We start from the raw sequence: 144,179 nt of genomic DNA on the forward strand, positions 1-144,179 counted from the left end.
TTTGGAATATATGAATTATATTACCTAACTTTTTCTTCAACATTAGATATTATTGTCTTGATTATTGCAGGGATGATATCCCTATATCGATCCATGGCTACTTAAGTCATTTCCTGGGTTTGGGTTTGATGGGCATGGGAGGGGACTGGTCAGAGGAAAGATAATGTTTATGGCATCCTCTCCCTCTTCCTCACAAGGAGGCAAAGAGATGACGCCTAGCCATATAATCAGAAACCTGCTAAGATAGAAACTAGATATGGTAGTCTGAAGAGAAGGGAAGGGGGATAAATCTTCATGAGGGTAGGGTAGAAGAGAAAAAAATAAATCATGAAAACTCAGAGGACATGCAACTAGGATAGGAAAAAACAAAGAGTAGAGGCATAGACATTCCAAGATTAAATGAAGAAGGTAGGAGGGGTGAGAGTGACTAAGGGAAAGAGACAATAGGTAGAATAAACATAAGGGGGAGAGGAAAAACATTCCTCCCAAAATCTATAGCCCAAGGGAGGCGATGTACAACTAGAAAATGAATAGCCCAATTGTTGAAATTAAAGCTACAAATAGGAAATTGAATATTGAAACATAATTCTAGACTAAAATGATGAAAAAACCAAATCTAAAATTCCTAATTCAACTTTGTAACATTCCAAAGGCGGTTCATCCTCTATGGATTAATTTCCAACAAAGTATCATTGTTATACCTACATGCATCAGACTGTCCATTGGTGCTTAGACATCGGTTTTATTTCTAATTTACTAGTTGAACTCCAGGAATATCTACAACAAGATTAAATCTCCCCCTTCAAATTCTTTTTTTATCCATAAGATATTCAATTATATGCAATTGATTTAACCTCCATAAATGAATATGATCTTCTCTCAAAAATCCCAAAATTGATACACTAAATAAATCATCTCTATCTTCAAGCTATACAACTCCAGAAAATTAGTTGACTTCTCACGTTGAATCCCCGTGATGATATTGGGTGGTTCTTCCTTTGGATCAACTATGGTAGATAATTTCACTGTAGAAACCAATTTGGTTAGATCAGCTAGGTTTTATCTCTCACCATCAAAATTAACCCTGTTTACATGGTTTCTCACCCATACTCTCAAGCTACAAGAGCTCTTGAAATAATTACGAAAATCAATAACCAATGCATACTCAAAAGTGAACTTCAATTCTCCTTTTATAACGTCTATCATTAGAATACCATAGGTCAACACCAAGGTTCATCATAATACCATGGATCTCCCTTTTTTCCTGCTTAATAAAATAATGTGACTTAATAAAGCTTCTTTTATTTTTCTCCATAGTCATCTTTTATTTAATTATTCACTATGACTTCTACATGTTGTTCTTTTCGCCCGAGTGACATTCAAACAATTAATTGATCTTTTTTCCCTCTATAGCCTACATCAATCAAATAGTCTATTGAACTACTCTCCATAAGTTTTCATTTGGAAAGGGACATTGCAAAGATCTAGACCTATTTTGGATAAGAGCTTGTCTTCCTTAGATGTAAAGAATGACGTTAATAATCCAAAACCCAAAATTATCGTGAAAAAAGGAAACTTTGTTCCCTTATAGAGCACCAATGGGTTATTTCAAGTGATGTTGTTTTTCAAGAATAATGGTGATGATCCAAGTGTTTTCATGGATTGCAGAAAGTAAAAAATCCTATCAGAACCAACCTATCAATTTAATGAGATACTACCTCCATATATGGGTTGACTCATCATCATTATTCAATAAAAACCATGCCACTAGAAATAACATATTGGTACTATGTAAGGGAGAATACTCTAAAGGGGGAGACTTCATGACAAAAATGTACTTTTAACCTAGATTCGTAGAAATTAAACTTTCCTTCTAATCACTTTAGAAGCCAAGTTCCATAAAATCATGTAACTTTTAATAATGTTTAATATTAATTCCATACATGAAACCAAATATTTCTTATAATTAAATTTAAAGTATGGTAGGTGCCTACATAGGGGGATATCCTCCTAAATTTTATATGAGTTTCATCAACATAAATGAGGGTGTTAGGCTACCCTCCAAATGGAAACCTTCATGTATGCACATGGAACACACTCGGGCCTAAAGTATGTTGGAAACCCATGGGAGGTTTTAGCGTAGTTTAATTTGATTGTGTGGGAGTCAAGTGAAGGATTTAATGTCTGACATCCATCTTGTAGGGGAATTTTGGAGGCCATAATGAAAATTTATGGGACAAGGCTTGTTTTTCATTACATAAGATGGTTGATGACATATTTGGACACCCTCTTTATTGTCTCTTGCACAAAGAATTTCCACCATCTATGGTTTTCTAGGAGCTTTTTTGGGCTTTCTATTGGGTGAATGCGTGAAGATGGGTTACACTTTTGGGCCAAATGTGGCAATGAAATTTCAAAATTGTACTCTTTTATTGAATTGAAGCCCTCAAAATTCATATAAGCATTGTGAATTTTTCGGATTCAGAGTAAAAGACAATTTTGGAGAATTATGTTGTTGTCCTAATGATATTTTTTTCAAAACAATTTAATTTCATATAATATGTTAATTTTACATTAAATGAAATGCTTGTCCTTGAAAAGTTTGGTTTTTACAAAAAAAATTAGTGTCGTGTAATCTGTTAATTTTCCATTGAATGAAATTCTTATCCTTGATAATTTTGTCACATATTAAGAGGTTTGTTTCTGTTCATGTAACATAACTTATTCCAAAATGTGTAATTTAAAATATATATATATATATATAGATATAGATATATATCAGCATGATCTGCATGGAGAGAACTAAGTTTCGCATATTAATTTTTTTTTTGTTATGCAAAATTATATTTTTTATTATTTTTCGAAGTTGGTGAAGTAATATTTCAATTGCATTTCACAGACTCATGTGTTCGTGTAAGAATTTTTTCTACTCTTTAAATAAATTAAAAAACCAAGAGTACCCTTTGAAAGATGACTCGTCAGCAAAGATATTTGTATTTTTTGACATTTTTTCATTTCGTATATTTTATGTTATTGATTTTTTATTCATCCCCTTTAAAACTACCCAAAAATAATTTCAAGCATTTTGTTTAAAAGAAATTAAACAAAAAATATCATATGAATTTGAAAATCTCAAACTCTTATACCACTGGATATAGGATTACTTCACAAACCCAACATGATCAAATCTGCCACATAACGACAATATTTTCCCGAAATCCGCTAGGGTACAAAATGGTGTTGTAGTAAAATGTGTAGAAGGGGAGCTAAAACTCCATTTTTTAGGCCCTCAAAAGCTCAATCAAGTACTAAAAAAGCTCGATCGAGTGCTTAAGTTAAAATTTGAAATAGCTCAATTGAGGGTTTAACAAACTCTCGATCGAACTCTTGGCATGGTTAAAAAAGGGCTCAGTCGAGCTATAGCTCGATTGAGCCCTTTCAGTCATAAACTCCCCATTATGTTTTGGGTGGGAAGTTTTAAGAAAATAGCTTGATCGATCTCCTATGAAATTGTGGGTTACGTAGGAGCTCGATCGAGGGTTTATTTTTAAGTACTCAAACAGCTCTATCGAGCTTCTTTTTTCTCCCTCCCAACTCATGCGCTTGCCAAAATGTGTAACCCATCTTCATGATTTCACCCTCTATTGTTATTAGAGTTATGCATCATGCTAGCATGAGGGGTTTCTAGTTTTGAAAGTTCTCCTAGTTAGTTGCAGTATGAATTAATTTTGTTAGAGAAAAAATGAACACAATCATCTTCTAGAATTGATTGCTAGACCTCTTGCAAATATTTGAATACTATAACAAAAACGTAACAAAAGTCTTTGAAGATGATAGCAAGAACCTAAAAAAAGAAATAGATCAAGTTGTAGAATTGGTAGTCCAATTATCATTTGATTGGGAAACAAAAAGAAGAGTGATGATAGAGCAACAAACCATGAAGACCTTAAAACTATGAGGGGGAAAGATGATGGAAAATCCAAAAAAAGTAGAGCAACAATTGAAGACCCTATACTATCATGGTATGGCAAAGGAGGCATTGTTATCCATAATAATAACCAAATGTTTAAGGAGGTTTCCCAGTTTGTGGAAGAAATGAATGAAAATTCCAAACGGAATTTGTTCAACTTTCATACAACTAGAATATCCATTGGTAGGAGCTCAAGTTAATTCCATAGTCCTTAATTCAGGCTTACAATAACAATTACAAAATCAACAAGTATCTATTATAGCTCAAAAAGTCACCCCCTTGGGTTTGCTAGAGAAGAACAACATATTGCAAATCAGAATACATATATTAGTGTATGGAACCTCTATAAAACCTATCATTTATGCCTCTAACACTCCCATACCAATAGTAGATAGAACAACTAGGGTCAACAATTCTCTTAATGGATTGTTAGGGCGAACTAGAAGGCTAACAATGCACCAGTTGCACTACATAAGAGAAATAGAGCAATAATTATATAAATAGATAATCACAAATAGGGTCAAAGTTGATCGCTCTTAGTGGATAAGGATGAAAGGACTAGACATAATCAACAAAGTGTCTAGTTTCAATGTGATCACTCCTAAAAAATATCTATAAAATAATCATCATCCATAAATCAAAGGAGAGGAAAGTTTTACATAGCGAAGTGTTTCCAAAACTTAGACCTAAGGCCTTCCTTGTGATAAGCCACTAACATTGTTCATCACAACAGTTGGTTGTGGTGAGGGGGAAACTAGGGATATGGACTATAAAGGAGCAACAATGTGCCTCTCAACTATCGTATATTTTACCCCATTATACCATTGTATTTTATTGGTTTCATACTAATGTATTTGATTTTGATAATGCACTAATCCTAGCATGTAATGCAGAGCATTAGATTTGGTAAATTTGTTGTTTGTCTGTATATATTTAGTGTACGAGAGCAAGGAGAAATGATCTCTAAAGTTGTTCAAGCTAGATGTAACATCCTTCTCCCACATCTGCCCAAGCAACCGGCCAGCTGGGGTAAACATGCAACAAGAGGCCACTATGATAAGACTCAAACTCCTAGGTAACCTTAAGGAAATGGAGTCAACAAAACAAGACTTTACAGACCTCCTCGAGTGTTTCAAGACCCCTAGTAGCTAATCCACCACTCCAGGTGTCCAACCCCTAATTTAACCTAGAATTTCAATGAACTAAACCCAAATTCTCTCCCATGACAAGGCATGCATGTGACTGGAACCCTATAGTTGCTCCCACAATGCCTCCAAGGGAGAGAATGCAGACTTTTTCAGCCAGTTTTGTACCAAAGATTGTGATATTTAAGTCACTTTTTCAGGGCTAGTCTCCAAACCAATGCCTAGAACATGATGAGACTTTCAAAGACAATAGATGTCACCAAGGCAAAGCCTCTAACAAAAAACTTGATCAAGGGCTTGACCTAATCAAGCATAACGATGAAAAACATCTTGTCAAACAGTTAGTAAATATGAACGCTATAGGTGTAAATAACATACCTAAGAATAGGGGTGTCATACTTATCCGAGATTCGTCATGAAGCATTTTTTCCTTATCAAATTAACTTCCATTACATCCATTAGGTCATAGATACATTGTTTATTCATTTACAAGTAAAAGCATGATGAAATCCATACATAGTTGTTGTCATAAAACATATACATAACTAGCATAATAGGGACATAAATATCAATGAAATCACAACAATATACACCACATATAATCCATTATAATACTCATAGAAATACTAGGAGAAATAACCTTTAGTTAATGATGAAAAATCCAAACCCAGGATGGGACTTCCACGTTCCACCTGACCATAAAATGGCTGACCCAAATCTCTCTTCAACCATTCACCTCATGCCATATTCCAAGCATGAATGTGGGATCTCATAGAACACTGTTGAGAAATGGAAACAAGAAATTCCAGTTTAATTTGTCCTTGAATTAAACTGAGAATTAAAATCGAATTATATTCTCATAGAAACTTGTAAAGAGTTAATTAAGTTTAACTAACTTAATTAGCTTAGTAATTTTGAGTTGGAAGTATTTTTGTAGTCATGTATATGTTCTCCCTAAGTTTGAGGGGTCCAGTGTGAGTTTAAATTGAGTTGGAAACTAGATCATTGAGTTTACAGAGTTAAGTTCAGTTAAATTAGTTGAAAATTGTTTGAGGAACTATAGAGGACTAATAGTCAGTTGGTGCACTAGTGCATCCAATAATGCTACTCTAGTTAACTGAAGATTCTCTCATGAGAAACTCATGCATGTTGATTCTGAGAAAGACCCAGTTGAGACTAGAGTGTAGGGACATTATACTATGAGTTGTATTATTTACTGGAGTGTAAATATCATGCATGCATCAGAGATTGATCCTATGTTTGGATTCCGCAGTTTTGGAAGCATGAATTACCTTTAAATATGGGCTATTCATCCTAGGAATTACACAAGAGATTAAGGTCTTGGAGAGCTGGATAATTGGTTAAGTGTTGGCCAAGAGCTTGCTTGTGAGATGAGAGAGTTGAGCATACTTGTGTAGAATTGTTCTAGTGAGAACAAGCTTTGTATCTTCACTCATATTTATGATATATGCAATACAGATATCAAGATTTTGAGCAATGGATTTCCCTAGATGCATCTTGTGTTATGTTCCATTGATTTATCCTCTTATTTTTCATATTGTTTTCACCGATCTATTCGCTTCCGTTGGTTGAAATTAGAAGTAGATTCTTGTCCTGTGATTTAGTACATTGCATGAGCTTGTGAATATATAGGATTTTATACATGGTATCGGAGCTGAGAATAGTATACTAGAGGATATTTCAAATTTTTGAGTTTTGGGTTATAGGTGAAATTCGAATTTGCAATACATACTTCAGGATGGGCAGATGGCATTCTACGATTTGCGGCTCGATTATGCCTTGGAAGGAAGCTCAAATTTTATAGCCTGGAGTGACAAAATGGAGGTTGTGCTATAGGATAATGGCTTGAAGGAATTCATTGATCAATAAATTCCTAAGCCAACAGGATCGGATGCACTAAATATGGCCAAACGGAAGAAGTGTGTGGCGAAGGCAAGGCGGATAATCCTTGAGGGAATTCGAGACCATATTGTCTCAAGTCTTCATCACAAGGAAAATCTGTATGCTATGTGGAAACAATTGATGGACTTGTATCAGAACAACAGTGACCAAAGGAAATTGGAATTGAAGGAAAAACTTCGAAAAATCAAAATGGAGAAAGGTAAGACTATTCCAAAATACTTGACCAAGTTCACTCAATGTCTTGATGAACTTGGAAGTGTTGGAATTACGATTGCCAAGAATGGTATGGTGAGTCTTGCTCTTCTAGGACTCCCAAAGAGTTGGCATAGTTATCAAGACTCTGTCAATGGTCGAGAGAATTTGCCAGATTGGGAATGACTGTGGTCAGATTTGATGCAGGAGGAGATCAGGAGGAACACTAGGGATGGCTCTTGATCAAAGACTGATGATGAAGAGAATTATGCCTTAACGATTAAGGTGAATAAGGGGAAAGGGAAAGCTTCCCATTCAAAATTGGACTCTTATCATGGAGGTAAGAGGAAAGACATGACGAAAGCTAAGTGCTTTCATTGTCTAAGGCCATTTTGCTACGAATTTTCCACTCAAGAAGTCTAAGAAGAAGTCCTCAGGAGGAGCGGTGGTTGAGGCTTTGACCTCTCAGTTCGAATTGGACTTCTCCCTCATTGCATGCATGGTGTCATCAATGATGGAAAGTGTATGGTACTTAGATAGTGGAGCTTCATTCCACCTGACTGGTGACAAAGCGTTATTCAGTGACCTGGATTAGAAACATCTCTAGATGCATATCAATATGGGTGACGATGGGAAGTATAGTGTTACTGGATACGATTACTTTTTAGAGGGAGCATGGGAATCCACTCACCTTGAAGAATTTTTGTATGTTCCCAGGCTGAAGAAGAACTTGGTATCTATTGTTGTGCTTGAGGATAGAGGCTATGATGTGATCTTCTCGAAAGCAGAGGTGTTCCTTTGACACATAGCCATGGGTCAAGTAAAGAAGATAGGGATTCATGTGAAGAATATTTATAAGGTAGAGGTAGAGGAGTGTGTTGCTTTGAGCACAAAAGAAGAAAGGGTGCAAAGCTGAGATGGTGGTGAGTTGTGGAATAGGTGATTGGGCCACTTGCATCAAGTGGCTTTGAAGATATTGCAGTAGATCTCTACCGGTCTTCCCAAAGGCATGCTTGAGCAAGTTGATACATGCAAGGGGTGTACTTTGGTAAAATACACCAAATCTTCCTTTCAAAACAGAGATAGTCGAGTAGACACTATTCTAGAGCGAGTACATTCAGATGTGTGTGGACCATTCTCGACAACATCCATGACCAAACATAGGTATTATGTTATATTTTTTCATGACTATTCTCTTAAATGCTGGATATTTTTGATGCAGAAAAAGGATCAAACCTTCACAAAGTTTTGTGAGTTTAGAGCATTGGTGGATAAAGAGTCGGGAAAGAAGGTTAAATATCTATAGAGTGATAATGGTGGTGAGTATGTCTCAAATGAGTTTAATAACTTCTGTGGAGCGGAAGGGATTAAACAGGAGTTGATGGCACCCCATAACCCTCAACAAAATGGGGTGGCCAAGAGGAAGAACAGAAGCATAGTAGGGGCAGCGAGGTCAATGTTGCACTATCAGGTCCTACCACTACACTTGTGGGATGAGGCATGTAACACAACAGTTTATGTTCATAATCATAGCCCACATTGGATACATGAGATGAAGACACCAGAGGAGGCTTATTACAGTAAGAGGCCAAATGTTGGTCACTTCAACATTTTTGGGTCATCAATATATTTCCATGGGACCAAAGATTAATGGAAGAAGATTGAGCCAACAACAAAGTTGGAGATATTTGTGGGGTACATTGATACACTTCACAACTATCGAGTGTACTTTCTAACCAGCAGGATGACAGTGGTTCGCCAAGATGTTAAATTCAATGAGGATAAGGCCATGTTGGTTTCCCTTGAGAGGGAGATTGAGCTACATGGATATGAGGAGCTTTTATCTCCTAAGGTTGAGGGGCCTTAGATTGATGTGGAGCCACCACATGTAGAGGATCTGGGAGTGGAGATTTCCACTCAGGCAGAGTCTTCCAAAAAGGGAAGAAAGTGCACCAGAGAGGCGGATAGATTGTTGGATGATGCATGGGAGAATGTGGGAGAACCCGCTTCTCAAAGCAGGCAGAGGAGGTCACCTGAGAGGTACACTGGATACATGGCTCTTACAGGAAAATGTGTTGTGACAGAGCCATCTTCCTTTAAGGAAGAAGTGTAGGATGTGGTCCCGAGACTAGAGGACAAGTCAGTGGTGAGCTCTCGTTGGCTTTACAAGGTAAAACATGTTGCAGATGGTAGTGTGGAGAAGCATAAGGCTAGATTTGTGGCCCATGGCTTTTCACATGTAGACGAGATTAACTATGATGAGACCTTTGCTCTTGCTGCAAGGTACTCGTCAATCAGATCTATATTGGCACTATTAGCATAGATAGGTTGGAAGATACATCACATGGATGTGAAGACAACCTTCCTTAATGGCATGATTGAGCAAGAGGTGTACATAGAGCAGCCTGAAGGTTTTGAGACCTTTAACTGTGAGTCGCATGTGTGCCAGCTCAAGAGAGTGTTTTATGGGTTGAAGAAAGCACCTTGTTCTTGGTACACTAGGATAAATAGCTACTTCAGTGGGTTGGGCTTCACAAAGAGTGAAGCCGATGTGAACCTGTAACACATAGTGGTGGAAGGTAAACTGTTGATCATTGTACTTTATGTTGATGATCTCATACTGACAGGTGATGATCAGTTGATCAAGTCTTGCAAGGAGGACCTTGAAAGAGAGTTTTAGATAAAGGACATGGGGCTCATGCATTAATTTCTTGGCATGGAGATATGGCAGGGAGATGGGGAGTTGTTTGTGTGTCAGAGAAAGTATGCCAACAAGATACTCAGGAGATTCTACATGGAGAGAAGCAAACCCATGGAGACTCCTCTAGTAGGTAACTTGAGGAAGGAGGATGCTACCTCAACGGAAGGAATGGAAGCTATTGTTTACAAGAATCTTGTGGGTTCACTCATATACTTGGTGAACACACTACGGGATATGTGCTATGCAGTTAACCAGCTTATTAAAATGATGGTTAAGCCTGCTAAGATGTATTAGAAGGCGAAAAATCATGTTTTGAGATACCTCATGGGCACTTCTTAGTATGGATTATGGTACAGATGGACAAAGGGAGTGAAGCTTCAAGGCTTCATTGATGCAGATTGGGCAAGGAGTCAATCTGATAGGAAGAGCACATCAGGAGGGATATTTAGTATTGGGTCAGCGGAAATTTCTTGGTACAGTAGGTAACAGAGATCAGTTGCACTCAGTTCAGCAGAGACAGAGTACATGGTTGCAAGCTAGGAAGAATGTGAGGCCATATAGATGAGGAAGATCCTAGTTGGTTTGTTTGGTCAGCAAATGGAGTCAATTGTGATTTACTGTGATAATCAAAGTTGTATCAAACTCTCTGAAAATCCAATTTTTCATGATCGGTCCAAGCATATTGATATTTGATATCATCATCTCAGAGATTGTGTATTGAGGCGGATTATGTTGTTAGACTACATTCCCATAAAGGAGCAAGATGCTGACATTTTGAAAAAGGCATTGTCAAGATGTAAAATCGAGTTTCACATAGACATGATCAGGGTGGCTCGTAATCCCTTTCTTGTTGAGAGGGAGTGTTGAGAAATGGCAACAATAAATTTTGGTTTAATTTGTCCTTGAATTAAAGTGAGAATTAAAATTGAATTCTATTCCCATAGCAACTTGTAAATAGTTAATTAAGTTTAATTAACTTAATTAGCTTACGAATTTTGAGCTGGAAGTATTTATGTAGTCATGTATATATTCTCCCTAAGTTTTAGGGGTCCAGTATGAGTTTAAATTGATTTGGAAATTAGATCACTCAGTTTACTGAGTTAAGTTCAGTTAAATTAGTTCCAACCTATTTGAGGAACTAATAGAGGACTAATAGTTAGTTGGTGCACTAATGCATCCTTGAGTGCTACTCAAGTTAACTAAATATTCCCTCATGAGAAACTCATGCATTGTGATTCTGAGAAAGACCCAGTTGAGACTAGAGTGTGGGGACAATGTACTATCAGTTGTATTATTTATTGGAGTGTAAATATCATGCATGCATCAGAGATTGATCCTATGTCTGGATTGCACAGTTTTGGAAGCATGAATTCCCTTTAAATACGGGTGTTACACTAAAAAATGTCACCATGACTATTTGCAGTTAGTATGGCTCCATCCACTATCATACTATCCTCCTTAGCAAGTCTCATGCCTCTGCTCTGCATGTCAAACTTCAGGAAGAAGAGAAAAGTCATTTAAAGTCAATTATCTCTGGTACGCAGTTTCTTTTAGCCTTACCTGCGGGTACGCAGCCCAAGTTCACAAAACCTGCGTACATATATGCTCTGTATGTAAAGGGGTGGGTGCGTACTCCTGTAAAGGTCAAAAGGCGCAAGTTTCATCTTAAAAAAGTTACTTGTGGTCATTTCTAGAGCATTCTAGAAGTTTGTTTGACGTGTATGAAGCGCCTCCAGATGGTTCATGTACCCAAAGAAAGAGGGACTTATCCCATGAAGAGGGGAGCCTATCCCATTGAAAGAGGGGCTTATCCCATCCATGGTGGAGCTAATTAACTTCCTCTAGAACACTATAAATAAAGGCATTGGGCCAGAGGGAGGAGAGGTTGAAAGCTGAACATTCCTAAGGGTAGATGCTGCTGGAATTAGGACTTCCTTGTGAGAGCTTGTGAGGAGAGATTACCATCTTTACTTGTTTCCATTGGGAGGTGGGTGAGCTGATCAGAGTAAAGGAGGACTCTTGTGGACCCTGGGAGGAGCTTGCACAACACCAAGGCTCAGGTTGTAATGGTTCCTTTTGTTACCTTTAATACAAATTAGTCCATCCTTCTCAATAACTTGTTATCTATGAGTTGTTTCATATACTTCTTGGTCTATATGTTGAATATGCTTTGTTTTATGTTATAATCAGGTGCTATTTAATGGTTTGACTATTGGTGAATGCAGGTTTCGAAGAGAAGGAGGAGCTCATCCGGATCAACGAAGCTGGACTACTACAACAGCGTTTGGTTAAAGGTAAGAGCTAAACACTTGATTTCTCATATTGTAATGCATATTTAGAGAAGGATTGCTCTCTTTTGTCTTGTTTGTCATTAGAAAGTCTTAGACTTCTAGGAAGGTCGGTTGTGTCCGCACTGTCGACTGTTTCCGCATGACAAAATGGCGACTCCGCTGGGGAAACCATGGATTTGTTTGAGTTCTTTTTGATTTCATATTTTGATCTGAGAAACACTGCTTGTTTTCTGGTTTTTGGCTGTTGAACTGTGTGTTTGGGTAGGTTAGCTTAGGGTTGATTTAGTTTTTCTTTTTTCTTAGTTTTGGTCGAAGTACGCAGGCTCTGAGTTCAGCACAGTGCGTACTTGTACGCACTGTTACTGTGTGCACAGAGCGTACCCGCACCTGTCTTAACAGGTTGCCTGCGTACCCTGTTAAAATTAAGAAAAATTTCAAATTTTTGCTTTTTGCTCTTTAGATTTTGCTTTTTATTGGTTTTTCCTGCCCAGATCCATTGGTTTGCTGTCAAAGATCTTCACCTGAACTTGTTCCGTTGGTGTCGAGAGTTTTTGGTGGAATTCATAGAGTTTTTGCCTTAGGGTTTGATTTTTAACTGGTCCTGTAGTGACTTTGGCATTAGAGGTTGTCAAACTTTGGATCTCCCTGGTTTTGTTCATCCCTCTTAGGAGTCGGGCCTGTCATAGAGATCACCCTTGCGAGAGATCTACCTTTGTATCTTCTCTTTGCAAATCTCGAAAAGTTTGTTGATTAAAGCCTTGAATTTCATTTTTGTGAAAAAGAACAAAAAGATTTCGATTTTGTTTTTCGATTAGTTTATGATTCTGCGTAGACTGATCCTTAGTTGCTTTTGACTAAGTAAAACATCCGGGAATCATCCTTGTAGGCTTTTGTCCTCTTTATTTTTGCTTTTAGGTAAATTTCCCTTTAATTTGCTTTTGAGTGATTTTGATTTGATTGCCTTAGATTTGTTAAACTTGATTTGATAAATAGCTTTTACATGCTTTATTAATAGAGGAAAAATACAAAAATTCTTTTGGAAAAAGTTTGCTTTGGTAGCATTTGTAGACTTTGGGAGAAAAAGGAAATTTCGTAGAGTAATTAGCGGTCATGAGTGCATGTTTTGAAAAGATAAAAGAGAATTGTTTCTTTGATTGTCTTTGTTAAGAAAGTTGTTTTCTATAAAATTGCATTCTCTCAACTCTCTTAGCTAAGAGATTCATTGAAAAAGAAAAGTAGAGTAAATCATCTTAGGTGCATCTTTGTAGTGGTTGCGAGTCGAGTCTACACACCACCAGTTTCATCTCCACTACCTTTTGTCTTAAGGAAGCCATAAAATTAACGCTTAAAGTAAAATCAACGTAGTAACTTTTATTTACTAGGGCTCTGAAACACCAATATAGATCAGGCTAGTGTCTTGGAGTAGGAGAGTAATAAACTCTCCAAGACAACAAAACCAAACAAGTAGCTTATCTTGTGATAGAATAAATCCAATTGTTTCATTTGTACTCTGGGAAAGCTCCTCTTAAAGGAGAAGCACGAGCTCGTGTCCGAACCAGTGAGGGGATCAATCCTCCCTCGTTGGGAACGACGCCAGACACGCACGTATTACAAATGGTAAAACTCGGATTAACCATTGTCGAGGAGCCAGGGGTGACTTGTCGGTAAACCTTGGATTATTGTCAAGGAGCTGGCAAGGGGATTGAGCTTGATACTCTGCCCTTGCATGCTGTCGGAGTGTAGACTATTCCCCCAGGTGCATTTGTTGCTGTTGGTAACCTTAGTGACCATTATCTTTAGGATTCTACCGAGGTGACGGTGGAGGGAAGATCCCACTGTACCTGGAGCAGACGTCGGCTAGACTCACTTGGATTTTCCGGGGGGTTCACTTCACTCGAGACGGTTAAAGTGGAGGAACTTGTGCCGGTCTATTCATTAAGCAGGTTGCCGGGGTAACTGTTCCACCCGCCACTTCTGTACTGAATCCGGCGATGTTGGGTTTCATCTCCAACTAGCGTTTTCGGTCTGGAAGGCTACTGTTTGTGCTTGGTTTGACGCCCTAGATTCTTTAGGCGTGTGATTCAAATTTGTTTGGTTCTTTAGAGACTTTAGGTGTTTTGCTTTGAGATTTTTCTTTGTTTGCGTGTGCAGTAGTTAAAAGTTTTTAACTGTGGCGGAATTACCGAGATAGACCCCTGAATCTCGGGGCAAGTCTCCTGAGGCTGTAACCTTAGCCGATTTGTTGAGGAGGTCTCGTAGACTTCGAGGCCTACCTCCCGAAGAGGTTCCGAGTTACTACGAAGGTTTGAAAGTCCTTGTAACTCCTCCTAGTGGCAGTAGAGTAGGTTCACCTGAAGAAGGAGAGTCTTCCTTGGTAGTCCATCAAGATTACCAAAGTCTAGGGACAGGTTATAATCCTGATGCTGTTGCAGTTTCTGAGCTTGCTGGTAGTTTTTCATCTGCTAGTGACGTAGGCGAAGAACCTGAAATATCTGAACCTGTTACTCCAACTTCTAGTGTTCCTGATTCACCTAGGGTAGAAAGAGTCATAACCGAAAATCTTCCTTCTGGATTGATAGCTATTGAAGAACTTGCTCCAGAAGAAGAATTAGGCCCTGTTCTTGAAGATCAACCTACCATTGATCTAAGAGAGCGTGAATCTATCTTCTACAGCCCTCCTAGAAGTACTACTTGGTATCTTTCGTTAACTAACTATCTAGACAACTCAGGGGTAGGTTTTTCTCCACCTCGTACTCCTTTTCCACCTGGAGGTATTTATACTCCTGTAAATATGTCTGGTCAGTCGTCCGTGTTCACTCAATCTTCTAAATCTTTTTTACACGGCGGTCCTTCTGTTCCCACTGGGTATCAGTCACTTTCTGGTACCTTTGCAGGGGCATCTCCTCAACCCATTGATCATGGGTTATTAGCTGGAAACAATGGTAATAAACCGTTGGGTGTAGGGGACATTTACATGATGTCAGGTTCAGTTCCCGTTTCTCAACCTCAAGGTGGCCAATTACCGCCTGGGGGGCAGCCTCAGTTAACGCCTGGGGGGCAACCTCAAGGTACGAAAATTGTGTCTGGGGGGCAACCTCAAGGTCAGTATGTACCCATAGTACAATACTTGCCTCAAGGTCAACCCCAGCCTCAATATGTACCCCAGGGTCAACCTCAGTATCAATATCAACCTCAAGGGTATTTACCTCAAGGGTATCAACCTCAAGGTCAAGGTCAACCCCTATATCAGTATTTACCCCAAGGTTATCAACCTCAAGGTCAATACTCGAGTCAAGGTTATCAACCACCTCAAGGTCAGACATATGTTCAAGGTATGGGAACTGTGCCTTTCAGTTATCAATCCTATCCTCAATCCGGTTATGGATCTCAGTATCCTCAACCTGTTACGGGTCAATACCCCGGAATGATAGTGTGGGATCCATCGCAAGGTCAGTAGGTGATGCAGCCAAGTATACAGTTTTTACCTCAAACTGGACAACCTGTAGTTTCTAGTACACCCCAGCAACCACAACCTGTCCAGTCAACTATTCAAACTCCTGTAACTTCAGTAGTTACTCAGTTGACAATTGCACCTAGTACTCCATCTCAAACGACTGCTGCAACTACCGCACCATCTGTCCAGTCTACCGCACTTACTTCTGGAGTATCGACAGCTCCAGTTTCTACTATCTCTGCAACCACCCCTCAGACATCTTTACCATTGTCTGAATCTACGATTCAAACCACAGTTCAGATGCCTGTAGGGCAGCCTGGTTTAAGTACTGTTGTAACAAGTCAACCTCAATTTACGTACCAACAGTACCAGGGGCAGTATCAACTTGGTCCTGCTATCCAACAACCGGTTTACCAGTATCAACCGTATCCTGGGTATACTTATCAGCAACCCCAACAACCCCAGTACGGTCTGGTTAATCTTGGTTTTCCAGGAGGATATAATATCCCGAATGCGATTCCTGTTCCTAGTTATCCCGGATATCCTCCTCCTGGAACTGGTATTGTGGCCCAGAGTTTTAGAGATCCTAACCGGTAATTGCCGTTTATCGCAACTTTGGATTTACCCGACTTGACGCGCCTAACGAACGATCCAATTCAATATCTTCCGTTCTAGCCGCCAATGCCAAATAAGTTGCCCAGTGATATACCCAAGTTCGAAGGTAAGTCTGGAGAGGATCCGTCAAATCATGTGATGACTTACCACCTCTGGTGTGCTTCAAATTCTATCTCGAATGATTCGATCCGCTTACGTCTTTTCCAGCGTACACTCATTGGTCTCGCGGCCAAGTGGTACATTGAATTACCACGGGCCTCTTTTTACAATTTTAGCTAGTTAACTGCCTCATTCCTTACTCATCTTCAGTTGCCGGTCAGATACGATAACGGTACTGAGTTATTAACTTCATTAAAACAATCGACGTCCACTTATATTTCTGACCATATTCATGAATGGCGACATCGAAGACGTTTAGTGAAAGTTTATATCCCAGACCAAATCTTAGCTGAATGGTTTGTAAAATCATTGTTACCGAAGATTACTGAAGATGTAGCTAAAGCCGGAGTAGTTACTGAGGAGCAAGTCATTGCTCAAGCCCAGTACCTTGACTTAGTTTACACTCAGTCGGGTACGTTGCACGAGAAGATCCTAGATCTTCCTAAGTCGAATCAAATCGTTGCTCCTCCTTCGGGGTCTCATGCTGCTGATGGCATGATTGGTACGGTAAATACTAAAAGTAAGAAGAAATCCTCAAAGAATTCTTCTCCAATTATAACCTTAGCTGACTCCCTGACAGGAGAGTCTTCTCCTGAAATCATCACCGACGTTCACGCTGTAGAATCATCTACGGCTAAATCTAAAAACGGTGGTAAGAAGAAAGGTAAGAAGAAGGATAAAGCAGACAAGGCTCCAAAGGAGAAAAAAGAGAAGTCGGAATCTAATGACGAGAAGCACAAACCTCGATATCCTTGTTTAATTTGTGAAGAAGATCATTTCACAAGAGATTGCCCTCATCGGGCGGAGGTTGTGAAAATCGTTAAGGGTTCCCCAACTCCTGCTGTTTTGAAAGATCCATTTCCAAAGCAGGAGAGTAAGATGATAGGTTCTTCCTCGAGTGCTAGTGAAGAACCCATATTGATGATGTCTCATGTACGGATTGCGACTCGGTCGCAAGATTATGGTAGTAAGAGTCCTGTTGATGGTAAAGAAGCAGAATCTTCTCATTCTAATCCATCAACCTCAGCTCCCGGTTCCGATCCACTACAGATCGAGAAACCTAACCCGGACTTAGTAATCAAACCGCCCGCCAAGGGTATACTTCGAAAGTCTACTTTCAATCCACATGCGAGAGCAGCTCAGAATTATAACATTGTTGAGGATTTAGCTGTTTCACCCTCAGCAATGTCGGCTTTAGAAGTGCTGCAATCATGTCCAGCACAACGCAAATTACTTTTGTCGGCTATAGGAGCTGTTGATATTCAGGACCCGAACCTGATAATCTTCGATCTAGAAAATAGTACACCACGTCTCCCTCATCAAATGGCTTTCCAGATCCCAGTGACAGTCAAAAACAGGCCTATTCATCGGACTGTAATTGATGAAGGAGCTTCTACGTGTATTATGTCGATTCAATGTTGGAGATCACTTGGTTCTCCTGCATTGAACCAATCCCCGACGATTCTTAAGGCCTTCGATGGCCGTGGGTTCCATCCGTTTGGCATTCTACAGGATTTGCCTATAGGGGTTGAAGGAAAAACCGTTAGTCTGGATGTGGAAGTGGTTGATGCCCCTCTAGACTACAACCTTCTTTTGGGTCGCAGTTGGTCTTACGCTATGACAGCGGTTGTGTCATCGGTCTTCAGAGTTATAAAGTTTCCACACAATGGTAAGATCGTGACCATAGACCAGCTGGCTTACTTTTCATCTGACCCAGCCTCTTCAGAGAGTATCCAGCATGTCGGTAAAACGAATATCCCTTACAAGGATATTGGTGTAGGTTTAGTTAAAGATTCCGGTTTACTGGGGACTTTTCCTTTTCCTCCACTCAATGCAGACCCTTCATTTGCTTTTATTCATATGATTACTTCAAACACTATTATTTACGATGATCCTTGGATTGTCCCATCTGAATCTGAGATTGACTCATTCGGTGATGCTATGCCTTTGAGTCCATATGAAATTGCTTATGAAGCAGTGCAGTCTTTTTCCGACCCGAGTTCAACCCAAATAGACCAAATGAATGTGGTCGGTGAAGAATCACTTTTCACATCAACCTCGGAACGGATAGCGTTTCCTGAAGTTGTGTCATCTGATGAACAACTTCGCGAAATCCTAAGTGTAGACGATCTACCATGGGAAGATCTCCATCACAGATCTTCGTTTTTACCTGAGGATGATGACTTTGAAAACGATTTTTCATCCATTTTTACCGCTGAATATGTCAAGGACGCTCAGAATCCCATGAAACATCCTGATTCAGAGTTGAATTTGGCAAACATTTCTCAAACTATTGCCATTGACATTTCAGTCAAAACCGGAACTATTGAGAACATTCATATAGGTGCCTCATGTACAGATGACGAAATTCAAAACTACAAGGCCCTATTCCAAGAGTTCCGCGACATGTTTGCCTGTTCTTATGAGGAGATGCCAGGAATTGATCCCTCCATTGTTGTTCATGAGATTAAGACTTACCTGGACGCTAAACCCGTTCGGCAACGTCTACGTCAGATACACCCTAGGAAAGCGGCTGCAATTAAAGCAGAAGTCGAGAAGCTGTTGAAAGCAGGTTTCATTTATCTGATCCCGTTAACGGATTGGGTTTCGAATATTGTTCTAGTTAACAAGAAACAAGGAACAATAAGAATATGCATCGACTATAGGGATATAAATCGTGCTTGTCCAAAAGACAACTATCCCACGCCCTATATCGATCAAATAATTGATGATTGTGCCGGCAGTGAAATATTTTCCTTCATGGACGGTTTTTCCGGTTACAACCAAATCAATATTCTACCTGCCGATCAACCAAAAACGGCCTTCATTTGTCCTTGGGGGACGTTTGCTTACTGCAAATTACCTTTTGGACTTAAGAATGCCGGAGCCACTTTCCAACGAGCAATGTCTTACGCGTTTCACGACATCAAGCACATTGTGCAACCGTATCTCGATGATTTCCCTGCTCACTCTTTACGTCGAGCTGATCACCCTGTTCACTTACGAGCTATTTTCATGAGGTGTCGGCATTATCGAATTCGGTTGAACCCACACAAATGTGTCTTCTGCATAGAAGTGGGACGATTGCTAGGATTTGTCGTTTCAAAAGCCGGTATCCGCGTCGATCCCTCGAAGGTAGAAGCTATCATCAAATTGCCTCCTCCTTCAAGTTTGCGCCAACTCCAAAGTTTGCAGGGGAAAGCAAACTTTTTACGTCGATTCATTCCTAACTACGCCGAGGTTACAAAGGGTTTCACCCGGTTGTTGAAACAAAATGCTCAATTCTCTTGGGATGAGATAGCTCAGAAATCTTTTGATGCATTTAAGCACACGTTGACCCATGCACCGTTGTTGCATCCTCCCAACTACAACCAGGATTATTTTTTGTACCTCGCCGCCTCCCACTCCACCATTGGAATGGTTTTAGTTCAGGAAGATGAATTCGGAACGGAACATGTGATATATTATCTTAGTCGGACCTTAAATCCAACCGAGTTAAAGTACTCACATGTGGAAAAGTTGGCACTGGCAGCCGTTCAAGCTGTCCAGCGCTTTCGTCACTACATCCTTCTCCGCAAAACTATAGTGATTTCGGATTGCAACCCTATGATCTATATTTTGACTAAACAATTGCTAGGGGGCAAGTACTCCAAATGGATTGTTATCCTGCAAGAGTTCGATTTGGAGTTCGAGAAGTCCAAGTCTAAGAAATCCTTAGTTTTTGCCGAGTTGATGTGTGATTTCCCGCGTGCTGATACAGAGACTGTGGCAGAGGAGCCTATTGCAGACGAATCTTTGTTTCTTATCAGTACTTTAGATCCGTGGTATGGGGATATAATCGTCTATCTCCAAACCCAATCCTTTCGGCCCGAAATCTCAAAGTCGGAGCGTCGGAAAATTCGGTTCCAGTCCCAACAATACAAAATCATTGGAGATACTCTTTATCGTCGTGGGGCGGACTTGATTTTTCGACGTTGCTTAACTCATGAGGAAGCTGAGAGGGTTTTGAATGACTGTCACTCTGGAGCGTGTGGCGGTCATATGTCTGGGTATGCCACTGCCCAAAAGATATTGCGCGCTGGTTATTTTTGGCCGTCCTTATTTAAAGACTGTATTATTGCGGTCCGAAAATGCCACAACTGTCAGGTGTTTGATCGAAAGATGCGCGCGCCACCTGCTCCTCTCCACCCTATAATTGTCGTTGGTCCTTTTGCTAAATGGGGTATCGATTTTATTACTTGTAACCCTCACTCGGCCGGGGGGCATGCGTATATCATCCTTGCGGTTGATTATTTTACTAAGTGGGCCAAGGCGATGCCTACATTCGAGGCAAGCGGCAAAACAGCAGCAATTTTCGTATTCAATCACATTATTGCTAGGTTTGGTGTCCCACAAGCGATAATCACTGATCATGGGCGCCATTTTCGAAACATTATGATGACTGAACTTACAAGCCAGCTTGGTTTACGTCATGATAGTTCTACTCCTTATTATCCCCAAGCGAACGGTTTGGTTGAGTCTATCAACAAAGTCCTAGTCATCATGATCCGACGGATCATTGGTATCCATCGGTCAAATTGGCACAACATGTTATTTTCGGCGCTTTGGGCATACCGAACCTCAGTGAAAACATCAACAGGGTTCACTCCTTTCCAACTAGTTTATGGTTTGGAAGCCGTGCTGCCCATTGAATGCGAAATCCCGTCACTGCAAATGGCCATCGAATTACTCCCAGCTACTTCCGAAGAGGAGAAGCGTCTGTTATACTTAGCTAAATTAGATGAGACTCGACGTGAAGCTGCTTTAGCAATCGAGACTCACGCAAAGCGAATGAAAGCTCAGTATGACCGGAATGTGACCCCTCGAAGTTTCTCGGAAGGAGACCTAGTGTTGTTATATGATCAAGCTAATGATAAGCTAGGCGCTGGAAAATTCGTTCCTATGTGGCATGGGCCCTACATTGTCAAGCGAAAGCTGGCAAAAGGGGCCTATGAGCTAGTAGACTTTGACGGGGACTCTTTGGGTAAACCTAGAAATGGACTTTACCTAAAGAGGTATTATGCTTAAATGATGGGTATGGAGATTTTAGTTAAAGTTAGTTTTTTCTTTCTAGCTAGTATGTGTGCTTAGTTTAGACAGTATGCTTTAGTTTAGAAAGTGGGTTTTTGTCGTTATTCTGGCTTATCTTGGTTTTACTCTTGATATTGCAAATGTCGACGCCTCTCCAAACGTACATTGGATTTGCTGATGGTGCTTGTCGTAGTACACAAAATATCTCTTCCGCAGCTTGGGTTATCTATTCGCCCTCTGACGAGTTAGTTTCTATGCATGGGGTGAGCCTCGGTCAAACAACAAACAACATTGTAGAATACAGTGCAGTGATTGAATTATTATTTGAATCTATTTCATTTGGGATTCGAAGTTTGATAGTGAGGTTAGATTCTGAACTCGTTGTATTACAACTTAATAGAGTCTATGCCATTAGAAATCTAGTGTTGCTGAGATTGTTTTTGAGGGTGCGTCTCTTGGAACGTGAATTTGATTACATTGAATATCAACATATTCCAAGGTCTTTAAACACATTAGCAGATGCAATGGCGTCTCGAATGTTAAATAGACATTTGTAACAATCATAAATGCAAATTTATAAACATTTCATCATACATGTTTAACAAAATAAGCCGGTAATAATGATATATATATAGATAGGAGTGTGTCAAAAAATATACATCGTCTTCGATCATAGGTTTAAAACACCTTATGATCGGCAAAATGATAAGTACAAAAAGTCAAAATGTCACATGTGACTACAAAAGTGACCATCCAGTCACTGGTGATGCTCTCTGTAAGACACCACTGCACGGGCTACCCTACATAGAAATCTCCTAAAAGGCCCCGGGACTGCGACTACATAACGCTGCAGTCTGATAGGAATATCATCTATGGTCGTCTCCGGTATGTCCACCGTCAGACGCTCTATATCCTGCTCCAACTCAGCTAGCATCTCTGCGGCCGCATCCTGTGGGGCCGGTGCCGGTACAGCTGGATGTCTCCTCTCAAAAGCCCGGAGATTGGCTGGACGCCGTGGGCCTACATCTGCATTTTGAACATTTTTACTATCAGTTTGAGGCGATATATATAAAAAACAAAAAAAAATAGATAATTTAAAAACTTTTAGAAAATGAAGTACCTCTGTCATCCCATTGTTCTCCCTGTGGAAGAACCATGTCCGGATCGTTCCGAAAATCCATTCCGGCATAAGGAAAATCCTGAATAGCAAAGACCTGGCCCTCTAGCCAGTGAAAGTAACCATCAGGAAATCAAACCACTGTCGTGCCCTCATCAGGATGCCGGGCCATCACCGCAACCCATCTCGTCAACTTAGGCTCCCGAGGAGCCCCAACTGGAATAGTAAGCTGTTGAGGGATCAACATAGGAACTCTCTCTAGGGCAAAGCTCACAACTAAAGGCCCATACCCAAAGGTCTTTAGTTGTCCATTCTTTACCCTAGTCAGTTGGGCCTTCATGTTGGCCAACACAGCTTCGCACCAGTTGAAAATGGTGCCTCGGTAGCAATCTATCGCTATCTGCATTTGGGACCCGGTGGCAATGTGCAAGGCGGCTGCGCCGCAGAGTCTGGTAACTGTAAAGGCAATTACCATAAGTTCAGGCAGGGATATATATTTGATTTCTATCCCTTTCTCATGGTTTTGATTGTTGCACCACTCTAGCCGGAGGCTAGCAAGGGATTGGCCACCCGGCCTGGTCCCGGAGAGAGTCAGTTGCTCGCCCCTGTTGGGCAAACCAGTGAGAAAATATATATCAGAGGGCTCTATCTCGAGCTGGTGCTCTCCGATGTAAAAGCATTGTTCCTGGACGTTCCACCTTTCAACCAGCCACTCTAAGAATGGCACCTGTGCCCTCATGCCAGCTATGGCCCAGTATTTGTATAGTCCGCATGCCTTCAAAGCATCAATGGAGGGTTGATGATTTATTGCAGCTAAATCGACGTCCTCGTGCTCTCTTTCGCGCCAATCAAGCATGGTGTGCTCCCTGCACATCATAAAACATCTATTAGAGTCCATAAAATTTAAAAATTTTGGTCTATTTTGGAGGTACGAGGGTTTCAAAATGCGTTTTGCGGGGTATGCACCCCGGCCTTTAGGAACAGAGCATCTGAACGCAGCTTCCCTTAAGGCTGGGTGCGTACACCCGGTGTTTTCCCCATTGAGAAAATATCGGGGTACGCAGGTCAGCAATGCATGACCTGCGTACCCCAAAGAGCGCATCTTGAAACCCCAAGACCCCCAAAAAATCAAATAAAAGCTTAAAAATGAATTCTAAACAAATGGAAATTAAGAGAGGGATGTTGTAGAATACCTGGTGAAACGGCGTTCGATTCTGACAGTTGGATTCTCCGCAATCTCCACGGGAAGTTTCTTGCCAAAAGCCCTTTTCTCAAACTTAACAGTGAAATGGTAAAAATGACATGGTAAGAAGTCTTTTTATAGGTTTTTTGGATAAATGAATGCTAAATTTGTTTATTTTTCACCATGAAAGGATATTTTTCAATGTATTTTTGCCCATCTTAAACAGGTATGAGTAATGTGTTGTTTTTGTGTAGGACAAAGGGGCTTTAGGGTAAATTATCATTTTTCACATCAGAGTCATCTTTTAAGCCCTTTTCTGACTCCTAAAACATGAAAAGATTGCCGAGCGTTTCTTTTACACTCGTTAAAATGGAATTAAAAGACGGTCTTCTTATAGCCCTTTTCCGACCGTAAAAACGCGAAAAGATTGTCGGGTTTTTGTCGTTTCAAACTCGATATTGGAAATAAAACGACGTGTCTTTGATCGCTTTTTACTTTTCAGGTCAACGACACTAAACATGAAAGTACTCCTTGGTCGCAAGATCAAGCGGTTCTCTCAGGTATGATTTTATACTTTTTCGGGCTTGAGAGACACAAACTTACGAAAAAGTTCACCTTGGAGTCTTCTTTAGTTTTTTCAGACTCTCTAAAATTGAAAAACGCCGAGTTTCTCCTATACTGGACTCGTTAAAATTTCACAGTAAAGGACCTGTTCGATTACAAACAGGAACGGACCACTCCTTCTTAGGGTCCGAATCTAAACTAAGTTGGACTCATCCGAAGGATGAGCTTATAATCAAGCATATGTTATCCTCCTCAAGCTTGTAAAAAATAAAGAGGTACTTGCCAGAAATGGTGGGGGAAAAGAGAGAAGAATGAACCTATTTGTTATCCTTTGCTACAGAAGAACCTTATCACCGCTCTTGAACACGACACTTTTCATTCACCTGGGTTGGGAAATCCTTTGCCTTAAAAGTTGATTAAACCTCTTTGAAAGTCTTCAACCATTTTGGGTATTAACTTTGGGTCAATCGTCACCAAGCCATCTGTCGTGTCGTTATGTGTTCAAGAGGTCTCTGCAAATAAACCATTCATACGCAAAACACATGTCATCCATTTGACCATCCCTGAGTCAGTCCTTACAGCAACATTTCTTCAACTTGAACAATGATTTCGTGTTGTAGGCTTGCCTGCAACGGGTCGCTTTCTATCGACATCAGCACATTATCTAGAAATATGACTCAGAAATCGTCAGTACCTTGAAGTCTGCATGCATCAATGGCAGGTTTCTCGCCTTTGACGACGGTTTACATCATTGACTTTCGATCAAGGGATTTCATGACATGTTCGACATCAACTCATTCATTCACATTTCATGGATTGTACTGGGTACTTTGAGAACCATTAACATTACTGGTGGTCTCTCTCACGCTTGTTAACGGTTTACATCATTGACCGGTAATCAAGTGGTTTCTACCATGCTCGACATTAACTCATTTATTCGCATGGATAGAATCGTACCAATTCGAGAAGTAGAGATGAAGACCTTGGATCTAGTTTCCACCATCCAGGCTGCGAGGAGTTTTGTATTCATTATATAGTAGACTTATCATAAACAGATGGTTGCGTCCATACTGTGTCTACAAAAGTCTATGATTACAATGTACTGCAAAATCATTCTTGTATCAGAGCAGTAGTTAGATTGTTAGTTAAAGTTTTTAATCTGAGTATGGGAATGCCTACCTCAGTGATGATATCATCTTATATATGTCTTTTGTGTTGAATGATTGCAGGTTCTGACCAGGCCCTCCGCAAGATACTCCTTGAAATGATAAAGTACTTCACCCTTCCTAGATCATATGAAACCCTAATCTACTACAGGCTTCGCACTTTAGGGGGCAATCTGTTACACTAAAAAATGTCACCATGACTATTTGCAGTTAGTATGGCTCCATCCACTATCATACTATCCTCCTTAGCAAGTCTCATGCCTCTGCTCTGCATGTCAAACTTCAGGAAGAAGAGAAAAGTCATTTAAAGTCAATTATCTCTGGTACGCAGTTTCTCTTAGCCTTACCTGCGGGTACGTAGCCCAAGTTCACAAAACCTGCGTACATATACGCTCTGTATGTAAAGGGGTGGGTGCATACTCCTGTAAAGGTCAAAAGGCGCAAGTTTCATCTTAAAAAAGTTACTTGTGGTCATTTCTAGAGCATTCTAGAAGTTTGTTTGACGTGTATGAAGCACCTCCAGATGGTTCATGTACCCAAAGAAAGAGGGACTTATCCCATGAAGAGGGGAGCCTATCCCATTGAAAGAGGGGCTTATCCCATCCATGGTGGAGCTAATTAACTTCCTCTAGAACACTATAAATAAAGGCATTGGGCCAGAGGGAGGAGAGGTTGAAAGCTGAACATTCCTAAGGGTAGATGCTGCTGGAATTAGGACTTCCTTGTGAGAGCTTGTGAGGAGAGATTACCATCTTTACTTGTTTCCATTGGGAGGTGGGTGAGCTGATCAGAGTAAAGGAGGACTCTTGTGGACCCTGGGAGGAGCTTGCACAACACCAAGGCTCAGGTTTTAATGGTTCCTTTTGTTACCTTTAATACAAATTAGTCCATTCTTCTCAATAACTTGTTATCTATGAGTTGTTTCATATACTCCTTGGTCTATATGTTGAATATGCTTTGTTTTATGTTATAATCAGGTGCTATTTAATGGTTTGACTATTGGTGAATGCAAGTTTCGAAGAGAAGGAGGAGCTCATCCGGATCAACGAAGCTGGACTACTACAACAGCGTTTGGTTAAAGGTAAGAGCTAAACACTTGATTTCTCATATTGTAATGCATATTTAGAGAAGGATTGCTCTCTTTTGTCTTGTTTGTAATTAGAAAGTCTTAGACTTCTAGGAAGGTCGGTTGTGTCCGCACTGTCGACTGTTTCCGCGTGACAACGGGCTATTCATCCTAGGAATTATGCAAGAGATTAAGGGCTTGGAGAGCTGCAGAATTGGATAAGTATTGGCCAAGAGCTTTCTTCTGAGCTGAGAGAGTTGAGCATACTTGTGCGGAATTGTTCTAGTCAAAACAATATTTGTATATTAACTCATATTTCTAATATATGCAAGATAGATAGCTAGGTTTTGAGTAGTGCCTTTCCCTAGAAACATATTGATTTATCTTATTATTGTTCATATTGTTTTGATCGATCTATTGGATTCTGTTGGTTGAGAGTGGAAGTATATTCTTGTCCTATGCTTTAGTACATTGCATGAGCTTATGAATCTACAGGATTTTCTACAAACACATCAATCAAAAGCCATCCAGGGTTTCCAAAGGCCATCCAACTCAACCCATCAAATAGTGATTCCACCTCATGGTTAAACATCACCGAAATCATCATCTGGATGGTTTCTGTCCCAGCCTTCCAGGGCTCCAGAGCATTTGTTCCAACCCGAATCCCAGGACTAGTAACTCAACCCACGATTGATGCTAGGCTCTGAGCGTTTGTTTAACCAAGGCTTTAGGACTAGTAACTCAACCCACAACTGTTGTCGGGCTTCCAGAGAATTTGTCCAACCAAGGCTTTCAGGACAAGTAACTCAACCCACTAACCGCTTCCAAATCATTTTTCCAAGCAAGGCTTCCAGGACTAATAACTCAACCCAAGTTGTTATAGGGCTTTGAGAGTGTTTGTCCAACCAAGACTACGAGACTAGTAACTCAACCCAAGTTGTTACAAGGTGCAGAAAATCATGTAGATTCACAAGCTCATGCAATGTACTAAAGCAAAATATAAGAATCTACTTCTACTTTCAACCAACGAAAGCCAATAGATTGATGAAAACAATAATCGACAAGAGGAATACAAATCAATAACACATAACACAATAAATATCTAGGGAAAGCCTCAGCTGAAAACCCCCAATATCTGTATTGCATTAAATCAGAAATCCAAGATGATAATACAATGCTTTGTCTCACAAGAACAATCCCAACACTCAGTATAATAAAACCTTAGCTCACAAGAAAGATCTTGGCCAACACTTAGACAATTTTGCAGCTCTCCAATCCACTATTTCATTGCACAATTCCTATGGCTGAACAACCCATATTAATCACGCCCCATTGCATCCAAAGTTCTGCACAACCCAAACTAGGTGCAGTTCTTGATTGCATGCATGATCTATACAACTCACTAAATCACACAACTCATAGTACATTGTCCCTATACTCTAGTCTCAACTGGGTCTTTCTCAGAATCGACATGCATGAGTTTCTGATGGGGAAATCTTCAGTTAATTGGAGTAGCACTAGTGGATGAATTAGTGCACCAATTGACTGTTAACTCTCTATTAGTACCTCAAATAGTTTGGAACTAATTTCACTGATCTTAACTCAGTAAACTGAGTTCTATAATTACAACTCACAATTAACTCATACTAGACCCCTAATATATAGTGAGAACATATACATGACTTCAGAAAGACTTCCAACTCGAAATTTGTAATCTATTCAAGTTAATTAAACTTAATTAACTATTTACAAGTTGCGATGAGAATAGAATTCGACTTTAATTCTCAGTTTAATTCAATAACAAATTAAACTGGAATTTCTTATTGCCATTTCTCAACACTCCCTCTCAACAAGAAAGGGATTATTAGCTACCCCAATCCTATCTCTGTGAAACTCTAATTTACATTTTGACAATGCCTTTGTCAAAATGTTAGCATCTTTCTCCTCCGTGGGAATGTACTCTAACAACATAATCCGCCTCAATACACAATCTCTGAGATGATGATATTGGATATCAATATGCTTGGACCAATCATAAAAAACTAGATTTTCAGAGAGTTTGATACAACTCTTATTATCGTAGTAAATCACAATTGGATCCATCTGTTGGCCAAACAAATCAACAGAATCTTCCTCATATAGATGGCCTCACATGCTTCCTGGCTCACATCCATGTACTCTACCTTTGCCGAACTGAGTGTAACTAATCTCTATTTCATGTTGTACCAAGAAAATACCGCTAACCCAATACTGAAAATCCCTCCTGATGTGCTCTTCCTATCAGATGGAATCCCTACACAATCTGCATCAGTGAAGCCTTGAAGCTTCACTCCCTCTATCTGTTTGTACCATAATCCATACTGAGAAGTGCCCCAGAGGTATCTCGACACATGCTTTGCCACCTTCCAATACATCTTGGAAGGTCTAATCATCTCTTGACTAAGATGGTTAATTGCATAACACATATCTGGTTGTGTGTTCACCAAGTACTTGAGTGAACCCACAAGCTTCCTGTAAACAGTAGCTTCCACTACTTCCCCTGAAGTAGCATCCTCCTTCCTCCAGTTACCTGCTAGAGGAGTCTCCATGGGTTTGCTGCTCTCCATGTGGAATCTTCTCGGTATCTCGTTGGCATGCTTACCCTGAGACACAAACAACTCCCCATCTCCCTGCCATACCTCCATGCCAAGAAAGTAATGCATGAGCCCCATGTCCTTCATCTCAAACTCTCTTGCAAGGTCCTCCTTTCAAGATTTGATCCGCTGGTCATCACCTGTCCGTATGAGATCATCAACATAAAGTACAAAGATAAAAAATTTACCTTCCACCACTATATGGTACAAGTTCACACCCGCTTCACTTTTTGTGAAGCCCAACCCAATGAAGTAGCTATCTATCCTAGTGTACCAACCCCTGGGTGCTTGCTTCAACCCATACAACGCTCTCTTGAGTTGTCACATGTGCGACTCATGGTCAAAGGTTTCAAAACCTTCAGGATGCTTTACATACACCTATTCCTCAATCATGCCATTAAGGAGGGTGGTGTTCACATACATTTGATGTATCATCCAACCCATCTATGTTGATAGTGCCAATATAGATCGGATGGACGAGTACCTTGCTACAGGAGCAAAGGTCTCATCAGAGTCAATCCCCTGTACTTGTGAGAAGCCACGGGCCACAGATCTAGCCTTATGCTTGTCCACACTACCATATGGAACTTGCTTTACCTTGTAAAGTCAATGGGAGCTCACCACTGACTTGTCCTCTGGTCTCGGGACCACATCCCAAACATTGTTACGAACTATGGAGTCATACTCCTCAACCATGGCATCAACCCAAATCGGCTACCGCACCGCTTCATTAAAGGAAGATGGCTTTGTCACAACACATTCTCCCATAATAGCCATGTACCTATTGTACCTCTCAGGTGACCTTCTCTACTTTTTCTGATAATTGGGTGCTCCCACATTCTCTCGTGCGTCATCCAACAATTTGTCGGCCTCTCTCGTGTGCTTTCTTACCTCTCAAGAAGACTCTGCCTGTGTGGATGTCTCCACTCTCGGATCCTCTGCATGTGGCTACTCCACATAAATTTGAGGCTCCTCAACCTTAGGAGCTAAAATTTTATCATCCACATGTAGCTCAATCTCCCTCTCAATGGAAGCTTGCATGGCTTTCTCCTCATCGAATCTGACATCCCTGCGAACCACTGTCATCCTACTAGTCGAAAACTACACCCAATAGTTATGAGGTGTGTCAATGTACCCCACAAATATCCCTAACCTTTTTGTCACTCAAGCTTCTTCCATGCATCTTTGGTCACATGGAAATATACCGATGACCTAAAAATCCTGAAGTGACCAACATCTGGCCTCTTACCGAAATAAGCCTCCTTTGGTGTCTTTATCTCAAGTATTCGATGTGGGCTACTGTTCATAAACCACTCTATTGAATGCCTCATCCCACAAGTGTAGTGGTAGGCCCTAATCATGCAACATTTCCCTCACTTCCCCTACTATTCTTATGTTCTTCCTCTCATCCACCCCATTCTGCTGAGGATTATGGGGTGTCGTCAACTCCCATTTAATCCCATCCATTGCACAAAAGTTCTTAAAGTCATTTGAGACATACTCACCACCGTTGTCAATCTGTAGAGATTTAACATTATTTCCCGAATCTTTCTCCACCAATGCTTTAAACTCACAAAACTTTGTGAAAGTTTGATCCTTTTTATGCATGAAAAATATCCAGCATTTATGAGAATATTCATCAACAAATATAACATAATACTTGTGTTTGGTGATGGATACCATCGAGAATGGTCCACACACATCTAAATGGACTCTCTCTAGAATAGCCTATGTTTGACTGTCTCTATCGTGAAAGGAAGACTTGGTGTATTTTCCCAAATTACACCCCTTGCATGTATCAACTTGCTCAAGCATACCTTTGGGAAGACTGGTAGAGATCTGCTGCAATATCTTCGAAGCCTCATGATGCAAGTGGCCCAATCACCTATGCCACAACTCATCAACGTCTCAGCTCTGCACCCTTTCTGCTTTTGTGCTTAAAGAAGCACACTCCTCTACCTCCAACTTATAGAGACTCTTCACCCAAATTCCTATCTTCTTTACCTGACCCGTGGCTATGTGTCAAAGGAATGCCTTTGCTTTCAAGAAGATCACATCATAGCCTCTATCCTCAAGCATGGAAACAGATACCAAGCTCTTCTTTAGCTTAGGAATATACATAACATTCTTCAAGGTGAGTCGAGCCCCATGCTCCCTCTGAAAAGTAATCGCACCCAATCCAGTAACACTATACTTCCCGTCATCACCCATCTCGAGATCTTTCTTCTCCAGGTCACTAAATAACTATTTTTCACAAGTCATGTGGAATGAAGCAACATTTTTTAAGTACCATACACTTCCCATCATTGATTAAACCATGCATGCAATGAGGAAAAATTCCAATTCGAATTGAGAGGCCAAAGCCTCACCCGCAGCTCCTCCTAAGGACTTCTTCTTGGACTTCTTGAGTGGACAATTTGTAGCAAAATGGCCCAGCTCATGACAATGAAAGCACTTAAATTTAGTCATGTCTTTCTTCTTACCTCCATGATAAGAATCAAATTTGGAATGGGAAGCTTTCCCTTTCCCCATATTCGCCTTAATCGCTAAGGCACATTTCTCTTCATCATCAGTTTTTATGAAGAGCCATCCCTGGTGTTCCTCCTGATCTCATCCTGCATCAAATCCGACCACAGTCGTTCCCAATCTGGAAACTTCTCCTGACCATTGACAAATTTGTGATAATTATGCCAACTCTTTGGGGGTCCTAGAAGAGAAATACTCACCATATCTTCCTCGGAAACCATGATTCCAACACTTCCAAGTTCATCATGACATTGAGTGAACATGGGCATGTATTTTGAAGTAGCCTCGCCTTTCTCCATTTCGAATTTTCAAATTTTGTCCTTTAGTGCCAATTTCCTTTGGTCACTTCTATTCTAATACAAGTGTGTCAATGTTTTCCACATAGCATACGAAGTTTCCTTGCCATGGAGACTCGAGACAATGTGGTCTCGAACTCCCTTAAGGATTACCCACCTTGCCTTTGCCACACACTTCTTCCATTCGGCCAAATTTTGTGCAAGTAAGGTTTCTGGCTTAGGAATTTCTTGAATAATGAATTCCTTCAATCCATTATCCTCTAGCACAACCTCCATTCTATATCTCTAGGCTATAAAATTTGAGTTGTCTTCCTAGGCATACTTGAGCTGCAAACTGTAGAATGCCATCTGTCGATCCTGAAGTATGTATTGCAAATTCGAATTTCACATGTAAGAAAAAACTCAGAACTTCAAAATCTCCTCTAGTATACTATTCTAAGCTCTGATACCATGTATAAAATCTAGTAGATTCACAATTTCATGTAATGTACAAAAGACAATAATCTACTTCTACTTTCAACCAACGAAAGCCAATAGATCTATGAAAACAATAATCGATAAGAGGAAGACAAATCAATAACACATAACACAATAAACATCCGAGGAAAGCCTCAACTAAAAACCCCCACTATCTGTATTGCATTAAATCAGAAATCCAAGATGATAATACAATGCTTGTTCTCACAAGAACAATCTCGCCACTCTATATAATCAATCCTGAGCTCACAAGAAAGCTCTTGGCCAACACTTAGCCAATTCTACAATTCTCCAAGCCCTTATTTCCTCGTGCAATTCCTATGGTTGAATACCCCATATTAATGGGAATCTAGTACATCCAAAACTGTGCAATCCAAACTATGTCTAATTCCTGATTGCATGCATGATCTATACAACTCAGGAAATCATAGTACATTGTCCCTGCACTCTAGTCTCAACTGGGCCTTTCTCAGAATCGACATGCATGATTTTCTAATCAGGGAATCTTTAGTTAACTGGAGTAGCACTAGTGGATGCATTAGTGCACCAACTGACTGTTAACTCTCTATTAGTTCCTCAAACATTTTGGAACTAATTTAACTGAACTTAACTCAGTAAATTGAGTTATCTAATTACAACTCACAATTAACTCATAATGGACCCCTAAAATATAGGGAGAACATATACATGACTTCAGAAAGACTTCCAACTCGAAATTCCAAAGCTAATTATGTTAATTAAACTTAATTAACTATTTACAAGTTTCTATGAGAATAGAATTCGATTTTAATTCTCATTTTAATTCAAGGACAAATTAAACTAGAATTTCTTGTTTCCATTTCTCAACACATGGCTTCCAGAGCGTTTTTACAACCAAGGCTTCCAGGCAACTCAACCCAAGCTAAGGAAACATGAGAACCAACCAAAACAAAACAGGAAATAAACCCACAATCTCCATGGCTATCCAGGAAATGGCAAGGCTAGGATTGTTAGTCCAGGAAATCCTCCATTCCAGTGATAGATCATAAGCAAGAAACTACATGCATGTGCCATGCATGCCAAAACTAGTGAGGAAAACATACATGCAACTTGATACCTGCAAGAAAAACTATTGTAGCTACTGATCCTGATGCCCTCTTACACTTTCTTGCTTTTCCTTTGCCTTCTTGCTCCAAAAATCCAAGCATGCCACACCCTCCAAGGGTGCTCCAAGAAAAATATAAGTATCCAAGAGTATGACAAAGAATAGAAGAGAGCTCCAACAAAACCTGTAAAAATCTTACCAACTCATCCTCAGAAGCCTTTTTATGAATGAGGCCTCTATTTTCTTCATTTTCCATTATTTTCCTCCTCACATGAAACTTGTGACCTTTCACCTCCTTTTTCTCCTAATTTCCATTATTTTCATGATTAAATTCCAATTAATGCCTCATGCCTTTCCAAAACCTTAGTCATTTCCTTTTCCAATTCCCTTATCCATAATAAACCGAATCAACACCCACTAGGATGTTTCTCCCACAATTCAGCTTCGAATACGTGTCCCATCGACCATGGCCTTACATATTTTTTACATGGAATTTTCACCAGGGTTGTTAGAGAACCCTTGCCCTTGGGGGAACACCGTCCTCAGTGTTCAATGACACCTATAACCAACAAGACTGTTGAAAACAAAACATATTGCTAGTGGAGATTTATAACATAGCTGATTGCAGTATTTACAATGACCATCTGCTAAAACATGATAAACATACCTTTTAGCGGAGAATTTATAACACAAATCATTACGGTATTTACAATAACCACATGTACACATACACATTTGCTTCACATAGCAAATAACCATATTGTCTATGGAGCTTTATAAATCCAACTCGATATAGTATTTACAATAATACACACATAAGCACATTTTCTCAACCAGTAAATAAAAATATATGATGCCTGCATCTGAAACAAGGAAATCCAGAGGCTCACATCTCCAACCTAAAATTAATACAAGGATTCACCTCATTCCTAGGAAGTCCATAATCCACTGTCAAAATATGCATCCAATGTCTAGTGCTATAATCATATGCCACTTGTCCTCTAAGTGAACAGTTACCGACTCATTGTTCCAGGGCACACTCCCAATGTGCATTTGATTCCATCTAACAATGATAATGACCAAAAAAAATCCATCGTCAATCTCCCCTTCTCTGCTACACATTCCCTCGAGCAATCTAGTCATCCCCTTTCGTGCAATCACACACCTTCCAAGTTCTGTTGGCACCCCCATTGCGAGGAGTCCATCCCTTGGAAAGGCTTCCTCACATTGGAAGATACAAAAACGAAGGCATATCCCTACCTTAAAATCATCATACTGGTCATAACATGCTCATGGAAATCATAAGTCACTATTGGGTTCCAGTGTCCCACAATGGCCCTTCTCCTGAAGTGCTTTTCCAGCATATTGTTCCATGTTCCAATTTCTTTTGTTGTTGTTGCTAGTTCTTGCAATCGATTTCAATCATCCAACCGGGCATTTCCGTGCTTCCTATACCAAGAACATAACTTCCATTAGATTTAAAATAAATTGAAATAACTTCAAATTATACCTCATTGGTAGCTCGTCAATAAGGTACACTCACAATCCTATTTACTTCCTATCACAACAAGTCAAACTAGCATCTTTGACCAAAGCATCATGTATAAATATGTCACATCACGTTGGCTTGAAACACAACCATCATAGATCAAAATCATAACTCACATGTAACCATCATAAACCATAATCATAGACCACATGTAATCATCATAGATGATAATCATAAATAACATGCACAATAAAACTGAAATAAAATATCGATGCTTATCCTTTAATCAATCCTTGGCTTCCACCTTTGTCCTTATTTTGAATGCACTCCGGATTTGTTGCCGCACCCAAAAAACTCCTAGTGCCTTCTCCTCAACCGTGTGCACACACATATAGTGTACATCCCACACATACAACCACACACAACATACTACACCATGCAATACACACATCTACACCTGACATACAACACATACACCTACACCTAATGTATAACACAACATAGTACATATACTTGCACCCGGTGTACAACACAACACAACATAACACAACACGTATACGTACATAATGTACATCACGAGACATGCATTTGCACACAACGTAGGACACCACAAATGCATACACATACACCCGATATATAACACAACTCATACATCTATACCCAATGTAAAATGCCACACAATACATGTACTTGCACCTGGCATACAACACAACAAAATACATGTACTACATAAAGTACAACACAACGAATACACATGTCACAATACCACAACTACACAATACACATACATAGTATGACATGTACACAACACGACATGTATGACACAAACACAATACCACATCTACACTAGTACCATATGTACAACACATAGCACTGCATATACAACATGTACATAGCACCATACACAACACTGCATATCCACATGTGAACAACACCATATGCACACAACACTGCATATCCATCATGTACATAGCACCATCTATACTTAGCGTTGCATATGCAACATTCACACAACACTATCTGTACCACCCTATACATAACATTGCATAAACAACATGTACACACATTATATATACACAACACCGCATGTGCACAACATCACAGATGCAACATGTACAACATATACAACATATGCACAACAATAGTACCACACATCCAAACCACACTGTCTCTACTAGGTAACCTTGCTTCTAATGTCTCTCTGTCATCCATTCTTATCCTAGCATGCCACGGACCACACAACTTTCATTCTGTTGATGCATCCCTTGGTATAACATGTCCATAACATAGACATAATATAATCACATAATATAAACTCATAACCACATGATACTGACCTCATAGATGTGTCAAGCTACTCTTCCCACTTGATTCCTCATGAACCAGAAATATCTTCATTCCATTCACTTGCATAAGAAATCATTCCTCCACATGAACGAACCCTGACAACCCTATCAGACAGTGACATAGATACATAGATATATAATCATTATAATAAAACAATCATTATCCTGTTAGACAATGACATACATACATACATGTATACATAAATAGACATCAACATAATCATGATCATAACATAATTACTAGATACATAAGGTCTAGGTTAAGAGAACGCCCTTTATGCATGCAACATATGCGCAACATCAAGAACAACAATTCCCAACATAGCCAAGGAATCTGACGCCTCATATCCATTTACTTCACCTTTCTTGTTATCTTTCTCATGACTGTCCAGCCATTGTCCATTTACACCAATGGACCAAGCCAGTCCAACCTACCTTCCGTTGTGCTTACTTATGCACAAAGCTTCATATGAATCTTACATTGCCTTTTGGGTACCACACAACTCTCCCCAAGCTCCATTAAATTTCCTCTTTCCCAAACCAATTCCCAAGACTCAAAACATAAAAGGAAAGACAAGAAACAAACAAAATAAGACCATGAAAATCAATAAAAATGTGACACCGAAACAAAGTGGCATGATCATGCACTAGACATAACAAAACTACCAATAAAGTGCAAGAAAATCACAAAGACCAAAAAGCACAAGACCAACAATAGACACCATGACTCAATTCCCAATGGTCCCGAGTGCTTCCAAGGGAAATTTTAACCTGAGCCTTCTTCAATATTTCATGGTAGACTCTTGCCATGAAATCCCCTACATCATACTACCATAAACACATAATTGTCAGTGCATCATTAAATATAACAATATATCATATATCTTACCTTGTTGTGCCAAGAATGTTGCTTTCAACTCAACACATCCAAGCCATCTCTCAAGGGACTCCAATTCCCTCCACCTGTAACTAGAAACTAGCTAATATACCTGTCAAGTACATATTCATGAATCTAGCACATATCCACATAATTTCATACAAATTAGGGTTAAGAAGACTTCCTTTGTGCAAAGTACTCATTCGTTTGGAATTAGGGTTTCCAAACATAGCCAAAGGAATTCTTTCCCAATTCCTTTCCTTTACCTTTTTACCTTACTGCAATCGAGGCTTCCTATGTACTATCACATCACCCAACTATTAGTTATATAATCACATCAACTATTACCTTTTCATGCTAATACCAAGCATGTGAACTGCTCACAGATGTCAACCAAATGTTCCAAATATCAAGACAATCATATCTATCAATTTGAAATCAACTTTTATAAACAATCATGTCATAACTTATAGTCCACTCATAGTCATTAGACATAATGCCACACCTGTCAACTAGATTCAAGTACATATCAGCTGTCTCAACACATATGTGTTAGTACAATCATATTGAAACAAGATCATTTGAACACATACTCATATTATGCAATTCATCATACATTCAACCAACTTGCAAACATACTATGTTAAATAAATCAACTAGACACCAAACACTCAAACACCAAATAGATGTCATAATCAAACATTCAAGCACAAGTTAGATGACACAAACAAGTTCATACCTTAATGTATCTCAGGGGAGGCAATTTTATCTGCACAATCAATCAAGCTAGCATGATATAACTTCTCAAAACATAATCTTAAACATAAATAAGATCATTCTATCCATAGAAATCACTAACTAACATGTTCACATCATAAGCTTATAAACATTTGTCATCTATCCATAACAATCACATAGGTAGGACCGGTCTAGATTAGTACAACACAATGCAACACAATAAGTCAACTCATACCTGAATGTCATAACGCTAACCATCTTCATAGGCCAATCCAATTTAGTGTGATGCATATAACATTAATGTATAAATGCTATAAACCTAATCATCAAGCTAACTATCATTTAACAACAACAAGATAGCCTATAAGAGACTTCATCAATAACATATAACATAATCATTAGATTATATAATTTAAAACAACAATAGCAATTCATGCAACCACAAGTTATTATTATTCTTAGCTATCTGATACATGTGCATATGAATATACTAACCAACTATCATGTATCAGGTATGTAACCATAACATCAAAATACATGGACATAAACCTAATGTATATAAACCTAATGCATATAACAATCCTTAACTTACTTACCTGCATGCCCAACATGGAAACCTGCATGATGATCTGCTCTTATCCCAAAGTCTACTATTGCAACTTCACTTTGATGATTTGTATCTCCTGCTCTATCTCAGTGAACAAATTAGCATCATAACAACCAATAAAATCATGATGACCTAAATTGCATACAATGACTTCACAATGCATGTTTTACCTACTATTCATGCAAAACTATAACCAATACCATACATGTATAACAACTACATGTAGACATATAACACATGAGTACAAAACCATATACAAATCATTCTAGCTAGGGTACATCCATCAATGCATGACCATATGAACTACACAAACCATGACCTCATGCATGAAAACAACAACCACATCACATGCACTTAATAACATGTGAACATTGACATACATAACAAATGCATATACAGACATACACTTATGCCAACAAACTCCATGACAACACCTTCAACCTTCACATGGTGACATCACTACAACCATGCTCAACACCATGCAAATGAAACAAACACATGCACTACAAGCATAAGAAACACATATGAAACTGGCATGAATGCATGACCAACACATCGCCCATCTAGTCCGAAGGGTGAACCATGCTCTGATACCACTATGTAACACCCTCCTCCTACATCCACCCAAGCAACTGGTTAGCCAGGGTAAACATGCGACGAGAGGCCACTATGATAAGACTCAACCTCCTAGGTAACCTTAAGGAAATGGAGTCGAAAAAGCAAGACCTTATAAACCTCCCTTAGGTGCTTCAGGACCCCTAGGAGCTAATCCACCACTCTAGGTGCCCAACCCCTAAGTTAACCTAGCATTTCAATGAACTAAACCCAAATTCATTCCCATGACAAGACATGCATGTGACTAGAACCATATATTCACTCCCATAATGCCTACAAATGAGAGACTGCAGTCTTTTTTAGCTAGTTCTGTGCCAAAGACTACGAGATTTAAGCCACTTTTTCAGGGTTAGTCTCCAAAACAATGCTTAGAACATGATGAGACTTAACAAGAAAATAAATGACACCAAGGCAAAGCCTCTAACACAAAACTCAATCAAGGGCTTGAATTAACCAAGCATAACCATGAGAGACATTTTGTCAAACAATTAGTAAATATGCAACCTACAAATGTAAATAATAGATTTGAGCATAGGGGTCTCATACTTATCTGAGATTCGCCATGAAGAATTATTTCCTTATCAATTTAACTTCCATACCATCCATTAGGTCATAGAAACATTTTTCATTCATTTACAAGTAAAAACATTATGAGAGCCATACATATCTACTGTCATAAAACATATACATAACCAACATAATAGGGACATAAATATCAATTAAATCAAAATCCATATACACGACATATAGTCCATCATAATACTCATAGAAATACTAGGAGAAATAACCTTTCATTAATGATGCAAAATCAAAACCTGATATGGGACTTCCACGTTCCACTTGACCTAGAATGGCTGAGCCAAATCTTTCTTCAGTGATTCACCCTCGTGCCATATTCCAAGCATGAATATGGGGTCTCATAGAACACATCAATCAAAAACTATCCAGGGATTCTATAGGCCATCCACCTCAATGAAATAGCGATTCCACCTCACAGTTGGACATCACCAAAACCATCATTCGATCAGTCTCTATCCCAGCCTTCTAGGGCTCTAGAGCATTTGTTCCAACACGGATCCTAGGAATAGTAACTCAACCCATGGCTGATTCCGAACTCCTAAGTGTTTGTCCAGCCAAGGCTCCAGGACTAGTAACTCAACCCACAATTGTTGCTAGGCTTCTAGAGCGTTTGTCCAACCAAGGCTTCCAGGACTAGTAACTCAACCCACAAAGGGCTTCAAGAACGTTTTTCCAACCAAGGCTTCCAGGACTAATAAATCCACCCAAGTTGTTACATGGCTTCCAGAGAATTTCTCCAACCAAGGCTACGAGACTAGTAACTCAACCCAAGTTGTTACAGGGCTTCGAGAGCGTTTTTCCAACCAAGGCTTCCAGGAACTAATAACTCAACCCAAGCTAAGGAAACATGAGAACCAACCAAAAAAAAAAAGGAAATAAACCCACAATCTCCATGGCTGTCCAGGAAATGGAAAGGCTAGGAAAATCCACTTTCAATCCAGGAAATCCTCCACACCAGTGACAGGTCATAAGTAAGAAACCACATGCATGTGCCATGCATGCCAAAACTAGTGAGGAAAACATACATGCAACTCGATACCTCCAAGAAAAGCTGTTGTAGCTACTGATCCTGATGCCCTCTTGCGATTTCCTGCTCTTCCTTTTCCTTCTTGCTCCAAAAATCAAAGTATGCCACACCCTCCAAGAGTACTCCAAGAAAACTCTAAGTATCTAAGAGTGTGAGAGAGAATAAAAGATAGCTCCACCAAAACCTGTAAAAATATTACCAACAGGTCCTCATAAGCCTTTTTATGAATGAGGCCTCTATTTTGTACATTTTTCCATTATTTTCCTTCACTTTCCTCCTCACATGCAACCTGTGACCTTTCACCTCCTTTTTCTCCTAATTTCCATTATTTTCATGAATAAATGCCAATTAATGCCTCATGCCTTTCCAAAACCTTAGCCATTGCCTTTGCCAATTCCCTTAGCCATAATAAATAGAGTCAGCACCCACTAGGATCTTTCTCCCACCATTCAGCTTGGAATACATGTCCCATCGACTATGGCCTTATATATTTTTTACATGGAATTTTTACCAAGGCTGTTACCATGGAAGATTTTATTTTGCATCATTCTCGTCACCTTAAGGGCCTTTCTCCCCTTATGGAGGATATACTTACCTAAATATGTAGATTTAATCTTTCCACCACCATAGGAACTCTTACTTCAAGGGTCACTTTGGGTGTTACTCAAGGGGCTAAACCTTTCATTCACAAAGTGTTTGACCAGAGTCTTCCACCCTATCCTCATTCCCTTTTTACTCATACCTCATCATCCATATCTCTAGGTGGGGGTGTAGACTTGTATAGATCTTTCCACAATCCTTTCCTAGAGTCCATTTTGGGTGACACTCATCCCATGCCAGAACCTAGTGTGTCCACACCTATTGTCACAAATGGTATCCTTAAGATCACTGCTATACCTTCCTCTACAACCACATGTCATTTCCACAATACGTCCACTAATACTACCTTCTCATACCAGAATAATATTATGATATCATTTTTCACTCCATTTAGTATGTCCACTATGGGTACCTCCACCTCATCAAACATGCCCCTTCTATTGATATTTAGAAAATGATATGGTTTAGCTATGAGTAGAGTACCCACATCATGGGTTAGAGGTTTGAAATCCTCATTCACTTTCGAATCCACAAGGTATATTGTCAGTTCTAGTATATTAGTAGGGAGTACCTTCATACCCAATGGTGGGTTCCCATTTGGTTGGAATCCTTATACCCAATCCATGTCATTTGCTATCTCATCTAGTGGAACTTTCATTTCTAGTGGGTTCACATCTCCTTGGGGGAGTCAATTGTTAGGGGGATCTACGTTCTAGGGGGGTATGCTTTTCCTTGGAATTTCCAAGGGGTTGGGAACACTTTCCCTATTAACACATTTAATCCTTGGGGTACCAATATTTTGGGTCAACTTTTTGGCACACCATTTCACTTAGGAGGCCATCAAAATTTTAGGAGTCCTTTTACCATTAGGGGAATTTACCCTAGGGGAAATAACCTTCATGGTGTTTACATGGGTGCTGAAGTTAAAAACTCTAGTCAAACCACTTCCTTGAATAGAAACCATGTTATGGGTGAAGCACCTCTCCTACACTTGGTTCAAAAGGGGAACCTACCCCTTGATCATTGTTCATCTCACCCTTCTTGGAAACCCTTGTAGTGCTTGATTTTTAAAATTTGATGAATGATCCCACTAAGAAAAATCATGCATGACCTTTGGTCCCACCTAAACTTCCAATAGACATACCCAAGTTCAATGTTAAACTTGGAAAATACCTTACAACTCATACTACCACTTACCACTAATGGTGCTCATTCAATTCCTTCATGGATGATAGCATTAGGATGAATCTTTTCCAAAATACTTTTACTAGTTGTGCTTCCAAATCGTACATTGATTTAAAGAGTGTTTTGTATGATAGCTTTATATCATAGGATTTTTTAATCATTATCAACTTCCTCTTAGGGATGACATTGGTATCGAAATACTCTCTAACGTCCATCAAGACACCTCCACCCACAATTCTGATCATATTCATGAGTGAAAAATGACATGAAGACTATTCAAAATCAAGTTTCTTGATGATTTGTTGCATGAGTGGTTTACTAAGTACTTCTTGCCTAGGATTGTTGAATATGTTGTTAAGGTCAAATCCCAAACTAAGGATCAAGCCATCATGTTTTCCCATCAACTAGAGTTGATTTATTCTCAAGAAAGTATGTCATATGAGATAATTCCTAATTCTTCTCGATCATCAAAAAATCCATTGAATGATGAGCCTAGAACCAATGCCAATGGTGTAGTGGAGTTTGTATTACTAAGGAACATAGGCTAGCTAGCCACTCAAATGGGACAAATGAACATCTCTTCTGGTGCCATGGATGCTAATCCTACAACTCAAAATCCTAGTTCTCTTGTTGAAACCTCCAAAGTAAACTCTATCCATTCCACACCTACGAATAATATTTAGCAAGTAGGAGGTAAGAAGAATGAAACTAAGTCCAATAAACCTTCGAATATTGAACAAGGAGAATGCCGAACCTAAGACACTGTTAAGGGTGGCATAAAAGTGAAAAAGAAAAAAAAATATTTGCAATATTTTTGGGGAATACCACCTTACTCATGAGTGTCCCAAAATGGATGAGATACATCTATATTTCTTGAAATAACGCGTCTCTTTTCAACCTACTATTTTGACAAATCCATTTTGGTTTAGCAACAACACATTGTCGCAAGCCCTGTACCTCCTCAACGTGGCGAGTGGGAAGAATTATTCTCAAAATTCCTCATCATCAACATAAGATATCTTCATGGTGGAACATCCAATGAATGTCACAACCATAGCACATAACTATGAGAGACTTGAGAGTAGTACCTCAATATTGGAACCTATGAATCCTCCTCCACTCAACAATATTCTTCACTTTGACAAACCATTGTTGAACATTGTGGCATGCACTACTAAAGGAGAACTTCGTAATATTATGCATAATTGCAATGCAAGGGCCACTCATAACTATAGTATTATTAAGGTTCTATCTTAAGCCCTTACTGCTATGTATGCAACCGATGTTTTACAAATTTTCCCAACACAGTGCAAGCAACTCTTAACTTCTATTAGTGGATTGGATCCCTTAGGTTCAAATATTATAAGCTTCGATCCATCCTCATGGAAACCATGTCTTCTACATCATCTAGCATTCTAGATATTGGTCCATGTCTTTGGAAAATGCATTCATGGAACCATTTTGGACAAGGGGGAATATATTTGTATCATACCATCAAAGTGTTTTAAATCTCTAGGTTCACTGACTTTGTCTATGCTTAACGCTATGTTAAAGGCATCTGGAAAGCATACCTTAAAACCTTAATGGGGATTTTCCTATATTTTTTATCAAGCTCAGGGGAAAATTATATCAGTTAAGGTGGATTTCATTGATGCACCCTTAGATTATAACCTCTTGCGCAAGTGAACTTATTTGTATACCATTACTATTATTTTGTCATCCATCTTCTGTGTCATGATTTCCCCCATTCGGGTAAAATAGTCTCTATTGATGAGTTGATGTTCTACAAGCTTGACTTTCATTTCCACAATAGTTATTCAATTCTATTTGTAGGATATTCCCCTTCTACCATTGAAAGCATTAGAGAAAGGATGTTCAAATACTCTTTGTTAATGGGAACTTTTCCCTTTCTCCCTCCTGCATTGTCACAATTAGCCAACACTATTAACATGATCATGTCCATCAACTATGATTCTGATGGGTATGGTGATTCTTGAATAATCCCTTGATCCAGGGGATCAGTAAAGTGCTCAAAATTCAAAGTGTTCAAAAGTGCTTGAAACGGTGCCAAAGCATAGAGCTCACATACCTAAATCCAACGTAACTTGAATTGCTCAAAACCAATATCATATGCCCCGATATTGCATTCTGATCATTTTCCCAAATAGGAAAACATTTTGCAGGTTGGATGCATGACTATTGACTAGGCAGTCTGTACGCTGAGTGGGCAGACTGGCTGTGCAAGTTGACTGTACATTTGGGGCTAATGGCAGGTTGCTAAGTGGCCTCACGTGATTGGTTTAGAGTTGATGGTTTTTTAGTGGTTGATTGACGTCGTTTATGTGGACCTATGAATGCGAGCCACGTGGCCCAATGGTAGGCCATCATGTGGCATCCCGGGTTGGTGTAAAATTTTGGTTCATGGTTGAACTAGCCTCCATAAGAATTGAACGAGAGACCCCATGCATGTTAGTGCAACGCCTTACCGCTACACTATATGGTGGTTCTTAACATACATTGAATCAAACTTCTATTTAAGTTTTAAACAGATAAGTGTTGGGGGATGGGGCCAAGGCTAAGCCCTAGCACTCGGTCACCTTACCGCCTATGAGACCATAGGTAGAAGGGAGCCGAGGGCTTGAGCTTAGACTTGGCCAAGGTTCCACAACCCACAATACAACCAATGTGTGGGAGGTAGGCACTAATAAATCAGGAGCTAAGGTATTAAGCCGCAACCCAAGATCCAATTGTAAGCCATGTAAGTAGAGGTGGGTAGGGCAGAGCACTTGGCAACGGTTCGAAGATTTGGGGGCTCAAGGAGTAGACTAGGTCGAGATCATATGGTGACACACAAGACTGTGGGTGCAAGCAAAAGGATCTGAAGTGTCAGTCGCGTAGTTTTGGGGACTAGCCTTGGGTTCTATGGTGCGATAAAACAAAAGACATGGAGGTTGAGGGTCCTATGACGATGGGGGCAGGCAGTTAGCCCCATCCCCCAGGCATATGGCCCATACGACCCTATTTTTCTGCCCGAAGGGGTTAGAGGGCATTTAAAGTATTCGACAAAATGCACCCGAAATGGCAGGAATATCATCGACGCCAGGCGAAAATGGCACTTGGCATGTTCGGAAAAGGTGCAATTCGTAGAACAGTTAATAGGAGAGTGTTGTTTGTAGAGAAGTTAGTAGAAAAACTTTTAGAGAGCATAACTTCTTCAGTTTTTGGCTAAATTGAACTGAACAAGAGCCTAGTTTGGGGTTTTTTACTATTCTATAGTTATTGGAGACATAATTTTTACATTCTAAGCACTGTAAATCCATGTAAACACAAATTTGAGCACTTAATGAAAGAGGCCCAACATTGGGAGCTGGACCAGGAGATGTAGTCCAGGAGAGGGGAAAAATCCTTTATAATTTTGTTGTCTTGTGTTTCTGATATGGTATATTTATCTATGTTTTTATGTTGTTAACTAAATTTTAAAACCATTATTTTATGTACTTTTGAAAAGTGATCCATTGCCTAAAAGAGATAAAAATTTACTTGCAAATTTTCCTGTCACCTTCAAGTTTTCATTGGATATTAGTTTGGTATTAGAGCTCAAGGTTATTTTGAATGTTTGATTTTGTTTGCAAGTGTTTTCTGATGCTTATAAGGTTGAATATCAAAAGAGGAGAAGGAGAGCTTGTGGAGCCAAGGTCTCAAATTGTTTCAAGGAGAACACACATATCTCAAGCTTCACCAATCATGGCACATGAAGAAGGTCATGAAGGGATGTCTGAAGATGAGAGAAATTTCAAAAAATATTTCTTTGAAATGTCTAAAATGGTGAAAGTTCTTTATGAGGAGAGGAACTCAAGGTTGCAAGGAGAGAGCTCAAAACCTCTAAAAGGAAATGGAGAAAATGGAGAAAGACCTCCAAAAGGGAATGGAGGGGATGGTGACAAGCCAACACCTTCACTTCCATCCTCATCCTCATCCTCATCTTCTTCTACTTCTACCCCTTCACAAAACCCTCCAAATTCTTCAAAGTGACATGGTAAAACTCCTTTGTTAAAGCTTCAAATAAAGTTTGAATTTCCTATGTATGATGGAGAGGTAAATGTTGAGAAATTAGATAATTGGCTTTGTCATATTGAAATGTAGTTCAAGATACAAAGAATAAAGGATGATGCATCCAAAATTCAGCTTGCTTCTGTTAAGTTGGAAATTGCAGCACTCATTTGGTGGGAGGCCAAAGCTGAAAAGGACATGGAGAAAAGTGGTAAGGTTTTATCCTCTTGGAATTATTTTGTTGTTGTGATAAGAAGAAAATTTTATCCATTAGCATAAATTCAAAAAACTATAATGGATTGGAAAAACTTTAGACAAGATAAGGGTCAAAATGTACGAAGATATACTCAAGAATTTAGGAAAAGATCTTTGATTTTGGTTATAGATTTATCCTCTCAAGAATCTCTACTAAAATACATTGGAGTTTTACATAGTTATTTGAGACACACAATTCTCATGTTTAACTCTACAAAGCTAGATGAAGATTGTGTAGAGACAACTCATTTAGAAGAAAGAGGGAAGAATGTTTCTGAAGAAACTAGTAAGAAGTTATTTAAGTCTGGAGACAAAGGAAAGGGGAAGTTCAATGGAAAGGATAAAAAGAATGCTTCAGTCAAGAAGGAGGGAGAAAAACTCACATGTAAACATTGTTCAAAAGAAGGCCATGATGAATACCACTGTTAGAAACTTCATCCTCAAAAATTTTAACAACAAGGAGAAATAAAATATTGTTGCAACTACACAACAAGATTTAGGATTTGATTCTGGAGATGAAACAAAAATCATAGCCATGGGATTGAAAGGTAAGGATCCTATTGCAAGTACTAGTTCTTCTAGAAAGCTCATTGAAACTCAAAATGAAAGAGAAAGAATATATATTTTCCATGTTAGAGTCATCACAAAACATAACAAAGTAGATACTTTGTTTGATAGTGGATCACAAGAAAACCTTCTTTCAGAAGACATTGTCAAGAAACTAAATTGGGAAACCATTCCTCGTCCTAAACTTTATCCTTTGGGTTGGGTATGTGAAAATTCCAAATTGCAAGTGACAAGAAAATGCATACTTAAAATTTCCATTACTGCAAATTTTATTGATGAGGTAGAACTTGATGTAGTACCACTTGACATATGCAAGATTGTTTTGGGAAGCCCACACTTATATGATAGGAAAGCCATCTTTCATAGCCATGAGAACAAGTATCATTTGTTTAAAAATGGGATTGAGTGTATTGTTAGATCACATCGCAAGAAGTTGAATTTGTCTCTTGTGAATGTTGGAAAAATGATGAGGTGTGTAAATGATAGTCAGAATTTTGCATTGTTAACAATTAAACACAAAGATGTTGAGGAATTTGAAACCTTCCAAGAATGTGATGCAAGATTAAAACATGATTTTGTTGAGATTGTTAACACATGTGGTAAGATGTTTCAGGAGTCTAACATGTTTCCTTCTAAAATAGGAAAATAACATGAAGTTCAATTGCAATAGGACGCATCACTTTTGAACATTGGTATGAACAAGATTTCCAGTGTTAGAGAATTCAAGGATCAAGAAGAAGATGCAAGAGCTACTTGACAAAGGGAACATTAGTTATAATACATATTCTAGTGGGTATCCTAATGTTTTGTCTTTGAAGAAGGATGGTGCATGTTGATGGCGATAACATTTGGTGAAGAGTCAAGCCAAGTACAAGGTTAGACATGATAAGCATCGCGTTGACCACAATTTTCAGGTTGGAGATGAAGTAAGGCTTTGCATCAGCAAAGAAAAGATTAAAGGTGAAAATAAATTGAAATTGGGTGAGCCTCCTTTGATTGAAGACTCGGGAGAGGATTTTTAGATTCTTTCAATAGAATTTTTCTCTCCTAAATATCTTGAAGAATTGCAGCAAGATCCTATCCTTGACAGAAAAACAAGAACTTCAAGAAGAGGGAATGTGAAGTACCTTCATATGGGGCTCAAAGGTACAAATCCAAGAAAATCCAAATGGATTGAGATTGGAAGGGTGAGGGAACTGTACCCTCATCTATTTGTTGACTAAAAATAGTCTTTTGGAGGTCCAAAAGCTTCTAGTTGGGAGGAGTGATCTAGGGGATCAGTAAAGTGCTCAAAATTCAAAGCATTCAAAAGTTCTCTAAACTGGTTCCAAAGCATAGAGCTCACCGACCTTAATCCAACGCCACTTGAATAGCTCAAAACAAATATCGTATGCTCCAGATATCATATTCTGATCGCTTTCCCAAACATGCAAAACTTTTACAGGTTGGATGCAAGACTGCTACCTGGGTAGTTCATACGCTAGCTGAGCAAGATGACTGTCTAAGTTTACTATACATTTGGGGCCAATGGTATGCTGCTAAGTGACCTCACGTGATTGGTTCAGATTTTATGGTTTTTGATTGGTTGATTGGCGTGGTTTATGTGGACCTATGAATGGGAGCCATGTGACCCAATCGCAGGCCACCATGTGGCATCTCGAGTTGGTGCAAAATTTTGGTTCATGGCTGAACTAGCCTCCATAGGAATCGAACATGTGACCTCATGCATGCTAGTTTAGCTCCTTACCACTACATTGTGTGGTGGTTCTTAACATACATTGCATCGAACTTCTATTTAAGTTTTCAACGGATGAGTGTTGGGGTACAGGGCAAGGGCTATGCCTTGACCCTCAATAACCTTACCGCCCATAGGACCGCAGGCTAGAAGGGAGGCGAGGGCTCGAGCTTAGCCCCAACCCAAGGTTCTGCAACCCACCATACACCCAAAGTGTGGGAGGTAGATGCTAATAAATTTGGAGCTAAGGTATTAAGCCATATCCCAAGGTCCTATTGTAAACCATGTAATTGGAGGCGGTTAGGGTAAAGCGCTTGGCGATGGTGTGAAGATTTGGGGGCTCGAGGAGTAGCCCAGGTCGAGATCATATGGTGACACATAGGACTGTGGGCACGGGGAGAAGGATGCAAAGCGATGGATGTGTATTTTTATGGGCTAGCCCTGTGATCTATGGTGCGATAAAACCAATGACACAGAGGTTGAGGGGCCTATGCTGATGGGGGTGGGTGGTTAGCCCTAACCCCCAGGCATATGGACCATATGACCATATTTTTCCACAAGAAGGTGTCAGAGGGCATTTAAAACATTTGAAAAAATGAACCCAAACTGGCAGGAATCTCGCCAATGCTGAGAGAAAATGGCGCTTGGCTATTCTAAAAAAGGCACAATTCATAGAACAGTTAGTAGGAGAGTGCAATTTGTAGAGCAGTTAGTAGAATTTTTTTTGGAGAGCATAACCTCTTCAGTTTTCAGCCAAATTGAGCCCAACAAGAGCCCAACTTAGGGTTTTTGATTGTTCTGGAGCCATTGGAGACATAAATTTTACATTCTATGATCTAGATTTAAACAAGAATGCAACAAATTATAGATATAATCATAAATACAAAGATGCAGAAGAAATAACACTTCATTTCATTAATATCAAATACTGAAATATGTTTACAAACAGAATGGAAATAAGCCTAGATTGGGCGATGGTAGCTTATCTCTGAAAAGATATGCGGCGGCTACATGCCTTTGAACTGTGTTATAATGAGGCTCAAAGGCCTATTTATTATTCGAAACAATAGAAAACCCTAAAAATCCAAAAACCTAACCCTAGGAGATGAAGTGCTAAAACTGTGGGTCCCGTTTGGGTAAATTGGTACATCAACTTCCCAGGGTCGTAACTTTGGCATACAATCTCCGTTTCGCTATCATAATACCTCGTTTTGAAGATCTCGAAGAGAAGGCCAAAATCAAACTTGCAAGCTAGTTTGGGTTGATTTTGGTCTCTCTGCTTTCCCTAAAAACGTCGTTTAGGGCCTCAAAACAGCTCTGGAAGTTGAGGACCCAAAAAATTGCCAAAAATAGTAAGTTGTGCTACAAGTAAGGAAACCGTAAAACTGAAAGAGACAGTGTTGGGGGTCCAAGTGGAATAGGTGGGTGGCCACCAATATCCACCTAGATCATTCTAAGCACTGTAAATTCATGTAAACACAAATTTGAGCACTTAATGAAAAAGGCCCAACATTGAAAGTTGGATCAGGAGATGTAGCCCAGGAGGGGTGAATTCCTTTTATCATTTTTCTATCTTGTATTTCTGATATGATATATTTGTCTCTTTTTTTATGTTGTTAACTAAGTTTTAAGACAATTATTTTATGTACTTTTGCAAAGTGATCCATTGCGTAAAAGACATAGAATTTTACTTGAAAATTTTCCTATCACCTTCAAGTTTTCATTACAGATCATCCCTTCTCCTACGGGTATTGACATGTATTACTATTAGATGCCTTTGAGCCCCACTATGTTGGCTTATTAAGTTATTTAAGTGGAAACTGCTAATCCTGAGCCAATTTCTTCCCATGATTTTGAGCTTGATGCTTAATCCTTGCCTAAATGGGTTATCAATAATTCTAGTACCTATGACTTCCTTAATACTACATTTCCATTTTATGAATCCATCATGTCAGTCATGATGAACTCTGATCCACCTTGGGAAGAATGTCATAATCAATCATCATTCTTCTCGTGTTTGAAACACTTAAATGAAAACTTACACAACCTCATTTCATCATGAAATGTCAACTAGGCATGAGATCCTTACATGATACATGATGTGTTCCCTAAAGGGAACTTTATGAACATCTCACTTCTCACACACATTGATATTTAGTAGAATCATGGGGTCATGGAAAACATCATGATTGGAGTAGATTTTACCCCAGATGAGAATGCTACCTATACCTCTCTTTCCAAACAATTCAATGACATTTTCACTTGTTCCTATGAAGAAATGCTTGGCATTGATCTTTATCTTATAGAGATGTTACTTCATGATTTGTCTATTTATGTAGTTCCCTTGATAGAAGGGGTTTCCAATATTGTTCTTATCACCAAAAACTAAGGTATTTTTCATGAATGTGTTGGCTATAGTGATCTACATCAGACATGTCCAGAATGGGTTTCCCACCTTGTTTCTATTACCAAGAAGTAGGGTATTATTCATCTCTATTTTTAATATATGGATATGAATCAACTATCTCCAAAGTGGGTTTCCAACATTGTTCCTACCATAATAACTAGGGTATTCTTCATGTATGCATCCACTACATGGTTTCACCTTGGGCACCCCACAAGATCAAAACTTGGATGGGAGTAGTCTCATAAAGAGCTGCAATTGGATCTATTTTAAGAAGTATAATGCGTAGATCTCTACGCATGGTGCCTTGTACATATGTAATTAGTATGTTGTTACTATTTTCTGCATGTGTTTCACATTTCAATCCACTAGTTATCATGTTTGGTACTTGGTTTGTAGATTCACGTATCCCCGATGGGAGCTTCATTAGGGGAACAATACCCTACCACGTGCATTCATATTGGGGGATATATATTGAGGAAAAAATGACATGATATATTGAGCATATAATAGGGGGTAAAGAGTTTTTGTATTGACAAGTATAAAAAATAGAGCTCAAAGTTAATGAAAAAATATAAAAGGGTATAAAAAAATGTTAATGAAAAAATGGATACCTATAATATCTAGTGAAATTAGGGGTTTTTTAAATTGGGAAGCTATATTGGGTTCATATTCGTATGGGGTTAAATAATCTGATTTTTAGATATATTTTCCAATATGTAGTTAAATTATGGGTGTTTCTTAGTATTCCATGAATGCACGTGATATGTCATAGGTTCATTGAGTGGAGGCCCCATAGTATTCCCTTTGATCTACCTAGGATATGTATATGGCACCATCAACAGTTCCTAGAACATTGCTTCTACAACATGGGTACTCTTTTCACCTACTAATGCACTTTTAAGTTCAAGGGGAATCTTTCTAGCCCTTGCCAATAACAATGTAGTAGAATATAATGTTGTCATTGATCTCTTACTTGAGGCCATTTCTCTAGTCATCTGTTAGTTGGTGGTCAATTTAAAATCTTAGCTCATGATATCACAGTTGAATCACATTTATCAGGTCCTGAACCTTATTTTATTTCATCATTATCTCAGGCTACCTCTTTTTGAACATTCATTTGATTACATGATTTATCAACATGTCCCTCAGATTTCTAATGCATTGATTGATTTGTTGGATAACCATGTATTGGAATGGAATCTGTCACATATATAATATCAATATAGCTAAACATGTATGTCCATAAAGCACATGGGATCTAATGCATCATTGACATGTCCATAAGTAAAGACTAAAACACATGTATATATATAGAATTTAGTTTGCATAGATCATCCAAAACACACAAAATGGTATAGTGCCAAAATTGGGCTCATGGGCCTAGGCTCATAAGCCTATCACACATATACTAATGTCCAAAAAAATTCCCCTTAGGGAGCATACATATTATTATCATAGATATTATTATCATCAGAGTCTTTGCGTGCTCAGTAACACATAGCCATCCTAGCCACTCAATGGAGAAGCCAACTCATCTAGTTGGACACACCTACAGTTTGGCCCTTCATGTTGATCCAAATTGGATCCTTAAACATTTCTCATGACTGTTTCAAAATTATGTCAGATCAAATCTTATGAATAAAAAGTATCAGAAATGACCTCTAGACAATGGCAATTGTGGCCTGCACGGAACAACGAGGACCCTTGGTCAAAGCGCGTTGATCGTTTGCCCATGGAGATCGTGCATGGATGGAAATTGGCAATCGGAAGCCCAGATCCAGAAACAGAGGCAGTTTCTGATAATCATGTATCGCAGGACAAAACCCTCAGAGAAGGAAAGCCTCGAGCGCTCGGTCACGAGGGAAAACAGGAAACCATGCGGAAAATGTCAGAAGGCGGGTCCCATGCCCAAAACTAGTAGGATATCGAGTGGATTTGAGCGGTAAGCGAGTTTGGCCAAGTTCAGCATGATGCCATACACTGGGTGACGCGTGTCCAGCAGATGAGAGAGAAAACCGCTTACATCGCGTGAGTAATGGTCGAGCAACTTACCCACGCGATATAAACGGAGACCGTAGGATCTGGAGGCTCCAGATCAACGGCGGAGAATTAACCCGATGGATGACTGGATTCGATGGGAAAATAGACTGAGGCACATAAAGATTTGAGGTCTAGCATGACCGATGTGCTAGAAGAAGGATTAGTTTCGTGGGAAAATCTCGGAGTAACGGAAATAACGACCATTCAAAAGAAAACTGACACGCAGTCCATAAGGCAACAAGTGGCCACCTCTCTATGCAGCGTTGCACAGCGACGACGACGCAGAGTAGGGGAGTTCCAGCAGACAGAGGCAGGAGATCCAGAGAGCTAGGAAGCAGAAATGAATAGTCAGGGAGCATATTGGCTTTAAGCCATGAACAAACAAAGAGCAGGGGGGACAGAAGTAGAGAAAGAAGCTAATTGTAGAGAACAGAGAAGTCGAGCTGACCTGCAGAGCAAAGGCAGCATCGAGCAAACAGAGACACAGAGAGTCCGAGAGTCTATGAACTCCAGAGAGGGCTTGAGAGGTTCAGGCAACTCCTCTGTGTATACCTGTCCGGTATTGAGTACCAAATTGGGCTCATACCATTGAGAGCAGTTGAGGTCGAGACCCAGTAAGGGGGAGTTTGTGTACTCTAGAGGCTTAGGGAATCCAAGTACCACCCTACTGATCATCATCTGTTAAGTGAGACTCAAAATAAGCTCCTTATTGTAAAATCTATGCTTTAAGACACAATAAAAAATGCCACCACTGAAGGCTGGACTAGGAGACGTAGCCTAGGAGGATTGGGTGAACTCCTTATTAAATTTGTTGTGTTCTGTATTTGCTTACTGTGTTTCTCTTACTATTTCAAGTGTCTGTGTATTTCGCAATCTTATCGATCCATTGCCTAAAATAACATAGACACACCCCAGCACATGAGTCTGTAATACCTTCATTAATTAACTGAGATCATTCACGAGTGATTTTCAGATCAAGTGGTATCAGAGCTCCTAGGTTGTTTAAGGTTAGACAAGCTTGTGTTGGATTTTGCTGTTGAATGCTAACTAGATCAAAGCTTAAATTAGGAGAAGGAGAGCTGGTCAAAACTAACCCAGAGATTGGAAGAGTCTATCCTTGGAAGAAAATGTCAGAAGAAAGTCCCTTGGGGCCAGACCCTCAATTTATAGATAGTTTCCTGGCCATGAGGTCCATGGTAGAGGAAATGTATAAGGACTTTAGGAAACATAAAGATGAGGATTCATCAGGCTCCAAACAAGATAAAGGAGAAGAAGAATCTCTCCTCCATGACCACTCAAAAGGCAAAGGGAAAGAAGAAAGTTTTCTCACACCTCCTAATAGCCCTGAACATAAAAAGCAGGCATCTTTGATTAAATTAGATGTTAAATTTGATTTACCAATATGTGATGGAGAGTTGAATGCAAAGTAGTTGGATAATTGATCAGACAAATTGATGTGTATTGTAGAGTGCAGAGTATCGACTCATACAAGAGTAAGATTCAGCTGGCCAGCCTACACCTCGGAGGCACCGCCTTGGTATGGTGGGAAGGTAGGTCACAAGCTGACATGAAGAAACATGGTAAGATTCTTTCTGTCTGGAGTGAATTTGTTTCTGCAATCAAAAAATAGTTCTATCCACTAGCTTACATGCAACAAGCCATGATGAGCTGGCAAACTCTTCGCCAATTGAAAGGGCAAAGTGTACAGGGTTACACTCAAGAATTTAGGAAGAGAGCTTTGATTCTATGAATTTCATTAGACTCACCTGAGATTCTGTTGAAGTGCATAGGGGGTCTACACAAATACATGAGGCACACTATCCTCATGTTTAATCCCACTAGTATAGATGAGGTATCTTTTCAAGCTACGCATGATCCGGATTTAAACAGGAATGCAACAAATTACAAAGATAACCATAAACACAGATATGCAGCGGAAATAATACTTCATTTCATTAATGTAAAATACTGAAATATGCTTACAAACAGTAATGGAAATAAACCAGCTAGGGCGATGGTAGGTTATCTCTGAGAAGAGATGTGGTAGCTACATGCCTCTAAACTGTCTTACAATGAGGCTCAAAGGCCTATTTATTGTTAAGAAACAATGGAAAACCCTAAACATCCAAAAACCTAACCCTAGAAGATGAAACACCAAACTGTGCACCCCGTTTGGGTAAATTGGTACATCAACTTCCCGGGGTCGTAACTTTGGCATATGATCTCCATTTGACGTGCACAATATCTCGTTAGAAATATCTATCCGAGAACTACAACTTTGGGAAGACCAACATCGGTCCTTGGACCCATGTTGCTCCCAGTTTTCCCAAAAAGTGTCGTTTAGGGCCTCAAAATGGCTCCGAAAGTTCAGGACCCGAAAAACTGCTAAAAATAGTAAGTTGTGCTACAATTAAGGAAACTGAAAATGCTGAGAGAAACAATGGTGGGGGTCCAAGTGGACTTGGAAGGTGGCCACCAATATCCACCTGGATCATTCCTCCCCCCTTAGGAAGCAATGGTCCCCATTGCATTGAGTTCCTCCATAAGATGAGGAAACTTCTATTGAACTTGGTCCCTGGTGAGCCACTTGCCTTGGTGAAGGAGTTGGCCTGCTTTGACAACTTGATACAGTTGGATATTCTATTGGCAAGCGTTCTTGATCTGTGTGTCCATGATCTGATCAGTTGCAGTTTGTTCCATGCAATCTAGATTTAATTCTGCAGGTGTGAGCTGTTCTGCAATGTCGGATGTGTCTAATAATGGTGGAAAGTATGGCCAAAGGCGGTCCACATTGAACACTGGGTGCAGGCCAAGGAATGGGGGAATGCTAAGCTCAAATTCATTGTCTCCCACAACCTTAGTAATGGTGTAAGGACCATATCAGAGTGGTCTCAGTTTCTGATAGGCTCTAGTAAGGCATTCCTTTTGCAAATGCAACCAGACTTTGTCGCCCACCTAAAACTTGTGTGGCACCCGATGTTGATCATGTCGCTGCTTGTACTTGGCATTTGATTTATCCATAATGTCATGGACCTGTTGGCGAATATGTTGGATGTGCTCAATGAAGCTGGTTGCCTTGTCTATTTCGGACTGGACATGAGCCGAATCTGTGTGAGTAGCAGCAAGTGGCATGGCCACATCAATGGGGCATAGTGGCTAGAATCCCAAGCCCACCTGAAAAGGGATGTGGCTAGTCGAGCTATGAAGAGCTCGGTTGTAGCTGTGCTGAACATAGGGGAGGCTCTCGTCCCATGTGCGTGGATGCTTTGAGTTGTACATGCGTAGAATGTGTACAATCATCCTATTGACAACCTCTGTCTGGCCATCAGTTTGAGGATGGAAGGCTGTGGAAGGCTATGTGAGTTTGGTGTCCAGCATTGACCAGAGACTAGACCAAAATGTGTTGAGGAACTGACTGTCCCGATCTGAGATGATAGACTATGGGATCCCAAAGTGCACCCACACTCGTTCAAAGAAGAGTTTAGCAGTGGCTTCTGCTGTGATATTCTTCTTGCAGGCCGCCATAATGGCCATCTTCGAGAACCTGTCGACGACCACAAAAACACAGTCATTTCCATGCTTAGTGGAAGGAAGGCCTGACATGTAATCCATGGAGATGGATTTCCAAGGTCGACTAGGGGTAGGCAGCGGGGTATAGAGGCCTTGCTTCTTGATGGTCAGTTTGGCAATGGCACAGGCAGTACATGATCTGATGTACTTCCCGACATCCTATCGAAGATTCGGCCAATAGAAATACTTTTGCAGTACTGCCACCGTTTTCTTGACCTCGAAATGCCCAGCAGCCTGACTGTAGTGTGCTTCCCAAATCATCTTGGCACACTCGCACGAAGGAAGACAAAGGTGACCCAGGTGGCATAACAGGGCATCTTGGAGGTGAAAATCTGGAACATGCTGACCCTCCAAGAGTGTCTGGTATGTGTGGCCGAATTCTGGGTCGCTTTTGTAGAGAAGTGGCCAACCAGAAGTCTCGTGCCCACAAGAGTTGAGCACGGTGGTTAACGCCATGATCGGTGGTCGACTAAGGCAATCTGCAATATTATTGGTGTTGCCCTTCTTATATTTGATATTCAAATGGAACTGTTGCAGGTATGTAGACCACTTCTTATGGCGATCATTCTATAATTTCCCTTGGGTCTGTATGAACTGTAGAGGTCTGTGGTCTGTGTGGACGACCGTTTGCTTCCCCAAAATGTAATGCTTCCATTATCGGCAGGCCTGCACAATGGAATACATCTCTTTGTCATAAGTGGGATACTTCCAGACTGTGTCTGAAAGTGTCTCACTATGATATGCCACTGGATGCCCGTGTTGAGTAAGGACTGCCCCAATAGCATAGTCAGAGGCATCTATCTCGACCTCAAATGGTTGTTGCAAATCTGGTAACGCAAGCACTGGTGCCATGCAGAGGCGATCTTTCAACTCTGTGAATGCCTTCTGTTGAGATTCAGACCAAAAGAATTTTTCTTTCGCTCCTCCCTTAGTGACTTGACTCAAGGGCCAAGTGATATGAGAAAACCCCAACACGAACCTACAGTAGAGGTTGGCAAGACCTAGAAAGTTGCGGAGCTTTGTCAGAGTGGTTGGAGATGGCCAATCCCAAATGACTTGGATCTTGGCTGGATCCACATGCACCCGCTGTTCATTAATAATGTATCCCAGATACTGAACTTGGGTCATGCCAAAAGTGCATTTCTCCAAATTGGCACATAGCTTGTGTTGCCACAGTGTTTGGAGAACCTGTCGGATGTGGTGGAGGTGCTCTTCCCAACTTTGGCTAAAGATCAGAATGTCATCCAGGTATACCACTACAAATGAGTTGGTGAATGGCCGCAAGATGTCATCCATTAACCTCATGAAGGTTGTAGGAGCATTCTTCAATCCGAAAGGCATAACCAACCATTCGAAAAGGCCCTCCTTGGCTTTGAAGGCAGTCTTCCACACATCAGAGGGTTCGATTGGTACCTGGTGATATCATGACTTCAGATCGATCTTACTGAAATATTTTTCCTCCTTTAGTTGGTCCAGGAGGTCATCAATCCGCGGGATTGGGTACCTATTATGGACAATGAACTTGTTCAGCACCCGATAGTCAATACAAAGTCTCCAAGTCCCATCCTTCTTCTGTACCAACACGATCGGGCTCCCACAAGGCGATGAACTCGGACGGATGTGACCTTTCTGCAGCAGCTCCTGAATCTGCCTCTTGATTTCATCGTTCTCCAGAATGGAGCGCTGATAGATTGGTCCATTAGGTAGTGGTGCACCTGAGGTCAGATCGATGGAGTGCTTGACCTGACAGTCTAGAGGAACCCCTGCGGGGGAGGTGAAGATGTCCTCGTACTCCTCCACGACCTTGTCCATCTGTAGTTGTCATGCAGAGGGGCCCTGTCTAGAGGTTGTGGCCACCGTCTTCTTCTTTCCTTGAGGGCGTATCATCGGGAAAACAAATTTCCCAGTTTTGGAAATGAGCTTACTACATTGTTTTGCAGTAACCAAAGAGATGGTGGTAGGCGGTGCTACCTCCGGTATCCTGTACAGCTTTTTTCCCAATGTAACAATAACAGCACGGGGCCGTGATTCATACATAGCATGTCGCTTCCACAAGTATGGTTGTCCTAATAATACATCACAAACTTCAAGGGGAGAAATGTCACACAATACCTCATCCGTGAAGGGCTTGATGTTGTATGGAAGGCGTCACTACTGGCTCACACGAAGATCCCGTCCTTGGTGAAGCCACCCAATGGTGTACAGTTGTGGATGTGCTGTGGTCAATAAGCCCAACCGCTTCACGACCTCTACCGAAATGAGGTTCTTTTGGCTCCCGCTATCGATAATGAACTGTAGCGGGGAGCCCTTTACCCACATCTGGGAGTGGAAGAGACACTCCTCCTCCTTTGGATCTTTGGGTTCCTCCTTCTATATCTTCATGGTGGCAACGGTCGTGTTGGGCTCCGCACCGATAATCTACTTCCCTTTGTCATTCCCCTTGTTCGGTTCTGACTCTGAGTCAAAACTTGCATCTGATTCTGAAACCTTTAGCTCAGCCACCAGTGACTGCTTGACCCGACACTCACTTGTGTTGTGAGTGGAGCTCTTATGGAACTCACACCATTTTCCTGTGTCCTTTTTCGTCTTCGCGGTGCTGTTCTTTGCTTGCAGCTTTGGTGGGTTGTCTTGGGCTGCCCCGCCTTAGCTTTGTCCTTTGTTCTGTGGTTTAGGGGCACCTTTCCCTTGCTTCGGATTCGCAAATCCAAAGTCTCGCTTCTTCTATTCAACTTGTGCTCGACCTTGACGGCATATTGGTATGCTGTGCCGAGCGAACAGATGTTCAGGAATTCTATTTCTTCCTGGATGTACTTGTGCAGGTAGTTGCGATATTTGAGTATCAAATGCTGCTCCAAATCATTGATACCCAACTTTGTGTGAAGGGTATGGAAAAGATTGGTAAACTCCAGCACGTCTTGGTCCCTTCCCTGCCGCAACATGGTCCACTTTATGTATTGATCCTCATAGCTTTTGATAGGGTAGTACTGCTCCTTGATGGCATCCCAAAATGAATTCCAGGAGCGTGCAGCTGAAAATAGTGAGCCAGTATTTTCATCCTTCTGCTCGCAGTAGGTTTCCCACTAGTCCTTGACGTGGGGGGCTGCTTTGAGAAGAGCAAAAACAATCTTTTCCTGACTCGAAAGTTCATGAACAGAAAAATAACCCTCTAGCAGATTTAACCATTTATCTATGGCATCTGCATCTATCTGACCCTCGAATATGGGGATTTCAAAATTAACTTGTACCTTAAAGGGTGTGGCATTTCCAAAGTAGCTGCTAGAAGCTGATCCGTTGCTTCTGGGTAGTTGTTGAAGGATTTGGGCAAAGTTGTCCATCATCGCATTCCTTTGTCACTCGAGGGCTTCTTCGAGCAAGATTTTGATAGGATCTCCTGCCCCCTCATCTTTCTTCTCATCTGCCATGGGAGGCCGTCGGGATTTGCGAGGCTGGTCATGCAAAGGTTCGACCAGTTCAACCCGTAACTTCTTATATCCTGACCTCGTTGGGGACATGCAAAGAAAAACAGAGAAAAAGCAGACCGCTCTAATACCACTAATCCGGATTTAAACAGGAACACAAAAAATTATAGAGATAACCATAGACATAGATATGCAGCGGAAATAATACTTCATTTCATTAATGTAAAATACTGAAATATGCTTACAAACAGTAATGGAAATAAACCAGCTAGGGTGATGGTAGCTTATCTCTCAGAAGAGATGTGGTGGCTACATGCCTCTGAATTGTCTTACAATGAGGCTCGAAGGCCTATTTATTGTTGAGAAACAATGGAAAGCCCTAAACATCCAAAAACCTAACCCTAGAAGATGAAACGCCAAACTGTGGGCCCCGTTTTGGGTAAATTGGTACATCAACTTCCCAGGGTCGTAACTTTGGCATATGATCTCCGTTTGACGTGCACAATATCTCGTTAGAAAGATCTATCCGAGAACTATGACTTTGGGTTGAGAAACATTTGTCCATGAACCCATGGACCCATGTTGCTCCCAGTTTTCCCAAAAAAACGTCGTTTAGGGCCTCAAAATGGCTCCGGAAGTTCAGGACCTAAAAAACTGCTAAAAATAGTAAGTTGTACTATAATTAAGGAAACTAAAAATGCTGAGAGAAACAATGGTGGGGGTCCAAGTGGAATTGGCAGGTGGCCACCAATATACACCTGGATCAATGCATCTAGAAGCTAGAGGAAAGAATGGGAACCCAGAAGTTGGGGGATCATCCAAACCCATTGCAAGCAAGAATAAGGAGAAAAGAAAACAAAAATGGAAAGAAAGGAAGGCCATTACTACACAAAAGACAAAGTCTTCATGCACTCACTGTAAAAAGGATGGGCATGATGATGAACACTGTTGGATTCTACATCTGGAGCTGAGACCTAAGAAGTTCGAGGGCAAGAAGAAGAAGATTGTTGCAGCTATTCAGAAAGATTTAGAGTCGGACTTAGGGGATGAAACAACCATTGTAGCCATAGGTATAAGAGGTAAAAATTCTGAAGCATCTACTAGTAATTCTCCACAATCTATTAATGATGAATAAAATGAGAGAAAAAGACATGAGCTTTTCCATATTCGAGTTGTTTCCAAACATCAAAAGATTGATACTTTGTTTGATAGTGGCTCACAAGTAAATTTAATTTCTGAAGAAATTGTAAAGAAGTTGGGATTACTGACTACACCTCACAAGAAACCATACCCATTAGGTTGGTTAAGTGATAAAGCACAACTACAAGTGACTAGACAATGTAAACTTAAGTTTTCTTTTGGGTCAACATTTGTAGATGAGGTTGAGTTAGATATAATTCCTCTAGATATATGTGGAATTGTTTTAGGAAGTCCTTACTTGTATGATAGAAAAGCTATTTTCTATAGAGCTGAGAACAAGTATCTACTCATTAAAGATGGAATCAAATACTTTGTAAGAGCTCATAAGCTCAAGAATAATTATACTCTCATAAACTCAGGGCAGATGAAACGAATTGTAAATTCATGCAAACAATTTTTACTGATGGTTGTAAAGGAAAAGAAACCTGGTAAAACCAATGTATTTGAGGGCTGTGATGCTAAACAGCAAGCTGATTTAGAAAAAGTTGTTTCAGAATATGATATCTTGTTTCAAGAGCCTAAAGGTCTGCCACCCAAAAAGGAAATAGTGCATGATATTAATTTGCAGCAAGATGCTCCATTGCCTAACATCGAAATGTACAGGTTGTCCGCTTTAGAAAATGCAGAAATCAAGAAGCAGGTGTAGGAGTTGCTCAAGAAGGGGTTCATCAGACCTAGCACATCACCATGTGGGTCACCAATCGTTTTGGTGAGAATGAAAGATGGCTTATGGAGAATGTGCATTGATTACCGAGCACTGAATAAGATAACGATCAAAAAATGTTATCCCCTTCCTCGCATAGATGAACTATTAGATCAGTTAAGGGAAGCTATTTATTTTACCAAGCTAGACTTGCATAGTGGATATCATCAGGTCAGAGTTGCAGAACAAGATGCATGGAAGACTGCTTTCAAAATAAAGCAGGGATTGTATGAGTGGTTGGTTATGCCTTTTGGCTTAACTAATGCTCCTGCTACTTTCATGAGAATAATGAATGATGTACTTAGACCTTTTCTTGATGATTTTGTTATTGTATATCTGGATGACATTCTTATATTTAGCAAAACGTGGGAAGAACATTTAAAGCATGTTAAGCAGACACTAGATGTTTTGAAAAGAGAAAAACTTTATGTTAAACTCTCAAAATGTGAATTTGGCAAAACATCTTTGAATTATTTGGGACATATAGTAGGGGGTGGTGAATTGAAGATAGATCCCTCTAAAGTTGCAGTCATTATAAACTGGCCTAAACCCAAATCTGCTACAGAAGTGAGAAGCTTCTTAGGAGCAGCACAATATTGGAGAAAGTTCATTTCTAACTTTTCCTTAATTGCAGCTCCCTTACATGCTTTAACAGGATTGAACAAGGTGTTTCAGTGGGGAGGCAAATAGCAGAAAGCCTTCGACACCTTGAAAGAAAATATTAGTACAGCACCAGTACTAGCACTGCCAGATCTTCAAAGACCATTTGAGATCCAAATAGATGCCAGTGACTATGCCATGGGAGCAATGTTGATACAGCACGGTAAACCCATATGTTATCATTTTGAGACATTTAATTCTGCAGTAGTTAACTATCCAACATATGATAAAGAATTGTATGCATTAGTACAGAGTGTGAAAAAGTGGAAACATTACTTAATGGGAAAAGAGACAGTCATACATACTGATCATCAACCACTTCAATATCTACACTCCAAAACTAAGTTGCAGCAATCAAGACACTATAGGTGGATGGGTTTTCTACAACAGTATCATTTAGTCATCAGATATAAAAAGGGCATACATAATAAAGTTGCAGATATGTTATCTAGACCTATTATAAATGCATCCACTATACTTAAGCATAATTTAGTACTGCATGAGAGCTACATTGAACAATATGCTCAAGATATAGATTTCAAAGATGTATATGCAAATTTAAGTCAAGGCAAACGAGTAGAAGAATTGGATTATCACATTAAGGACCAACTCTTGTATCATTGTGGGAAGCTATGCATTCCGCAAACTCAAAGAGTAAATATAATTCGGGAAGCACACACTTCTCTAATTTTAGGTCACTTTGCGGTAAGTAAAACAGTTGCACAGCTGCAAAGATTTTGTTATTGGCCAAAAATGAATGAGATAGTTTCTAGATATGTAAGAGGGTGTACCATGTGTGCTAAAAGCAAGCCCAACAATAGAAAACTAGGCTTGTACACTCCACTACCAGTTCCTTCTCATCCTTGGGAAAGTATTTCCATGGACTTTGTTGGAGGACTGTTTAAATCTAGGAAAGGTCATGACTATTTATATGTTGTTGTGGATAGGTTTAGCAAAATGTATATTTTGATACCTTGTAATAAACAGATTACAGCTGAACGAACTACAAAGTTGTTCTTTTAGCATGTATGGGTTCATTTTGGATTACCCACTTCCATTGTATCTGATCGAGACACCCGATTTGTTGGGAAGTTTTGGTCAAGTCTATGGGAACTGATGGACACCAAACTGAAGAAAAGCACAACCTTTCATCCATAGATAGATGGCCAGATAGAAGTAGTCAACAGGACAGCGATCCAGTTGTTCAGAGGCTATTCCAGCAAGCATCCCACACTTTGGGATGAACATTTGTGTTATGTGCAGCATGCTTACAACCGAACAAAACATTCTTCTACACAAAGATCTCCTTTTGAGACCTATTTTGGTTTCACACCAAGGTCTCCCTCTCCCTTGGATTTTGTCTTTGGTAAAGACATAGCAGTTGATGGACATAGTGATGTGAAAAAGGCAACCAAGTTCATTGAACAAATCCAAGAGATTCACTAGGCAGTACAAGAACAACTGGAAAAGAGCCAAGCCAAATACACGGCAAGGCATGACAAGCATCGAATGGAGCATAGTTTCCAAGTTGGTGATCAAGTCTAGCTGTATATCAGCAAAGACAGAATGCAAGGTGAAGGTAAAAAGCTAAAGCCAATAAGGTATGGACCTTTCAACATACTTGAGAAAATTGGTGAGAATGCTTTTCTCCTTGATTTACCAGCTTACATGCACATCTACTCAGTCGTTAATGCAGACAGCTTGAAAATATTTGAACCTTCATTAATTGAAGATCCCAAAGAGCAAAGTCAAATTCCTTCTATTGATGATCTGTTACCTGAATATCTCAATGAATTGTAGAAAGACACAGTTCTGGATAGGAAGGTGAGGACAACGCGTAGGGGAGATGTTGAGTACCACAGGATTGGACTCAAGGGTTCAAAGCCAAGCAGTGAAAAATGGATGGAGATTGGACAAGTGAGACAGCTATATCCTCACTTAGTCAATGCTTGAAAACCGGCTTTTGCTGGTCCAAAAGCTTTTTTAGTGGGAAGATCATGATTCGAATTGGATCCTTAAACATTTCTCATGACTGTTTCAAAATTATGTCATATCAAATATTATGAATAAAAAGTATCAGAAATGACCTCTAGACAATGGAAATTGTGGCCTGCATGGAACAACGAGGACCCTCGGTCAAAGTGCATTGACCGTTGGCCCATGGAAAACGCGCATGGATGCAAATTGGAAATCAGAAGCCCAGATCCAGAAACAGACGCAGTTTCTGATACGTGATTAGCGCAAAGCCCCGAGAAGGAAACCCCTAAGTGCTCGGTCACGAGGGAAAACATGAAACTGTGCGGAAAATGTCAGAAGGCGGGTCCTGTGCCCAAAACTGGCAGGATATCGTGTGCACTTCGAAGTGGGTTTGGTTGAGTTCAGTGCGCTGCCATACACCAGGCGATGTGTGTCCAGCGGATGAGAGAGAAAACCACTTACATCGCGTGAGTAACAATCGAGCAACTTACCCACGCGATATAAATGCAAACGGTAGGATCTGGAGGCTCCAAATCAACAGTGGAGAATTAACCCGATGGATGACCGGATTTGACAGGAAAATAGATTAAGGCACGTAAAGATTTGAGGTCCGGCATGATTGATGAGCTGGTAGAAGGATTAGTCTCGCAGGCATATCCTGGAGTAACGGAAATAACGATCGTTCAAAAGAAAACTGACATGCAATCCATAAGGCGACAAGTGGCCACCTCTCTGTGCAGTGTTACACAGTGACGATGACGCAGAGCAGGGGAATTCTAGCAGACAGAGGCAGGAGATCCAGAGAGCCGGGAAGCAGAAACGAACAGTCAGGGAGCAGATTGGCTTTAAGCCATGAACAGACAAAGAGCAGGGGGGACAGAAGTAGAGAAAGAAGCGAATTGCAGAGAACAGAGAAGTCGAGCTGACCTGCAGAGCAAAGGCAGCATTGAGCAGACAGAGACAGAGAGAGTCTAAGAGTCTGTGAACTCTAGAGAGGGCTTGAGAGGTTCAGGCAACTCCTTTGTGTATACCTGTCTGGTATTGAGTACCAAATTGGGCTCATACCATTGAGACCAGTTGAGGTCGAGATCCAGTAAGGGGGAGTTTGTGTACTCTAGAGGCTTGGGGAATCCAAGTACCACCCTATTGATCATCATCTATTAAGTGAGACTCAAATTGAGCTCCTTATTGTAAAATCTCTGCTTTAAGACATAATAAAAAAGGCCACCACTGAACGTTGTACCAGGAGATGTAGCCGAGGAGGATTGGGTGAACTCCTTATTAAATTTGTTGTGTTCTGTATTTGCTTATCGTGTTTCTCTTACTGTTTCAAGTGTTTGTGTATTTCACAATCTTATCGATCTGTTGCCTAAAATAACATAGACAAACCCCAACACATGAGTCTGTAATACCTTCATTAATTAACTGAGATCATTCACAAGTGATTTTCAGATCACATGTGCTATTATGTATCCTTGATTCGGTTGAATGGTACACCATTCGTAATCATAAAGGTTTGATTGCACCTATATTAGCTCGTTGTAGTTAGTATCTGTTGGTGGTGTTGGACCCACCAACATTCAAGGTCATCTCCCTGGTAAGAAGTCCCAACTAGACCTCAGACCATTTGTAGTAGGAGTCCCAATAGTGGGTCACTGGTAATGCAGTGCCTTGACGGCGGTAGCACGCAGAGATAAGTATGATGACTTTAATCAGAAGAAAGTGTGTGTGACCTTGCAGCAAGTCAAGTAAGATGCATGGGGGTTCTAACACACAGAAGGGAAAAGGAATTGTGTCCCTTAGAAGCCTGTAATAGCATGCAGCCTAAAAAGAACACATGAGTAGAAATACATCACAAGCTGCAATGTGGAATAGTCCACAAAACAAAGTGACGGGTTAATCCAACAACACACCTTCAACAAGATTCATACAATTGCATACAAAATAGTTCATAAGAAAATGTGTAAGTTAATCAACATACATTGCTAAAGCAACCAGAATAGTCCAACTACAATAACAACATATGCATGAAAACGTGTTTGCTCAGTTATTATTATAGTAATTGAAAGTTCCATACATACATACACCATTGACAGCCATTATCCCTAATAGTGGAAAATTATAGTCAAGAACACCTGATCCTCCAAATACATATACTCTCTCTACATTGTGGAAAATCCCAGGCTCATCACAATACTCCCAAGACTTCTCTAAGCCTAAGCCTAACAAAAATCTTTGCTCCCAAAAGCCACCTCTATGAGTTATGAGGTTCTATTTATAACAAAGGGTGGGTGACCCTTGACATTCCCCTTTGACTCTTTGAATACCTTCATGACTCTTCAACTTCTTTTACAAATAACTCATTATATTACATAGTGAATTTTCACATTCAACTAATGACACTTGGAATTTCACTTACAACATATTTACAAAAAATATACATTTTCCACATGTACCCATGTGAGACAAAATAGGCTAGAGATAGCCTAACAAGACAAAACACTATGACTTCAAAGTTTGGGGAAAGACCAACTTGGAAACTTCCACTTGATGCTTCTCAGTCGCATACTGGTGCCAAGCTTTGTATTGTGTGATGATGTCCCCAAATTTATTTATGGTGTCTTTCTGATAGCGGATTCTTGCCTCCATAGCTTCTGAGTATATGGTTCTAGAACCTGTGTCCAGCTCATCCTAAAGCATGTGTGGCATGGTATTGACTATGGCGGGATCACCAATGTATGTCTGCATGTTTTCTGTGCTCAGCTCCAAGTCATGATTGATGACCTCTCGCCTTAGATGCTCCATGTACCTGTCGATCTCAAGCAGGACCTGGTTCTTGTGTTTAGCTTCCCTGAGGGAACTGATTGATGGGATCATGTGCATTTTCACCATGACATCCAAGCTCTGGTACAACTATGCATATGAAGCCTCTATGTAGCTAACGCATGGGGCAAGTTTCTCATAGTTCTGGATAGAAATCTGAACCTTTGCTTTCTCTAGCTCTTCTTGTGGCTTCATCATATTTGACAAGTGAAGCGAGACCCCTTTGTACCGCATTGTCCACTCTTGCACATGGGTGATGGCATCATGTATGTTCCTAAGAGTTTGAACAAACTCCTTTCTTTGTTATTGTAAGCCATGCACATGGACAACTACTTTGTGCACGGTGACAAATTCATCATATATTTTCTGCATGGTGGTCTCAAGTGTTGATACTACAATGATTATCACTTTCCTTGTCACTGCCATTGTGAAAACTGCCCTCTGCTTTCAAGATTGTTCTGCCTCTTTCCTGGTTGCCTGTAAGTTCTTTGTTAGTTGTTCATTCTAGGCCAACAAGTACTTGAGATTGGAGCTTGTTTCTCCAGCATAAGCCATGGTGGCTTCGGCAACAGTGGATGGATGCTTCTTAGTATCTAGCACTATCACCCTTTCCTTCATGAATGTGGGTAATGCTTAATCATCTAGAAATTGCTTCCTTCATGCATGTACAATATTCTTCTGCAACTCGTCAAATGACATATTGTGCACATCCATGATCAGATCATCATCAATGAGGACAACATCTCCTTATTCACTTGAGACTGGTTCTAACACTGGAGGTGGCAGAGACGGAGAGGTGGCCTTAGGTGCTCTTGGCATGAGGTAAGTGTCATCATTTCACGACTCCTTCTCTAACTCCATGTAAGTATGCTCAATCAGCTGCTCAATCTGCTGAGCCATTTCCCGATCCTACATCTGTTCACTGTTTACCTTAGTTGCTAGTTGTTATGACTCCTCAACTTCTATGGGCATTGTTTGCTCTGTCATTGTGCCCTTCCTTTCTTCTTCCTCTTGTTTCTTCTTTTCTTCTCTTTCTCTTCTTCTAAGCTCTTATTCCTCCTTCAACTTCTTCTCCATCTCCTGTAACTTCAATTCTGCTACCAGCAAGCTTTGCTTTTTCTCTTCCTCTGCTCTATTGTTAGTATCCTATACTTCCTTTTTATTTTGCTACCAAAGCTGCCTGCATGAAGATTGAATACACTTTTACTCTGTAGCTCTGTTCTCCCTATATTATGTCAGCAACTTCTTCTTTCCATGATCTTGTACTAGATTTCTGCCCTCTGCTATTGTTGCTAGACTCGCTACCATGTTAGTGTTGACTCTTTTTCTATAGACAACTGAGTGTCTACATATATTGGCAAGTTAATTGGCACTTTCTCAACTGCTTCCCCACTACTTCTTCCTGTGTTCTTTCTTGAAGTAACTCTCTTTGGTACAATTACTACAGGAGAGAAGTGCTTCATGATTGTGGTACCTATGGGACATAAAGGACACTCATGGAAATAAAATATTAGCTCTTACAAATCTAACTTCACCAAGTGATCAAGAAAAAATCAAGGCATCTAATGATAGGGATTGTGCAATTTTGACCAACAGGAGTGACTAACTGGCTCTGGGAACTGCACAATCCCAATAGTTAGTGTGAAATCTTGATAACTGGAACTTCACAATGTATAGTTTAGTCTAGGGCAAAGCCTGGGAGAGACTATGCATTACGCAGTCTCAGGGACCAAGTAGGGAGACAGGCTCCTGGAACTACATAATGCGTAGTTGGATCTAGGTCAGGACATCCTCTGCACAATTCCATAAGCCAAGGCAAAGGCCTTGAGCTACTAGATTGCGCAGTGCATGCAAGTGAATGTGAGATCCAGGCAAGGGGAGCCCAGATCTGCCCAAGGGGAGTGTGCAATCAAGCATATCTAAAGGATGGTGTGATGTTGAGTGCAGATCTGATTAAGTGGTGATGCGTGCAAATAAAACAAGTGGAGGGATTAATAAAATAGAAGCAGAACGAAGCATGTGGAGATATTGCCTACAACGATGAGTGTTAGTTCAAAAACAGGGTAATGCATGCGACACTTAGGAAAGGTAATGCAAAACTTGAAACAACACTTCTACAAGCTAAAAAAAGTTAAAATGCCAGTAGTCACTCAAAAAAACAAGTGAAACAACACTCTCACAAGCTATACAAGAAAAAAGTGATAGAAAAGGCGGCAAAAGATGATAAAAGAAAAAATCACCCAAACAAGTGACAACGATGCTCCGAAGGTTCCTTGACCTCCTCCAGCATGCTAGAGATTGATGGTCAGCTATAAAAATGAGCTCTAGAGGCATCTATTACATCGAGTTGAGTAAAATTGGAATTCATGATGCGCATGCCTGAGATCAAAGACAAAAGTGACACCTGGCAGAAACTTCTAAAGATAACATTATGCCACCTTCAGAAAACTAATAATAGACCCCTACTTCTATTGATGCTTTTTTGTTTCTCTGGGAAAAGCTTCCATGCATTGCCTGGAGAGATTGCGCAGTTCTGGGAAGGATTGTGCAACCTTTTGGCTTATGCATTAAGCAGCTTCTGAGCAGAAAGACTTCTACACAATTTATGGGCTAAGTGACTCTGGGCTTCCTCTCATGCTCTGCGCAGTTTCCCAGTTGAAGGTTGGATTTCAATTGGCTCTGTGCAATTTTGGAGTTGAAGGCTCACTACTAGCTTGGACTACGTAATTTCTAAGAGAAAGGATGGTTACCCTCAAGGATTGCGCATTTCACTAAGGCAAGCCTGAAATCGGGTTGAAACCAAGCCAAGAGATCATCTTATGGGTTAGACAATAAATCAAGTAAGAAAACACAAGCCAAAATTCAAAAGATAAAGCTCATGAAAGCACAAGTACCTGGGTCAGTGCGAGATGAGCTATTGTGCTTGAGAAGGGAGACTCCAAAGTGAAGTGTAGGCAAAATTTTGGAGGGTATTTATAGCCGCTACAACATTGATGACACACTAGTAGAACTCCAACTCTACGTATGGACCTTATCTCATGTAAAGAGAGTCTAACTCTTTTGGAAGTACTGTTTAATTCTTTGGTTGCCATGGCTTCTTCACTAGATTGAGTTAAATATGTAGTTCCTACCATTCTCTTTATTGGCAACACACATACCAAGCCAACTCAACTGAGTTGTTTTGGTTGGGGATGAGGGGCATATTGATGCACAAGTAATATAGACTGTCAGAGTTTTAGTTTCATCTCTGGTGTTTCTCTGCTCCCAGCAGGCCTGGACAGTACCCTGACAGAGTCACTTTAGGAACACAAACATTGTTTTTCTACCAGCGAGCCTAGACAATATTGCGATGGAGTTACTTGCTTCACCTCTCTACATAGGAAGCCTTTCTCTTATTTCACCTTTATTTTATTTTTATTTTTCATTTCATTTATTCATTTTTCAAAGAACTGTGCATAGGCACTTATTTATTTCATGAGGTGGAAGAGGGATCCCGACTTATTGAGAGAACAAGAGGTTGTCCCTTCATAGAAGGATGTTTATATATACCTTTGACATACTTTTTAAGGTTTTCCCCCTCACCTTATTCTATTTGACTGTGTTTACAAGGGTTAACCGAATATAGAAAATTGATTAGAGTAGGCGGTACTAGTTAAAAGTGCAAGCATTGTGATTTCATCAAGACTCACTCTAAAAGGAACGTATCTTCCATCAGGGTATAATTGATTAAAAGAAACACAAGATCTTTATAAAGAGAGGGAATAGAAACATAAAAAAATGTTGATAGTTGTACAAGTCCTCTTGTATTTCACCTGCTTTTCTCAAGAATCCAAACACGGTTTCATGGGGAAACTAATCAAGGAAAAATTTAGGGGCTAATATTCGCCCATGGGATAATTTTCTATACTTTTTCCAAAAAAAAGATTCGCTAATTTCCTCTTTTTGTAAAAATGATTCACCCAAATTTGATAGAATGAAATTATTTTACCCTAAAAATCGCCAAAACATTATATATAGACTATATAAAAATATTATAAATTTGAATATTTTTACAAAAATATCTCCAAATATTTTATAGATTTCATATTATGGACTAGTGGGATTTGCCAAGGTTTCTAAACTTTAAGATAAATTCCCATCCTTAAAATTTTCCCTGAAACTAATCCTAAGGTTGCAAAAAAAATAAAATAAACAAAGAAGCAAGCAAAGGAAAGAAGAAAGACAGAGTAAGAAAACACAATAGAAATAAAACACTATTCCTACTCCTAAGCTAAGCAAAGCATGAGCCAAATCACGTGAAGTGATATTTCCAATGCAGCCACCAGTGCATTGGTTGACCCATGTGAGTGATGGCGTGACTAACAAGAAAGATATTCAAGCAAACCAATAAACAACAAATATAAATAAATGCAAGCCAAAATGTTCAAAGTTTGAATTGGTCTACATAAAAGAAATGATTAAAAGCACATGAAAGGCACCATGTAGACGCATCATGGTGTTGTTTCACATTGTGCATGGATGACAAAGATGTACACTCTTTCGAACATGACAAATGAGAAAACATGAAAAAGGAAGAAAAAATTTGTTTTGTAACTGTGCTCCCTATGTATGACTCCTCCAATGCATGAGTGAGAGGATTGTGTGATTTCGGTGGAGGATGTGAAAATTGTAAACTAGATTGATTTTCAATGTAAAAAAGAGAGTGATGAGGAGCCTGGGGTGATTCAACAAATTTCTGATTGGAAGTGGAACTGATCTCAAGGCTACGAGAACCTGACATAACCATCGAAAGGTGGATTGTCAAAGACCGGTGGCTTAGAAAGATCAATAGTAGGTGAATCAGAATCATGAGAAAATGAATGATTGAAAATATCATGACAACCATGATCAAAAAATTCAGGATGTACATCAGCATCCTCATGATCTGACGAATCATACAAAGGGGTTGATGTAAAACAAAATATTTCACCCTCTAAATTTTCGGAAATGAAAGATGAGAGGTCGAGTGGATTTGGGAAGAAATATTTGTCCTCTTCATAATCAAATGAAAGACTGACATCCTGTGTGTTCTATGAATGATCGAAAGTTGAAACATCTGGGGATAAATTTTCACAAGAAAATTCAGAAATGGTAGAATCACAGAAGATGTCAGGATAAAGCGAATGAGGTGCAGGTTGAAGTAGGTCATCCTTCACTGCAGCTTCTCGTTCAGATTCCTACACATACTCATAAAAAATTACAGTGCAGGTGGGCTACTCAACACCAACTTCATCCATAACGTGATCCTTGTGAACTTCACATGTGGAGTCTAGAATGCATGAACACAACACACCAAAATTGATAGGATCAAAGGAACCAGTGGACGAAGGTCGAGTAGATGAGACCACGTGATAACCATTAGGCTTGCAATCTAAATCTACGCAGAAATCTAGAGTAGGCGGAGTGGGAGGAAGTGACAGTTCAATAGGTAGGTTTGCAACTTCTCCCAACTTGTCAAATGGAGCTAGAGTTGTTTGATGTGAAGAAGACGGACGGTCACTTGTCACAACAACCTTGTCCGTCCTGGATTTAGAAGCTCTAACACCAAGGTATTTTGGGAGGGGCTTGAAAGATTATAACTCTTGTGGATTTTTCAAGATGTAAAGAAGATACTGAAATCTTTCTGTCAAAAATTTCCAATCAACTTCAACTTTTGGAAATTCAAAATAGTAATGGCAGAAGAGTTCATAAAAGTGTGCAATATATTCATCAGGTGCTTTTCTCAAATTTAGAATTTTGCGATTAAGTGCTTTACAGTCATAATGAAATAAATCACGTCCTATTTATCTGATCATGTGATTCAAAGAGTGTATAGAGGTTGCAGGAAATGTAAGACACCATTTCTTAATGTGCCTTTCGAACTTGTAACAGAACAACCCACAGGCAATGTTGTCAAAAGGGACTTCATTCCTGTCATAGAAACCTAGAAAGGAAATTGTGTGGATTAACAAGGTTTTTCCAATTTCACCATAATATTTAAGTTGTGACAAGTCATCTATAACATCCTTCGACACCTAGAAATCATGAGCGTGAAAAAAACATGTTGGGGTTGAGATTGTGATGTAAGTCATGAATGATATGCAGTGATTCGAAACAAAATTTTAGGGCCCAGCTTGTCATTTGGCCCTCCTTCTAGCACCAGAGATGTTGACGGTGTTGGACCCACCAACACTCAAGGGGATCTCCCAAGTAAGAAGTCCCAACTAGACCTCAGACCATTTGGAGTAGGAGTCCCAGCAGTGGGTGGTAATGTGGGCCTTAACTGCAGTAGCGTGCAGAGATAAGTATGATGAGTTTGGTCGGAAGCAAGTTTGTGACTTTGCAGTGAATCAAGTGAGATGCATGGGGTTTCTAACACATGGAGGGCAAATGAAGTGTGTCCCTTAGAATCTTGTAATAGTACGCACCTTGAAAGGAACACAGGAGCAGAATGACATCACAAGTTGCAATCTAGAATAGTCCACAAAACAAAGTGATGGGTTAGTCCAACAACATGCCTTCAACAAGATTCATACAATTTCATATAAAATAGATCATAAGAAAATGCATAAGTTAAAAAACATACATTGCTAAAGCAACCAGAATAGTCCAACTACAATAACAACATATGCATGAAAACATGGTTGCTCAGTTATTATTATAATAAGTGGAAGTTCCATCCATATATACACCATTGACAGCCACTAGCCCCAATAGTGGAACATTACAGTCAATAACACCAACTCCTCCAAAGGAGTATACTCGCTCTATGATGTGGAGAAACCAAGGCTCGTCACAATACTCCCAAGCCTTCTCTAAACCTAATCCTAGCCAGAATCGTGGCTCCCAATAGCCCCTTCTATGAGTTATGACGTTCTATTTATAACAAAGGCTAGGGTGACCCTTGACATTCCCCTTTGACTATTTGACTACCGTCATGACTCTTCAACCTCTTTTAGAAAGAACTCATTACATTACATAGTGACTATTCGCATTCCATTAATGACACTTGGAATTTCACTTACAACATATTTACAAAAAATATACATTTTCCACATGTACCCATGTGAGACAAAATAGGCTAGAGATAGCCTAACAAGACAAAACACTATGACTCTAAAGTTTGGGGAAAGACAAACTCAACAACTTCCACTTGATGCTTCTCGGTCCCATACTGCTGCCAAGCTTGGTACTGTGTGATGATGTCCCCAAACTGCTTGATGGTGTCTTTCTGATAGCTGACTCATGCCTCCATAGCTTCTGGGTATATGGTTCTAGAACATGTGTTCAACTCATCTTGAAGCATGTGTAGCATGGTCTTGACTACGGCGGGACCACCAATGCACCTCTGCATGTTTTTTGTGCTCAACTCCAAGTCATCGCTAGTGACCTCTCACCTTAGTTGCTCCATGTACCTGTCGATCTATAACAGGACGTCTTTCTCATGTTTAGCTTTGTTGAGGGAACTGATTGATGGGATCATGTGGGTTCTCACCATGACATCCAAGCTCTAGTACAACCGTGCATATGAAGCCTGTATGTTGCTGACCAATGGGGCGAGCTGCTCATAGTTCTGGATCAACATCCGAACATTTGCTTTCTCTACTTGTCCTGTGGCTTCATCATATTTGGCAAGTGAAGTAGGTCCCATTTGTACCACATTCTCCACTCTTGCACATGGGTGATGGCATCATGTATGTTCCTAAGAGTTTGAACAAACTCCTTTCTCTATTGTTGCAGGCCATGCACATGGACAACTACTTTGTGCACAGTGACAAATTCATCATATAGTTTCTACATGGTGGTCTCAAGTGTTGATACTACAATGATTATCACTTTCCTTGTCTCTGCCATTGCGGAAACCGTGCTTTGCTTTCGAGATTGTTATGCCTCTTGCCTAGTTGTATGTAATTTCTTTGTTAGTCGTCTATCCTCGGCCAACAACTACTTGATATTGTAGCTTGTTTCTCTAGCGTAGGCCAAGGTGGCTCCGGCAAGGGCGGTTGGATGATTCCTGGTATCTGGCACTATCGTCCTTTCCTTCATGAATGCAGGTAATGCGTGATCATACAGAAATTTCTTCCTTCACGCTTGTACAATATTCTTCTGCAACTCGTCAAATGAAAGATTGTACACATCCATGACCAGATCATCATCAAGGAGGACAACACCTCCTTTTTCACTTGGGATTGGTTCTGACACTAGAGGTGGTGAAGACTGGGAGGTGGCCTCGGGTATTCTTGACATGAGGTCAGTGTCTTCATTCCGTGGTTCCTGATCTCACTCCATGTCAGTATGCTCAATCAACTGCTCAATCTACTGAACCATTTCCTAATCTTGCATCTCTTCATTGTTTACCTCAGTTGCTAGCTTTTCTGACTCCTCAACCTATATGGGTGTTGTTTGCTCTATCATTGCACCTTTCCTTTCTACTTCCTCTTGTTTCTCCTTTTCTTAGCTTTTTTTCCTCCTTGAGATTCCTCTCCATCTAATGCAACTTTAGTTCTTCTACCTGAAAGCTCTACTTTTTATCTTCCTCTGCTCTATTGTCAGTGTCCTCTGCTTCCTTTTTCTTCTGCTACCAAATATGACTGCGTGAAGATTGAATACACTTTTACTCTACAACTTTTTGTCCCTATATTATGTCAGCGACTTCCTCTTTCTGTGATCTTGTACTGGATTTCTTCCCTCTGCTACTGCTATTGGACTTGCTGCCATGTTAGTGTTGACTCCTTTTCTATGGACAGGTGAGTGTTTACATATATTGGCAAGTTAACTGGCACTTTCTCAAGTACTTCCCCAGTACTGCTTCGAGTGTTCTTTCTTGAAGCATATCTCTTTGGTGCCATGGTACAATTACTACTGGAGAGAAATGATTCATGAGTGTGGTACTAGTGGGACAAAAAGGACATTTATGGCAAGCAAACATTCACTCTTACAAATCTAACTTCAAAGAATGATTAAGTAGCAATCAGGGCATTTAAGGAGAGGGCTTGCACATTTTTTACCAACAGCAGTGACTGACTAACTGTGGCAACTACGCATTGTGTAGTCCCAACAGTTAGTGTGAAAACTTGATGACTGGAACTACGTAGTGCATAGTTGGAGCTAGGCTAGGACAACCTCTATGCAATTCCAAAATCCAATGCAAAGGCCTTGAGCTGCCATATTGCACAGTGCATGCAAGTGAATGTGAGATTCGGGCAAGGGAAGCCAAGGTCTTCCCAAGGGGAGTGTGCAATCAATAAAATATGAAGGATGGTGTGATTCTTAGTAAAGATATGATTGAGTGATGATGCATGCAAGTTAAAAAAGTGTCGGGATCAATTAAATAGAAGAAGAAAAAAGCATCTAGAGAGAGTTTTCGCAACGATGACTGTCACTGAAAAACAAGGTAATGCATGATACACTTGGGAAAGCCAATGAAAAATTTGAAACAACACTTCTACAGGCTAAAACAAGTTTAAACACTAGCAGACGCTCAACAAAACAAGTGAAACAACACTCTCACAACCTAAACAAGAAAAAAGCGACATAAAATGTAGTAAAAGACAATAAAAGTAAAACTCACCTGGAAAAGTGAGAATGATGCTCCAAGGGTTCCTTGATCTCCTCAGGCATGCTAGAGCTTGATGATCGAGTATAAAAATGAGCTCTAGAGGCATCTATTACATCGAATTGAGAAAAATTGAAATTCATGACGTGCATGACTGAGATCAAGGACAAAAGTGACACCTGGCGGAAACTTCTAAACATAGAATTCTTCATCTTTCGGAAAACAAATAATAGATCCCTAGTTCCAGGGATTCTTTTTTTCTTTTCTGGGAAAAGCTGCCATGTGTTTCCTGAAGAGATTGTGTAGTTCTGGGAAGGATTGTGCAACCCTCTGGCTTATGCACTAAACAACTTCTGAGCAGAAAGACTTCTACGCAATTTCTGGGCTGAGTGACTCTATGCTGGCTCTCATGCTCTACGCAGTTTCCTAGCTAAAGGTTATTTGTCAACTAGCTCTGTGCAATTATAGAGCCGACAGCTCATTACTAGCTTGGACTGCGCAATTCCCAAGAGCAAGGTTGGTTGCTCTCAAGGATTGCGCAGTTCACTAAGGAAAGCCTGGAACCGGGCTTGAAACCAAGCCAAGAGATCAGCTTATGGGCTAGACAGTAAAGCAAGTAGGAAAACACAAGCCAACATGCAAAATATAAAGCTCAGTGAAAGCACAACTACCTAGGTCAGTACGAGATGAGCTCCTGTGCTTGAGGAGGGAGGCTCCAAAATGAAGCATAGGCAAAATTTTGGAGGGTAGTTGTAGTCGCTACAACAGTATCCTCCTTGTTTGAATCCTCCTAAGCCACTAAAGGCTCCACCACTCTAGTTACTCCTCGAAGATCATATAGAGACTCACCTTCAAATTTTTGTGGTGTGACATCTCTTTCATCAAACAGGTCATCCATAAGTGCACTATACTAAAAAATCATCAAATATAAGATTTCAAAAAATGCTTTACTTACCCAAGTATTCCTAGTACTTGTGAGAGGGAAAAATCAAGTTAGGGTGTTAGTGAAAATTCTCTCTCTCATACACATAGTCATTGACCCATATGCACTACTCATCAAACCAATTGAAGTATTCTTCATTGTGTTGGTTGTGGAGCCTGATTATCTTCCGAATTGTTCACATATATATTTTTTTCAGTCGCGTTGGATCCCTATTCTTATCGAGGCAGTAACACCACTTTAATCGTCGTCAAGGGGGTCCAGGGGGTGATGATGAATTTTATGATTCTGCCCCCCCCCCCGCCCCGGTTTGCTGATCATTTAAATTAATTTAACATGGTTACCATCCAGTTAAGTTTTGTAGGGGTAAATTTATATGATGAAGTAGGGGATTTGTTATTTCTATGATCATTGCTAAAAATTTGGAATGGTTTATTTATGGCTATTAGTAAATATGTCTTCGGATCATGTACATTAAATTTTGACAATGTTGTTGGTATCATCATTAGCGAGGAAATTCAATGGAAAAGATTTGGTGAGACATCAGGAAATGCTTTAAATATAGAGACTAGGGGAAGAAAAATGGAAAGAGGAAGGAGACCAGGAAATCACATTAAGTCAAGAAAATGCAGATCCAAAACCATATCAGGGATCGTGTGCTAGAAATGTGGTAAGAAAGGACACCTAATAAAAGACTGAAAATCTCAGAGAGGAAAAGAAGGAGATGGACAATAAGAGAACAATTATGAAGCGAATGTGACAGTGTTGTAGCAGCTATAACCACCCTCCAAAATTTTGCCTTAGCTTCGTTTTGCAACCTCCCTACCAACCATCCTCAGTAGCATGTCTTGCCTTGTTAAGTACACAAGCTTCAGTGATTTTCTAGCAGATTTCCAACTAGTGCATGATGGCTTGTTGCACACCCCTCACAGGTTTTTTCTTCGGACATGGTCCAACTGCAGGCTAAGCAGCTTCCTCGAGAAATTGCACAATTCTAGAGGGGAATCATCCTTCCCTCCAGAAATTGTGCTATTCTATCTGGAAGCCTATTGGGCTCTAGAATTGTGCAAATCTGCCTGTCACCCTGTCACCCTTCACTGTAAAAATTGTGTAATTCCCCCAGTAGGACTTCTCAGCCCAAGAATTGCACAATTTTGGGCAGAAGTCAGCTGCTCAGCCTAGAAATTGCACAATCCTTCTTGGAAGTCAGCCCATCTACCTCCCATAAATGTGAAAATTTTCCCCTCAGCTGAGCAGGCTGTTACATGTGCCATTGAGTTGACTGGTTCCACCCAGAATCGAGAAAACTTGACTTGCATGCATGGGATTCTTTTTCCCTGAATAGAAAAAGAAACATGAAAAAAGCATCCCTAGATTTTAGGGACCTATTTTTAGTAGTTGGAGGTTACATGTAAAGATAATTTTAGAATCTTTCCTCTAAGTGTTGCTTTTTCCTAGATTTGTGGCATGCGCATCATGAGCCTCAAACTTATTTATTTGACACTTCAGAGCTCACTTATTCACATCAATCTTGGAGCTTCGACATCCCACAACACATCCAGGAGTCTTCGACACATCCAGCTCAGCTATTCACAGGTAAGCCCTATTAACTTGTCTTTTCCAACATTTCTATCGCTTATTTTGTTTTTGCTTGTGTGAGTGTTGTTTTCTTGATTTCTATGAACGCTTGCTGTCATTTACATGCATACTAGCTTGTACTAGCACTGTTTCAATTTTCGTTAGCATCTCACTCTTGTCGCATGCATGAAACTATTTTGCACGAACAGTCGTCGATTCGGTGACTCGCTTCACCCACATGCATGTTGTTCCATTTCTGAATATTTCATTCACTATTTGCCTGCACGATCATTTACTCCTGCTTACACTCTGTATCGCCATGCAATCACATTCACATTTACTTACAGTTCCCCATCAACAGGTGTGGGTAGCCTTGGCCCAAGCTTAGCCTCACCCAGACAACATTTCGCAATCCTGAGATGGAAGGATCTGTCTCCCCCTCAGAAAATGTGCATTTATTCCCAGTGACTATCCTCCAGTCTTGCATTGCGCAATTCTGAGGGACAGTGACTGCTGGCCCAGAAAATTGCGCAGTGCAGTCACTAGGCTTGCAACCATTGGAGGCTAAAATCGTACAATTCCAGCAGCCAGCTAGCCTCCCAAGGCAACCCAGACTCCCTTTTGTGTAGTTCTGGCATCCATTCTCCTAGCCTCCCAGGACAAAATGTGCAATCCTTTCCAGTCAATACCCAGGTATGTTGCACGTCGTTCCACAGTTTGCTTTGGTTTTAGCTGATATAATTCTTGCCATACATGTCACCTTGTCTCTAGATCTAGAAGGTGTTTGTCCACCTCTTACCAGTCGAGGATAAATGGCCTCCAAGAGAGCAGGATCAAAGGACACTGACGGAAGTGCAACCGGAGTAGTAGTTGAGCGAGTGTCTACAAGTCTGTCGATCTGTGAAGACACCAGGCTGATTATTGAGAATGACATCAAGCTGAAATGGCAAGAGTTCAATGATGCATTTGCAGGAACATTTGGGGAAGACCTTGAAGAGTATCAATTCTACGTGAACATCCACAAGTTTTGCTTGTACCGGATTGCATGCAGGTATCCCGTGCTCCCATGCTTGGCCATGATACATTGGATTGTCTCACACACTGATACTAAGACAATGACATTGAGAAGTGTGAGCAGGACAGAGATTTCTACATTCATGGCACAGGACTATGAATAGATGTATCATATGTCGACACCCATGATAACTATGGATACTCCCTTTAGCATACCTAGCAGCAATGCCAACTCCAGAGATATCTTGAAGAAATGGGTAAAGAAGCCAGTGAAATTCAGGATGACACCCAACCAGGTCTACAAGATGAAGACATTGTGGAAGGCGTATCAATACTTGGTCATATTTGCATTTCGTCTGTATGGAAAAGAAAGCATGGAAACCTTCCCACAGAGTTGGGTGATCGCGTTGGACCCACTGGCCAGAGAAGGGAAAGCATGCAACTAGTCTGACATGTTGGCTCATCAGTTGAAGGAACAGGTAACAAGGGCTCGACAGTCGCCCAAGGGTATGCAAGAAAAAATCCACATGTCCACCTACATCTTGGATGAAATCTGTTCCTATCAGGTGTTCCCAGGCTTGAAGTGAGCATGGACACCAACAGAGACCTATATGAACACTTATTGTAAGATGCTATCCAAATGCAGCTTCAGAGGTGTTATCACATAGTTGTCCGATCATTTTGTCACCTTGGTTTATAATATGATATTTGAATAGGATCCATATTTCATGTTTAAGGCACCAATGGAGGTACTGCTTGACATATCTGATTGGTATGCCTCACCTCCCTACACCTTCATACAGATGTACAATGCGGAGAAGCCTTTGCATGTTCTACCAATGTTTTCCTTGGACAAACTCGTCATGGAGGAAGTAGCATATCACATCTCAGTAAGATTGTCAGATAAGCTGCACCAGATGAAGAAGGCATCTTGGCCCGCTCTTCCATTACGAATCGGGTTTTACAATATACAAACTTTCAAGCATGTGGATGTCGAAGCAGAGGAGATGAAGAAATAACCATTTGACACCCAAAGTTACAATCTGTGTGACCTGTGTTGTCTTGTGAAAGACCACTGCACGAGAATAGAGTTTAACTGGATGCACGGGGCATGTCATTGGGCAAAGGAAGACCCATGGAGATACTTTTACAACTCCTCCAGACTCAATGAACTGGTCAGCCTCACTATGGAATGGGTAGTGAAGCAACGTGAAGTAGCATCCCGGAGAGCACCAGAAGCAGCAGCAGCAGAGATAAACATACTAGTGCATGATAAGGCCAAGAAGAAGATTGTCGACAACATGGAGAAAGAACAAAGTTGCAAGTTTTGAGAAGACACACTTGTGCAAAAAGGAGCTTTGGAAATAGAGGCAAATAGGCAACAACGTGACAAGAGAAAGACACAAATGCAGAGGGAGAAACAGAGGATGGAGGAAACAGAGAAGAAGTTTCATGAGTTGAGGGAGCAACTCCGGAAGGAACAGGAGCTGCACAGATAGGAGAAGGAAGCGTATCAAGAATAGGTATAGTAGGGGGCGAAACTTTCACAGATAGATGAAACTTTTCTTGTACAGGTAGTAGACTCATCAGAACAATTGGCATTAGGAAGACAGGGTGAAACATCATAGGAGTAGGACTTCACTTACGAGATAGAGCAATCACTTGAACAGATGGATATGGATATGGAGAACTAAGAGTTAGAGAAAGACATCGACCTCATGCCTCCCCACAAAGAGGTCAACCCACCAACTTTACCATGTCCAGAAGAGGAGCAAGTACCAAGCGACAAAGGAGACACTAAAATCCTTGGAGACAATCCGAAGGAGGAGATGCACAACATCTCATTCAACGAGTCCCAACATAGAGTTGTGTAATCTCACAGAGTGTTGACTTCGGATGATCATACATCTCTTGCTCAGTTTGAGGAATGAGTGATCATGTCTAACGTATGCAAACATCCAACATCATTGTCCGATGCTACCAGAGCATATGTCAAAGCCACTAGCTCGAGTGTTCACTTCCTGATAGCTGAGAACGAGCAAATGGCTAAGGAGCTGTAGATAACGAAGCAGGGAGGAGAATTTGTTACAGCATCCGCCTGAGTAGAATTGAAGAAGGAAATACTAGATGAAGTATTGTCCCTTGACACAGTCATGCGGGTGTTGTATTCCACATTTGGTACTGTGCATAAGGCAGTCGTCCATCTCAATGATTGGCAACAACAATGTGCTAGAGGAGCATGTATCCTATCGAACGTGCACGCTATTGTTCATTACATGCAAACATGGATGATGAGATACAAGGGAGCCCCACCAAACTTGCCTAAGATGATGAATCCTAGAGCATTCAAGCTGAAGGGATGCATCCGAAGCTAGATCTAGAACTATGAATATCTCCTGCAGCTTATCACTAGTATACAGGCTTCCCATGCATGGGTGTTCAAGAGTATGGATGTTGTTGTGCATGCACATGCGATCCCATCTATTGGGAAACTCACCCACGTAAAGAAAAAGGCACAGGTATGACTAGAACTTGAATCATACTTTGAAGAGTTGATGCACATAGCCACTAGCCCAAACTTGTCAATTAGTGCAGACACCATGCAAAAGTATGTTGTTGGTCTGGCCGCACTCAAGACAATGATGCGCATGCTATCAGATGAGTTGGACAGAGGAGCCCAAGCAGTGTACCTGGATGCTATGGAGCTAAGAGTTCATTTCTAGAAAGATGTCATGTTAGAGTAAACGGACACCATCATGGAATATCGAGCTTGGCATCAGATCACTACTGTCGATCACCATGAGGATGTCGAAGAGCTGGTCTTCCAGTAGTTGTCTGAGTCATAGTGATGTCTTACATGGCTTGCTCAGGCCATTTTGTCTTACATGGGTACATGTGCATTGTAATGTAACGTCTTGTCAAGTGTAAGTTCAAGTGTCGATAGTTGGATGTAACAGTCATATAGTAGATGAAGAGTCATGAGGGTAGATGAATTGTCACAAAGGGGAATGTCAAGGGCCACCCCACCCTATGCTATATATAGTCCCTCATAGCTCATTGTATAGGCTTTTGGTCAGCCAAGCTTCCAGTAGGAGTATCTTAGAGAAATCTGGGATAGTATTGTAACGAGTCTTGGCTTCTCCATTGCACAGAGCTAGTATATCTCTTTGGAGGAGCAGGCGGCAGTGACTGTAATGTTCTGTTGTCGGAACTAGTGCTTGGACATGGATGTTTTGTATGACTGGAACTTACACTTCCTAATATAATAGAGCCAACACGTTTCATGCATATGTCGTATTGTATTTCAGTGATCTTGTTTACTCTAAATGATATATGTATCTGTTTGCTTACATATGCATGTGTATCTATTTCTGTATATGTATGTATGAATGTTTCTGAAATGTGTTGTTGGTTTAACCATCACTTTGGATTGCTAGCTTACTTGCCTTCCATGTTTTGATGCATCTTTGCTCGTCTTTCCTTCTTAACTACATGCTTTCACAGGTTTCCAAGGGGCGCACTCACCTCACCCTCCGTGTGTTAGAATCGCTCATGCACCTTCCTTGACTTACTCCATATGTCACACCCTTGCTACCAACAGGGACATCTTACTTGCCTCTGTGCAAAACTGCGGTCGAGGCATTACCATATGACCCACTGCTGGGACTCCTACACCAAACGATCTGAGGTCTAATTGGGACTTCTTACCAGGGAGATCCCCTGACATGTTGGTGGGTCCAACACTGTCAACATTTCTAGTGCTAGAAGGAGGGCTAGATGACAAGTTGTGTACTCTCATCCTGTTTTGAATGTTTGCACATCTATCATGGAGTCTTGCACTCTCAACCCTCCACGATGTCTTTCGCATGCCGAACCTATCCACATCACAGGGGATTTTTTTGATCTCTTGTCTACATACACGTATGATGGTGAAGGAAAAGTGGCCTGTCCTGTGTTCTAACATGACTTCCTTGCCATGCTTGATGAGGAAGATGTATGTTCTGATGAACAAGCCTATATGTTGCTTGCATACACACTTTGCGAATCCCCTCATCGGTGGTTGTGCAGCCTACCGGTTGACAACGTGCACTCACTTGAGAACTTCTATGATCTCATTGAATATACTTTCTATCATTTCAATCTAGAACATCTTGACCACAAACTGTTACAACAATGGAAGGCTCTGCATGAATCACCTATGGATTTTTGGCAGCGCTTCTGTGATTTGTAGTTTCAAGCTCCAAAAAGCCAAATGAAATTTCCCTATCTTTGGGATAGATTCGAGTATTGTCTTAACAAATTAGTCCATCCCAAGAAGAAGTTTGAGCCCAAGCCTCGCTCAACATACATCATTGATGGAGCTGCGCAATCATAGATGGATATGGTCACTGTCACAAGTGAATTTTCATCGTCCCCTCATCAAACAACTCCACCACTGCAAAGTGATGCAGGAGATCAAGCACATACATCAGTTCAACTGTCACATCCTCCCAACATCACTTCGCTTAATTTTCGTGTAGATTTGGTTGTGAGTCCATCAAGTTGTCATATGCATTATGTACCACAACCTCTGTCTTCGTACTTAGATGATCCTCCAGATGATACTATATTGTATTCTTCCATTCCAGACTCTACACTTGTTGTGAACGAGGGTCAAACCATCAATGGAGTTGGTGTTGCACAAACAACATACGCTTTCATTCATGAAGAGTATGACTGGGAGCTTGAGCATCAACACTTGGTGAAGGATGAACCCCTTCTATTCGATCCCCCTCCATTATTTCCTGACATCTTTGGTGAACCTGTCATCCATGATTTCACATGTGTATCTTCATCTATGAATGCACCCATTATTGATCACTCGCAGGACACACCAGATGTCAGTCCATCATTCAACAACTGAGAGGATAAATTATTCATTGAAAATCCACTTGACCTTTCATCTACCTTTTCCAGAAACACAGAGGATGAATTTGTCTACTTCTCATCTACCCTTCTGTTTGATTTACCAGATCATGAGGATGACGATGAAATCATTGATTTTTCTGATCATAGTTGTCGTGATCTATTTACTCCCATATTCAATCATGATCATGATTCTATTGCAGTTGATTTCTTGAAGCCACATGTTTATGATGATCTATCTGTCGACGAAGTCGAAACACCCCAGACTGTCGAGGCACTTTAGCCTAAGCTGATGGTTATGTCAAGCCCTCGCTGTCGTGAGGTTGGTTTCACTTTCGATCAGGAAATTGTTGAAACAACCAAGGCTCCTCATCACTCATCTGTATGCATTGAAGATCAATCTCACACATAGATCATGCTTCCTCCACTCAAACTGCACGATCCCATCGCTCATGCATTGGAGGAATCTTACATTGCAAGCATGCCTGCACGACACAAGTTGTCTTTGTTTCTTTCGTTTGCTTTCATGTCATAGTAAAGAGTATGCGTATGCTTCATAGCAGCGCACAGAAGTCGCACAGCACCATGACAAGTCCACGGACCACATGTCATGTACTTGCACTCTTTTATGTCTTGTGGACACTTTTAAACATGAAATGTATTTGTCTTCATTGTTATATCTTTCTTGTTTGTTGGTTCGCATGGCCAGGTTGCTCGCAGAGAAAGTGTTCACCAACATGGGTCAACCAATGCGCTAGTGGCTATATTGGAAGTATCACTTCACGTGATCAGGCCCATTCACTGTTAGCTTAGGAGTACGAGTAGTTTTTTCTTTTGGTTCTTTCCTTGCATGCTTATTTGTTTACTTACCTCACATGTTTGATTGTCCACTTGATTGTTTTCTTACTCACTTTTCTTTCGCATTTACTTCTGCTTCTGCTTTTCTTTGTTGTTTTTTTGCTTTTTTCTATTCGTAGGTTAGTTTTGCATGAAACCGTGTGTGACTCTTGAAACAAGTTGCGTAAAGTACAAGAGGCCTTGTGAAACTATCACTACTTGGTTATCTGTCATCCTGCCTCTGTGTGAATAAATTTTTACATTTAGTCCATGATACATCGATGGAAAATACGTACTGTTCAAAGTGAACCTTGACGAAAACTTAAAGCTTGTGTGCTAACTAGTGTCACCTACTCTAGTCAGTTGTTTTTGGGTTAACCCTTGGCAGCTTAGTCAAGTAGAGTAAGGTGAGGGGGAAAGCCTTAACATGCATGTCAGAGGTATATAATAAACTACTTTTCTAAAGGAACAAGCTCTTCTACTCTTAATAAGTCGGCATCCCTCTTTCGCCTCTGAAATGAATAAGTGCTATGCACAATTATGAAAATAAAAAATGGAAAAATGAAAAGTGAAAAATCTCAAAAATGAAAAATGAATAAGGCGAAAGAAGAGAAATGCTTCCGGTGCAGAGAGGTGATGCAAGTAACTCTATGGGGGTACTGACTAGGCTCGCTGGCAGCGGAACAATACTTGTGTTCCTGCATGACTCCACTAGGGTACTGTCCAGGCCTGCTGGCAGCAGAGCAACACTAGAGATGAAACTAAGACTCTGACGACTATACTGCTTGTGCACCAATATAACCCTCAAACCCAATCGAAACAACTGTGTTTACTTGGCTTGGAATGTCTTTCAATTGACCATGAGCTTGGCAGATGCTACATCTTACAATCAAGCAAGTGTGGAAACCAAGACGAACTTAGAACTGAACAATACTTCCGGAGGTGTTAGACTTGCTTTTCATGAAAAAGGTCCATTTAGAGAGCTGGAGTTCTGGAAGTGTGTCACCAAGTGTTGTAGCAGCTACAACGACCCTCCAAAATTTTTCCTTAGCTTCATTTTGGAACCTCCCTACCAACCATCCTCAACAGCATGTCTTGCCTTGTCAAGTACACAAGCTTTAGTGATTTTCTAGCAGATTGCTAGCATGTGAATGATGGCTTGTTGCACCCCCCTCACAAGTTGTTTCTCTGGAGTTGGTCCAGCTACAGGCTGAACATCTCCCTCAAGAAATTGCACAATTCTAGAGGGGAACAAACCTTACCTCCAAAAATTGCATAATTTTTTCTGGCATCCTTTTGGGCTCCAGAATTGCGCAAATTTGCCTATCACCCTTCACTGTAAAAATTGTGCAATTCCTCCCAGCAGGACTGCTCAGCCCAAGAATTGCGCAATTCTGGGCAGAAGTCGGCTGCTCAGCCTAGAAATTGTGTAATCCTTTTGGGCAATTAGCCTAGCTCCCTCCCATAAATGCGCAAAATTTCCCCTCAGCTGAGCAGGCTGTTGCATGTGTCATTGAGTTGACCAGTTCCACCCAAGACCGAGAAAACTTTACTTGCATGCATGGGCTGCTTTTTCCTGAAATAGAAAAAGAAACATGTAAAAAGCATCCCTAGATTTTAGGGAGATATTTTTAGCAGATGGAGGTTACATGCAAAGATCATTTTAGAATCTTTCCTGCAAGTGTTGCTTTTTCCTAGATATATGGCATGCGCGTCATGAGCCTCAAACTTATTTATTCGATGCTTAAGACCTCACCTATTCACATCAATCTTGGATCTCTGGCATCCCATAGCACATCCAGGAGTCTTTGACACATCCATCTCAGCTATTCACAGGTAAGTCCTCTTAACTTGTCTTTTGCAACATTTTTGTCGCTTTTTTGTGTTTTCGCTTGTGTGAGTGTTGTTTGCTTGATTTCTATGAAAACTTGTTGTCGTTTACATGCATACTAGCTTGTACTAGCACCATTTTAGTTTTCATTAGCATCTCATTGTTGTCGCATCCATGAAATTGTTTTGCATGAACAATCGCCGATTCGGCGAATCACTTCACCCACATGCATGTTGTTCCGTTTTCTGAATATTTTATTCACTGTTTGCATGCATGATCATTCACTCCTTCTTACACTCCATATCACCATGAAATCACATTCACATTTTCTTTCAGTTTCCCGTCGGCAGCTCTTGGCGGCCTTGGCCAGGACTCTGCCTCACCCAAACATCATTACGCAACCCTGAGAGGGAAGGCGTTGTCTCCTAATACAAAAATACGCATTTCTGGCCATTGATTGTCCACTAGTCTTGCATTGTGTAATTCTGAGGGATACTGACTATTGGCCCAGAAAATTGTGCAATACAGTCACTAGGCTTGCAACCATTTCCCGCTGAAATTGCGCATTGTGCAATTCCAGCAGCCAGCCTAGATTGCGCATTGTGCAATTCCAGTAGCCATCAAGCCTCCCCAGACAGCCTAGAATGCCTTTTGCATAGTTCTGGCACCTAGTCTCCCAACCTCCTAGGGAAAATTACGTAATCATTGCCAATCAATCCCTAGGTATGTTGCATGTCATTCCTCAGTTTTCTTTGGTTTTAGGTGATAGATTTCTTGCCATGCATGTCACTTTGTCTCTAGATATAGCAGGTGTTCTTCCACCTCTTAACAGTCTAAGATCAATGGCCTCCAAGAGAGAAGGATCAAAGGACACTGACAGAAGTGAAACTAGAGTAGTGTTTGAGCGAGTGTCTACAATTTTGCCGATCTATGAAGACACCAAGTTGATTGTAGACAAGGACATCAAGCTGAAATGACAAGAGGTCAATAATGCATTTGCAGACACATTTGGGGAAGACCCTGAAGATCGTCAAGTCTATGTGAAGATCCAAAGTCTGGCTTGTAATGGATTGCATGCAGGTATCCCATGCTGCCATGCGTGGACATGATATATTGGATCATTTCGCACAATGATCCTGAGATGATGACATTGAGCAGTGTCAGTGGGATATATATTACTACCTTCAGGGCACAGGATTATGAATATATGTATCATATGTCGAAGATCGTGATCACCATGGAGACTCCCTTTAGCATACCCAACAGAAATTCCAACTCCATAGATATCTTGAAGAACTGGGTAAAGGAGCTAGCTAAATTCAGGATGGCACCCAACCAGGTCTACAAGATGAAGATACTGTGAAAGGCATATCAATACTTGGTCATCTTTGCATGTCATTTATATGGCTAGGAAAGCATGAAAATATTCCCATAGAGTTGGTTGATCATGTTGGAACAACTGGCCAGAGAAGGAAAAAAATGAAATGGGTCCGACATGTTGGCTCATTAGTTGAAGGAACAGGTAGCAAGGGCTCGATAGCCACCCAAAGGTATGCAAGAAGAAATCCACATGTCCGCCTACATCTTGGATGCAATTTGTGCCCATCAGGAGTTCCCCGGCTTGATGTGGGCATGGACACCAATGGAGACCTCTGTGAACACTTATCGTAAGATGTTGTCCAAATGCAGCTTTAGAGGAGTTATCACACAGTTGTCTGATCATTTAGTCACCTCGATTTACAAGATGATATTCGAACAGGATCCACCCTGCATGTTGAAGGCACCAATGGAGGTACTGATCGATATAGCCGATTGGTATGCCTCAGCATCTGACACCTTCATATGAATGTACAAGATGGATAAGCCTCCATATGTTCTACCGAAGTTTTCCTTAGACAAATTGGTCATGCAGGAAGTAGCATATCACATCTCAACAAGATTGTGAGCTAGACTGCACTGAAAGAAGAAAGCACCTTAGCCCACTCTTCCATTGCGGATCGAGTTTTACGAGATATGGACTTTCAAGCATGCAAATTTCAAAGAAGATGAGATGATGAAATATCCATTCGACGCCTGAAGTTACAATCCGTATGACCCGCATTTTCTTGTGAAAGACCACTACACAAGAATACAGTTTAACTGGATCCATAGGGCATGTCATTGGGCAGAGGAAAACCCATGGAGATATTGTTACAACTCCTTAAGACTCAATGAACTAATTGGCCTCGTTGTGGAATGGGTAGCGAAGAAGCGTGAAGAAGCATCCCGAAGAGCACTAGAAGCAGCAACATCAGAGGTAAACATACCAGTGCACGAAAAGGGAAAGAGGAAGATTGTGGACAGCATGGAGGAAGAAAAAATATGAAAGTTCCGAGCAGATCCACTTCTGTAGAGAGTAGCTTTGGCAATAGAGGCAAAGAGGCAATAACACGACAAGAGAAACGTGAAAAGGCAGAGGGAGAAATAGAGGATGGAGGAAATAGAGAAGCAGTTGCATGAGTTGAGGGAGCAACTCCAAAAGGAACAGGAGCTGCATAGATAGGAGAAGGAAGCGTAGGAGGAACAGGTACAGCAGGGAGCGCAACTTGCATAGATGGATGAAACTGCGCTCTTATAGGTAGTAGACTCATCATAACAGCTGGCGTTAGGCAGACAGGGTGAACCATTGTAGGAGTAGGACTTCACTCAGGAGATAGAGAAAGCACTTGAATAGATGGATACGGATATGGAGCAACGGGAGTTAGAGCAAGACATCAACCTCATGCCTCACCACCAAGAGGTTGACCCACTAGCTTCAAAATGTCCAGAAGAGGAGCAAGTCCCTAGCAACCAAGGAGACACAGAAATTCTTGGAGATAATCTAGAGGAGGAGATGCACAACATCTCATTCAATGTGTCCCAACATAGAGTTGTGTGATCTCACAGAGTGTCAACTTCAGATGATCATACATCTCTTGTGCATTTTGAGGAACGAGTGATCGCGTCTGACATGCACAAACATCTAGCAACATTGGCCGATGCTACCAGAGCATATGACGAAGCCACTAGCTCGAGTGTTCGCTTCCTGATAGCTGAGAACGAGCAAACGACTAAGGAGCTACAGACGGCCAAGCAGGGAGGAGAATTGGTTACAACATTCGATCGAGTAGAATTAATGAAGGAAATAGTGGATGCAGTATTGTCCCTTGACACAGTCATGCGGGCGTTGTATTTCAAGTTTGGTATCATGCATAAGGCAGTCGTCCATCTCAATGGTTGGCAACAACGATCTGTTAGAGGAGCACGTATCTTCTCAAGTGTGCATGTTGTTTTTCATTACATGCAAAAATGGACGATGAGATACAAGGGAGCCCTGCTACACTTGCCTAAGATGATGAATCCTAGAGCAGTCAAGGTTAAGGCACACATACAGAGTCAGATATGGAACTATGAAGATCTCCCATAGCTCATCACTAGTCTACAGGATTCCCATGTGCGAGTGTTTAAGAGTATGGATGTTGTTGTGCATGCACATGCGATCCCATCTATTGGGACACTCACCCAAGTGAAGACAAAGGCACAGGTATGACTAGAGCTTCACTCATACTTTGGCGAGTTGATGCACATAGCCACCAGTCTAGACTTGTCAATCAGTGCATACACCATGCACAATTATCTTGTTGGTCCGACCGCACTCAAGAAAATGATGCACATGCTATCAGATGAGTTGAATAGAGGAGCTCGAGTAGTGTACCCAGGTGCTATGGAGGCAAGAGCTCGTTTCCAGAAAGATGTCACCTTAGAGTACACAGGCACCATCGTGGACTACCAAGCTTGGCATCAGTTCGCTACTATCAACCACCGTGAGGATGTCGAAGAGCTGGTCTTCCAATTGTTGGACGAGCCATAGTCATGTCTTGCATGGGTTGCTGAAGCCATTTTGTCTCTCATGGGTACATGTGCATTGTAATGTAATGTATTTTCAAGTGTAAGTTCAAGTGTCGATAGTTGGATGTAACAATCATAGAGTAGATGAAGAGTCATGAGGGTAGATGAACTGTCACAAAGGGGAATGTTGAGAGCCACCCCACCATTTGCTATATATAGTCCCTAATAACTCATTGTATAGGCTTTGGGTCAGCCAAGCTTCCGATAGGATTATCTTATAGAAAGCTTGGACAATATTGTAATGAGCCTTGGCTTCTCCACTGCGCAGAGCTAGTATATCTCTTTGGAGGAGCAGGCGACAGTGACTGTAACGTTTCGCTGTCGGAACTAGTGGTTGGACATGGATGTATTGTATGAATGGAACTTACACTTCCTTATATAATAGAGCCATCACATTTCATGCATATGCCGTATTGTATTTCAACTATCTTGTTTACTCTAAATGATATATGTATATGTTTGCTTATGCATGCATGTGTAGTTATTTTTGTATATGTATGTATGAATCTTTCTGAAATGTGTTGTTGGTTTAACCAACACTTTGGATTGCTAGCTTACTTGTCTTCCTTGTTGTGATTCATCTTTGCTCGTGTGTTCCCTTCTTAACTGTGTGCTTTCACAGGTTTCCAAGGGGCGCACTCACCTCACCCTCCGTGTGTTAGAACCGATCATGCACCTTCCTTGAATTACTGCATATGTCATACCCTTGCTACCAACAGGGACATATTACTTCCCTCTATGCAAATGTGGTTAAGGCATTACTGTACGACCCACTACTGGGACTCCTACACCAAACGATCTGAGGTCTAATTGGTACTTATTACCAGGGAGATCCCCTGACATGTTGGCGGGTTCAACACCGTCAACAAATAGGTAATGTGTTGCAAGATTCTTTGATTATTTCATTAGAAAATATTATTTATCCCACGATGGTTGTTTCATGGGATTCATTCCATTCTACAACTGATAGGAAATATTTTCATGACTATGTTCAAGGAGATTTTGGACATGTTCCTTTGAGTGATGATAAACCCTGTAAAATCATTGGAATGGGTAACATTTTTATAAAGAAAAAAATGGAAACCAATGGCTTTTGAAGAGGTGAGGCATGTTCTATATCTGAAGAAAAATCTAATTTCAATAGGCAAGTTAGGTGGTGAAGGATGTGTAACTACATCCACAAAAAAAACCTACTAGGTCACTAAAGGAGCCCCGGTAATAGCAAAAGGAGAAAATGTTGGTACATTGTATTTGCGCATACAGATGTATGGGGACCTGCTCAGGTATCATATCTCAGTGGCTCTCTCTATTATATAACTTTTATTGATGATGCAACTAGAAAAACTTGGATTTATTGTATTTTGAATAAATCTGATGTATTTGATACTTTTAAGAAATGGAAATCTTTGGTTGAGAATGACATAGGAAAGAATTTGAGGTGTCTTAGATCATACAATAAAGGTGAATATTGTAGCAAAGTGTTTGATAACTAATGTTCAGAGCATGGGATTCATAGAGAGAATACAGTTCTAGGAACACCACAGGAAAATGATGTGTCAGAAAGAATGAACATGACAATCATATAGCGTACAAGCTGCACGAGATTGCATACAGGATTTCCCTTACAATTTTGGGCAGATGTTGTAGATATTATTGTTTATATAATAAATAGGGGGCCTTCAAGTTCCTTGCATGGTGGTATTCCAGAGGAGGCATGGACAGGTAAAAAGGTAAACAACTCATTTTTAAAGACTTTTGGTTGTGAAACCTTTATTCACATTAATAAAGAAAATAGAACTAATCTTGAGGAAAAATCAAAGAAATATACCTTTATTGGATATGGTATTAATGATTTTGGTTATCTCTTATATGATTATGAAAATCAGAAAATCATTATGAGAAGGTATGCTATATTCAATGAAAAGGCCTTGTATAAGGATCAGATGCAGGGAAAGAAACATGAAAAGGAAAACAAAGAATACACAGAGCTTGATGAGATCATAGAAAAACTAAAGCTACATGAAAATCATAAGGATCAATAGACACAACAAACACAACAGAAACAAACACCTAAAACACCTAAAAGTGTTCTTATAATATCTACCAGGATAATTATAACCCTTGAGCAATGCTCTCCTTCATGATATTATGTATTGTTAACTGATTTTGGTGAATGAGAAAGATATGAAGAAGAAATGTAGGTAGAAACTAGGAAGAAGTGGGAGCAAGACATAGAAGAAGAGATGGACTCCTTGATGCATAATCTATCTTGGGACTTAGTCAAGTTTCCTATAGGTAAATAGGCATTGCAAAATACATGGGTTTACATGTTGAATGGAGGTAAACATGGTTATAAGGCTAGATTTGTGGTGAAGGGGTTTGCACAAAAGAAAGATATAGACTGATGAAATGTCTTCTCTTGTTGTTAAAATTACTTCAATCAGAACTATTTTAAGTCTACTAGCAGCAGAAGATTTGCATCTTGAGTAGTTAGATGTAAAGAGAACCTTTCTCCATGGGTATTTGGAGGAAGAAATATATATGCAGTAGCCACAAGGGTATGAGTTCAAAGGGAAGGAGAAATTAGTGTGCAGGTTGAAGAAGAGCTTGTATGGCCTAAAACAAGATCCAAGGCAATCGTATCTAAAATTTGACAGGTTTATGTCTGAACAAGGTTATACTAGATGTCATTTTGATCACTATTTTTATCTTAAGAAAGAAAATGATGCAGCTATATTATATTGCTATTGTATGTAGATGACATGCTTGTTGTAGGGTCTAACATGCAGGAAATAAATGTGATCAAAATAAAATTGGAAAATTCATTTCCAATGAAGGATTTGGGTGCTTCAAAACAAATCCTTGGTATGAGAATAACTAGAGACAAAAAAAAATCTCAAATTAACATTTTCTCGAAGTGAGTACCTAGGAAAGGTGTGGGAAAGATTTAATATGCAGAATGCAAAACCAGTTAGTACACCTTTGGATAGCAATTTCAATTTAACTAAGGAGATGTGTCCCAAGACTCAGGAAGAGATGATTTATATGTGTAAAGTTCCATATGTGTCAACAGTTAGAAGCTTAATGTAGGCAATGGTCTGCAAAAGGCCTGATATTGCACATGTAGTGGGAGTTGTGAGTAGGTATAGGAACAATCCAGGAAAATAATGTTGGATGGCAGTGAAGTGGATTCACAGGTATTTGATAGGTACCACAAATAAAGCATTATGCTTTAGTGGTACAAACATGGCTCTACAGGGATATGTTGATGTAAATATGATAGGTGATAGAGATAATAGAAGGAGCACCACAGGGTATATGTTTATTGTAGATGGAACAACTATCAATTGGGTTTCAAATTTGCCAAACATTGTTTTATTTTCAAGAATGGAAGCATAGAATGCTGTTGCTACAGAGGCTAGTAAAGAAATGATTTTGTTACAAAGGTTTATGGATGAGATGGGAAAGAAGGAGATGGGAAGGTTATACAATGGTACTAAGAGTGCCATTCATCTTGAAAAGAAGTCATCATTTCATTCCAAGACTAAACATATACATATCAAGTACCATTTCATACGGTCAGTGTTGGAAGATGTACAGTTGAAGATGGAGAAGATACACACTAGCCAAAATCCTACAGACATTTTAACAAAAGTTGTAACTAGGGAGAAACTAAGATCCTGCTCAGTTTCAATTTGTCTTTAAGTATGATGATGAAGATGATAAATAAGCAAGTCCAAAGTGGAAGAATTTTCCAGCAAGGGAAGCAAATTTGGACTTACTATAATTAGTCTCCCAGTGGGAGATTGTTGGGTGTGGAACCTGATTATCTTCCTGATTGTTCAAAGGTTTTTGTTTCAATTGCATTGGATCCCTGTTCCTATCGGGGCAACAAGCCACCTATTTAATCACCGTCAGGGGGGTCAAGGGAGGGTGATGACAAATTTTATTAGCCCCTCCACTGGCGGGGGTTTGGGGGTGGTTCCCCCAAAGCTAAAAATATATGAAAAATTTCTTTGTAAAATATTTTAATTTCATAGTGAATCTAGGTCGTTCATTAGGTGAATGATCTAATGGTAGAAGTTATGTTAATTTAGGGTTTTCTTCCCTAGAAGGCACCCCCTTGGTTTATATGAGGGAATTGTATTGCCGGTATGGATTATTATTTAGAGCGAGAGAGAGAGGAGATTATGTGAGAACGAAGAGGAAATTATATCATATTTGCTGTAGATTGTACCTCTTCATTTTGTTGGATAATATAAAAGAAAGGATTGATTGATTCTCTATGGTTGTAGCCAAAATTGGGTGAACCACGTATATCTGTGTCTGTCTTGTTATATGTGTTTTTGTATTTGTGTTTCCGCAATATTTTGTGTATTTCATTGCTCGAGTAGGTGTCGTTCCCCCTAGTATCAACATCAGATCATTCAACTAGTCCATCTAGGATGTCGATCTCCCTAGCAATGGTGTCGAAATATGTGGTCATAGTTTCACTACTTGCTTAAAGAAAAATGATATAATGATGTTTCCATACCAAATCATACTGTGTTCACATATTCTACACTCATTCGCTGTATATTTAGATTCACCAATAGAACCTCACAACAATTGAACATTTTCAGGGCCATGCACCATACTTTCAATGTCCACTAGTCTACTCTTGGAATCCAAATATTGACTCGTTTCACCCACCACTCGGATCAACATAAATAAGATAGTACAGAGTGGGAGGTCCATCACACATTTAATAAGTATATTCTCACTTGTCGTTTGTGCGGTGGGAATGTAATACTCTACCATCCAGTCCTCTATGGATCTCTCCCCCATAACTCTTCCTTTGGATACCCTAACTGGGGCCCCTCACCTCGATGGGCTCGTGAGAAAGTAGATATCCTCCACATCTATCTGTATCACATATCCTTGTATCTTAAATTTCTACTTAGTAGGATCCCACCATTGCAAAATCCTCTCTAACATTCTAAGCTTCCCTCTTATATGTTAGGTTTTGAAGAACTTCAAAAGACCTTAATTACATAAGGCTTTTATAGCCCCTAGGCCAGCTAGTGAAATTTCATCATAATCATTATGTTCTTTTTCCCTCCACTCTATAATTTTGAAATCCTTGGAAACCCATTATAGAATACATTAGAATTAATCCATACACAAGAAAATAGGGTCAAAACAAGATTCCCCTGCCCTAGATATGGAAAAGGCATGCTTCAATGCTTTTCCTTAGCACAAAAGGTGAATTGTTGGTCCTAATAATGCCCTATATAATTCTCAGAGGAGAAATGTGAGCCTAGTAATTCTTTGTTTCTTCATAACCATAGTGTTATAACACACTCAGATTGAGTAGGTGGTCTCCCATCACATAAATTTTAGCAAAACAACAAATGAAAAGTTACATCAAAAGAGAGAGTGGGTTACAAGGATTGACCTAGTAGTGACAAAATCAAATTTTGTTGCTTGGTGCCCTTGAGATCTGGAAAACAAGATATTCTTGCAAGAGGGTTTTCTCTAAAGTTTGTCTCCTTGTGGGTTACAAATGAGCACTATGGTCAAAATTTTCCCCTTTTATATTGGGGAAGTGGGTCCAAAATGTCTCATTTCACACTTACCATTGTCTTCATGTTCAATGTTTTAATATTGGGGGTCTTTTTCACATATATTTATCTTATCATGCTATTAATGATTTTGTGAGGACTTTTGACTATCTTTTGAGTAGGAAAATGAAGTTTTCATTGCATTTTTTATCACCTTGAGGTATAATATCAAAGTTGGCATATAGGGTTACGATTCATCAATATTTTCATTGCATTATTGACATTTACTACACAATTTCACTATGCCTTAGGACTCACCCCAATCAGGTTGTAACATTAACCATGTCTTTTTGAACATCGTAACTTGTGTGATAAATCCTACCCTTCATGGGCACCCTAGAATAACACCTAATTACCATTTTGGTTCCCATGTTGTGTTTCTTTGTAGGATTGAGGATCCTCATTAGTATCCTCCATGACATTGTCATTGAGCCTCATGACTCTATTTCTCTCTTATTTATAGCCATTATTACATTATAGGGGGTCCCCACCCTTCTTAACATTGATTTTTTGTTGCTTATGCTTATGGTCTTCAATGTCTTGCTAGATGTTGTCATAATGATGCTTTCCTTCATTTATCCCACAAACCTTGTAGCCATGCTTGACCTCTTGCCTCTTCATCATTATTTCTTCCATCTTAAAACCTCTTTCACCCTTTTAGAGAGACTATTGTGGTGAGCGGATTTCCATTTCCGAACACTTTGCCACTTCCTCCTAATTTTCTTAGGTATTTTTTGTCAGTGTCATAACAACATGCATACTATTATATTTCTCATCTCTTTAAAAAGAGATTCCATTTATTCTTCTTTTAATTCCTTTTAAGAAATGAAAATCATGAGCTCTTCTTGCCCCCTTTTGATGCTTATTAAACCACCTAAAATTCTCGAGTTCTTTTTGTTCTTTCCTACTCATTAGTCGTGGTGAAAGCCAGCAAGCAATCTCTTTCTATTCTCATGCTCATTAAACCATGAGATAGAGATGAGCGTAATTTTATCTCTTTTTCAGCCTCACTATAAAACTCATTAAAAGGATACCATTCCAAGTTTTTTTTAACTCTTTTTTAGTCTCATTAAAATTGAATGAAAAATACACCTATCGAACTCATTTGTCTTCTCTTTCATGCTTGCTAAACCATGAAGGAGATCCACCATACAAAAAAGGAAGGGGGAAGCATCTATGTTCTATGTTTTATCATGAGAGTCATTCATCACCCTTGAACATAGCACTGGTTTTCCATCATTCTCTTATAGTCAGTCCTTTCCAAGCTTTAGAGGCACACCATTATCTTGAGTCAAGTTACTTTGTTACTGAGTCAATATCTCACCTAATTTGTTACCCTTCTAGTATTTAGGTTTTAGTTATGCCTCTTATGTCACTATTGTGTCCATTTGGTATTATTTTGTTCAAGATTCCAAGTTCACATTTCTTCCAAGCCTTTATACATTCAAGATAAGTCCTAGTTGGAGTAGACCATCTACAAGTATCATTATACATTTTGAGTCAGCCATCCTTGTGTTAGTTTTTCACCAATTCTTGAGTCACTAACATCAGATACATCATCTTGGTGTAAGTCTCATGTCGAATGATGGGGGATACATCAAGGACCTCCTTTGATGGATCTATTCCCATTAACAAAATCCCTCAATGCCTAATAATCATGTGGTCTTCCTACATGCTTGAAACCAGCTCATTCATTCACATATAGTAGAGTTGTACTATCAAGATGAGTCAAGTACCTTGGGACATGGGGCTACCTCACTCATGCACATTACCTCCCACAAGTTGCATTGGGTAATGTATTATATACTTTGAGGTCCATCTTATAGACAATCATTTTGGTATATGTAGCCCTACTAATAGTTTTTATGTCAGAGATATACATTGTATCATGACTAGTCCTCGATGATATGAGTTTACAGTAAATTATGTGTGTGGCCATGCTCTATTCTCTCAATACTGAGTATGGGTATGCCTACCTTAGGGATGTATTTTATATGTATATGACTATGATTTTCCTAACCTCTATACATTGTACATATGTGGTTCTCTCCCTCCACCTAGCTCACTAGTTTATTGTAGTGTATTTTAGCCATTAGTTTCTCTTTTGACCACATATATTAGATAATATCTATTATAGCTCAAAAAGGAACCCCATTTGGTTCACTACAAGAGAAAAACATATTGAAAATTAGGATGCATAAATTAGACTATGGAAGCTCTAGAAAACCTATCATTTATGCCTAAAATAGTCCCCTTCCACTAGTCGATAGAACTACTAGGATCAACAATTCTCTTAACGTATCCACAGGGAAAACTAGAAGGCTAGAAAAGCACTAATTGCACAAGAGAACTAGACAAAAAGTGTGAATGGATAAGAACAAACAATGTCAAATTTGATCACTCCTAGTGGATAAGGATGAAAGCAATAGACATAGTCAACAAAGTGTCTAGATTTAATGTGATCACTCCTCAAAGACATCTATAAAAGAATTTTCATCCATAGATCAAAGGAAAGGAAAGTTTTAGATACAAGATTTGTGTTGAAACTTAGACCTACAGTCTTCCTTGCAATAAGCCACTAACATTATCCATCTCAATAGTGGGTAGTGGTGAGAGGGAGACAGTGGGATTTAGTGAGAAGGAGACTAGGGATATGGAATGTGGATGAGTGACAATGTACATCTCAACTATGGTATAATATAATAAATTTATTTTTTCCCCATTATATCATTGTATTTTTATTGGTTTCTTACTAATTTATTTCATTTCGATTATGCACTAATGCTGGGAGATATTTCAGAGTGTTTGGCTTGTTGAGAAATCTAAAGGGAAATAGTTAAGATGGCTTATTTTCTTATAATAACTTCCTGTGATGTCTTTATACATTTTCTTACTTATTAGATTCTTCACTTATTATTATGTTCGAATATCATCAAAAAACTACCAAAATGAGAAGAATAATAGTACACAAGAACACATAATGTAGGCTGCAAGCTAGGGCCAAAACCTATCCACTTGAGAAGAAAACCCGCAAAATCTCTTATATTCTTATAATTTCTCCAATTGAAAAATTTCAATACGTCTAGGCCAAGACACTTACCCTCCAAGACCAAGTCCAACCTTTCGAAATGATGTGCTTCCCTTGTCCAAGTCAAATTCAGTCAAATCACTTCGAGTAGCACAACTTTGACCCCCAACTTCACAATTTTGGCCTCTATTGTAGGTCTAAAATTTTTGGCCCGCTGCAACTACTACTATGTCCACATGTGTGAGAGAAATTAGCCTTCGAAGGCCTCCCATCAACTTCACTTTCCTTGTTTCCTTGTCTAGGTTTGGTAAGTGACCCAGTAGACCCTTCTTCCAGCAGATAGAGAATTTCAACCTTGAAGTTGCAAACCCTAACTTCTCTTCTTTGCACGTGTGAGAGAGAATTAGCCCAAAAACAATATTTATTCATACTCTTCCTTCTTCGCATTCCTTCTCACTCCTCTTCTCTGATTGAATGAGTCTGTGGATGGATGTCTCTCAAGAAGGTTGAATTCCCTCCTTTATATAGGCTTCTCAAGGTGGACGCCGCTCCTCAAAATAGGTTGACTTCCTAGCTACCAGGTCAACTTGATCTTGAGGGGTATTTTGAAACTTTTAGTGACATAAATAATTTTTCTTTACAAGTTACAATGTGTCCAATGGGGTCTTCAACATATGACAATGACTCCTTTGATTTGTTGACCTAGGAAAAACCCTAGAAGCATGAAATTGGTGCTTGACCAATCAAATAAAAGACCTTGAGCATAGAACCCATGCTCCAAAAATAATAATAATAATTTCCTTTCATTTTACAATATACAAGAATCAAAATTACATTTCATATTTATGAATACTGAACCTAGTTACAGTTTTTTCAACACTCCCTCTTAACTAGGGAGGTATTCATAAATGGTGCATGGAAATTCTCAATATCAAGGGATCTCATAATCATAATTGGATTGGTAACCCATCTGTTTAGCATCATATCAACCAACATTGTCATATAACAAGGCCTTGAATAACAACTCTATCTATCCACAAGATTAGAGCACAATGTTGCAAGACCAATGATTTATAAACACCATCATCATTGTCTCTCAAGGTACATACCCCACCTGGGTGTTCATAGAGTATGCCCTTCCTTGGAATATTCTTATCTTGGATAACTAGTCCTCAAAGAATATTGGTCCATGACTACTCTTATCTTGGATGCCATATCTCATCCTCAAAGAGTATTAGATGTCAGATGCTTACCCAATCCTCCATTTTGTCTTCCCAAGTGAAGAAAAGAATGATTTACCTATCTCTCCCTCTCAACTAGGGAGGATACATCAGCTAAACCAATATTGTCCCTCAAATACACAAGCTTCTTATTAGGAAGATATTTTGTCAATATGTAAGCTATCTGCTCATCGGTGGAGATGTATTGTAGCTGCAAAACACCATCTTGTACTAGCTTCCAAATGTAGTGATACTTGTTATTGATATGATTTGTCTTTCCATGGAATATTGGGTCTTTAGACAATCTTATACAACTGGTGTTATCATAATGTATCACTATATGTTCCATTGGTCCTTTAAATAGATCGGATAGTTTCTTCCTTAACCGAATAGCTTCTCTGCTTACTTCACAAGCTCTAATATATACTCAGCCTCAACACTACTCAAAGAAATTGTTTCTTTCTTTCTTCTCATCCATGATATCATGGAGGGTCCCAAACTAAAACATCCTCCTGTAGTGCTTCTTCCATCCTTCTCACTGCATCCCTAGTTGGAATATGTATATCCAATCAAGAAGACATCATTCCTTATATCATATTTCAGGAAGTAGTGGATGATTCCTTGTAAATATCTTAATACGTGTTTTTTTGTTATGTAATGATCAAGAATCAACTCCACTTGGAATTGACTGAGAACATTTACTACAAAACATATGTCTAGTCGATTATTCACCAAGTACATTAGTGAGCCAATCAATTGTCTATACTTGGAAGGATCCACATGGCTCGATTCAGAACTCCTTAGTCTTTTTAATTTTGTGATCATTAGTGTTGTCACTGGTTTGTAATCTATCATGTCAAACCTCTTGAACATCTTGATCACATACTTTCCTTGACCTACATAGATCTCATTAGGTCCTTTGTAGACTTCTAGTCCCAAATAGTAGTGCATCAACTCGAGATCCTTCATGTCAAATTCTTATGCTATTTGCTTCTTACATTCTTCAATTTGACCTTCCACACCTTTTAAAATAAGATCATCACATATAAAATAATGATTACTGGATCTCTCTTCACAAACTTAATATAAAGGTTTGGATTGACAAAACTTTTTGTGAAGCCTAACCTATGAAGGTATGAATCCATCCTAGCATACCATGCATTTGGTTCCCACTTGAGGGCACATAATTCCTTCTTCAATCTGTAGACATATGCCTTTCTATATTTAACTTCAAATGCCAATGATTTTTCTCTATAAACTTCCTCATCAATTGTGCCATTCAAGAATTTAGTATTGGCATCATTTGATGGATGTTCCATCCCATCGTTGCTTCCAAAGAGACTAGTGAATGAATTGTTGTATACCTTGTTATTAGAGAAAATTTCTCTTCATAGTCAATTCCTTCATGTTGAGAGAAGCCCCAGCCACAAATCATGCCTTATATTTATCAATACTTCCATCTACTACATGTTTGATCCATAAGATCCATTTGGAAGTTATGACATATTTTTCTTCAAGCCTAGGTACGATCAACCAAACTCCATTCTTCATTATAGATTGATGTTCTTCATTCATGGAATACTTCCATTATTGGTGATTGACAACTTCTTAAAAAGTGAATGGATCTTCTTGTATTAGTTTTGTCATGTAGGTTGCATACCCAAAATATTGTTTGGGCTTCTTTCTTTCCCTAAATGTACCTTGATCAGATGTTTCTGTGTGACCTTCTGCAGCTAGAAGTGTAGACTTCAACTAGTTAAGTATTTTTCTAGTTTCAGGGATTACCGTAGTTGTATAGGTTCACAAGGACCTTCATCTTAATGGTTTGATTATTATTCCCTAGTAACTTCTTCTTCAAATACTAGAATTTCTTCATCATCACATTCCATAGAGAGATCCTTTGATTTCTTGAATGTGATACTTTCGTCAAATATCACATCTCAATTGACTTCTATTTGATGTCCTTCCTTTATGTAGATCCTATAGACCTTAGAAGAGCTTTTGCTACCCAAAAATGTTCCCTTCATGCTAGATTGATCCATATTCTTCCTTTTGTCCTTAGGTATATGAATATAGAGAGGAAAACCAAAAATTCGAAGATGATCTACAGTTGGTTTCTTTCTCGTGAACACTTCTTCGGGAGTATTGTTATCAAGTGACCTGTGGGGACTTTAATTTTGCATGTATAGAGTTGTCTTTGTAGATTCACCCCACATAAATTTTGGTAAATCTTGATCATGTAACATTTCTTTTACACTTTCTTCAATGGATTGATTCTTTCGTTTTGCAATCGATTTTGTTTGGGATTATATGGGACTATAAGCTCCCTCTTAATCCCATACTCCTTACAGAAAGTTATGATTTCCTTAGATGTTTATTCTCCTCCATTATCAGAGCTTAATATCTTGATTCTTCTTTCTATAAGGTTCTCTACTTCAGCTTTGAATTCTTGAAATTTGGTAAATACTTCATCCTTGGATTTCATTAGGTAAACTAAAGTTTTCCTTGAATGGTCATATATAAATGTGGCATAATATAGATGACCTCCTAGTGATCTAGGAGTAATGGGACCACAAACATTGGAATGAATAATATCCAAGATTTCTTTTGACCGTGAAGCATCGCTTCCAAATGGTGTCTTGGTGTTCTTACCCAATGCACAACCCTTGCATACTACTTCGTGATCTTCTTTCAGTTCAACAATTCCATCTACTATTTAATTTCGAGTTGGAAGCATTTTGAAATGGATATGACCGAATATTCTATGCCAAAATTCACATGGCCTGATTTCAATGTGAACTAAATCTTGAGCAAGAGGAGATAGCAACTTGTAAAGTCTTCCTTCACGAATCGTAATCACTCTAGCATTTTCTATGCTTGATTTTTTACCCCATACTACAATTTTTCCATCAATGAAAGCCACTATATCCCCTTTATCTTCTAGACTTGAAATGGTGAGTAAGTTCTTATGCAAACCTGGAACAAAGGATGTTGTTGAGATGAATATTGGCTCCATCCTCGAGCTTTATTAAGGTCGATCTAATTCCTCTCACATGATAGCTCTTATTATCAGCAAGCTCTATAGAGTAAGAATACTTGCCTTTTGACAATGCTTTTAGTTGTTTGTGATGACCAGTCATGTGTCTTGATGCGCTAGTATTGATCACCCAAATTCTCTCATATTGAAATGTTCCAATGAGTGCTGAGAAGATTCTTTCGTCCTTTGTCTTGGTCACTTCCTTATTTGGAGCAAATAGGAGATTCCATACTTATTTCATGCCTTTATTGACATGAATTTCCAACTTTGAACACTTATTTAGAAATTTCTTCAATGTAGTAGAGATATTCATAATTCCCTTTTCCAATCTTAGCTCTCATACCATGTTCACAAATATAAAGGGAAATAGTTAAGATGATTTTTGTTTTTATGATAACTTCTTGTGATTTATTTTTACTTTTATTACTTATTAGCTTCTTCACTTATTATTATTTTTTAATATCTCCAAACAACTACCAAAACAAGAAGAACAATAGTAAATAAGAACACAGAATGTAGGCTCCAAGCCAGGGCCAAAATCTCTCCACTTGAGAGGAAAACCAACAAAATCTCCTCTTCTTATATATATTCTTCAATTAAAGAATTCAAAGACCTCTAGACCAATACCAATACCCTTAAGACCAAGTCCAACCTTTCTGAATGATTTGATTCCATTGTCCAAGTCAAACCTAGTCAAATCTCTTCCTGTAGCATAACTTCAACCCCCAACTTTAGAATTTCAGCCTCTATTGCAAGTCTGAAATTTCAGCCCCTGTAACTACTACTACATCCACATGTGTGAGTGAAATTAGCCTTCCAAGGCCGACCAACAACTTTTCCTTCCTTGCTTCCATGTCTAGGTCTTTTAGGTGACCTAGTAGACCCTTTTCCCAACATATTTGATCCTCTTCCAATAGATAGAGAATTTCTACCTTCAAGCTACAAACCCTAGCTTTTCTTCTTCGCAAGTGTGAGATAGAATTAGCCAAAAAGCAATATTTCTTTGTCCTCTTCCTTCTTTTCTTGCCTTCTTGCTCTTCTCCTTGCTTGAATGAGTGAGTGTATGGATCTCTCTCAAGGAGGTCGAGTTCCCTCATTTATATAGGCTTCTTGAGGTGGATGTGGCTCCTTAAAATAGGTTGACTTCCCAGCTGCCAATACATCTTGACCTTGAAGGGTATTTTGACACTTTCAGTGAAAATAATAATTGTCCTTACAAGTTACAATGTGCCCGATGGGGTCTTCAACTTATGACAATGACTCTTTTGACTTCTTGACCTAGGAAAAACCCTAGAAGCACTCAACGGGTGCTTGACCTATAAAATAAAAGAACTTGAGCATGAAACCCATGCTCCAAAAATAATAATAATAATTTTATTTCATTTTACAATATACAAGAATCAAAATTACATTTCATATTTATGAAGATCGAACCTAGTTACACTTTTCTCAATAGGGTTTGGTTGATCTATTGTTTGTATGCATATCTTCAGTGCAGGAAAGAAAGGAGAAAATAATTATGGAGGGTTTTCAAGATGGTTGCAACAAACACTGACTTCTATTGATATAACCTATGTATCATTCCTACCCTTTTCTATTTCCTTATTTTCATGAACGTGTGTGGAATTTCTTGGCTATAACCCTTACTATCTAGACAAGCCCTCGGTAGGCTTGTTGGAATAAAATAGTCTACTCCTATAGGTGAAATATATATGAAAATAGTATGTTCAAGTAGTTGCAAAGATATTTCCTAGGTGTTGTTGAGGGTAGTGAATGCTAGGTCAATGCTCATATTCAATCATGGGTGCACTCACCCTATAGAAACATTAGTAAGTAGTGGCACCTGCTTGCTAAATTTTTTGACAAAGGGGCAACCAAATTCATTTTCATACCAACAATAGAGGAGGCTTCAATATGCAAGCATCAGGATTTTAATGTAAAACTTTTTTTTATGGAATTCAAACACAAGGGTACAGGGAATTTCACATCAAAAAAGGGAATTGACATAGTGAATATAGATGTGAAGTATGCCATCTCTACAATGCTTAATTCACTTAATTTTCTTATGCAGATATTAGCTACAGTTTCAAACCCTCTTAGAACAGAGGGAGTCTTTTTTATTATGACAATTTTCCCAATTCATGGTCCATTGTGTGATATTCTCTTACTGAGTTTACTCATGAATATAGTAGTTAGAAAAATGAAATGCTGCAATAGACAAACGAAGAAACAACCACCCATGCAGAAGCTATAAGTTGTGGAATTTCAAAAACAATATCTATAGGGAATAATTTGTTTTGTAATACATTTGAAAAGGTTTCTATATAGAGAATATTTTCTGGCCAAGTGGACCACTATCTGGAACACTCATGAGCATGGATGGTAAATATTAAGAACACAATATAACCAATTTCTTTCCAACTTGTAACCGATGTTGTAAAATCGTTGGTAGTGAATTTTGTGCAAACAAAAATACTAGTGTTCACCCTAGATCCTAATGTCTCTCCCCAACCACCACCTCATCAACAAAGCAACAATGGGAAGTCGAGAGGTTTTAGTATATCATGGATACTTGGAGGACATCCCTTTCTTGATGTAGGGCTCCTAGGAAATGAGGCAAGAAAAAAATGTGAAGCCTCTATTGGATCAACTGCATTTATCTGATGTCACAAAACTTTATAGTTTGATGTTTATTGTTCATGTAAATAGTCTTGCATCTATTGCGAATAAAATGCCTAGAAATTATGGATGATTTTTTCCTTTTTTTCTTGGGTTAGCATCATGTTGTGAAACTGTAAAAGGAGATCAAAGTTGCAAGTGTGCAACACAAACTAAAAAATTATTTTATTTCATTTCTCAAATATACACACCTAGCTACAATGTTGTGGCATGAATGTTTGGTATACACATTAAGAGTAATGAATGTTGGGGATTTAAATGAGTGAGATCTTTGTCAAGCTAAAAAATTGTCTAGAAGCAATAATCACACCAATCATAGAAATTTTGAGGTAAAAAATGGGCCTCAAAACAAAAATGTACAAAAAAAATCAACTTTCTAAAAACCAATAGGATTCAATATGATGATGTCAACCATGGGGGGTGATTCACCATTTTTTGAGTAGAAAAGGTAAAAATTAAAAAATTTATTAAAAAAAAAAAAAAAAATCTACCTTTTCGGCTTGTATTTTCATCTTATTTGCCTACTATTTTACTCAAACTTCAAGTGGGAGCACTTGTTGGATGTCGAATTTAATTTTTCATCCAAGGAGTACCCATGTTGCATACCTTTGATGGACCTTACTATATGAAAAATGTGAAATACATGCACAAAATGTGATTGCAATCACATTTTTCATGTATTTCACATTTTTCTCATAGTAGGGTCCATCAAAAGTATGCAACATGTGTACTCCTTGGATGAAAAATTCAATTATGCATCCAATGAGTGATCCCACTTGAAATTTGAGTAAAATCATAAGGAGATAAGTTGAAAATACATCTTGAAAAAATAGGTTTTTCTTTTTTCCCTCGAAAACTTGAAGAGGTAATCTAAGCTTATTTTATTATTTCCACTATTATTTTATAATATTCCTTAGCAAGCCCATTTTAGGCCTAAAAATTTCTCTAATGACCCATGAGACAAATTTTGATGAGAAGGTATCAGGTCAAGATTCTAATGTTATGATGAGTGAAGTGAACAATTCTAATCTAGGAAAGTTAAGGAGAACTGCACAAGAGTTTCAGAGGTTATATCCCTTACAGATAGAAAGTCGTTAAGCAAAAATAAAGGAACTGATGGAGAATCTAAAGATGCCATCAGATGCTGAGATATTTAAAATTGCAATTGCATACCTCAATAATTTGTCACTGTCTTTGGAGGATCATCATTGAGCTCTGCAGAAACTTTTTATTCTTGTAGAACCTATTGACAATGCAAATGAATTAAATCAACTTGGACGTCTCACTACTATTATTTGAGATATATATAGATTAGAGGAAGAGTTTCATACAACTGATGCATGGGTTCTTAGGAAAGAAATTCAAAATAATCTAGTTCTTCATGAATATATTATTGAACTAGGGGTTTTACCTAAATTAATGAAGATGGTAAATCCATCTGCTTTGAGGAGGTAGTTAAGGCTCTGTATACAGTTTCTACTTTGATCAGGAATAATCTCGATGGAAAGCAAGTGTTTAACATAGAATATGGATCTTTGATGCTACAATATATAATTAGTAAAGAAAGTTTCAAAATCACGTTGAATAAAAAGTATTTTTTTCAGTGGTTGATTCTGAAATGGCCCAAGTACAACAACTGGTTGGAATGATTGGTGACATAGTTGTAGGGGGAAATAGAGTTTTTGAATCGTTAGGAATTTTAGCTTCAAATATTCCTTAAAACCTATTAGCTAGGGAAATCAAAGCTAATATTCATCATTTATCTTCAAATCATCCTTCCTGAGATAATGATGAACATGATGTGGGACATGAAGCTTCCCAGCTGAGTTTTATAAGTGAATTATCTCAAATAATGCCATTATTTATTGCGATATCACAACTAATGACAGTTCCAACTATAGTGCATCAATTTGTATTTCCATCAATGGAAATGTCACAACACCCTTTACCAAATAGCATATCATCTTCATCTCATTTGGAAGTAACTATTCCCCAAAAACTTACTTCTGATGTTGGTCATGATTTGAAAATGGATCCTTGCCAGATGGTCTCATGAAATACGATTATTGTTCCTTTAACATCTATAAGCATAATGGACATAAATAATGTTCCATGTATTTCAGGTCATGGATTAGACCATTTGCAAATCCATAGCTAACGGTTAAGAGTGAAGGATTGGTAGCTCCATTAGATAGAGACCAAGAAAAATCTCCCCAGAATAACTTTCCTGTCTAAAATGGTCTTGTTTCCATCGAAACAAAGATTGATACTATTGAGTCATTCTCAGAACCAATAATAACTATGAGTGGAATGCTAGAAGTTTTTCCATTTGAACCAAGAATTGATAAATCTGAACCAATGGTAATAGAAATGTCTACCTTAGAACCTACAAGATTATCGCATAAAACATCAGTTAAATCCAAGTCCATAGGTCCACCTTATAGATTTTTATTAGTTCCACCAATTCAAAATTTAACTAAGGAGCAACAAGCTTCATTAAATATATCATCACTTGCGCACATTATCGATGCATACATATACATTTCTTTAGCTATAGGTTGTGAATTTCATGTTGTAGTTCTTACAATATTAGTTCATCATTGTCATGTTGTTATGCAACCAACTCATGAAATAGAAGAAAATATATATCAACGACTTAAAAATTATCCTCTTCGAGGGGGAAACCTCCTTTACATTATATAAATGAATAATTCTTGGATGATAAAAATTATAAGACTGCCTTGGTATATATAGGAGTCTAAAGGGTCACAATATAATTAAAGCCTACATAACAATAATAATGTAAGGGCACAACAATAACAATAGTGAGCTTCTATGGGGCACAACAACAGTAATATGGGGGATACATGGGCACAACAATAACAATAGGGGCTACACCAACAATAATAATAAGGGGGATACACTAGTATTGTAGGGACCTAACATGCCCCTCTCCTTAAAAAAAATATTTTCCTCGACGCTTGAGTAGTTCCAGATGCTTTTGTATAATATTATCATCTCCCATGTGGAATCTTCAGTGGGTAAGTTCTTCCAGTTAATGAGATACTCTGAAATTAATCAATTCCATAGCTATCGGTTCTTGTTTTTGTGACTGATTCAGGGTAAAATATGACTTTTCCTTCTTCATCAAGTTTTGGAAACACTGTTTGAACTGTGAGCTTGTCATCAATAACCTTCTTTAAGCATGAAACAAGGAAAATTGGTTGTACTCAAGAAGATTGTAACAACCCTAGTTAAAAATCCATGTAAAAATATATAAGACCACGGTCATGGGACACATATTCCGAGATGAATGGTGGGAAAAACATCCTAGTGGGTGTTCATTCAGTTTATTATGGCTAAGGAATTTGGAAAAGGCAATGGCTAAGGCTTTGGAAAGGCAAAATGGCATTGTTGGCACATTTATTTATGAAAATAAAGAAAATTAGGAGAAAAGGAAGGTGAAAGGTCACAGGTTGCATGTGAGGAGGAAGATGAAGGAAAATAATGGGAAATAGACAAAATAGGGGCCTAATTGATAAAAAGGCTTCTAAGGATTAGTTTGTAACATTTTGTCATTTTAGTTTTGGAGCTCTGTCATTATTCTCTCTCTCTCTTTCTCACTCTTGGATACCTACAATTTTATTTGGAGCACTTTGTAATTGGATCAAGAAAAGGAAAATAAGGCAAGAGGAAGGAAGGACCAAGCAACTACAAAAGTATTCTTTGTAGCTATCAATTTGCATGTGTTTTCCTTGCTAGATTTGGAATGCATGGTATTTCATGTGGTTCTTTGCTGTTATGGCATGGGTTTTTCCAGGTGTGACACTGTTTTTAGCCTAGCCTTGCCATTTCCGAATAGCCATGGTGTGATGGGGTTCCCATGTTTTGGTTTAGCTAGATTGTCGGATGGATTCAAAGTTGAGTGAGGTGGATCTACAAAAGAAAGAAAACATGGCCTAGTGATCCCTGAATCGGACTGTGGATTGTGGTAAAGCCACTGGCCTAGTGACCCCTAAACCAGATGATGGGTTGTGATAAAGCTAGGTATTGTGTGCCTCAGTGGGACTAGGAATCCTTGTCAGTGAATGGTGGGATATGTAGTAAATCCTAGAAGTGGTTGCCCTTGATTAGGCCTAGGAATCCTTATTGGTGAATGGCGATATATACGGTAAATCCTAGATGTTGGAGTCTCAGTTTAGGGCCTAGTGATCCCTGGATCAGACTGTGGATTGTGGTAAATCTTGAGAAACTAGGAGACAAGAAAATTCCTCATAGTGTAGGTGGAGAAATCCGGTGGCATCCATGCTTGCTTTGGCCTAGTGATCTGGTGGAGATAATGGTAAAGCATGTTATTACATGTTTATTGTGTTGGCCTAGTGATATGGGATGGATTACGATAAAGCCTAGTTTCTATTGATGAGGGTGAGGTGGTTTAGCCTCGGGATGCCCTGGTTGGTTCTCTTGATTTGAGTCCCACATTCATGCTTCGAATATGGCACAAGGGTAAATGGCTGAAGAGAGAATTGGCTCATCCATTCTATGGTCGGGTGGAACGTGGTAGTCCCATCTCGGGTTGGATTTTTTCATTCATTAATAAGAGTTTCTTTCCCTTTATATCTTATGTGTAAATGTATTGCTGTATATGTGGATTTTATGGCTGATGTATCCTTGATATTTATGTTATTATTTTGTTGGTTATAAGCATGTTTTATGACAGTGATGATGTATCGCTCTCCTCATTTTTTTATTTGTAAATGAATGAACAATGTATTTATGACCTAATATATGATAATTCAGCTAATGTTATAAAGGAACACTTCTTCTTAGAGATTCTCAGATAATTATGAGACCCCTATGCTCAGATCTGTTGTTTACAGCTGTAGATTACATATTTGTGACATGTTTGATGAAATGCATGTCATGGCTATTAGGGGCCCAGTTAATTCCTTATTTAAGTGATTACATTTGTACCATTATTCCATTTTTATATTTCTATTTTCAAGGTGTCATTTAGTTCTAGGTAGTGACCTGAGCTTTGGGCCTGAAAAACTGGCTAAAATCTTGAGGATGCAGGCACAACACTGGGCAGAAATTTCCATGGATGCTGGCATACCCATGTTATGACAACATCTAGAGCCCCTGGGACACATGAATGCCCATATAAAAGGAGTGTCTGAAAGCTAAATGGTCTAAAATCTCAATGGTACCCAAGGGTTGGTTACTTGAGAGGTTGGAATGGTTCCTGGGATTCCTGCTGCTAATGTGTAAGGTTTGTATGGTGTATTTTTGTCAGTTCCACTTCCTTAAGGTGACTTAGGAGGTCGAATCATATCATAGTAAATTCTCATCACATGTTTACCATGATTGGCTGATTACTTGGGTAGATGTGAGAGGAGGGTGTTAGAGAGTGGTATCAGAGCACGGTTCATCCCTCGGATTGGATGCACAGTGTGTTGTTCATGCATTCATGTCGGTTTCATATGTGTTCCTCATGCTTGTTGTCCATGTTCTTGTTTCATTTGCATGGTGTTGAACATCGTTGTAGTGATTTTTCCATGTGAAGGTTGATGGTGTTGTTTTTGGGATGCTTTATTCATGAATACATGTGAGTTGTATATGCATTTTTATGCATGTTGATGTCTATATGTTGTTATGCATGCTTTGTCATGGTTATGGTTATGCATGTATGGTAGGTCAAACATGCATTGTAAGGTCATTATATACAATTAGGTCATCATGATGATATTGTTATGTTATGATGCTAATGTGTTGCTTGAGATAGAGCAGGAGATGCATATCATCAGAGTGAGGTTGCAACACTGAACATCAGGGTAAGAGAAGATCGTCATATAGGTATTGTATGTTTTGCATGCAAGTATGTGGCTAAGGATTGTTATATGCATTACGGTTATGTGTATGCCTTTCATTCTCTTGATGTTATGGTTACATTTGTTAGCCTTTTGTATTTCCTAAGACCGTGAAAGAGATATAAAGGTAACCAGAAAACCATTTTTAAGTTGGGAAGCTAGCCCTTCTAGACTCAGAGAGGGATCTCTCTATTAGATTTAGATTTGTTTGTATTGAGATATTAGGCAAGTTATGAAAGTTCAGTAGCTTGGTTTTTGAGATGGTTTGGTTGATTGGTTGATAAAGTAACAAGATACCATTGGGCAATGGAATCAATTTACTTCGAATGGATATATTTCAACATTTAGAAACAAATCTAATAGGGCAAGATGGTCAGATTTATTGGATCTTATATGTTCAATGAGATGTAAAATAAGAAATGATTAAGTGTCCATTAAGAAAACAGTAATTAATAATTCTATTGCTTAACATTAGTAGAAAACATTGAATTTTTTCAAAATATAGAACGAAGTGTACTTAAATAAATTCAGATTCATAATTTTATTTGAACAAAACAGATTAGAAAACACGTGAAATTAAAAACAAAGGAAAACACAGTAACAAAGGAGAATATCGCTTCACCAAAAATCTGACACATGAATCCTGAAAAAGCTTTTGTATTACTGAAATGTGTCCACTGGAACTTTGTGGAAAAACTTTACATCAATGGTCCTTTTATTTTACACACACATCAACCTCTATTACTTTGAATTATGAAGTACATATAGAAAATAATTAAAAAAAATATTGATGTCAAAGGATCAAGAAAAAATCCTAAAATATCTAAAACTGATTACACAAATAGTACAAGAATTTACGAATTTGGAACTGCTGGAACTACTGGCCCTATTTTCGAGGATGGTTGTTGATGACTGGTCCCCAAAAGGTGTTGCCTTGCTGTCTAAGATGAAACATGTTTCACTCAAGTAATTCACACAAGTGATCCCATTGATCTTCACTAGGGATAGAAAGTTTTATTAGCTTTCTATATGTCTCATCAACTTCAGTATATTTCTCAAATGTAGGCTTCTTGATGAAAATGTGTTTGATCTCATGTTTAATGATCAAATCAAAATCTAAAGCCTCTAGGAAATATTTTCTTCTGATACTTCCTTTTACCCTTGCAAACTTCAAATTATCTTCGGCAATAGTAAACAGTTTGTGGTTGTAGTCACTCAAACTAATCAATCTGTCATTCATTTCTACCAACCCTGGTAGCCCTCTCTAATTTAGTAAATTGAACTTAGTATGAAACCTCTTAACAATAGTTTCTAGAGACTAACACTTACTCTCTAGTTGTATCCTAAGGTTCCTCTTCCGTAAAATTGTCTTTATATCCAAAATGGTTTTTGTTCTGTCTGCAATTTGAAGCTCCTCCAGTTATTCCTTATTTTTAGAATTCAAAACTTTGATTAAGGTTGTTGCTTCACTTGGCTTGTCTCCCAATGTTTCTCTTACCTCTCTATCGCTATTTTTGATCTCTGCATTAATTTTTCCTGTTCAAAGATTATATGAATTGGAACTTTGTGGAACAAATTTACATCAATGGTCCTTTTATTTTACACAAACATCAACCTCTACTACTTTGAATTATGAATTACATATAGAAAATAATTAAAAAAATCTTGATGTCAAAGGATCAAGACAAAATCCTAAAATATCTAAAATTGATTACACAAATAGTACAAAAATTTACGAATTTGGAACTGCTGGAACTATTGGCCCTATTGCCGAGGATGGTTGTTGATGACTGGTCCCAAAAAGGTGTTGCCTCGTTGTGTGAGATGAAACATGTTTCACTCAAGTAATTCACACAAGTGATCCCATCGATCTTCACTATGGATAGAAAGTTTTATTAGCTTTCTATATGTCTCATCAACTTCAGTATATTTCTCAAATGTAGTCTTCTTGATGAAAATGTGTTTGATCTCATGTTTAATGATCAAATCAAACAGTAAAGCCTCTAGGAAATACTCTCATGTGATATTTCCTTTTACCCCTGCAAACTTTGAATTATCTTCCACAATAGTAAACGATTTGTGGTTGTAGTCACTCAAACTGATCAACCTGTCATTTATTTCTACCAACCCTGGTAGCCCTCTCTAATTTAGTAAATTGATCTTAGTATGAAACCTCTTAACAATAGTTTCTAGAAACTGACACTTATTCTCTAGTTGTATCATAAGGTTCCTCTTCTATAAAATTGTCTTTATCTCCAAAATGGTTTCTGTTCTATCTGCAATCTGAAGCTCCTCTAGTTCTTCTTTAGTTTTAGAATTTGAAACTTTGATTAAGGTTGTGGATCTCCACATCAATTCTTCTTGTTCAAAGATTATCTAAATTGATGGCCAAATTTCTATTATGGCTTGTGCTAAAGTTTGAGCCATTACTGACTCACTCTATAAAAAATATATTCTTTAAGCAAGAATGTGAGATTTTTGTAATTCTGCTACATAAGAGTTGTCTATCTTCAATTTTTGGTCCTGTAAATTATTTAGCTAGTCTTTTAACTTCTCATTTTATTTTCCTTGAATGGACATCTCCTGCATGGCTATAACCAATTTGGTGGTAGAATATGTGGTTGGTGTTGTTGTCTATGTAGAAGATTTTTCTATCCCTGTGACTGAAATGGGTACTGTAATTAGTAGAACTAAAGCCAACTATGAGGACTACTCTTTCTCCTTGAGCAATGTTTCTACTTCCACCTCCATTTCTCTGATCTCAAGATTCTATTCAATTATTATCTCAAACATGTCTTCCTTTTGCTTTTCTATTTCTCCCATTTCCCTAGTATGTGGATCCTCTGTAGATGACAGCTTGAGATGCTTCCTCAAAGCTGCTATATCTGCATTAAGTTTCCTTACAATCTCCTCCACTGAATTTATTTCATTGGGGTCATAACCTAGCTTAATGACTAAGTCCTCTAGTGATTTGATTCTAGTATCCTTTCCCAAAGATGAGATCTCATCCAGCTTCAACTGTGACTATATATTACTGATGGAGGCATGCAGTTTTGAAGCTTTCATGGCAGTATTAGTCAGAGTGGAGTATAACCTCCCTTCATTATGTTTGTGCATATCCATCTGATTAATCAGATGGATTTGATTGGTGTGAAAGTACAAAATTGTCTTCTTGTAGTCTGCTGGTGATTTTGGGAATGGAACCTATGCCTCTAGAGAATCCATTTTGCAATCTTCCTTGTTCAGTATCAAAGGCTGAAAGAAGCTTGTGTTGGGAAGAAGCAGTTTGCTTCTAGAATTGAGTATATGTGTTGGCCTTTAGCATTTCATTTTTCTGCTTGATTGCTTTGTACCTAGCAAAATATTTGGCTCTGTTTGGCCTTGAGACAAGTCTATTGTCGGTACTGAATCTGAAGGATCCTGTGAGGTTGAAGAAGATGGAGAGCCTACAAAAAGGTATTCTCGTCTTGTACCTGAAAAGATGTTTTCTAGCCTTGTAGAAACATGTGGGCCAATTGAAACTATAGTAGCCTTTCCTTCATCATCCTGCACGAAAACTGGTTTTGGATTGGTTTTCTATTTCTTTGTATATATTAGGAATTCCTTGGCTCCAATTTCTATTAATGCAGGAGATTTTTATTCTCTTGGCCTTTTGTCATGATTTTCCTGAGGTACTTGATTCTGTGAAGTGGTCGTAAACATAACCTGTTCTTCAGCTTCTTGTAGAGTGTTCTCCTCCCACTTATCCTTGGGAGTGTGAGTGTAAGGAGTGGTTTTATGTTCCACTCTTAAACTAGAAATGATGTCTAGGGGGTCATATGACCAACTAAAGCTTAACTAGAAGTTCATTTGTTTGAGAAGTGCATCTTCCTCTTTACCCCCTGCTCTACTGTTGCATATGAATGGCCTCACCCATGTCTTGATCTTGAATTGTGCCTTCTTTTTAGCTGAAACAAAGTGAAAGTCATCCATGTTGATCATTTGCCTTATATATTCCAATGAGAAAATTCTCATAGGAACATATTTTGGCAGTTTATATGGTAGCAGCTCACAGCCATACACTCTAATTTTTGTGTAGTTCTGGTACATGTACCATTATCCTGTTTTAACTTGTTCACTAAGGTGTAAGGTTCTTGGTACCTCAAAACCTATTCTAGGTTCCACATTATTGTTAAGAAGGTATGCAACTGTATAAATAAACTGGTCTATGAAGTCACTCAAAATGAAATTATTTGAACTCTTCTACACCAAAGAGGTCCACTGGATGACTGATTGTGCATTGCCTTGTTCATCTAGTTTCTACAAAGTAATTGGCAATCTTTATTCCTGGTAAAATGGAAACATATAAACTAGCACTGATGCATGTTTAAACATTCCTTCTGTGGTAATCTTGAGACACTGCTCATGGATGATGTCTGCAAGGAATTGACTCAAATTGAACATTACAAAGGGTTTTTCTTCTCTAGAAAAAATGGACAGAAAACCTAGGATAGGTTCATCCACCCATTGATTTGATTGATACCCTAGGAGACAAGATACTAATGAGACAATTTTCTTGGTATTTTCTGGAAACTTGGAGGCTGAATATGGTGGATCATTATTTGGAAGTTGGACATCTTCTGGCAAGAAAATTTAAAAAATTTTGGCACTTTGAGGGAAAGTTAGCTTTTGGTAGAGTTCCATGAGGGAATCTACAGAGAAAGGGCTCAAAGAATAATTATGGGGGACTTGGACCATATGGTTAATTGACTATGAGGTTATAGTAAATAGAATGTCTCCATTCTAGGCCACAATGTCTCTTTGGCTAGGGATATACCTGGCCTTACACCATAAAACAAAATCTAGGAAAGGGTGAGTCTAGGGAAACGTGAATTGTGGCAAGAGAGATTCCCACAGGTTGATTTCATCACTCTGGTCAAGAAAGGTTTGTTTGAGCCAATTGTGCAGTTTGGACAAGTTGGACACACAGTTAGCCTTTGTGATTTTATATTGCTAGTCAAACAACGGTAAATGGTCTAGATCAATGGCAGGAGGGGTCATTGGATTTTCACTGGTTGATTTCGATTTTCCCTTAGGTGCCATATTTTAAAATTATCAGGACAAACGGTGAAGAGACAGTGGTATTTACCTGGGAAATTTGGTTTCTTGCTAAATAATTTTATTTCTGTAACAGGTACTTGGTAGGGAGACAGCTATCTGGAATTTGTAGTGGGTGACATAGAAATTCGGTGGGGGAGGTGGGGTTTTAAACCACTGTGTATGTTCTTTGAAATAAATAGGAAGCGGAAAGGGGGCCACACTGAACAATTGGATATTTTTATAGGAAATTGGTAAATTCTCGTTGTGTTTAATCATTATGGAGCAGGTTCATTGTGATCTTTTGCACGTTGGAGAAAAAATGGTCATCGTATAATGGATAAGGTGGAACGGGAGAAATAGGTGTCAAAACAGGGAAAAGACATGTGGCCGAACAGAAGGAAACAACATGCAGGAGTGGGGAGGATGTGTGTCATGATAGGATTGAAGGGGCAGTAGAGACGTGGTGGGAGGCAGCAAGGTGATGGGTGCTTATAAACTTTGGCAAGAAATGGAGTAGTTTTCGGAGGGGGGTAGGTGGTAAGAGGTATTGAGCGAGGGGGTGCGAATCCTGAGAACCTGCCGCATACTATGGGGCCTGGAAAAATAAATCTGCTTTTTGGACCCCCCCTGTCGATAATGATAGAATGGATAGGGGGGTCCAAAATTGATCCCCCTCCCTTGATCCCGGTGGGGTAGATTGTGGCGGTTAGATCAAGTGTCGTCTTTACCACAAACTGACAAACCAAATTTTGTCCATTTCACCTTTATGATAAATTAAACTTTAGCGCTAATGTTTCATTTATGATTTTTTAATCATGCTTAAAAGACACGATTAATTTATTACAAGAAGTATTAACTATTCTAAAACACACTTAATTAACCCTAAGGGAACATTTAATCTAGCAAGCCCATTTTTATCTTTCCTAAGGTAGTGCAACTTCTATTCTAATGCTTATTTATCAAATTTAACCAAGCTTAAACACTTTGGTTAATATTACTCTAATCTACCTAATCAATTTCAACCAAGATTAAACTAGATGATTGATTTATTCACTATCCTAAACAACCTTATTTAACCCAGTTCAACCATGATTAAACAATATGATCAAACTTAGGAAATCTATTTCTATGTGGCATTTAAACAAGCTACACACTATGTTTGAAAAAATTCTAAAGTAACGCTGATGCATTTTTTGTTTTTCAGTGGCATTTAGGCTTGCTCACTTGCATACATCTTTTTCTCTTTTGGGGTTTTCATTCTTTTATTTTTTCTTTTTCTTCTATTTTTATTTTCTCATATACATTTTTTATCCCTTTTTTTGATCATCATTTTTTATACATATTTTTGTAAATCATTTGTAGAATACAATATTATTTACAATTTCTATCAACTGAAAGATCCAATCATCATTGGATCCTATGAATTATAGGTCCCTAACAGTGGCTCCAACTTGGGATGACATCCTCCTTGTGAGGTGTCAAGAATGTAATGGATCAGTAGACTTGGTCCATTGCCTTCAGTCTTTATTCTTCATCTGAATTGACCTGTTATTGTTTTAGATATGGCATCAACTCATCAAAATTGTATGGCCTTCACCTCGGGCATTAACTTTTGATGTAAGCCACCCATAATGACAGTATAAAAATAGGAACATATTCACAATGATTTGAGTGAAAAGTAATTTGTTCTTGAGGGAACTAATGTTTGAGCATTCTACCATTTACAGGTCCACCAGATAGTTGTGCTCCAGACATGTCTTTCAGGAAAAATGCATTTTTTCCTTTGTAAGCATCAATTTTATATGGTCCCTTCCACAGATTATCAAACTTACCATGCTTACCTTTATCCTTGTTTCTCGAATCCCACTTTATTACAATGTCTTCTAATTGAAAATCATTAGCTTTGGTTATTCTATCATAAATATTTTTGATGTTCTCCTCGATGACTTGGGTTTTATTGTAAACTTCTTCTCTTGATTGCTACAATTGTGTGGTTGGGTTTATCCTCCTTCGTAAATCATTGGGCTCAGCTTGTGACTCCTATAGTAATTTGAGAACAGGGATTCCTAGGGATGAGGGGAAAACAACAACTATCCCATAAACTAATTGGAATGGAGACATACCAATAGACTTTTTGGTACTAATCTTGTCTTCCCACAAAGCATTGATTAATTTATTGTGCCAAGATGTTTTGTTATCCTACAATAACTTCTTAATCATATTAACCAAACTTTTATTTGAAGACACAACTAACCCATTTCCCTATGGGTAATAGGAAGTAGAGTGACCCAATATTATGTTGTACTTGTTGTAAAAGTCCACCATCTTCTTTGATTTGAATGCAGTTGCATTATTAGTAATAATCTAATTTGGGCATCCAAATCTAGTAATAATGTTACCTTCCATGAATTTAATGATCACTACATATGTGGCTTGCCTTGTAGGGATAATTTCAATCCATTTGGTGAAATAATTAGTGGCTGTAAGAATCCACTTATGCTGGGCTGAGGAGCTAGGATGTATTTCTCCAATGAAATCCAAACCCCATTGCTGGAAAGGACTTTCAACTGATATGGGCTTCAAGGATAGGGATAACAATTTTTTGTTTCCTTCAAATATTTGGCATTGATGACATGTGGTGAATTTCTTGTGGACATCTACAAATAAGGTGGGCCAGTAGAAACCAGCCCTTAAAAACTTGTTTGATGTTGTCTTCCAGTACAAGTGTCCTCCACAATCTCCTTCATGGAATTCCTGCATAAGTTAATCTACTTCATCTTTTAGCACATAATTAATTAAAATTCCACCTGCATCTTTCCAATATACATTATTATCTAAAATACAAAATCTCACAACATTTAATTTAAGAAATCTGGCTTTAGTTTTAGTCAAACGTAGATGAGCTTGTAAATTTTCTAGCAGAAAGACAATGTCTTCATACCACGGAGAGGTAGAAAAGGCTTCTAATATCGGTGGAGTCACCAGAATGTTAGCTCTTTGTATTTCCTAAGACTGTGAAAGAGATACAAAGGTAACCACAAAACCCCTTTTATGTCTAGAAGCTATCCCTTCTAGACTCAGAGAGGGATCTCCCTGTCAGATTTAGATTTGTTTGTATTGACATATTAGGCTAGTAATGAAAGTTCAGTATTTTGGTTTTTGAGATGGTTTAGTTGATTGGTTGATAATGTAACAAGATACCATTGGGAAATGGATTCAATTTAACTTTGAATGGATTTATTTCAGCATTTACAAACATATCTAACAGGGAAAGTAGGTAGATTTATTGGATCTTATATTTATGATGAGATGGAAAAGAAGAAATGATTAAGTGTCCATTAAGTAGAGAGAAATTAAAAATTCTATTGCATAACTTTAGTAGATAGCATTGAAATTGTTCAAAAGATAGAATTGAGTGTACTTAAACAAATTCAAATTTATAATTTTCTTTGAACAAAATAGATTAGAAAACACATGTGAAATTACCAAGAAAGGAAACCACAGTAACAAAGGAGAATATCGCTTCACCAAAAATCTAACACACGAATCCTGAAAAAGCTTTTGTATTACTGAAATGTGTCCACTGGAACTTTGTGGAACAACTTTACATCAATGGTCCTTTTCTTTTACACAAACATCAACCTCTACTACTTCGAATTATGAAGTACTTATAAAAAATAATTACAAAATATCCTGATGTCAAAGGATCAAAACAGAATCCTAAAATATCTAAAACTGATTACACAAATAGTACAAAAAATTATGAATTTGGAATTGCTGGAATTACTGACACTATTTTCAAGGATGGTTGTTGATGACTAGTCCCAAAAATGTGTTGCCTCGTTGTCTAAGATGAAACATGTTTCACTCAACTAATTCACACAAGTGATCCCATTGATCTTCACTAGGGATAAATTTTTTTATTAGCTTTCTATATTTCTCATCAACTTCAATATATTTCTCAAATGTAGGCGTGTTGATGAAAATTTGTTTGATCTCATGTTTAATGATAAAATGAAACTCTAAAGCCTCTAGGAAAGCTTTTCATGTAATACTTCCTTTTACCCCTACAAACTTAGACTTACCTTGGGCAATAGTAAACAGTTTCTAGTTGTAGTCACTCAAACTGATCAATATGTCAGTCATTGCTACCAACCATGGTAGCCCTCTCTGATTTACTAAGTTGGACTTAGTATGAAACCTCTGAACAACAGTTTCTAAAGATTAACATTTATTCTCTAATTGTATCATAAGGTTCCTATTTTGCAAAACTTTCTTTATCTCCAAAATGGTTTCTATTATGTCTGCAATCTGAAGCTCCTCCAGTTCTTCCTTAGTTTTAGAATTCAAAACTTTTATTGAGGTTGTTGCTTCACTTGGCTTGTCTCCCAATGTCTCTTACCTCCTCTATCATTTTCTTTGATCTCTGCATTAATTCTTCCTATTCAAATATGATCTGAATTAACGGCCAAATTTCTGCTATGGCTCGATTGATATCCACCCTTTTGTTTTCTTTGGCTTCTGCCAAAGTTTGAGCCATTACTGACTCACTCTCTAAAAACTCTATTTTCTACGCAAGCATTTGAGTTTTTATAATTATGCTACATAAGAGTTGTCTATCTTCAATTTCTGGTCCTGCAAATTCTTTAGCTAATCTTTTAACTTCTCATTTTATTTTCCCTGAATGGACATCTCCTGCATGGATATAACCAATTCGGTGGTAGAATCTGTGGTTGGTGTTGGTGATGTTGTTAATGTAGAAGCTTATGTTGTCCGTGCGACTGAAATGGGTACTACAATTAGTGGAACTATAGCCAATTGTGAGGACTCCTCTTTCTCATTGAGCAATTTTTCTAGATCCACCTCCATTTCTCTGAGATGGACATTTTGTTCAATTATTATCTTGAACATGTCTTCCTTTTCTTTTCCAGATCACCCACTTCCTTAGAGTATGGATCCTCTATAGATGGAAGCTTGAGATTCTTCCTCAGAGCTGCTATATCTACGATCTTTTTCCTTACAATCTCCTCCACTTCCTTTACATCACTGGGGTCATAACCTAGATTAATGACTAAGTCCTCTAGTGATTTGATTCTAGTATCCTTTGCTAATGATGAGATCTTCTCCAGCTTCAACTGTGACTGTATATTTCTAATGGAGGCCTGCAGCTTTGAAGTTGACATGGCAGTGTTAGTTAGAGTGGAGTATAACATATCTCCAGTCTGTTTGTGCATATCCATCTGATGAATCAGATGGATTTGATTGGTATCAAAGGAGAAAATTGTCTTCTTATATTCTATTGGTGATTTTTGGAATGGAACTTGTGCCTATAGAAAATCCATTTGCATTCTTCCTTGTTCAGTATCAAAGGCTAACAAAAGCCTGTGTTGGGAAGAAGCAGTTTGATTCCAGAATTGAGTATATGTGTTGGCCTTTGGCATTTCATTTTTCTGCTTGATTTCTTTGTACTTAGCAAAAATATTTGGCTATGTTTGGCCTTGAGCCAAATCTGTTGTTGGTACTGAATTTGGAGGATCTTGTGAGGCTGAAGAAGATGGAGAGCCTACAAAAATGTCTTCTTGTCTTGTAGAAACATGTGGGCCTATTGAAACTATAGTAGACTGTCCTTCATCATCCTACACGAAAAATGGTTTTGGATTGGCTTTCTGTTTCTTTTTATATATTATGAATTCCTTAGCTCCAATTTTTGTTACTACAGGAGACTTCTCTTCTCTTGGACTTTTGTCATGCTTCCCCTATGGTACTTGAGTCTATGAAGTGGTTGTAAATAGAACATGTTCTTCATCTTCTTGCAGAGTGTTCTCCTCCCACTGATCCTAGTTCGTGAATTTTTCAATAGATGGCATGGGAGTGTGAGTGTAAGGAGTGGTCTTATGTTCCACTCTTAAAATGGAAATGATGCCAAAGGGGTCATATGACCAAGTAAATATTAACTAGAAGTTCACTTGTTTGAGAAGTGAAACTGCCTCTTTACCTGCTACTTTGTTGTTGCATATGAATGGCCCCACTTGTGTCTTGATCTTGAATTGTGCCTTCTTTTTAGATGAAAAAAAGTGTATGTCATCCATGTTGATCATTTGCCTTATATACTCCAATGCGAAAATTATTATAGGAACATATTTTGGCAGTCTGTATGGTGGTAGCTCATAGCCACACTCTCTAATTTCTATGTAGTTCTGGTACAAGTACCAGTCTCCTGTTTTAACTTGTTCACTAAGGTGTAACGTTCTTTGTATCTCATAACCTATTCTAGGTTCCAAATTGCTATTAATAAGGCATGCGTATGGCTAAATAAACTGGTCTATGAAGTCACTGAAGCTGAAATTATTTGAACTCTTTCGCACCAAAGAGGTCCATTGGATGACTAATTGTGCATTTCTTTGTTCATCTAGTTTCTGTAAAGTAATTGGGAATATTTCTGCATGGTAAAATGGAAACATATAAACTAGCATTGATGCATGTTTAAACATTCCTTTTGCGGTAATCTTGAGAAGCTTCTCATGGATACTGTCTGCAAGGAATTGACTAAAATTAAACATTACAAAAGGTTTTTCTTTTGTGGAAAAAATGGATAGAAAACCTAGGATAGGTTCATCCACTCATTGATCTGATTGATACCCTAGGAGACAAGATACTAATGAGGAAATTTGCTTGGTATTTTCTAGAAACATGGAGGCTGGATATGGTGGATTCTTCCTTGGAAGCTGGACATCTTCTGGCAAGAAAATTTCAAAAATTTTGGCTCTTTGAGGGAAGGTTATCTTTTGGTAGCTCTTTCGCACCAAAGAGGTCCACTGGATGACTAATTGTGCATTTCTTTGTTGATCTAGTTTCTGTAAAGTAATTGGTAATATTTCTGCCTCGTAAAATGGAAACATATAAACTAGCACTAATGCATGTTTAAACATTCCTTCTGTGGTAATCTTGAGAAATTTCTCATGGATACTATCTGCAAGGAATTGACTAAAATTAAATATTACAAAAGGTTTTTCTTCTGTGGAAAAAATGGATAGAAAACCTAGGATAGGTTCATCCACCCATTGATCTGATTGACACCCTAGGAGACAAGATACTAATGAGGATATTTGCTTGGTATTTTCTAGAAACATGGAGGCCGGATATGGTGGATTCTTCCTTGGAAGCTGGACATCTTCTGGCAAAAAAATTTCAAAAATTTTGGCTCTTTGAGGGAAGGCTATCTTTTGGTAGAGTTCGATGAGGGAATCTACAAATAAAGAGCTTAAAGAATCATTCTAGGGGACTTGGAGCATATGGTTAATTGACTCTGAGATTATAGTAAACAAAATGTCACCATTGTGGAGAAAAATGGCTCTTTGGCTGGGGATATACCTGGCATGACACCATAAAACAAAATTTGGGAAAGGGTGAGTCTGGGGAAACATGACTTGTGGCAAGAGGGATTCCCAGAGGTTGACGTCATCACGCTGGTCGACAAAGGTTTGTTTGAGCCAATTATGTAGTTCGAACAAGTTGAACTCACAATTAGTCTCTGTGATTTTATATTGTTGGTCAACCAGGGGTAAATGCTATAGATCAATGGCAGGATGGGTCATTAGACTGGTTGATTTTGATTTTACCTTGTTGATTTCGATTTTCCCATAAGTGCCATTTTTTAAAATTATCAGGATAAAAGGTGAAGAGCCAATGGTATTTACCTAGGAAATTCGGTTGCTTGCTAAATAATTTGCATTCTATAATAGGTACATGGTTGGGAGATAGCTATCTGAAATCTCCAATGGGTGATAGAGAAATTTGGTAGAGGAGACGGGGTTTTAAACCATTGTACCTTTTCTCTGAAATAAATGGGAACCGGGAAGGGGGCCACACTAAACAATTGGGAGATTTTTATATGCAATTGGGCAATTCCCATTGTGTCTGACCGTTATGGAGTAGGTTCGTTGGGATCTGGTGCATGTTTGAGAAAAAATGGTCATCGTATAACGGATAGGGTGTAACAGGAGAAATAGGTGTCAAAACAAGGGAAAGATATGTGGCCGAAGGGAAGGAAATAGTGTGTGGAAGCAGGGAGGATAGGTGGAATGATAGGAGTGGAGGGGGAGAAGAGACATGGTGGGAGGCAGCAAGGTGATCGGCCCTTATAAACGTTGAGGGGATATGGAGCGTTTTTCGGAGGGGGGGATAGGTGGTAAGAGGTATTTAATGGCAGGGGTGCGAAATCTTGAGCGACTGGAGCATAGCGTGGGGCCTGAAAAATAAATCTTCTTTTCAGACCCCTCCTTGTTGATAGTGATAGAATGGACTAGGGGTCTAAAATTGATCCCTCGCCATTGATCCAGGTAGGGTATATCATGGAGGTTGGATCATGTGCCCTCTTTACCACAAGCCAACAAACCAAATTTTGTCCCTTTCGACTTTATGATAAATAAAACTTTAGCGCCCATATTTCATTTACAATTTGTTAATCGTGTTTAAATGACATGATTAATTTATTACAAGAAAAAATAATTATTATAAAACACACTTAATTAACCCTAAGGGCACATTTCATCTAGCAAGCCCATTTTTATTTTTTCTAAGGTAGTGCAACTTCTACTCTAATGCTTATTTATCAAATTTAACCAAGCTTAAACAGTTTGGTTAATCTTTCTCTAATCTACCTAATCAATTTCAGCCAAGATTAAACTGGATGGTTGAGTTATTCACTATCCTAAAGAACTATATTTAACTCATTTCAACCATGATTAAACAGTATGATCAAACTTAGGAAATCTATTTCTATGTAGCATTTAAACAAGCTGCAAACTATGTTTGAAAATTTTCTAAAGTAAGTCTGATGCATTTTTTGTTTTTCAATGGCATTTAGGCTTGCTCACTTGCATACATATTTTTCTTTTTTGGGGTTTTCATTCTTTTCTTTTTTCTTTTCATTCTATTTTTTTTCTATTTTTATTTTCTCATATACATTTTTTATCCCCTTTTTTCATCATCATTTTTTTTTTTATACATATTTTTGTAAATCATTTTCAGAGTGCAATATTATTTACAATTTCTATCAACTAAAATATAATATCCAATCATTATTTGATCCTATGAATTATAGGGCCCTAACAACATCCATGATAGATGCTAGTTGGTTAGTGTAGTCATATGCACGTGTTGGATAGTCATGAATGATAGTAACTTGTGGTGGTATGCATTGCTATTGTTGTTTTAGGTTAGATAACTTGATGGTTATGTTATATGTTATTGATGAGTATGTTATAGGTTAAATTGTTGTTGTTATATGCTAGTAACTTGATGATTAGGGTTATTACATTAATATATTGATGTTCTATGTAACATGCTAAATTGGATTGGCCTATGCATATGGTTAGGGTTATGACATTCTGGTATGAGTTGACTTATTTGTGACATTGTGCTGTACTAATATAGAATGATTGTGCATATGTGATTTCTATGCATGAATGACAATTCTTTATGAACTTATGATGTGAACATGTTATATGTTATTTTTATGGATATCGTGATTTTATTTACGTTACCCTATATTGTTGTAATACAATAGATCCCACACTACCCTATATTGTTGTGATATGTTGTGAAGTTATATTGTGCTAATCTAGATTTATTGTACAGACAAGATAGCCTCCCTTGAGATACATCAAGGTACGAGTTCTCTTATGTCATATACTTTGTGCTTGAATGATTAACTGTGTTGTTTATTTGGTATTTGAGTGTTGGTGTCTATTATATCATCTATTTTTTTTTCGAATGTTTGATTACTTGAATGATATGAGTATGTGTCTATAATATTTCTTGCTAAAATGATCTTCTTTTAAGATGGTTGTACTAATACATACATATGTATTCACACAGGTGATATGTACTTGAGTGTAAGTAGGTGATAGTTGTAGCATTATGTATTATGACTAATGAATGTGAGTTGGTTGTTGAGTATGAAATGGTTATTAGACTTGGTAAAGGTTGATTTCAAATTAATATACATGATGTCTTGATCTTTAGAACGTGACACTGACATGTGTTAGAAGTTGCAGGGAAACATGATTGGTATTAGCTTGACAAGGTAATAGTTGATGTGTTTATATAACTAACAGTTGGGTGATGTGACAGTGCATAGTAAGACTCAATTGCAACAAGGAAAAGGTAAAATAAAGGAATTAGGTAAAAAAATCCTTTGGCTATGTTTGGAAACCATAATTCCAAACGAATGAGTTCTTTTCATACAGGAAGTATTCTTAACCCTATTTTTTTTGACATTACGAGGATGTGTTATATTCATAAATATGTATTTGACATGTATAACAACTAGTTCTAGTTATGGCTAGATTCATCAAAGGATTGGAGTCCCTTGAGAGATGGTGTGGATGTGTTTAGTTGCAAGCACCATGTTTGGCATATCAAGGTAAGCTAAATGGTGTATTGTTATGTTTATTCATGCACTGATAGTTATGTGTTTATGGCAATATGATGCAGGGGATTGCATGGCAAAGAGACTGCCATGAAATTCTCAAGAAGGCCCAGGTTGAGATTTCCTTTGGAAACATTGGTAACCCATGGAGATTGAGTCATGGTATCTATTGTTATTCTTATGATTTGGTCTTTTGTGATTTGTTGAGGTTGATTTGCAGTTTTTTTATGTCAAGTGTAAGGCCTTGCCACTTTGTTTTTGGTGTCGTATTGCTATTGGTTGTCATGGTTTTCTTCTTGATTGGTTTCGATTTGTGCTTTTTATTTTTGAGAGTCTTGGGAACTGGTTGGGAAGGAGGAAATTTAGTGGAGCTCGGGGAGAGTTGAATGAAATCTAGCAGGCGATGTAAGACCCGAATGAAGATCAGTGCATGAGTAAAGGAATTTAAAGGTAAGAATATGACAATCGGTTGGATTGGTTCGGTCCATTGGTGTAAATGGATAGTGGCAGTACAATCATGAGAAAGGTAATAGCAAAGGTGAAGTAAATGTATCTGAGGAATCAGATGCCTTGGCTATGTTGGGAACGGTTATTCTCAATGTTGTGCATGGTGTGCACAGATAAAGGGACTTCTCTTAACCTTGACCTTATGTTATCTGGTAATTATGTCATGATCACGATAATGTTTATATATGTATACATGTATGTATGTATTTCATGTCTGATAGGGTCACCATAGATCATGGTTGTTTAATGCTAATGTTTATATGTATATATGTATGTATGTATGTCGTTTTCTGATAGGATCATGATTGTTTTATGCTAATGTTAATGTATATGTATGTATGTATGTATCCATGTATCTATGTCACTGTCTAATAGGGTTGTCAAGGATCATTCATGTGGAGGAATGATTTCTTATGCAGGTGAATGGCATGATGAGGTTCCTAGTCTTATGGGGAATCAAGTGGGGGAGAGTAGTCATGAGAAATATACGAGGTCAGTATCATGCGGATATGAATTGATATTGTATGTTTGTGCTATGTCTATGTTTATGTTATGGACATGTAATGTTGAGGGATACATCAGTGGAATGAAAGAAATGTGATCAACAACATGCTGGAACATGCAGGAATAGTGGAAAGACGCTAGAAGCAAGGTTGCTTGGTAGAGACAATGTGGTTTTGGATGTGTGGTACTATTGTTGTGAATATGTTGTATATGTTGTACATGTTGCATATGTGATGTTATGCACATATGGTACTATGTATTTGCATTGTGTAGTTGTGGTATCGTGACAGGTGTACTTGTTGTGTTGTACTCTATGTAGCACATGTATTGTGTTGTGTTGTACGCCAAGTGTAGGTATATATATTGTGTGGCATTTTACATCAGATATAGATGTATGTGCTATGTTGTACATTGGGTGTAGGTGCATGTAATGCATGGTGTTGTCTGTCATGTGTGGTTGTATGTGTGTGATGCACACTATGTGTATGTGCACATGGTTAAGGAGAAGGAATTGGGTGTTTTTCAAGTGTGGCAACAAATCTGGTGTGCATACAAAATAAGGACAAAGGTAGAAGCTAAGGATTGATTAAAGGATAAGTATCAATATTTTATGTTAGTTTTATTATGCATGTGATCTATGATTCCAACTTGTGATGCTTACATGTGATTTATGATTATGGGTTATGATGATTTCATGTGATTCATGATTTTAATTTATGATGGTTGATTTTGATCTAACCGGGTGTGATATGTTTATTCATGATGATTTGTTCAAACAATTAGTTTGACTTGTTATGACGGGAAGTAAACATAATTACAAGTGTACCTTCTTGATGGGCCACCAATGAGGTATGATTTGAACGTACTTCAATTTATTTTAAATCTAATGGAAATTATGTGCTTGGTAGATGAACCATGGAAATGTTGGCTGGGTGGTTGAAACTGACTACAAGGATTAGTAGTAGAAACAAAAGGAATTCGAACAAGCAGCAGTATGTTGGTAAATCACTTCAAGAGCAAGGTCATTGTGTGACACTGATGCCCAATAGTGTCCATTGATTGCCATGAGCATGCTATGACCATTATGATGGTTTTGAGGTAGTGATATGCCTTGGTTGTTTTACCTTTCAATGCGAGGAAGCCTTGCCAAGGGATGGATCGCTCGAGATAGGGGATGTCGGGGATCTTGAAAGGTGAGTGACTACATGGAAGGGGTGACTGGATTGTCCGAGGGACTATGTAGCAGAGAAGGAAAGGTTAAGGATGGATTTGTTTTGGTCATTAGCATTTCTAGATGGAATCAAATGAAAATTGGGAGTGTTCCCTAGAACAATGAGCAGGTAACTGTTCATTGAGAGGACAAGTGTCAAAGGATTATAACGTTGGACATTGGATGCATATTTGACCTTGTAGTGGATTCTGGACTTCGTGGGAAGGAGTGAATCCTGGTATTACTTTGAGGGTGGAGGTGTGAGCCTCTAGATTCCCTTTTCGCGAATGCAGGCATCATATCCTTTTATTTTTTGGTTGACCAAATGTGAAAATGTGTATATGTGTGTATTATTGTAAATAATGTCTCGAGTTAGATTTATAAATCTTGATAGATAGTATGATTATTTGATGGGTGAAGCAAATGTGTATGTGTGTATATGTGGTTATTGTTGTAAATACCACAATGAGTTGTGTTATAAAGCTCTAGTAAATAGTATGTTTGTCATGTTTTAGCAGATGGTCATTATAAATACTTCAGCGGGCTAAGTTATAAAGCTCCATAAGTAGTATTTTTGTTTTCAGCAGTTTTGCTAGTTATAGGTGTCATTGAACACTGAGGATAGTGTCCCCCCAAAGGGGAGGGTTCTATAACAACCCTAGTTAAAAATCCATGTAAAAATATATAAGACCACGGTCATGGGACACATATTCCAAGTTGAATGGTCCAAAAAACATCCAAGTGGGTGTTCATTTGGTTTATTATGGCTAAGGAAATGGGAAAAGGCAATGGCTAAGGCTTTAGAAAGGAAAAATGGCATTGTTGGCACATTTATTTATGAAAATAAAGGAAATTAGGAGGAAAGGAAGGTGAAAGGTCACAGGTTGCATGTGAGGAGGAAAATGAAGGAATATAATGGAAAATGAAGAAAATAGAGGCATAATTGATAAAAAGGCTACTGCGGATCAATTTCTAACCTTTTGTTAGTTCAGTTTTGGAGCTCTCTCATTATTCTCTCTCTCTCTCTCTCTCTCTCTCTCTCTCTCTTAGACACAATTTTTTCTTAGAGCACTTTGGCATTGGATCAAGAAAAGGAAAAGAAGGGAAGAGGAAGGAAGGAGAAAGCAAGGAAGAGGAGGATCAAGCAGCTACAACAATATTCTTTACAGGTATCAATTTTCATGTGTGTTTTTCTTGCTAGATTTTGCATGCATGGTATTACATGTGGTTCTTTGTTGTTATGGAATGGGTTTTGCCAGGTGTGACAGTGTTTTCATCCTAGCCTTTCCATTTTCAAATAGCCATGGTGTGATGGGGTTCTCATGTTTTGGTTGAGTTGGATTTCTAGATGGATTCGAAGCTGAGTGAAGTGGATCTCTGAAAGAAATAATGCATGGCCTAGTGATCCATGAACCAGACTATGGATTGTGGTAAACTAGCCTAGTGACCCCTAAACCAGATTGTGGGTTGTGGTAAATCTAGGTATTGTGTGCCTCGGTGGGCCTAGGAATCCTCGCCAGTGAATGGCGAGATATATGGTAAAGCCTATAGGGCAAAGTCCCAGTTTAGGGTCTAGTCATCCCTCGATTAGACTGTGGAATGTAGTAAAGTCTGAGAGACTAGGAGACACGAAAATTCCTCATGGTGTAGGTGGATAAATCCAATGGAATCCATGCTTTCTTTGGCCTAGTGATCTGGTGGAGATCACAGTAAAGCTTGTTATTACATGTTTATTGTGTTGGCCTAGTCATCCGGGATGGATTACAGTAAATCCTAGTTTCTATTAATGAGTGTGAGGTGGTTTAGCCTCAGGACGACCTGGTTGGTTCTTTTGGTTTGAGTCCCACATTCATGCTTGGAATATGGCACAAGGGTGAATGGATGAAGAGAGAATTGGCTCTGTCATTCTATGGTCGGGTGAAATGTGGTAGTCCCATCCCAAGTTGGATTCTGCATTGATTAATAAGAGGCTATTTCCCTTGATATCTTATGTGTAAATGTACTGGTGTATATTAGGATTTTATGGCTAATGTATCCTTCATATTTCTGTTGTTATTGTGTTGGTTATAAGAATGTTTATGACAGTGATGATGTATGGCTCTCCTTATGTTTTTATTTGTAAATGAATGAACAATGTATCTATTACCTAATAGATGATAACACAACTAATGATATAAGGGAAAAATGCTTCTTAGTGATTCTCAGATAAGGATGAGACCCATATGCTTAGATATGTTGTTTACACCTATAGATTACATATTTGTGACATGTTTGATGAAATGCATGTCATGGCTAGTAGGGGTCTAGTCAAGTCTGTGTTCAAGTGATTGCATTTGTATCATTATTTCATTGATATCTTTCTATTCTAAAGGTGTCATTTAGTTCTAGGTAATGACCTGGGCTTTGGGCCTGAAAAAGTGGCTCAAATCTCGAGGATGCAGACACAACACTGGGCAGAAAATTCCTTGGACACTAGCATGCCCATGTTGTGGGAGCGTCCAGAGCCCCTTGGATGCATGCATGCCCATATCAAGGGAGCTTCCATGACTTAAATGGTCTAAAATCTCAATGGGACCCAAGGGCTGGTTACTTGAGAGGTTGGGATGGTTCATGGGAGTCATGTTGCTGATGTGGAAGGTTTGTATGGTGTGTTTTTTTCAGTTCCACTTCCTTAAGGTGACTTATGAGGTTGAATCATATCATCTTAAGTTCTCGTCACATGTTTACCCTAGTTGGTCGGTTATTTGGGTAGATGCAAAGATACAGGTAGCTCCAATTTGTATTCTATAGTACCAATATTTTGCAACACCTTGTAAGGACCATAGTACTTGGGTGATAATTTATTATCCTTCTTAGCTTGCTTGAGGTACATTTTATTGTATAGTTGTAGACGTAAAAATACCTAGTCACTTACATAAAAAATTCTTACACTTTGATGCCAATCTACCTGTTGTTTGATTCGATTATGTTAGGTCCCTATAATAATAGTGATTCCTCCATTACTATTGTCGTTGTATCCCTTATTGTTATATTTTTGCCCCTATTGTCCCCATATTGTTATTATTGTGCCCCATAGAATCCCTCTATTGTTATTTTTGTGCCTTTATATTATTATTGTTAGGCCGGCTTGGTTATATTGTGACCCCTTAGACTCCTATATATAGAAAGGAGGTTTTGTCATTTGAATCATCCAAGAATTGTTCATTTGTGTAATGTAAAGGAGGTTTCCCCCTTGAAGAGGCTGAATTCTAAGGCGTTGATCTATCTTTTCTATATTTTTGTGAGCTAGTTTCATAACATTTGGTATCAGAGCTTTGGATTCTAGGGTTTCGCTGCTCCAAATAGGTCATCGTGGAATTTTCTCTATAACCTTTTTTATGCGACGTTTCAGAAGCTTAAAAAACCCATTTGAGACTGAATCTCGCTAAACCTCCGGTCTAAATTTCATATTTTGTCTCACTATATTTTCTGAGATATGATCTGAGAAAGTTAGGGGTTTTGCAAGCTCCATAATTTCATCTAAAATAGGTCATTGTGGAATGTTCGCTATAACTCTTTCACTACGAAGTTTCAGAAGCTAGAAAATAAAACCCATTTGAAAAGAAATTGGTCTGAACCTCAGCTCTAAATTTCAGATCCTATCTCGCTATATTTTCAAAGATATAATCGAAGGAATTTAGGGTTTTTGCAGACCCCCGAATTACATTCCAAACAGGTCACCTTGGGAAAATTGTCATAACTTTCGCTCTGAGCATCAGATTGAATTTTCATAAGAAGTTACAAAAAGAGGACAGACTGTAGTTTTTTGGGGTATTAGTTTTAGAACCTAAGGTTGAAACAGTGACCCGCGGTATGTTGTACAAGTTCGCTCTACTAAACCAGTCCATACTCACGTCATCGTGGGAGATTTGGCATAACTCTTCATTGGAGAATCCAATCGTGATCAGACTTGTGGGGTTAGAAAGATTACTTAGAGGGTTACCGCAGGAAGAAATTTTAGACCTAGGAGATTCAAAATTACAGAGATACATCAGATTCAATATCGAGCTCCTACAAAGTGAAAAAAGGTGTGTAGTTTTTTTTTAATTTTGCATAAGCTTGGCTTGAAAAATTAGTTTGAAGTAATTCAAAGGGCATAGTGAAGCATTATTATCGGTAATTGATGCCCTGAAGAAAGAAAAATTGAAACACCTAGTAAGCAACCTGAAAGATCTAGCATGACTCATGAAGAAGAGGAAGAAATGCAACATGATATATCAAAATTACAAGACCTGTGCAACAAATTTCACTCGCACAAAAAATAACAGAAAATAAGATGGATGGTTTAAAGAAAGACGTAGAAGCTAAGATGGATGGTTTAAAGAAAGGCATGGAAGCTAAGATGGATGGTTTAAAGAAAGGCGTAGAAGCTAAGATGAATGACGTGGAAGCTAAGATGGATGGCGTGGAAGCTAAGGTGGATGGCGTGGAAGCTAGGGTGGATGGCGTGGAAGCTAAGATGGATGATTTAAAGAAAGGCATGGAAGATTTGAAGACAGATTTGAATACAGATTTGACAAAGTTTCTACAAGAAATGCTTACTAATGGAGAAAGGGTAGTAAAGGAAACTCATGATGAGAAAAAAATAAATGTTAATCATTATTTCATAGACTATAACGTTGGATCGAAGAACCACCATGTTCCAAAGATCGATATGAGGAAGTTTGATGCCAAGGATCCCAGAACATGGATACTACAGATGGAGCAATTTTTTGATCTCCATAATGTTCAAAACACACAAAAGGTACGCATTGCAACTTTATATTTGGAACCAAATCAGTTTTTATGGTATCGATGGCTTTTCTCTCATAAACAAATTGTCTCTTGGGCTATTTTTATGGATGAAATGATAGCACATTATGAGGATACAAAAAGCAACGCTCTTTTTAGCGAATTGATAAATCTCAAACAAAAGGATTCAATGATGGAGCACATTGAGGACTTTCAAAAATTGAATATAAGGGTAAAAGATATCCAGAGGAGCATAGGATTGATGTGTTCATAGGGACTTTAAAAAATAACATCCAACATGAGGTTCGCCTTTGGGAACCAAATTCATTGGAGAAGGCATTCAAGTTAGAAAGAAAAATGGAAAGAAAAATTATGGCAACAAGGAATCCTACCACTCATAATCATAAAGATGAAAGTGTTACTGCCCCTAGCCATCCACAACCTACAAGGTTGACACCACAACAATTGGAAGAAAAAAGAGCAAAAGGGCTTTGTTACAGTTGTGATAGCAAATACACTAAAGGTCATAAGTGTGCCGAGAAGAAATTATTTTACATAGGTTGTGAAGAGGAGGAAGAAAAGGAAAAAGAAATGTCAAAAGAAAAGGATATACACCAGGAACAAACCATATAAAAAGAAGAAATGAATCTGACCATATCTTGTAATGCATTGGCTAGAATTACCACTCCTCAAACTATCACGATAGAAGGGCATATCAAGAAGAAAAAGGTAATAGTTTTGATTGATTCGGGAAGTAGCCATAATTTTATTCATTGTAAGATAGCCAAGGAATTGAATTGCTTCCTATATCCAGCACTAGAGTGTCAAGTGATGGTTGCAAGTGGAGGAACCATAAATTGCTCAGGAAAGTGCCATAATATCAAGCTATTCATGGGAGAATATGTATTGAATAGCCCAATGCTTTCCATTCCAATGGGTGGTGCTGATGTTGTACTAGGAGTTCAATGGCTACAATCCTTGGGTACAATAGCTTTTAATATTCAAGAACTTTTCATGAAATTATCTTCAAAAGGAAAGGAAGTTGAATTAAGGGGTGTCGCAGGGAAATCAGGAAATATAATAAGCTCTAACGGAATGACAAAGCTTCTAAAGAAAGAACAATGAGGCATACTTGCACAATTATGTTCACTAGAGGTTCCCACATCGAAATCATCCATTTCTCCAGATCTTCAAAAAGTCTTGGACAATCATTCCATGGTATTTGAGACTCCCAAAGGCCTCCCACCTATTCGTGATCATGATCATGCTATTAATTTGATTCCAGGAAGTGTTCCTCCAAGAATCAGGCCTTACAGATATCCCTATGTCCAAAAGAGTGAAATTGAACGTATGGTTACAGAAATGCTAGAGGCTGGTATAATTCAGCCTAGTCAAGGTTCTTTCTCTGCTCCAGTAGTATTGGTTCACAAGAAGGATGGACCATGGCGGATGTGTCCAGATTATAGGGAGCTCAACAAGCCCACTATTAGAGATAAATTTCCCATTCCTGTCATTTATGAATTATTGGATGAATTGCATGGATCAACTTACTTCATCGAGTTGGATCTTCGTTCAAGATATCATCAAATTAGAATGAAGATTGAATACATTCCAAAAATAGCATTTAGAACTCATGAGGGTCATTATGAATTTTTTGTCATGTCTTTTGGCCTTATTAATGCACCTTCTACATTTCATGGTTTGATGAATTCCATTTTCAAACCCTTCCTTAGAAAATTTGTGTTAGTATTTTTTCATGATATACTAATTTACAACAAGTCTTGGAAGGATCATGTCCAACATGTTGACATGGTGCTCAAACTATTGGAGGAGAAACAATTATATGCAAAAATATCCAAATGTTTCTTTGGAGTACAAGAGGTAGAATATCTAGGTCATATTGTACCTCATGAAGGTGTTAAGGTAGACCGTAGAAAAATTATAACCATTAAGGAATGGAAAATCCCCACATCCATAAAGCATATACGGGGATTTCTAGGGTTGACAGGGTATTATCAAAAGTTTGTTAAGAATTATGGGAGAATACCAGCACCTCTAACAACATTATTGAAGAAAGATGCATTTTCATGGACTCTAGGAGCAACAAAGGCCTTTGAACATCTTAAAGAGTCAATGTGTCAAGCACCAGTCTTAGCTACACCGTACTTCACAAAATCCTTTATTGTGGAATATGATGCCTTAGGAAATGGAATTGGTGTTGTTTTAATGCAAGAGGAAAGACCCATTACTTTCGAAAGTCATCCAATCAAAGGAAAGTATTTACACAAAGCTATTTATAAGAAGGAAATGTTGGAAATACTACATGCACTTAAGAAATGGCGACCCTACCTAATGGGAAGACACTTCAAGGTAAAAACAAATCATGATAGTCTTAAATACTTCTTAGAACAAAGATTATCTTCAGAAGAGTAGCAAAATTGGGTCACAAAGATGTTGGGTTATGAAATTGAAATCATCTACAAAAAAGGGAAGCAAAATGTTGTGGTAGATGAACTCTCAAGAAAGGATGAGGATGTGGAAGCATTTCTTTGCGCCATTTCTATTATCCAACCAGATTGGATAAACGAAGCAAGGGATGAATGGAAGAATGACGAGGAAGTGTGGGCACTCATTCAAAAGATACAACAAGATCCCGGTACATCTGATACATTTAGCTAGAAAAATGATTCATTATGGTACAAGGATTGGTTATACCAATGTAAGAATTCCCAACTCAAACAAAATATTCTTAGGGAATTGCACACCTCTCCCTTAGGAGGGCACTCCGGATTTCTAAAAACCTACCAAAGGGTTAAGAAGGATTTTTTTTGGGATGGCCTTAAATCGGATATTCAAAAGTTTGTGGGGGAATGTTTGGTTTGCCAACAAAATAATGTTGAAACAATTAAGACCCTAGGACTATTACAACCTTTATCCATTCCAAGCCAATGTTGGGAGGAGGTTTCAATGGATTTTATCATAGGTTTACCCAAGTCTGAAGGAAAGAGTGTTATCATGGTGGTAGTTGACAGACTTACCAAGTATGCACACTTTTGTGCCTTATCTCATCCATTTAAAGTGAGTACAATTTCTACTGCATTTATGGAAACAATTCAAAATCTACCTGGAAACCCAAAGATTATTGTAAGTGACAGAGATCCCATTTTCACTGGAAATTTTTGGACAAAATTATTTTCTTGTCTTGGTACTCAGTTAGCTCATAGCTCATCTTATCATCCTCAATCTGATGGGAAAACTGAGATAGTAAAAAAATGTTTGGAAGGATATATTCATTGCTTTGTATATGGTAAACAGACACAATGGGTCAAATGGTTGCCTCCGGCTAAATGGTGGTATAAAACTTCCTTCCATATTGCAACAAAAATGACCCCATTTATGGCACTTTATGGATATCATCCACCATCCATCACATCATATTTAAGAGAAAATTCTAAGGTTCAAGCAATGGAAGATCACAGTATGGAAAGAAGTGTTATACCACCATTCAGCTAGATGTAACCACTTGACCTGTTGTGTTTGTTTATAAGATACAAAGCAATGAATATATTCTTCCAAACATTTGTTCACTATCTCAGTTTTCCCATTAGATTGAGGATGATAAGATGAGCTATGAGCTAATTGAGTACCACGACAAGAAAATAATTTCATTGAAAAATTTCTAGTGAAAATGGGATCTTTGTCACTTAAATTAATGTTTGGGTTTCCATGTAGATTTTTAATTGTTTCCATAAATGCAATGGCAAATGTATTGGCTTTAATAGGATGAGATAATGGACAAAGGTGTTCATACTTGGTAAGTCTATCAACTACCACCATGATGACACTCTTTCCTTAAGACTTGGGTAATCGTATGATAAGATACATTGGGACATCCTACAAACATTGACTTGGAATGGCTAAAGTTTGTAATAGACCTAGGGTCTTCATTGTCTTTACTTTATTTTGTTGGAAAACCAAACATTCTTCTACAAACTTCTGAATAACAAATTTAAGGTGATCCCAAAAAAAATCCTTCTTGACCCTATGGTAATTTTTTAAAAATCTTGAGTGCCCTCCTAAGGGGGAGGTGTGCAATTCCAAAAGAAATTTTGTTTGAGTTTGGAATTCTTATAAAGATATAAGTGATATTTGTACCATAATGAGTTATTTTTCCAGCTAAATGAATCAGATGTACTGGGATCTTGCGACAACTTTTGAATGAGTGTCCACACCTCTTCATCATTCTTCCATGCATCCCTTGCTTCAATTATCCAATATGGTTGGATAATAGAAATGCCACAAAGAAATTCTTCCACATACTCATCTTTTCTTGACAATGCATTTGCAATAACATTTTTCTTCCCTTTTTGTAGATGATTTCAAAGTCATAACCCAACATCTTTGTGATCCATTTTTGCTTATCTTCTGAAGATAATATTTGTTCCAAAAATTATTTAAGACTATCATGATATGTTTTTACCTTGAAGTGTCTTTCCATTAGGTAAGGTTGCCATTTATTTAGTGCATGTAGTATTTCCAACATTTACTTCTCATAAATAAGTTTGTGTAAATACTTTTCTTTGATTGGATGACTTTCAAAAGCAATGGGTACTCCTTCTTGCATGAAAACAACACTGATTCCATTTCCTGAGGCATCCCATTCAACAAAAAAGGTTTTTGTGAAGTATGGAATAGTTAAGATGGGTGCCTAGCACATTTCCTCCTTAAGATGTTCCAAGGCGTCAGTTGCTTCTAGAGTCCAAGAAGATGCATCTTTCTTCACTCATGTTGTTATAGGTGTTGCTATTCTCCCATAATTCTTAAAAAAAAATTTGGGGCCTTTGTTTAAATTTTGAAAAGGTTTTGACCAATTTTAGTTGACCAAGGGATGAGAAGGAAATGGGTGGAAACAACGGTTGGTTGGCGGAAGAAGCAGTTGTGCAAGAGTTGCAGCAAGGTGGCAGCGGAAGGCAAAGGTAGTCGAGGGGGAGGGAAGGTGCAGAAGAAACTAAGGGGAAGAACAGCCGAGCAAGAGCTGGCAGTCCAAGTAACAGAGAAGGATATAAAAGGAGAAGATGAGGAAAGGAGCAGGGTTGGATTTAACAAGGCTAAGGAGAGGAGTATCAAAGCTGTGAAAGGAGGTGAAATGATCCCCAGTTGCGGTAGATGGAGGGAAGGTTACAGGAGCCTAGAAGACATGGTCCTCGAAGCTGAACTGAACTCGTGGAACTGAGCCAGGTATTTCATGTAGTTGCGGTGGAAGCCGAGTTATATTGTAATGTTTGTTGTTAAGATTAATATAAAGACCTACTAAGATCGGTTATGGCTTGTGATTTATCTGGGCCGTCTTTATGGTGAATCTTTAAATTTTTTAAGTCCTATCAATTGCATGTAATTGGTATTCCTTATGTTATCACGAGTATGCTATTACCTCTGTGTTATATATAATGTGTCCATATATCTGATCGAATGCAACTCGGTTAATACTTCTCGACTCCATGTTGAACCCTTCTCCCTTTTGGTCACGACGCACCTCGGGTAAGACTCCTTGCCCTTTGGGGTAAGGTGAAAATGTTGGTGCTATCGTAGAGTATAGTGGACTATTGTTGGCCTACTGTGCCCGAACCTAGGGTCTTCCCCCTGATGACTTTTCCGATCCAACAAATGGTTCCATTGTCGAGACCTGAATATACGAGAACTGGTTCAGACTATGGTGTCAAGAATGTTTAAGAGGGAGATCAGGGATTGGTGGAATGATAGAGTAGATCAGTTTGTAGTGGAGTAGGCTACTCGTAGAAGTCAACCGATCAGCAAGGTAAGTGAGGAAATTTTATATGCTGACGACACTAATGATCAGTATGAAATTTTCCGGTGTAAGTTCCCAGAGGACTTGTACAATTGGTTAAGAAAGCTAAAGGGATAGACTCAGCCAGGTGGATCAGCGACAACTCACCAAAGCTGGACTTCATTGGATGTCACTCTACTACAACAACTGGATAATGACCTGACTAGAGTAGTCGACTTTTGGGTAAGGACTACGGTGGAGGGATACATAGTTGAGTTTTTCGCGAAGAGTTATTAGTCTTTCTCAAAAGAAGAAGTTGTGTTTGGCTCAGGACTGAGAGGTGAGTCGATGAGGGAAGTACCGATGTGGATTAAGATGTTTATGGTGGAAGAAGGACTGTTGTCTTCGCCCGCTGCAGGGATGGCAGCGTAAATCCCCAGTACCGGGGGAAGACGTAGAGGGGGGAATGCTATCGGTTGAGGGATAGAGATGTTGCTGAAGGGATGGATGTCGAAGAACTGAAGAAAGAAAGAGATGTCAAGGTGAAAAGAAGGGCACTGCTAGCAGATAAGTGGCAGGCGAGAGTGATTCAGACTCTAGGGAAGAAGAGGATGGGGCCCCACCAAGGAGGAGCGGTGAATGGAAAACCCCGAGTCGAAGAGGAAGAAGAAGATGGTACTAGGCAAAGCAAGAGTGGTGAAGGAAGATGGAGGAGCCATGGAAACGAGGACCGACCTTCCTTGCAGGTTGCGGAAGATGGATCACAAGTACATGTTGCGATAGGGGAATCGCAAGAGAAGAGGCCGCATGGGCATGAAGAAGGAAGCAAAGAGGATATGGGCGACGTGATGAGGAGATTATTCAATGAAGAAGAGGCATCTGCTAAGAGTCAACAAGAATTCCCCCGAGACATAGATAACATTTCCCCTGATCTTCTCTTGGTACTTTATCATAATCAGAGGAATTTGTTATTAGCTTAGCTAAGATAGTGCGGGTATATAGTGCGCAGGAGAAATATTGAATCATGGTCAACATTGGGAGTGGCACAGGAACTAGTAGTATCAGTAATTTAGGATTATAGGGATCCCAACAGCCAGGGAGGAAAGGGTTTGTGTTGATAGATCCTACCCGGATCAGTATGGCGGGATCTTTTACCAGATATCCTAAATTTGTGGGGAGAGGAAACGAGGATGTAGAGTAGCACTGGTATCTCTACAAAGCTATTTGGAGGGCTCTTCAAACTCCAGATAATGTCAGGGCAGTAGAATTCCAAACCACGTTGAGGGAAAGGGCCCTGCCGCTGGTTTATAAAGTGGGAGGAGTAGAATCAGTAGCCCAAAATAAATGATATTAAGAAAGGATTTGTGCAGTAATTCAAGGTACTGTAGATGGATTAGCAAGGGCTATCAGAACTATGGGAAATTAATTAGAGGGAAGGCGATCTAGCTTGAGAGCTCATGCAAAGGTTTAAGAATGCCATTTCCAAGTTGAGTTACACTCTGGACCCAAACCACCAGTCGGACTAGTTCATTAAGGCACTCTTGCCTGTGACAAGAACGCCACTAACACAATAGAAGATAGGAACCCTCCAGGATGTGTTGGAACAAGTGTCACACATAGAAGCTATGTCAGGATACCTATGAGTACAGGGGAGGGACAAGCCTACAAGATCCGTCGATTTTAGGCCTATAGAATCAGATCGCGACCTTGATAGAGAAACTGAAAGATCTTCAGCTAGTGCGTCCAAC

The sequence above is a fragment of the Pinus tabuliformis genome, chromosome 4_1 (assembly GCF_031772625.1).
Source record: "Pinus tabuliformis cultivar Carrire ecotype Pingquan chromosome 4_1, CPIR1, whole genome shotgun sequence".
Classification (NCBI taxonomy): domain Eukaryota; kingdom Viridiplantae; phylum Streptophyta; class Pinopsida; order Pinales; family Pinaceae; genus Pinus; species Pinus tabuliformis.